We start from the raw sequence: 107,213 nt of genomic DNA on the forward strand, positions 1-107,213 counted from the left end.
CATCTTTTAAAAATATCCATCAGTCTTCTAATAAATCTACTTTTAACTAAAATTTAAGCCACTTAAATAGTTTTACATCTTAGTAATAGATAACCATGGTTTATATTCAATTACTTAAATTATGAATAATAATATTTACATTCATAAAAGCCATTAAAATCAGTACTCTTTAATGAAAATGGGAAGTTTCTTTTTGCAAGAATGTATATTAACTATAAGAAATGTCCCATGCTTTGAGTCTTAAAGAATACTATTTTCCTCAAAAGACAATTATGGGAAAGGGATTTCTTTTGGTGGAATAAATTCTAAAAGAAATTTGTTACATGACTCATACCACTAGGAACTTGGAGATGACAGAAATTAGGAGGCATTAACTGTGGTGTTGGAGAAGACTCTTGAGAGTCCCTTGAACTGCAAGGAGATCCAACCAGTCCATTCTAAGGGAGATCAGCCCTGGGTGTTCTTTGGAAGGAATGATGCTAAAGCTGAAACTCCAGTACTTTGGCCACCTCATGTGAAGAGTTGACTTGGAAAAGACTCTGATGCTGGGAGGGAATGGGGGCAAGAGGAGAAGGGGCCGACAGAGGATGAGATGGTTGGATGGCATCACCGACTCGATGGACATGAGTCTGAGTGAACTCCGGGAGATGGTGATGAACAGGGAGGCCTGGCGTGCTGCGATTCATGGGGTCGCAAAGAGTCGGACACTACTGAGCGACTGAACTGAACTGATAAATGTGGAACTATTTTTAAATAAAATGAAAAACTGGACGTGTGAAAACAAAGAACCAGAGAAAATTATGGTGCAATAAATGTATTTATTTTTCAGTTTAAGCAAGACAGGTGGTAAACGAAAGTCCATATTGAAAATGCCACCCAGAGATTAGTAGCTGGCCATTCATGCAATGTGACTGGGCAAAACAAAGTCATTTCCAAAACAGTGTGCAGATTTAATTCCTTCATGAAATTAACTCTTGAGTTGCACCAAGCCACCTGGAATGTCTGTTGATGGGGTATTTATAACCCATTCACCATCCCAACTCAAAAGCTACACACTAGCTACACAACCATCACTCACACATCTGCCAAGCAGACAGCCAGCCTGGCAAATAGCACTCTTCTTGTTCACTAGCCAACGACACAGCAGTGTGACCAGTCACAGTTACACTAACACAGGGACACAGAAGGCACTTCCCTTTACTCAGCTGACAACCTTCCATACACTTTGGGGGATGGGATTGTCATATAAGGTACTCATCTTGGGGCATGGGGTGTGGGGGCTGTCTCCAGGTTTGAGCTGTTTTAGGAAAGCACTATAAATTCGGCCACAGTGACCATGAGAGACAAGGTCTCCTGACATCCTGGGAGATGCTCGAGCTCCTGACATAAGTTGGATTCAATTAAGGGTTGGGTAAGAGGTACAGACCTGGGGGAATGTTATAACAAGAACCAGGGGGCAGCCTCTAGTTTATATAATTTTGGGTATTTCCAGCCTCATGTGAATACCAAGTCAAAAGTCCACACATTATTGGATCACCTACTCCAGACTCCTCACCTTACAGATAAAAACGTGGCAGCCCAGAGAGTCAAAGTAACTTGCTAAAGGCAGAGCATGGCAGTGGCAGGACCAGATGGAAAACACGACACATCAAACCCCGTTCACGCACGCTGATGCAGGATATGTGACCAAGTTCTTCAACAAGGAAGATGAGATAGTGTAAATATTTGGTTCCCCCCAAAGCTCCAAATATGTTTAAAAGCATGAAAACTCAGCTTCACCATCTTTCTTCTCAGGGGGTTCTCTTCTCTGTCTTTCTGCCTCTCTCTGTCTCTGTCTCTCATACACAAACACACACACAATTTTGATGAATAGCGATTTCTGGCTACTCAATGACAAACCCAACATTTTCAGGAAAATGCCTGATAAAATGTGCTTCTCAGTCCAACTCTTTGTGTGAGGTTTGGACCACTGGCTTATTTTCTAGAACAATAGGTGTTTCAGAAATCAGGAGATCATCTTCTCCAAAGGAGTTCTGGTCCGTGTTGACGAAGTTGGGGATGTCGAATTTCATGAGCCTGTTCAGCTCCTCCTCTGGCCGCCCACTGCATCTGATGGCTTCCTGGAGATGAACTTCACTGTCGAGGGCCGTGGTCTGGAGACAAGCTTTGGCCTTCTCCAAGTGGTCCACTTCATTGATGTAGCAGTGAAAGAAGGACCTGGATTCCTCATTGCCCTGTCGAGAAAACACCTTATCTGGCTCCAGGGGCTTTCCAAAGTCTGACACAAAGCTATTCATTCTGAATCTCTTCTCCGAAGACTCTGCATTGCTGTGAAGAAAGGCAAAATAAAAGACTCCTTACCCTCCAGCACAGTTACCTGTGGGATGATGGTTTCCAGCATCTATGAAGTGCAAGTCCCCGCACAGAAAGTGCAGACAAACATCAAACTGAAAGACACCACGTCTGAAGATGTACAAATAAATGCAAGGCAAAAGACTCAAGGTGTGGGCCCTTGGACCATCCTGAAAAGATGCTTTTCACTAAGGGGTCTTCTATATTCTGCATCACACACCAGTATTTCTCAGTGGGACCCTTGGTATTCTATCTGCAGCAGAATTACTTGTAGGGCTTCTCAAAATTCAATATTCCTGCTTGCAGGATCTCTGGTGGAAGGGACAGGCAATCTATTTTCTTAGAATCCCCAAGGATCACTACTTATGGTCAGGTTTAGAGCTGCTGGCCAACATCAGACCAGCCTGAACAATAATTCGATCCCACAGGGGTGAGCTTCATGTTTGTCAAAGCACTGCCATATCCGTTGATCTCTCCCAATTCTCAAAACTGACCCATGCAGCCACTTGGGCCAAAAGTTATACCTATTTCACAGAGGCAGAAGCTAAGGTAAGGAGCAGTCAGGCTGCCTGCTTGACTGACACAATCAGTGACAGGAGTGGTTAAAAATGCAGCTTCTTAATTCCCTGTTTCATTTAGTGTGGAACAAATTAGCAATTTAATGGTAGAAACTGGTGAATGGATGAATAAAATAACTCTCAATGAGCACCATAAGTACATGACAGAAAGAGCAGATACAAACTGAATAACCTGATGGCCCACCTGAAATTCATCTGCACCAGGTCATAGCTGTGGCTTGTGGGTTCTTTAGTTGTGGCATGTGGGATCTACTTCCCTAAACAAGGATTGAACCTGGGCTCCCTGCATTGGGAGCAAGGAGTCTTAGCCACTAGACCACCAGGGAAGTCCCTACCCCACCTACTTTAATCACCATCTTTCTAGATTGATATAAGAGTGACTCCCACACAGGTAGAGTGACTTCATAAGGTCAAAAATCATGTCTGAACATGCCTTCAAATCCAGAATAGCACTTGACAACAAGTAGGCTCTGGAATCTACATTTAAGGCATGTGTAATCTCAGTGACTTCAGTTTTTAAACCTCGTCATCCCCATCCCATTGATGACTCACGATATAGCATTTATGACCAAGCTGTCATGGGGTAGGCGATATGGGATCCATTTACAGCTCTTAGAAACTCACCTCCAAATTATCAGGAATCACCTGGATTTCAGAGTTCAGTAATTCTAGAAGCTTTGCAATCCAGGCAGCGGACACACTTTTATATTAGGTTTATCTCCTGCATGACATCAGATGGCATCAGATGACCCAACTGACATCAGATGAGGAATTCCTCTCAGAAATCCGAGTTCCTCCTTTTAATGATAAGCCTGATTAACCAATCTCATTGCCCACTCAGCAAAGGTGATACAAAGATCAATGACTGACACAAGAATACAACATTAATAGGTTGTATTCAGAATTCAGAGAAAAATCATTTGAGAGAGACTGACAGCATTGTGCTTTAATGCAAATATAAGTTGTCTTATCTTTCAGTAAGTGATTTTCTTCCCCTGGTTGTCACTTCACCCAAGTTTAAAAGATGTTTGAGAACAGGGATGAATGGCGCCAACAATCTGTGACCTAAGAAACTAAAAAGAAACTGAGGAAAAAGAGGGGATTAACATGTTAGAAAAAAGCACGGTTAAGATGGCTGGGATCATGCCTTCTCCCGATTCCAGGCTAAGAAGCTCTGAGTACTCGCTTCCTGCCTATCTAGAGCATCAGCTGAGTATGAAAGCCAACCCAGCTGTGCATAGCAGCTCTTCCATTATCCAGGCTACATGTTCTCAGGATTACGAGTTGGGGCCATTGACCACCTCCCTCTGCACCAGTCCTTGCTGAAAAACAAAGGCACAAGAGCAGAGCATCTTGCCCCTTCCCCAGGGCAGAGCCCAGGCAGTGGACAGTAAGATGCCTTCCCTGCCTCACCCCTACTCATCTTTATCCCCATGATCTCTCCTTGTGATAAAAGTACAATCTGATTCTCCCTTCCTGAAAATAAGGGAAAAATCCATCTTTGTTCTTAGAGTCTGAAAAGTGAAAGTGTTAGTCACTCAGTTGTGTCTGACTCTTTGCAACCCCATGGACTGTAGCCCACCAGGCTCCTCTGTCCATGCAGTTCTTCAGGCAAGAATACTGGAGTGGGTTGCCATTCCCTTCTCCAGAAGATCTTCCCAACCGAGGATTGAACCCAGGTCTCTTTATTGCTGGCAGATTCTTTACTGTCTGAGACATCTAAACAGACCATCCTTTTATTCCTCTTTCCTTCCTTGACTGATAAACTAAAAAACCTGTATGTGAAAAACTGTGGTCATGGACATGGCTTGTTTCAGTTCAGTTTCTATTCATCCCATCACTGAGTAAAATCTATGTACTGAAATCAATAGATCTTAAACATAAAATTCAATGTATTTTTATTGACACATACACCCAAGTAACCCTCTAATCAAGATATAGAATATTTCCTTTCTTCTGGAAAGGTTCCTTCTGTTCAATTTCCAGCCCCTTCAGGTAACACAGATCTTATTTCTATTTCCATTGATTAGCTTTGCCTGTTCTTAAACCTCCAGCCAATTTACACCTCCTGGAGGCAATACCTCCTAGAAGCAATCTGTTTTGTTTTTTGTTTTCGGTGAGGTTGGAGGTGGAGGGGGCACTGCAGGACATGCAGGAATCTTAGCTCCCCAACCAGGGACTGAAATCATTCCCCCTACATTGGGAGCACAGAGTCTTAACCACTGGACCGCCAGAGAAGTCTCGATCTGTTTTGATTTTTATCACTGCAGGTTAGCCTGTTCTTGAAATTCATACAAATGGAGTCGTGCAATAGTGTTTGTTTGTCTGGATACAATAGTATTTTCTCTTGATCTGTGACCTGCATTTTCATTTTCTTAGAGATGTCTTTTGATAAACAGCTTTATATTTCCATTAATTTCAAATTACTAACTTTTATCATCTATGTTAGTGCTTTTACATCTTAAGAACTAATTGCTAACTCTAAAATAACAAAGATATTCTTCGAAGCTTTCTTCTAGAATCATCCTGTTCAGTACAGTAGCCAACAGCCACAGGTGGCTCTTCAAATTTAAGTAAAATTTAAAATTCGATTTCTCAGTCATAGTACTCACATTTTAAGTATTCAACAGCCACATGAGGCCAGTGGCTATCTAATTAGGCAATACAAAGAACATTTCTGTCATCACAGAAAGTTCTATTGGACTGAACCGTTCTAGGAGTTTTAATTTTGGGTTTATTGTATATGTTGAGACAGGGGTCAAGGTTTGTTTTTTTCTCATATGTTTATCCTGTTGTACCAGCCCTTTTTTTTCAATTGACCTTATACAAAAATCTCTGTATTTCTACACACTGGTAATAAACAATAAGAAAAGGAAAAAAAATACATTCACAACAGCATCAAGAAATAGGATACTTGGGAATAAATATAACAAAGGGTGTGTAAGACCTGTACACTGAAAATTTCAATATTGCAAAAGGAAATTAAGGAAGAGCTTAGTAGGTGAAGATGACGACATCAGCGGTAGACAGCTTGCCCAAGATGCTGGACCTGATTTGTATGATCATTTATGTTTTCTTGACTTCTTAGACCTCTGCACATAAATCAAATGCTTTTCTATCATAGGCCTGATTCTATGCTAGTTTTAGAAATCAATTCTATTGTTGGGTTTGTGGCCAATTACCTGTGTCTAGTTCTGGGTTACCTTGTTAAATTTCTCTACTACAAGACTCTAACCAGTTGGCCCTGAGAAAATTTACTTAAAAAAAAATTATAGTCATATTCAGGTTACTGTGATATTACTAGATGGGATCCCCTCACTGGGCCAATTAATTATGCCTGCTCTGACTCTGGCCATAAATTTGAGCTTTTTTATATTACTCAAGCTCAATCAGAGCAACAAGAAAAGTTTCAGCAAAGGAGGAAAAAATCTCCCACAATTATGGGATGGATTTATATAGATAACACCAGGCTATGGTAATTTAGGTTTAAAGTCTCCTCTGTGTTGGAAACAATTATCATACTAAGGGCAAACACACTGAAACCATACTCACAGAAAGCTAGTCAATCTAATCACACTAGGACCACAGCCTTGTCTAACTCAATGAAACTAAGCCATGCCCATAGGGCCACCCAAGATGGGCAGGTCATGGTGGAGAGGTCTGACAGAATGTGGTCCACTGGAGAAGGGAATGGCAAACCATTTCAGTATTCTTGCCTTTAGAACCCCATGAACAGTATGAAAAGGCAAAATGATAGGATACTAAAAGAGGAACTCCCTAGGTCGGTAGGGGCCCAATATGCTACTGGAGATCAGTGGAGAAATAACTCCAGAAAGAATGAAGGGATGGAGCAAAAGCAAAAACAATACCCAGCTGTGGATGTGACTGGTGATAGAAGCAAGGTCCAATGCTGTAAAGAGCAATATTGCACAGGAACCTGGAATGTCAGGTCCATGAATCAAGGTAAATTGGAATTGGTCAAACAAGAGATGGCAAGAGTGAATGTTGACATTCTAGGAATCAGCGAATTAAAATGGATTGGAATGGGTAAATTTAACTCAGATGACCATTATATCTACTACTGCGGGCAGGAATCCCTCAGAAGAAATGGAGTAGCCGTCATGGTCAACAAAAGAGATCAAAATGCAGTACTTGGATGCAATCTCAAAAATGACAGAATGATCTCTGTTCGTTTCCAAGGCAAACCATTCAATATCACAGTAATCCAAGTCTATGCCCCAACCAGTAACACTGAAGAAGCTGAAGTTGAACGGTTCAATGAAGACCTACAAGACCTTTTAGAACTAACACCCAAAAAAGATGTCCTTTTCATTATAGGAGACTGGAATGCAAGTAGGAAGTCAAGAAACACCTGGAGTAACAGGCAAATTTGGCCTTGGAATAAGGAATGAAGCAAGGCAAAGACTAATAGAGTTTTGCCAAGAAAATGCACTGGTTATAGCAAACACCCTCTTCCAACAACACAAGAGAAGACTCTACACATGGACATCACCAGATGGTCAACACTGAAATCAGACTGATTATATTCTTTGCAGCCAAAGATGGAGAAGCTCTATATAGTCAACAAAAACAAGACCAGGAGCTGACTGTGGCTCAGATCATGAACTTCTTATTACCAAATTCAGACTTAAATTGAAGAAAGTAGGGAAAACCATTAGACCATTCAGGTATGACCTAAATCAAATCCCTTATGATTATACAGTGGAAGTGAGAAATAGATTTAAGGGACTAGATCTGATAGATAGAGTGCCTGATGAACTATGGAATGATGTTCATGACCTTGTACAGGAGACAGGGATCAAGACCATCCCCATGGAAAAGAAATATAAAAAAGCAAAATGGCTGTCTGGGGAGGCCTTACAAATAGCTGTGAAAAGAAGAGAAGTGAAAAACAAAGGAGGAAAGGAAAGATATAAGCATCTGAATGCAGAGTTCCAAGAATAGCAAGAAGAGATAAGAAAGCCTTCCTCAGCAATCAATGCAAAGAAATAGAGGAAAACAACAGAATGGGAAAGACTCGAGATCTCTTCAAGAAAATTAGAGATACCAAGGGGACATTTCATGCAAAGATGGGCTTGATAAAGGACAGAAATGGTATGGACCTAACAGAAGCAGAAGATATTAACAAGAGGTGACAAGAATACACAGAAGAACTGTACAAAAAAGATCTTCATGTCCTAGATAATCACAATGGTGTGAACACTCTCCTAGAGCCAGAAATCCTGGAATGTGAAGTCAAGTGGGCCTTAGAAAGCATCACTATGAACAAAGCTAGTGGAGGTGATGGAATTCCAGTTGAGCTACTTCAAATCCTGAAAGATGATTCTGTGAAAGTGCTGCACTCAATATGCCAACAAATTTGGAAAACTCAGCAGTGGCCACAGGACTGGAAAAGGTCAGTTTTCATTCCAATCCCAAAGAAAGACAATGCCAAAGAATGCTCAAACTACCGCACAGTTGCACTCATCTCACACGCTAGTAAAGTGATGCTCAAAATTCTCCAAGCCACGCTTCAGCAATATGTGAACTGTGAACTTCCTGATGTTCAAGCTGGTTTTAGAAAAGGCAGAGAAACCAGAGATCAAATTGCCAACATCCGCTGGATCATGGAAAAAGCAAGAGAGTTCCAGAAAAACATCTATTTCTGCTTTATTGACTATGCCAAAGCCTTTGATTGTGTGGATCACAATAAACTGTGGGAAATTCTGAAAGAGATGGGAATACCAGACCACCTGACCTGCCTCTTGAGAAATCTGTATGCAGGTCAGGAAGCAACAGTTCGAACTGGACATGGAACAACAGACTGGTTCCAAATAGGAAAAGGAGTACGTCAAGGCCGTATATTGTCACCCTGCTTATTTAACTTATATGCAGGGTACATCATGAGAAATGCTGGACTGGAAGAAACACAAGCTGGAATCAAGATTGCTGGGAGAAATATCAATAACCTCAGATATGCAGATGATACAACCCTTATGGCAGAAAGTGAAGAGGAACTAAAAAGCTTCTTGATAAAAGTTAAAGAGGAGAGTGAAAATGTTGGCTTAAAGCTCAACATTCAGAAAACTAAGATCATGGCATCTGGTCCCATCACTTCATGGCAAATAGATGAGGGAACAGTGGAAACACTGTCAGACTTTATTTTTTTGGGCTCCAAAATCACTGCAGATGGTGACTGCAGCCATGAAATTCAAAGACGCTTACTCCTTGGAAGGAAAGTTATGTCCAACCTAGATAGCATATTGAAAAGCAGAGACATTACTTTGCCAACAAAGGTCCGGGTAGTTAAGGCTATGGTTTTTCCTGTGGTCAGGTACGGATGGAGAGTTGGACTGTGAAGAAAGCTTAGCACCGAAGAACTGATGCTTTTGAACTGTGGTGTTGGAGAAGACTCTAGAGAGTCCCTTGGACTGCAAGGAGATCCAACCAGTCCATTCTGAAGGAGATCAGCCCTGGGATTTCTTTGGAAGGAATGATGCTAAAGCTGAAACTCCAGTACTTTGGCCACCTCATGTGAAGAGTTGTCTCATTGGAAAAGACTCTGATGCTGGGAGGGGTTGGGGACAGAAGGAGAAGGGGACGACAGAGGATGAGATGGCTGGATGGCATCACTGACTCGATGGACGTGAGTCTGAGTGAACTCCCAGAGTTGGTGATGGACAGGGAGGCCTGGAATGCTGCAATTCATGGGGTCGCAAAGAGTCGAACGCTACTGAGGAACTGAACTGAACTGATACCAGGTTTGCAGACTGAAAGCCCTCAGGTGTAAAGCCATATTACCATAGACAAAATATTGAAGGTTCCTTCCTTCAAGGGCCAAAAGCACTTCTCCTTTCTGATTTAGTCTGCTAATGTTCATTCTCCAATGCCTTCCAATACTCATTCTTTATAACTTTTCCAGATTTTATCATTGTTATCTGCAAGGTTATTCTGAAACATAGTACTCTGCCCTTCCTGAAATGGGAACCCATGAACGGGCCTGACCGTTCGTGAAACATTTCTGGTTCCACCTCGTTCCCTGACTCCTCCAATGAGATGGGCTCTCTCCAAGAGGACTGGAGGCCTCTCTCCACTTGCCTTCTCACTCTGCACTAAGCCCTTTTCTTTCCCTGTCTGGCACCCTCTTTTAGACGATGAGCTCTTGAGGGTAGGCAGTTTCTTGTGTGGGTCCTCAGTGCCTTGCAGAATACTAGGCATAGAGTAGCTGCTTCTTACATTTTTGTTAAATGAATGAATACATCAGTCATGAAGAGATCGTGAAACTAAAGCCGCTCTTGCCTTGGCAGGGGGCCTCTCCTACAGTGCATACAGGGTTGGAAATCAATACAAGGGCATACCCAGGTAAGGCCTAAAAGCAAGGGCGGGTGAGCCTTAAGAGAGAGATGGTCTAACATGTGGATTAAATAACATAAGTAAAATGTAGAGCATAATAAAAAGAAAATAGAGAGAGGGTCTATTAATAGAGATCTTGAGTGTTGCTCTAGCATCAGAGAGATTTGGCAAACTAGCCCCATTGAGGTCTGCCTTGCACCTGATTTTGGCCAAGGGAAACACCGTCTCTGACTGCAGCCCATGGTGCTCTCCATATCTCCAAGCTGTCCCAGAGTCATCCATGGAGTCTCCTGCCCTGAGTCCTTGGAGCTCACAGACCACAAAGCTACTAAAAGGGCATTTTGCATCATGTAACTGGCCTACCTTGGAGGCTGCAGGGTCTTAGATACCATGAGGGAGACTTCCTGCCATTTATTGGTAAGATGGCTTCAAGAAAGACCAATGAACCTCTCTACCCCACCCAGTGGTTACCCCGTCTTTAAAGCAGACCAGGCCTCAGGAGTCACACCTGAAAATGTCCTTGTACACTCAATGTTGGAACATCAAAGAAAAGTGAAAGTGAAATCGTGTCCGACTCCTTGCGATCCCATGGACTGTAGCCCACCAGGTTCCTCCATCCATGGAATTTTCCAGGCAAGTGAACTGGAATGGGTTGTCATTTCCTTCTCCAGGAGATCTTCCTGACCCAGGGATCAAACTTGGGTCTCCCGCATTTCAGGCAGATGCTTTACCATCTGAGCCACCGGGGAAGCCTTCAAAGGATGCTCACTAATTAGGTGGGAGGGGGTGGGTTTCATGGCTGGCTGGCTGGTTTTCAGGAAACATGTACCGTATTGTTAAGGATGTCTTTCCAGCCTTATAAAGCATCTGCGGTGGGTGATCTGGGCGCTGCTCTATGGTTGGACACTCCCACTGGCAGACAGAAGAGGGCTAGTTGCAACCTTCTCATCCTCTCAAACTCAGTTGACATATGGAAAGATAATGCTCACTGGCACCTACTAGAGGAGTCAAAACAGCTTTAAGACCAACTCATTCAGCCTTGATTATATCTGTGAAAATGAAAAATTACAAGGCTCATATCTTAAATACCATCTTGATTAAAATGATAATTCAAGCCAGAAGCTTCAACAACTGGAGCATTGAAAGAAAAAGAAACTTTGAGATGTTGGCTGAGCTAGCAAGTAATAAACTGAAGAATATGTGTGCTAGAGACTGAATGTGTGCCCCTCCAAAATTTCTATGTTGAAACCTAATCCCCCAAGTGATGGGATTAGGAGACAGGGCCTCTGGGAAATGAAGTGATTCATCTTATGAATGGGACTCAGTCAGTTCAGTTCAGTGGCTCAGTCATGTCTGACTCTTTGTGACCCCATGAATCACAGCACACCAGGCCTCCCTGTCCATCACCAACTCCTGGAGTTCACTCAGACTCACGTCCATTGAGTCAGTGATGCCATCCAGCCATCTCATCCTCATCCCCTTCTCCTCCTGCCCTCAATTCCTCCCAGCATCAGAGTCTTTTCCAATGAGTCAATTCTTCACATGAGGTGGCCAAAGTACTGGAGTTTCAGCTTTAGCATCATTCCTTCCAAAGAAATCCCAGGGCTGATCTCCTTCAGAATGGACTGGTTGGATCTCCTTGCAGTCCAAGGGACTCTCAAGAGTCTTCTCCAACACCACAGTCCAAAAGCATCAATTCTTCGGTGCTCAGCCTTCTTCACAGTCCATCTCTCACATCCATACATGACCACTGGAAAAACCATAGCCTTGACTACCCGGACCTTTGTTGGCAAAGTAATGTCTCTGCTTTTGAATATGCTATCTAGGTTGGTCATAACTTTTCTTCCAAGGAGTAAGTGTCTTTGAATTTCATGGCTGCAGTCACCATCTGCAGTGATTTTGGAGCCCCAAAAAATAAAGTCTGACAGTTTCCACTGTTTCTCCATCTATTTCCCATGAAGTGATGGGACCAGATGCCATGATCTTAGTTTTTTGAATGTTGAGCTTTAAGCCAACTTTTTCACTCTCCTCTTTCACCTTCATCAAGAGGCTTTTGAATTCCTCCTCACTTTCTGCCATAAGAGTGGTATCATCTGCATATCTGAGGTTATTGATATTTCTCCCACCAATCTTGATCCCAGCTTGTGCTTATTCCAGTCCAGCATTTCTCATGATGTACTCTGCATATAAGTTAAATAAGCAGGGTGACAATATACAGCCTTGACGTACTCCTTTTCCTATTTGCAATCAGTTTGTTGTTCCATGTCCAGTTCAAACTGTTGCTTCCTGCCCTGCATACAAATTTCTCAAGAGGCAGATCAGGTGGTCTGGTATTCCCATTCCTTTCAGAATTTTCCACAGTTTATTGTGATCCACACAGTCAAAGGCTTTGGCATAGTCAATAAAGCAGAAATAGATGTTTTTCTGGAACTCTTTTGCTTTTTAGATGATCCAGCGGATGTTGGCAATTTGGTCTCTGGTTCCTCTGCCTTTTCTAAAACCAGCTTGAACATCAGGAAGTTCATGGTTCACATATTGCTGAAGCCTGGCTTGGAGAATTTTGAGCATCACTTTACTAGCATGTAAGATGAATGCAATTGTGCGGTAGTTTGAGCATTCTTTGGCATTGTCTTTCTTTAGGATTGGAATGAAAACTGACCTTTTCCAGTCCTGTGGTCACTGCTGAGTTTTCCAAACTTGCTGGCATATTGAGTGCAGCACTTTCACAGCATCATCTTTTGGGATTTGAAATAGCTCAACTGGAATTCCATCACCTCCACTAGCTTTGTTCGTAGTGATGCTTTCTAAGCCCCACTTGACTTCACATTCCAGGATGTCTGGCTCTAGGTGAGTGATCACACCATCGTGATTATCTGGGTCCTGAAAATCTTTTTTGTACAGTTCTTCTGTGTATTCTTGCCACCTCTTGTTAATATCTTCTGCTTCTGTTAGGTCCATACCATTTCTGTCCTTTATCGAGCCCATCTTTGCATAAAATATTCCCTTCGTGTCTCTAATTTTCTTGAAGAGATCTCTAGTCTTTCCCATTCTGTTGTTTTCCTCTATTTCTTTGCATTGATTGCTGAAGAAGGCTTTCTTATCTCTTCTTGCTATTCTTGGAACTCTGCATTCAGATGCTTATATCTTTCCTTTCCTCCTTTGCTTTTCACTTCTCTTCTTTTCACAGCTATTTGTAAGGCCTCCCCAGACAGCCATTTTGCTTTTTTGCATTTCTTTTCCATGGGGATGGTCTTGATCCCTGTCTCCTGTACAATGTCACGAACCTCAGTCCATAGTTCATCAGGCACTCTATCTATCAGATCTAGTCCCTTAAATCTATTTCTCACTTCCACTGTATAATCATAAGGGATTTGATTTAGGTCATACCTGAATGGTCTGATGGTTTTCCCTAATTTCTTCAATTTAAGTCTGAATTTGGCAATAAGGAGAATTCTGACAGAATATGGTCCACTGGAGAAGGGAATGGCAAACCATTTCAGTATTCTTGCCTTTAGAACCCCATGAACAGTATGAAAAGGCAAAATGATAGGATACTGAAAGAGGAACTCCCCAGGTCAGTAGGTCCACAATATGCTAGTGGAGATCAGTGGAAAATAACTCCAGAAAGAATGAAGGGACGGAGCCAAAGCAAAAACAATACCCAGTTGTGGATGTGACTGGTGATAGAAGCAAGGTCCAATGCTGTAAAGAGCAATATTGCATAGGAACCTGGAATGTCAGGTCCATGAATCAAGGCAAATTGGAAGTGGTCAAACAAGAGATAGCAAGAATGAACGTTGACATTCTAGGAATCAGTGAACTAAGATGGACTGGAATGGGTGAATAACTCAGATGACCATTATATCTACTACTGTAGGCAGGAATCCCTCAGAAGAAATAGAGTAGCCATCATGGTCAACAAAAGAGATCAAAATGCAGTACTTGGATGCAATCTCAAAAATGACAGAATGATCTCTGTTCGTTTCCAAGGCAAACCATTCAATATCACAGTAATCCAAGTCTATGCCCCAACCAGTAACACTGAAGAAGCTGAAGTTGAATGGTTCTATGAAGACCTACAAGACCTTTTAGAACTAACACCCAAAAAAGATGTCCTTTTCATTATAGGGGACTGGAATGCAAAAGTAGGAAGTCAAGAAACACCTGGAGTAACAGGCAAATTTGGCCTTGGAATACAGAATGAAGGAGGGCAAAGACTAATAGAGTTTTGCCAAGAAAATGCTCTGGTCACAGCACACCCTCTTCCAACAACACAAGAGAAGACTCTACACATGGACATCACCAGATGGTCAACACCAAAATCAGACTGATTACATTCTTTGCAGCCAAAGATGGAGAAGCTCTATACAGTCAACAAAAACAAGACCAGGAGCTGACTGTGGCTCAGATAATGAATGGGACTAGTGCCCAGATAAAAGAGGCCCCAGAGAGAGAGAGAGAGAGTCATTGTTCCTTCCCCCATATGAGGACACAGTGAGAAATCTAGCATTGATGAGCCAGGAAACAAGTCCTCAGCAGACACTGAATCTGCCAGTACGTTAACCTTGGATTTTTTAGGCTCCAAAACTGTGCGAAATAGACTTCTGTTACTTAACAAATCATCTAGTAAACATCCATGGTATTTATAGGAGCCCGGACAGACTCAGAAAATTAGAAAATTCATAATCTCCAAGAATTTTAGTGCTTTTCATTATATTTGTCACAGTCCTACCTATTCTATACCTTGTCATCATGAAATTTAGATCAAGCTAGTGTGTTTGCAAGAAATTCTCCTGTGTCGTACTAACTTTAGAAAAATGAAAACTGTTAATTTTGGTAGAATCTAAAAATCATTAGTTTCACTTATTTAAGAATCTGTATTCCTCCTTTTCAGCTTGTTATAAGAAATGCAATTTGGACCTATTCTATTGATTGCAATATTCCCAAACTCCACCAGTCAGAGTAAAAAGACTGTTCAGACTGTTTCGATTCTTTTCTTCTCACTCTGGCTTGTGTCATGTAGTCTCTGAACCAGATGGGAGATTTTCCCTCATAAGGACCCATCCAGTCCACCAGCACTTGCAGGGAACCTCGTCTGCTTCCATGACACTCCCCTGCTCACAAACTCACCGATTCTCCAAATCCTTCTTCCTGATCTTTCAGAGAGTCCACTCCCACATCACATGGCCTTTCTGGTGTCTGCTCCCACCAGTCCCCTTGCTAAGCCTACAGCCCAGCCACATGGGACCTGCCTGTCCCCCAAAGCCCTCAGGATGGTCCCCTTTTGTGCCTTTGCTCGTGCTGTTCCTTCTACTCCTGTCAAAATCAAATCTGTCCTTTGCTATCCAACTCCCATGTCCCTGCCTCCACGGACTTTTTGATCTCCCAACAAGAAGGAATCCTCCCCTTCTCTTGGCTCCTGTCCTATTTAATCAATCTTCTCTTACACCGGTTTACCAGGGGGCTCAGTGGTAAAGAATTCACCTGCAATGCAGAGACACAGGAGTTGTGGGTTGATCCCTGCGTTGGGAAGATCCCCTGGAGGAGGAAACGGCAATCCACTCCAGCATTCTTGCCTGGGAAATCCCATGGACAGGGAGCCTGGTGGGCTACAGTCCATGGGGTCGCAAAGAGTCAGACACGACTTAGTGAACAGGTCAATCACATACAGGGTGCGGCCCTTCCTGTCTCATGTCAGAGCTGTTTGGTGTGATCATTTCTCTCCTATATACTGCTGTGCTGTATTCCACTCATCTCTGCATCTCTCACAGGGACTTGCTGTCATTAGACCCTCAGTCAGTACCCTGGACAGTTGTATCTGCAGGTGTTCAGGAGCCCTGATTCCTGTGAAAGGCACAGCCACCTCCAGTATTCAGGGACATGCTCCTTCCTCTGTGACCCTAAGACAAATCAAGTCAGGAGATCAGACTTCTGCCACTTTCACTGGCTGAGGGAAAACACCCGTAAGGCTCTGCGTTACTCCCTTAGGAATTTTACAGATTTATAATGAGTTTTTACAAATGGGCTGCCTACTGCTCAGTCATAGCAAGCCCTCACTACTCTCAGGCTTACTCCACTCAAAAAAGTGGTGGGCAGTCCAGCAGGCACCTACGATTTCTGGCAGGGACTTCCAGTGGACTTTTAGAGATGCATAAGCCAAACAATGGGCTTCCCTGGTGGCTCAGAGGTTAAAGTGTCTGCCTCCAATGCGGGATACCCGGGTTCAATCCCTGGGTTGGGAAGATCCCTTGGAGAAGGAAATGGTAACCCACTCCAGTATTCTTGCCTGGAGAATCCCATGGATGGAGAAGCCTGGTAGGCTACAGTCCACAGGAGTGGAGCAAAGAGTCGGACATGACTGAGCGACTTCACTTTCACTAAGCCAAACAAAGACCTACTAAGAGTGAAAACTCTTGAGATGAACCACCGGTGAGAAAATGATAATAACTATTTCTGGAGCCATAACCTGTCCTGAGAGCTTCATGCCCTAGCAGAGGCACCAACCAAACCCTTGTGTGTGTGTGTGTGTGTGTGTGTGTGTGTGTGTGTGTAAGTGCCTCTTGGTTGCTTTCATTGGTAGTTCTGACTTGCCAGGGAGATGTCAGTCTCTGAGGAAAGACTATACTACCTTAGAATGACCCTCAGCATGTCTGGGCAAGTCATAGCTGTGCACTCAGGAAATACCTCTTAATTGATGAAGAATTAAAAGGAACTCCTGAATAAAGGTGTATAACTTGAATCAGACATGTAAAGCAGTTGGATTTTTTACCTGTTGATATATGGAGACCTCTCAGAATAACAGATCTTCCTGAGGAACAACCTGCTATGTCTGCGTTCAGCTGGTTCCTGTGACCTTGGTCATTATCTCCAGCTGTTAGCTTTTAGGTGCGCTGTACCCATGCTTGGGTGAGAATCGTACCTAGGTAAACTGCAACTCCAGGTAAGATGCAATTTCCATTTTTGCAAGATCATGAGCAATACCGTCCTCATCCCTAAAAAAGAGACCATCCCCACCTAGACAAGTGCACTTAGCAAAGGCTACACAAAATGAGGATATCTGAGGTGTACGATGTCTGAGAGTTGATCTTTATTTTTTTAAGAAGTATAAAATATTCAACATAAAATGCAACCCAACTCTTTCCCTTACTCCTTCTCTCTGGCAGATTTATGACAATGCGGCAATTACGGTGCTTTAACAAGACGGCAAAGAGAGTAAATGGCTCCTCAGTGGAGAAAGCACAGGAAAAATGATTCTTTTTGTCCTGTCTATAAAGGACTCAAGTGAGAGGGTCCACCCACTCCATACAACAGGAGATATTCCATGGGAAAATAATCCCCATTAAAGCTACTTCTTAGACCTAAAAGCTTTTTAAAAAGGCATGATGGCAGCTTTATAAGAGTCCTTCTCCCTCTGATCTCTGCTTTACCAGCACTCACCCTTATCTGAGTCTCCTCCTGGGCACACAGATTACCCTCCCCAGCCGGGTGGTCAGATGGGTGTGGCCAGTCCTGGCCAATGAGCTGTGAGAGGAAGGGATGCGTGCCACTTCCTGGCTGAAGAACAGACCAGCAGGTATGAGTTCTCCACGTGCCCCACTGCTTGTCACAGCAATTCAGGAGGATGAACCTTAGAAACACTGCAGCTACGATGAAGAAGCATCGGTCCACCCCTTGCCAACCCTCAGAAGAGATGTAGCTTGAATACAGTGTAAACCTGTGTTGCATTACAGTGAGATTTAGAGAGCTGTTTACGCCTGTCTCATAATCTCATTATGACACATCCTCTCCTTAACAGAAGCCACTGAGTAGGCAGTGACTCTGGAATTGAAGTTCTGATGCTAAAATGATCCCAAGTTGTAAACTTAAGGGAAGAAGCCTATTTGCCATCCTTATGTCCTACTCCTTCCAAGGGGATTCATGCACTCTTTCCATAGGTCAGCAATTTAGTCTGCCTAGGATGTCTCCATGGAGAAAAAGATAGAACTAAGTGGCTGATTCAACACTAGTCAATTCTGAGTGGGGGCCTTACTCAGAAGTGATGCTCAAAATTCTCCAATCCAGGCTTCAACAGTACATGAACTGAGAAGTTCCAGATGTTCAAGCTGGATTTAGAAATGGCAGAGGAACCAGAGATCAAATTGCCAACATCCGTTGGATCATCAAAAAAGCAAGAAAGTTCCAAAAAAACATCTACTATTTTATTAACTACACAAAAGCCTTTGACTGTGTAGATCACAATAAACTGTGGGAAATTCTGAAAGAGATGGGAATACCAGACCACCTGACCTGTCTCCTGAGAAATCTGTATGCAGGTCAAGAAGCAACAGTTAGAAATGGACGTGGAACAACAGACTGGTTCCAAGTTGGGAAAGGAGTATGTCAAGGCTGTATATTGTGACCCTGCTTATTTAACTTATATGCAGAGTACATCGTGAGAAATGTTGGACTGGCTGAAGCACAAGCTGGAATCAAGACTGCCGGGAGAAATATCAATAACCTCACATATGCAGATGACACCATCCTTATGGCAGAAAGTGAAGAAGAACTAAAGAGCCTCTTGATGAAAGTGAAAAAGGAGAGTGAAGAAGCTGGCTTAAAACTCAACATTCAGAAAACTATGATCATGGCATCTGATCACATCACTTCATGGCAAATAGATAGGGAAACAGTGGAAACAGTGCAGATGGTGACTGCAGCCATGAAACTGAAAGATGCTTGCTCCTTGGAAGGAAAGTTATGACCAACCCAGACAGCATATTAAAAAACAGAGACATTACTTTGCCAACAAAGGTCTGTCTAGTCAAGGCTATGGTTTTTCTAGTAGTCATGTATGAATGTGAGAGTCAAGGCTATGGTTTTTCTAGTAGTCATGTATGAATGTGAGAGTTGGACTATAAAGAAAGCTGAGCACCAAAGAAAACAACTTTTTCTGAGAGACATAACCAAATCTCCGGGAGTTGGTAATGGACAGGGAGGCCTGGCGTGCTGTAGTCCACGGGGTTGCAAAGAGTCAGACATGACTGAGCGACTGAACTGAACTGAACTGAGTCATATTCCAAAAGGATGCTGCCTGATATCTTACTTGAAGCAATTGTTCTTTGTGACCCACAATCCAGAGAGCTTGTTACCTAAAGCTGTTAGAATTCAGACATTCGAGCCATGACTAAGACTCTCTACTTAGTCTCCTTTCTAAAATCATCTTACTCTTTCTTCACACAAAGACATCACTTTGCCAACAAAGGTCCATAGAGTCAAAGCTATGGTTTTCCCAGTAGTCATGTATAGATGTGAGAATTGGACCTTAAAGAAGGCTGAGTGCCAAAGAACTGATGCTTTCAAACTGTGGTACTGGAAAAGACTCTTGATAGTCCCTTAAACTGCAAGGAGATCAAACCAGTCCATCCTAAAGGAAGTCAGTCCTGAAAATTCATTGGAAGGATTGATGCTGAAGATGAAGCTCCAATACTATGGCCACATGATGTGAAGAGCCAACTCATTGAAAAAGACCCTGATGTGGGAAAAGATTGAGGGCAGGAGGAGAAGTGTACGACAGAGGATGAGATGGTTGGGTGGCATCATCGACTCAATGCACATGAATTTGAGTAAACTCTGGGAGATAGTTCAGCCTGGCATGCTGCAGTCCATGGGGTTGGAAAGAGTTGGACACGATTGAGCAACTGAAAAACAACTTTTTCTGAGAGACATACCCAAGGTGAGGTGAAGCCAGGGTAGAACGAGTCACATTTGGCACATGTAGCTCCAACATGAAAGCTTAGGGCCTGGCTGTCCTGTGGGAGGAGGAGAATCTTCTATTCCTTCCTACTCTTTACCTGCAGCCCTCTGCTCTCCCCAGGATGCCATGAGCCATGCAGGGGAGGACTAACCTTCACTGAGGGCTGCCTGCTGTGAGGCTAGTGCATACTAGCAGTTCTATAGGCATCAGTTCACTCAATCTTTACAGTACCCCGAGGAGGCAGATACTACTTTATTTTTACAAGTGAGGAATCATCAAGTACAGAGAGGCTAAAGTGAAGTTGCTCAGTTGTGTTCCACTCTTTGCGACCCCATGAACTGTAGCCTACCAGGTTCCTCTGTCCATGGGTTTCTCCAGGCAAGAATATTGGAGTGGGTTGCCATTTCCTTCTCCAGGGGATCTTCCCGACCCAGGGATTGAACGCGGGTCTCCCGCATTGCAGGCAGACGCTTTACCCTTTGAGCCACAGACAGACTAAGAATCCAGTAAATCATTCCAGTAAATCTGGAAATGTTTGACTCCAGAGCCCATACTTGATCCAATATGTGATAAAAGAAAACAAATCTTATTGCTTGCTAATATCTTTGCTGTAAGAGAAAAAGATTTAATATTACTGATATGAAGTCATTTAATGTAGGGGTAACAACAGGAGCTTCAAAGAGACTTTAGTTTGAGGCTTGGCTCCATTTGTTGTTGTTGTTCAGTCGCTGAGTTGTGTCTGGCTCTTTGAGACCCCATGGACTGCAGCACGCCAGGCTTTCCTTTCACTGTCTCCCGGAGCTTGCGCAAACTCATGTCCATTGAGTCTGTGATGCCATCTAATCATCTTGTCCTCTGTCGTTCCCTTCTCCTCCTGCCTTCAATCTTTCCCAGAATCAGGGTCTTTTCTAATGAATTGGCCCTTCGCATCAAGTGGTCAAAGTATTGGAGCTTCAGTTTCAGCATCAGTCCTTCCAATGAATATTCAGGACTGATTTCCTTTAGGATTGACTGGTTTGATCTCCTTATAGTCAAAGGGACTCTTCAAGAGTCTTCTCCAACACCACAGTTCAAAAGTATCAATTCTTCAGCACTCAGACTTCTTTATGGTCCAGCTCTGACATCCATACATGACTACTGAGAAAACCATAGCTTTGACTATATGGACATTTGTTGGCAAAGCAATGTCTCTGCTTTTTAATATGCATAATTTTTTTAAAACCTGTGAATCCTTATATGAGTGATTCAGTCTCTTTTTTCTCATCTGTAAGGTGAGATTTTACAGGATAAATCCTATGTGATTTACTTCATCTTTCAGTGAGAACTTAGTGAGATTATACTATAAAGTGATTAACAGACCCTGACAGATGGTAAATGTCAAAAAATGTTCTTAGCATTATTCTCAGTGATTTATCATTATGTCCTCCATGTCTAATTATCAGGGGCAAACTTAAAACTGACTGTTTTATTTTAAAGTTGGCTGCTTGGATAATGTCTATTTTACAAAAAATATTTCCTGCCAAATAAATGTCAAGTTTACTAAGATATAAAACCATTGTTAACTGCTCCATTTAGGGATTTTTCCATATGTCTGTATCATTCAGTTTCATTTGGATATACTACAGCCAAATGCATGTCTTACACTGCTTCAGAAAAACATTTAAAGTGTGGCCCTGAGGGCTCATCCATTGTTTCATTAAAAGTAAAAATAAAAAGGTCAAACTTGCTCCTTAACCTCACCAAAAGCATGTAGGATTACAATGACCCCTGTTCTTTGAGATGACTAAGAATCACCATCAAAAGAGAAATCATCTATTAGAAGGACAAACTGCCAACTGGAAAAGGGGAAAAACAAGCCTCAGCTACCCAGGGTCAACGTGAAATGTTAAGTCAATGTATTAGTCAGTGTTATCCAGAGAAACAGAACCAACAGGGGTGTTTGGGTGTGTATGTGTGAGTGTGTGAGTGTGTGAGTGTGTGTGTGTGTGTGTGTGTGTGTGTGTATGTGCCTGTGCACATTTATTTCTATATCTATCTATCTATCTATCCATTCAGGGTGAGGTGGGGACAGATTTAGTTTAAGAAATTGGTTCATGTGATGGTGGAGACAGGCAAGTCCAAAATCTGTAGGGTTTGGACAGGCTGAAGACACAGGGAAGAGCTGCAGTCTGAGTCTGAAGGCAGTCCTTTGCCAGAATTCCTTTTTGCTAGACAGAGGTCCATCTGTTTCTAGGAACGCCTTTTGCAGTTGGATGAGGCCCCACCCTCATTATGGAGGATGATCAGTCTTCCTAAAAGACTGATCTCACCTAAAAAAAAAACCATCACAGAAACATCTAGAATAATGTTTCACCAAATATCATGGCCTAGACAAACACAAAATTACTCATTACAGGAAGTCATGCTCCCTTTTGAGCTAGGGTGTTCCCATCTATGAAATCACGTGCATCTTATATCAAACAAGTACATCTCAATAACCATGCAAAGGTCCATCTGGCTATCTGAAGAGAAGGAAGATAAAGGGGTTTACTATTCCCCAATCACTCTACCAGATGTGCTATAACTTGAGTTTGTCCTCAGCTTCTTTTACTACTGCTATAATCTACACCATATTTCTAAACTCCTTGGACTAATATGCTGAAGCAAAGACATATGCAGATGTTTACAAAAACAAGGAGACAGAAAAGGGAAAGTTCATATTTTTTTAGTGGCTATTCCAGAGATTCTCAACCATCCATCTCCATAGCCTTCAATATAATGGTCTTTTACGTTCATTTAACATGTGTTTGAATTTTTCTCCCAGACCTTAATGTCTGAAAACAGCTATGTGATGGGCAGAACTGTTCCCTTTATCTATGACTAGTTGTTAGAGTTCAAGTGCAGGCTGAAGACTGAACAGCAGACACTGCAGACTGTGTGATGAGATACAATGAGAACACCACTGCTAGGCTGTGAGGATGAAGGGAGACATTGAATGGAAATGTGAGGATTTGAGCTCACTTTCTTCCATTTAGTCTCCCAGGTCATTCCCTACCCTTCCCCACCCTGCTCTGTGCCCTGGGAAACTGACCTCTGATGTAGGCTTTGGCCACTGGTAGTGGTGGGGTGCTCAGCCAGCGGGGAGCAGTGGTGAGAAAGGGGAGAGATGGGGAAAGACAGGTCTGGGTATTTATCGGAGGCTCCCTCCCTAAGAGGTTACACTGGGCTGTGTCCCTTGACCTGGGTCATTGCTCCTCTCAGCCAGTCTCTCTGCAGGGCTCCTGAAAGACAATCAGGGCCCTTCAGATTTGGGCATCTACTCCTCAGTGTTCTGAGCCCTGGCATCCTGCCCCATCCAGGAAGAGGGGCTGCTCTCTTCCCAGGCCACAACTTGTGACTAGTCCATTTGTCAAAGGCTCTAATTAAAAAAGATACACGCACCCCTATGTTCACAGCAGTACTATTCACAACAGCTGAGATACAGAGACAACCTAAATGTCCATCAAGGGATGAATGGATAGTGAAGATGTGGTACATATATCCAATGGAATATTACTCAGCCATAAAAAAGAATGCAATAATGCCATTTTGCAGCAACATCAATGCAACTAGAGATTATCATACTAAGTGAAGTAAGTCAGAAAGAAAAAGACAAATACCATATGACATCACTTATATGTGGAATCTAAAATATGGCCCAAATGAACCTATCTATGAAACAGAAATAGACTTATAGATATTGCCTTGTGGTTGCCAAGGTAACAGAGGAATGGACTGGGAGTTTGGGACTAGTAAATGCAAGCTAATAGATATAGAATGGATAAAAAGAAATATCCTACTGTATAAAACAGAGAACCACATTCAGTATCCTGGGATAAACCATTATGGAAAAGAATACTAAAAAAACAGAAATATGTGTGTAACTGAGTCACTCTGCTGTAGAGCAGAAATTAACACAACATATTTCAATAAGAACATTAATTTTTTTAAAAGCTCTTCTAATTACCTAATTTGAATATGCTATCTGTTGCCTTCTGGAACTGACTGACAAGGTATCAAACAAGTTGTTATTTTTTCCTTTTTTTGGAAGAGTTGGGATTTTAAAAAGTCTCTAAAACATTTCTGAGTTTTTGCAAACCATAACTTACCAATTATGTTTTGATGTTATTCAACACTCATTAAGCATCCATGCAATCATTTCCTCCATAAATCCAAAGCCCATCACAGATGTTCTTTACCACATCATGAAAATTTTATAATCCTTTATCTCATTTTGAGGAAATTAAGTGCTGAATTCAGTGAATAATTAAACAATTTAGTCGAGTATCATTTCTCTGCTCCTTGAAATGTTTTTTAAGCTAGCTTTCATCCTATTTTTGTTATTGTCCTTTTTCATCGTTTTCAGTCTGGTGAGTCACCTAAATTCTTTTGGGAATAAGGAGAAAATCCATCCTAATTAGTAATCTTTCAAAATAAACATCAAGCCAGGATCAGCATTAAGACTACAGGAAAGACCAAGAAACCCAGGTGCACGAGGGTTCACTTGAGAAGAAGCCTCAGAAGCAAGAGGCAGAGTGCCAGGAGGAAAACAGGTCCCACCCAACCAGCACCTGGGTCTGGACAGCAAATCCAGCTCTCCACCCATTAGAAGCAACCCCACCCCCTGGATACTGTTTCTGTTTCTTCAAGTCCCTGTGGGGTTTAACAGACATTTAGAAACAGCCCAAACTTACTCTTGGTGTGGGGCTCCTGTCTTGGTCAGCAGAGTCAGCACAAAAAACATAAAAATCACAAAGACTGCAAGGCCAACCCAAAATCCAATCACAATGGAATCTGTAAGACAGTTAACACTGGGATTAGTATTTCATAGCAACATAAAATTTAAACATTCAAGGAATCTGTGCTTTTTGATACATGAAATGAGAGAGGATGGTCACAGTCTTCTGAGACAACCTTGAACTATCGGACAACAGGGAACAGTTAATACAAGGAATGAGGGAAGAGTCCATGTCTGCAGGCTCCTGACTCAGGTAACACTCGGAGATGCCAGCCTTCCTGACTCTTGGTTCTACATCCCGATGGAAGAATTTAAGACGGAATCAGGCTGTCTAAGTCCTCAAGACTGAAGTGTCTTGAGTTAGAAAATCCAATTTTTAGCAGAAACTACAGGATGAAGCTTAAAATGACATCTGATTAAACTCAACCCAGTTTTGTTTTTTCACTCATGTTCATGCTGGCATAACTCACGTCTTCACTACATCCTTCAAAGAACATACAAATGGCCTCCTGAGTGCTCTTCTGCCTTCGGTCTTTGCCTGGGCCTCATTTCTAATAGAATCTGCTTTATCGTACCTCTGATAATATTGCTCTTTCACAAAAAATACTTCAACAAAAATAGAATTGACCTTTTCCACATGAGAACAGATTCAATATACAAAGCACTTTTACAATATCTGGCATCTGAGAAGAAGGTAGCTCACATTTGCAGTCTATGATGCTAAAGCTGAAACTCCAGTACTTTGGCCACCTCATGCGAAGAGTTGACTCACTGGAAAAGAATCTGATGCTGGGAGGGATTGGGGGCAGGAGGAGAAGGGGACGACAGAGGATGAGATGGCTGGATGGTATCACTGACTCAATGGACGTGAGTCTGAGTGAACTCTGGGAGTTGGTGATGGACAGGGAGGCCTGGCGTGCTGCGATTCATGGGGTCGCAAAGAGTCGGACACGACTGAGCGACTGATCTGATCTGATCTGATCTGATTGTTTAATTGGTCATTTTCTCCCAGTTGATCCTTACTTTAAAACTCATGCTTCCAACCAGTCTAGGCGACACTGTATTCCTGTATTTGCCTGAACCCTTAGGCATAGTTTCTTAATACTCACACCTTTTCAGGGGCCCATACCTTCACCTGGCTGGAGCAACTTTCCCCAAACTGGAGATAATGAAAGTCTATCCCTCATTCAAAGCGCATTCCCTACATCAACTCCTTCAGAAAGCCTAATCTCCCCAAATGATGTGCCTGCTCCCTCCTGTGAACCCCATGATTTTTCTGTCTGTGCTTCTCTACACAGGTCCCTCCTTGATCCTATCACAGGTAATAGTCACTAGTGTGTGTCTCTCACATGGGGCTGAGACTGAGCTGTCTACACAACCTGGCACATTCATCATAAGGTCTTAAGTTTGGGGGAAGCAACGGGGTTAAACTATTTTACATTTTCTGATCTATTCAAAGAAGTTTACCTACATGGCAATACAGTGAGGATGCCTAGCAATTTTTAAAAAGGTGAACAGAACTTATACACTAAATGTGTTTAAATACAAAGCATTATTCTAATTGAATTATGTGTATATAGCACTTTTTCTAATATGAAGAAGTCAGATTAGCAAGTTGCTTTGCATAATTCTTACTTTTATTCTAAATATACTATTGCCTAGAGGGTAACAACCTTTATTTAACGACATTTTAAAAAATTATTTATTTTTAATTGAAGGATAATTGCTTTATAATATTGTGTTAGTTTCTGCCATACATCAACATGAATCAGCTATAAGTATACATATTTCCCCTCCTTCTTGATTCTCCCTCCCACCACCTACCCCTTCCCGCCCCTTAAGTTGTTACAGAGCCCCAGTTCATTCAATGGCATTTATTCAGTACTCTGGATGCAAAACCAATTTATCTTGCCCAGGGTTAAGAGTGCCTGAGAAACAGGAATTGTAGACTTTACCTTAAAAACTAATGGAAATGAAGCCTAACAAGACATAAGGACAAATACCAAAAAACACATGTGTACAAAAGCAATTAACATGTAACAATAGCATCTCAGTTATGGGGGCACAGACTGCAAAGCATCATTTTGCAGATAAATGACAGCTCAGCCTCCTCTACTTCATCAACTGCCTGAATAGCAAAAGCCAATTCTAAAATGACCTGCCAGCGTTATGTAAGTCCTCGGTTGAGAATTTAGTCATGTTGATTCATTTTCAAATCTGTTTACTAGGGAGGGGTTCGCATGAGGACAGCTCTCACACTGCCAATGGTGGCTGGATCCCCATGTGTCCTCCAGCCCCCTAGCCTAGGGTGGTCACAGGTAGAGGAGTGTGCCTTTAACCCAGCCCAGTCCCTTACCCCGGCTTTCTAGTGACCCAGGGAGCTGATCAAAAAGCAACAATAACGTGGGACCCGAGAGGGTCTCAGCCCTCAGCAAAGTCGTCACGAGAGAGAGGAGAGTGGGAATGAGGAGAGCTGTGGTTAGAATTTTAGAATCCCCATGGTCCAGTGGCATTTTCACGCATTCTCTTGATAATGTGGAATCCACGTTTCTCATGACAATATGCTTTAAGTAGCTTTGCTTACTCACATTTTCCCCCAGAGGAAATTCTGCTTCCTCAGATTATCTCTGTTAATTCTCCTCTACCTCATCCTCTGACACGCGGCCCAAGCCCAGATAACTTTCTCACTCTGAGCCCCTTTCAGAGAATTTCAGAGAGCTCCATCTCATTCCAGGAACAACCAAACTCTCTTGAAGTTTTATTTCTATGTCATTTCATGGCCACAAGCATTTCAGTGAAAAGAGGAATACAGAGCCTCTGGTCTTCCCCAGAGTACCCTTTCTCAGGAGGAAGTCAGAACAGAGGTTTACATACAGTGAGTGGGGGCTCCAAGAAACCTGGTTGGTTAAGGAAAAGCCTTCCACGGGGGTTTCTAATACAGCCAAACAGCTACTTCTGTCCTGTCTAGAGACTGAGCTACTTAGAGACCATTACAGCAAGAGAGTACAGTAAGAGAAAACTGCCCAGGGGAATTCCAGATAGAATGCATCATAATAAAATAACTGTCCCTTTGTCTGACCTCTAGTGAAAGGAATCAAACAAGAGAGCTGACAGCTGCACGGTTTTCACTGCTATGATCTGTTTTTCCATACATTATGTTCTCCAATCTAGGGGAGGATGAGAGTAACTATCCCATCCCATTCCCCCCACCCCCACCACCAGTCAGAATGGCCATCATTAAAAGTTTACAAACAATAAATACCAGAAACGGTGTGGAGAAAGGGAACCTTTCTACACTGCTGGTGAGAATGCATAGCCACTATGAAGTTGGAGTGGCTTAACCTCCACTTAAGTATGGAGGTTCCTTAAAAAACTAAAAATAGAGCTACCATATGATCCAGCAATCCCACTCCTGGGCAAATATCCAGAGAAAACCATGGTTTGAAAGAATACATGCACCCCAATATTCAACTGCAGCACTGTTTACAACAGCCAAGACGTGGAAGCAAACTCAGTGTCCATTAACAGATGAATGGATAAAGATGTGGTACATATACACAACGGAATATTACTCAGCCATTAAAAAGAATGCAATAATGTGATGATCATACTAAGTGAAGTAAGTCAGAGAAAGACAAATATTGTAATGGTTATACATGAAATATAAAAAAAAATGATACAAATTAACTTATTTATAAAACAGAAACAGACTTACAGACTGAGAAAACAAACTGATGGTTACCAAAAGAGAAAGGAGGAGGGGAGGGGTAAATTGGGAGTTTGGGATTAACATACACTCACTACTGTGTATAACATAGATAACCAACAAAGACCTACTGTACAGCACAGGGAACTCTGCTAAATATCTTGTAGTAATGTAAATGGAAAAAGAATTTGAAAAGCAACAGGTATCTGTGTAACTGAATCACTTTGATGGTCATCTGAAACTAACACAAAATTGCGTTAGGTTGGCCAAGAAGTTTGTTTTTGGCCAAACTCTTTGCAGCCCCATGGACTGTAGCCTGCCAGGCTTCTCTGTCCACAGGGATTCTTCAGGCCAGAATACTAGAGTGGGTTGCCATGCCCTCCTCCAGGGGATCTTCCCAACCTAGGGACTGAACCCAGGTCTCCTGCATTGCAGGCAGATTCTTTACCATCTGAGCCACCAGGGAAGCCCAAGAATACTGGAGTGGGTCGCCTATCCCTTCTCCAGGGGAACTTCCCAACCAAGGAATTGAATTGGGTTGATTTGGTACCAGCTGAGCTACCAGGGAAGCCCAAATCAGCTATAGTCCAATATAATAAAAAATTTTAAAAAAGAATATATTGTGACCTTTCCATCTCGTGGTTGTATGAAAAGCAAGGGTTACTGCTTAATTTGAAAGACAGGGCTCAGGACACCAGAGCAAGCACTGTCCTCATACCGATTCTGGTTCCTAAGGTGTTAGGATCAGTTCTGTGGTATGGACTACTCCTTGCAAGGAGTCAACAGTGGGCTTCCAGCACTTGTGTCTGCTGTGCTCACAATCACAGGTCTTACTGCAAACCATGGGGCATTTTCTGTAATGTTCTTCCCCAGGTATCTTATAGCTCAATCTCTCACTTCCTTTAGGCATTTTTTCATATTTCTCCTTCTCAGGAAGGCCTTCCATGGCCGTTCTATCTATACTTTCACCTCCACACTTCACACCTCCTTTCCCTACTTTATCTTTTATCACCATCTGGCATAGTTTGTCTATTTGTTTACTATCTGTCTCTCTGAGTAGAATGCAAGATCCATAAGAGACGGGCTTTTTTCTTTTCTGTTCACTGCTGTACCTCCATTACTTAACATGGGGCTGCACGCAAAGGAGACACAGATGTAAAGAACAGACTTTTGGACTCAGTGGGAGAAGGTGAGGGTGGGGTGATTTGAGAGAACAGCACTGAAACATGTACGTTACCATATGTAAATGGATGACCAGTGCAAGTTTGATGCATAAAGAAGGGCACCCAAAACTGGCACTCTGGGACAACCCAGAAGGATAGTGTGGGGAGGAACACAGGAGGGGGATTCAGGATGGAGGGGATGCATGTGTACCTGTGGGCGATTCATGTTGATGTATGGCAAAAGCCATCACAATATTGGAAAGCAATTATCCTTCAATTAAATTTATTAACAAAAATAGTGCTGCAAATAACAGGTGCTCAATAAATACGTATAGAATGAATGGATGAATGAATGTCCATTTTTCTGGTACCAAATGTATGTCAGATACAGGTCCACTTCAGATAGTTATAAAGTTTATTACCAGATTCGAAACTGAAGGCAAAAGGAGAATTTACAATGATCATCAGAGGTTGTTTCTCAGATGAAAGACCCTATAGAGATAGGATCTTAATTTCAGCAGGCAGGAGAACTTAGTCTAACTAGAGATGTAACTATTGTTGCTAAGAACAACCCATCACAGGTAAAGTAAAAAGATAACTGTTATGGTCTCTCCTATCTTCCTAAACGCTTCTCCTTGAAGTGACTGATTTTCATTCTTTTCAACTTGCACCTAATTGGCTTTGAATTTTTCTCAGCAAAATAAGGAGATGCACATGAAGCCCAGAATAACAGCTTTTTAAAATGGAAGACACTAATCCTAAAGGTACACAGTACAATAATTGACTTATTTTCCTGTATGTCTTGGAGTTTGTTCTGGAAGCTAAGAGCCTCTAATCAGATCTCTTATATCAAAATAGTAAAGACTTACCTAGGAATTTCTGTTTTTTGCCTAAAATGAATGCTAACACTGACAAAAAGCTCTCCTTCTTAATGGTATAGTAAGTAAAATGTGTAAGTAATGCCTACATTTCTGCCTATATTTTGCAGGAATTTTTTCCAGCTATAATCATCTCTAAATGTAATATGCCCCAAAGAGATTTTCAACTTCCCTGGAAATGCCCCAACCAAAATTACAGCAGTATTGTCCTTTAAACTAAGAAAAAGAGGCAGAAGCAAAATGACACAAAAATAAAATCTGTGTCATGAAGTTATAAAAACTTAGATTACAGGAAAACATATGGTGATTTGCCCAGTCAATTGCCCCTCAATTAATTTTAATTAAGGATTTAATTAAAATCCTTAACAGCAAGTATCCTTACCCACAGACTGTTCCAGAAAAATAACGGATTAAAGAATCAAAGCAAATTAAGGAGGGTGATTCACACCCTGACAGCAATAGCCCTCCATCAGATAATGGATGAGAGTACATCCTAACAGATTACACGTGCTTTTCTTTTACTTCCATAAGAACTACTGAGCAGAAAATAACAACAAAGGAGTGTGTGAAAGCATTTGATTATTACTATTCACTTCAGGGGTAAAGGATATGTGATTTAGTTAATGCTTTTTAAGGAACAAAAATAGAAAGCTCCTGATATAGGAAATTTTTAACTCCAAACCCTTTACAACCCCATCGATGGAGACCAGAAGGCAGGAACCAGCCAGCTATCACTGCCCCTGTCCCTCTAATGGTCCAGGAGTTGCTCAACCACAGCCACCAGCAATCAGCAGCATCCAGACCCTCAGGACCTACAGGTGAAGCCAGGCTCTTGTGGTCCTTCCTGCAATCAGGGGTGAGGAAAAGTCTAAAACTTAATTAGCTGGAACTGGGGGTCGACCAAGATGGAGGCTTGGGAGGCTCCTGTGGTCCCCTCTTCCCACAGACACATGGAATATATGGCTACATATGGAGCAGTTCCCTCTGAAAGAGTTCCAGAAGCTAGCTGAATGACTCCTACACATCTGACAAATGAGAAAGTACCCACCTTCAAATCAGTAAGAAAGGCTGAGTCATCTCCTGCCATTAACCCCACCCCCAGCAGAGCATCATGCAATCAGAGGTAAGCCCCAATTCTCATCCTCCCTGAGGAAGGATCTGGACCACACATCTGGAGCCCCACTGGAGGCAGTTCAAGATAGCAGTGTAAGAAGGTCCCAAATTCACCTTCTCCTAGGGACATACAACTACAACTACACAGGGATACTTTCCTCAGAAAAGACCTGAAAACTGAACAATCAGAGCCTCTATGACAAAGGATAAAAAGACAGCACTGAGACAGTTAGCAGAGGCAGAAACACAGTCTCACCAAAAAAAAAAAACAAACAAACAAACAGAAAAAAACTCCATCCTAGGTGCAGCAATCCACAATTGGGAGAGATCTCAAAAATACAGAACTCTTCTCTAAGGTGAGAGGGGTCTGAGTTCCATCAAAAGCATCCCAGATCGCCGATCCTGCCTAGGAAAAACAAGCCCCCAAAATGGTTGACTTTAAAAAACCAATGGGTGTTACTTTCAGGAAAAACAGAGCTCTGTAGGGAATGGAGAATATGTTTAAAGGGCTCGTGCACAGACTCCCTCACCCGGGGACCTAGTACAAAACACCAATTTGAAAATCACTTGGACTATTCGGAAAGGAGACCCACTAACTAATCTTAAATCTTCTGCTGGAGAGGCACAAATTTGCTGGGACTCTTTCCGGTGATGGACACATTGGCAGATGCCATTTTTATGATCTCATTCTACCTTGCTAATTCCAGGGCTGGTGGGTGCCATCTTAGAACTCTCCCTCTAACCTGCTAGTGTCAGTAGGGGTGCGCCCCTGGGAGCCCCACCCACCCCTGTGTCACAGCTGCAAGCCACAGCTGGGCTGGGCAAGCACTCTGCCCACTGCGCAGCCCATACAGGGCTTGAGTTTCCTTGAGTGCCTAGCTCTGGTGGCCAGGGCTTCTCACAAAACATTTCCTACATGCCACTCCTTTAAGACTGGAAGAAGTGGCTGTTTTAGCTAATGCACAGAAACCAACACAGAGAGTCAAGAAGAAGGAAGAAATAGAGGAATATGTTCCAAACAAAAGAACAAGATAAATCTCTAGAAATAGATCTTAGTGAGAGTTCAAAATAAGGGTCATAAATATAGGAGTAAGCTCTTTGATATCACTCTTAGTAATGATTTTTTGGATTTAACACCCAAAGCAAAGGCAACAAAAGAAAAATAAACAAGTAGGACTACATTAAACTAAATAGCTTCTGCATAGCAAAGTGAAAGTGAGGTTGCTCAGCCCTGTCGGACTCTTTGCAACCCTATGGACTGTAGCCTACCAGGCTCCTCCGTCCATGGGATTTTCCAGGCAAGAGTACTGGAGTGGGTTGCCACTTCCTTCTCCAGGGGATCTTCCTGACCCAGGGATTGAACCTGGATCTCCTGCATTGCAGGTAGATGCTTTACCATTGGAAACCATCAATAAAGTGAAAAGGTCACCTATGGAATAGGAGAAGACATATGCAAACCACATATCTGGTAAGAGTTTAACATCCAAATTATACAAGGGACTCGTATAACTCAGTAGCAAAATAAACCCAATTAAAATATGGGCAAAGGGCCTGAACAGACATATTTCCGCAGACAATATCCAAATGTTACAGGCACGTGAAAATGTATTCAACATCGCCAATCATTAGGGAAATGCAGTTCAAAACCTCAAAGAGATATCATCTCACCCCTGTTAGAATCAAAAAAGACAAGAGAGAACAAATGTTGGTGAGGATATGGAGAAAAGATAACCCTTGTACACTGTTGGTAGGAATGTAACTGGTATAGCCACTATGTATGAAGTTCCTCAAGAAATTAAAACAGAACTACCATAAGATCCAGCTTTTCCACTTTTGGAAATAGAGCCAAAGGAAATGAAAGCATTACCTTGAAGAGGGTATCTGTACTCTCCTGTTCATTGCAGCATTATTCATAATAGCCAAGGTATGGAAACAATCTCACTGTCCATTCACTGATGAATGGACTAAGAAAATGTGATAGATGATAGATATTTGAGTATTATTCAGCCTTTAAGAAGGAAATATTGTTATTTATGACAATAAGGGTGAAACTGGAAGGCATTATATAAAGTGAGATAAGCTAGTTAGAGAAAGACAATTAGAGCATGATATCACTTATATGTAGACTTTAAAAGAGAAGTCGAACTCAAAGAAACAGAGAGTGGAAAAGTGGTTGCCAGAGGCTGAAGGGTGGGGAAATCGGGAGAGGTTGGTAAAAAGAGTACAAATTTTTCAGCTATAAGATGAATAAGGTCTGGGGACCTGACGTGTAACATGGAAAGTATAGTTGATAATATTATCTTGTACAGTTGGCAAGAGAGTAGAACCTAAATGTTCTTACCGATGGATAAACAATCAAATATATATACCTGAGGTGATAGAAATGTTAATTAAGTTGATGGAGAGAATCCTCTCACAATATACACAATGTATCATTATTTTATTTATTGTATAAATATATGACAATTTTATTTGTCAATTATATCTCAATGAAGCTGGAAAAAACTAGAAAGTCCACCTTGCAATGGAGCAGCAAGTAGGGGTGAGAGATCATGATGCCAAGACAGCTCAGAGAGGCAGAGGCCAGAAAATATGAAAGGAGTGAAAGCACTTCCTTGGCCACATTCATCTTCAATTCTAATCCTCTTGTATTTCTTAAACATGTCCCATTCATCTGGTTCAGTAAAGGACCTACCACTTTTATAGTACTGTGGACATTCATTCTGAAACAGCCAAACATCTCTAGGATATTTACAGGGTAACCACGACAGGGCCCGGGAATGGGCAGCAGTTTCTGCTCATGTCAACTCTGCTTAAGGAAACAGCTGTTTCATGCTTGCCAGTCAGCAGGCAGTTATGACTAGAGGTGAACAGTACCCTTTCATAGAATTATATTTCCTTGCTCTGTGCTAGATGATTAATTACTCCAATAACATGAAGCACAATTCATGCCTATAACACAGAGTTGGGAATGATCGTGAACTCTTCTGGTCCTTTATCATGAAAAAACACAGACAAAAAAAAAAAAGAAAAAACACAGACAGACTGCTTTCCACAGTCCCAGAAACCCAGCAGGGCTGAAGGATGCTGTGAACCAAGTGTTACAAAAGGAAGGGTCTTCAAATTAGAGTCCTAGATTCTATTTGTGTATACATTTTTGATGGTCTAAATGTTCACAGTTTTGGAGAGCTGGAATCATTAAAATTTTTAAGTTTCAATTTGAAAGGGACATTGACTCATCTTCCACTAAGGGAATCTTGCAAGTTCTTCATCATTCACGTTATACATCCCAGATCAATGAGCCTATATATGGAGGGGATTTAGGGGGGTTAGGGGGTAGAGGGTAAAGTTATGTATAAGCATGTCCGGGGAAAGTTAACACTGGTGGCTTCACACATTAAGGCAAACACACAACATGCTTACAGTGGGAAAGTGCACAAGACTTACATTTGTGAGCCTTCAGTCCTTCAAAGGAAACTGGTCCAATCTCATAATACTCATATTCCCAGGTATAATCAGAATTAGACGCAGATTGCTGGGCTGTCCTGTTAGAAATTAACCTCTGGGCAGACATTTCTACCTGCACAAATGGAGAAAGGCAAGCACAGAGTTTGTTAACTTACCCACACTGTCCTTGACCATCTTCAGGAGGTCAGCAGGCAAAAGCCTAAGGGAGGTCTTATCCATCAGGTAAAGGACATTTCTCCCTGGCTTCCCATACTTCACCCCAAGAGGTCATTATTTCCTTTTCTCTCTCCACGAGACTGGCATATATTTGTAACCAGACATCATGTTTTCTTTTGAGGTTGTTCCCCCAGAACTTAACCCAGTGCCTAGCACACAACCAAGTTCCAGTAACTGACGAAAGAAAGAAGGAGGGAGAGAGTGTACCCAAATCCTCTGAGCTCACAACTTTAGCCTGACCACATATCACCACCTATAAAGAGCCTACAGAGGATAAATAAAATCAGTGGCAGGAGAGAAGCAGCTCAATAGATTTCTATCAAGCACCTTCCATAGAAAAATAAGGACATGCCACCTACATCTAATGAAATAGAGTGGAGCAAGAGAAGGGGACATCAAAAGTCACATCATTGGGGAAGATCCTCAGTGGAAGCCCCAGTCTTGGCCACCACTAATTCCTGAAATTTGTCCTATTTTCTGGATATGCCAATGCCTTTATCTGTTACAATTTTAGATTAAAAAAATGCTGACTTCTTTGTGAAATGAGGTTGCACTATCCAGCATGGACACCTAGGATGACAAGTCCACAGAGCCAGCATCCAGCACCGTGCACCTGTGATATGTAAGGCACCGTATATTGTGGGCTAGAAGGAGACGTCAGGCCAGGACCCCAGAGACCTCCCCTAAATAATGGGGGAAGAATGTGTGTGCATGCTCAGGCACTTAGTTCTGTCTGACTCTTTGTGACCCCATGGACTGTAGCCCACCAGGCTCCTCTGTCCATGGGATTTCCTTGGCAAAAATACTGGAGTGGGTGGCTATTCCCTTCTCCAGGGGATCATCCTGACCCAGGGATCAAACCTGTGTCTCCTGCATTGCAAGCAGATTCTTTACCACCTGGGAAGCCATAATGGGGGAAGAACACTAAGCAACAAATAACAGTAACATAAGGAAGAATTTGGAGAAGGCAATGACACCCCACTCCAGTACTCTTGCCTGGAAAATCCCAAGGATGGGGGAGACTGGTGGGCTGCCATCTATGGGGTCACACAGAGCCAGACACGATTGAGCGCCTTCACTTTCACTTTTCACTTTCATGCACTGGAGAAGGAAATGGCAATCCACTCCAGTGTTCTTGCCTGGAGAATCCCAGGGACAGGGGAGCCTGGCAGGCTGCCGTCTATAGGGTTGCACAGAGTCGGACACAACTAAAGCGACTTTGCAGCAGCAGCAAGGAAGAATTTGAATGAAGTACCAGCCAAAACCAAGATTTGCTGAACAGTATAACCACTGAGTACCATTGCCCCACCCAAGAGCTTTCTGAAGCTCCCCTTCTTCCACCCACCATAGGTCAGGACCACCCACTGCTGCCTCCAGGGCACAACCTCCAGAGAAGCTGAGGCAAAATCTCTACCACCCTTCTGCCCCAAAGCATGAGTCTCACCTTTCCTTCTTTCTTTTTTTTAAAAAATTAATTAATTTATCTTAATTGAAGGCTAATTACTTTACAATATTGTGGTGGTTTTTGCCAGACATTGACATATATCAGCCATGGCTGTATATGTGTCTCCCATCTCAACTCCCCCTCCCACCTTCCTCCCCATCCCATCCCTCTGGGTTGTCCCAGTGCACTGGCTTTGAGTGCCCTGTTTCATGCATCAAACTTGGACTAGTGATCTATTTCACATATGGTAATATACATGTTTCAATGCTATTCTCTCAAATCATCCCACCCTCGCCTTCTCCCACAGAGTCCAAAAGTCTGTTCTTTAGATGTCTCTTTTGCTGTCTCACATAAAGGGTCATTGTTACCATCTTTCTAAATTCCATTGCTAAGTCACATCAGTCGTGTCCAACTCTGTGCGACCCCATAGATGGCAGCCCACCAGGCTCCCCCGACTCTGGGATTCTCCAGGCAAGAACACTGGAGTGGGTTGCCATTTCCTTCTCCAGTGCATGAAAGTGAAAAGTGAAAGTGAAGGCGCTCAGTCATGTCCGACTCTTTGCGGCCCCATGGACTGTAGCCTACCAGGCTCCTCCCTCCATGGGATTTCCTAGGCAAGAGTACTGGAGTGGGTTACCATTGCCTTCTCCCTAAATTCCATATATATGCGTTAATATACTGTATTGGTGTTTTTCTTTTTGATTTACTTTGCTCTGTAATAGGCTCCAGTTTCATCCACCTCATTAGAACTGATTCAAATGTGTTCTTTTAAATAGCTGAGTAATATTCCATTGTGTATATGTATCATAGCTTTCTTATCCATTCATCTGCTGATGGACATCTAGGTTGCTTCTATGTCCGGGCTATTATAAACAGTGCTGCAATGGACACTGGGGTACATGTGTCCCTTTCAACTCTGGTTTCCTCAGTGTATACGCCCAGCAGTGGGATTGCTGGGTCATATGGCAGTTCTATTTTCAGTTTTTTAAGGAATCTTCACACTGTTCTCCATAGTGGCTATACTAGTTTGCATTCCCATCAACAGTATAAGAGGGCTCCCTTTTCTCCATACCCTCTCCAGTACTTATTGTCTGTAGACTTTTTGATAGCAGCCATTCTGACCAATGTAAGATGATACCTCATTGTGGTTTTGATTTGCATTTCTCTGATAATGAGTGATGTTGAGCATCTTTTCATGTGTTTGTTAGCCATCTATATGTCTTCTTTGGAGAAATGTCTGTTTAGTTCTTTGGCCCAGTTTTTGATTGGGTTGTTTATTTTTCTGCTTTTGAGCTGCATGAGCTGTTTGTTGCTTTGTCAGTTGCTTCATTTGTTGTTATTTTCTCCCACTCTGAAGGCTCTCTTTTCACCTTGCTTATAGTTTCCTTTGTTGTGCAAAAGCTTTTAAGTTTAATTAGGTCCCATTTGTTTATTTTTGCTTTTATTTCCATTATTCTAGGAGGTGGGTCATAGAGGATCTTGCAGTGATTTATGTCAGAGAGTGTTTTGCCTATGTTTTCCTCTAGGAGTTTTAGTTTCTGGTCTTACATTTAGATCTTTAATCCATTTTGAGTTTATTTTTGTGTATGGTGTTAGAAAGTGTTCTAGTTTCATTCTTTTACAGGTGGTTGGCCAGTTTTCCCAGCACCACTTGTTAAAGAGATTGTCCTTTCTCCACTGTACATTTTCGCCTCCTTTGTTAAAAATAAGGGGTCCATAGGTATGTAGATTTATCTCTGGGCTTTCTGTTTTGTTGCATTGATATATTTTTGTCTTTGTGCCAGTACCATACTGTCTTGATGACTGTAGCTTTGTAGTACAGTCTGAAGTCATCACCTTTCCCTATTGCTTTCTTCCCCATTCCCAGTCCTGGACACCACAGAAACAGACTCCAAGCCCTCACATCCTGTTGTTCAAAACAGGGTGTGCTCTGACCCAGAGATGTGTGACAGTATCAGAATTAGAGGGTGACTATGAGTGCCCAGCCAAACAAATCACTACTCCAAAGGGAGAAATTCAGTTCAGTTCAGTCGCTCAGTCGTGTCTGACTCTTTCTGACCTGCTGAACCGCAGTACACCAGGTCTCCCTGTCCATCACCAACTCCCGGACTTTACCCAAACCCATGTCCATTGAGTCAGTGATGCCATCCAGCCATCTCATCCTCTGTCATCCCCTTCTCCTCCTGTCCTCAATCTTTCCCAGCATCAGGGTATTTTCAAATGAGTCAGCTCTTCACATCAGTGGCCAAAGTACTGGAGTTTCAGCTTCAGCATCAGTCCTTCCAAAGAACACCCAGGACTGATCTCCTTTCGGATGGACTGGTTGGATCTCCTTGCAGTCCAAGGGACTCTCAAGAGCCTTCTCCAACACCACAGTTCAAAAGCATCAATTCTTCAGTGCTCAGCCTTCTTCACAGTCCAACTCTCACATCCATACATGACCACTGGAAAAACCATAGCCTTGACTAGAGGGACCTTGGTTGACAAAGTAATGTCTCTGCTTTTTAATAAGCTGTCTAGGTTGGTCATAACTTTCCTTCCAAAGAGTAAGTGTCTTTTAATTTCATGGCTGCAGTCACTATCTGCAGTGATTTTGGAGCCCAGAAAAATAAAGTCTGACACTGTTTCCACTGTTTCCCCATCTATTTCCCATGAAGTGATGGGATCAGATGCCATGATCTTCGTTTTCTGAATGTTGAGCTTTAAGCCAACTTTTTCACTCTCCACTTTCACTTTCATCAAGAGGCTCTTTAGTTCTTCTTCACTTTCTGCCATAAGGGTGGTGTCATCTGCATATCTGAGGTTATTGATATTTCTCCCAGCAATCTTGATTCCAGCTTGTGCTTCCTCCAGCCCAGCATTTCTCATGATGTACTCTGCATATAAGTTAAATAAACAGGGTGACAATATACAGCCTTGACGTACTCCTTTTCTTATTTGGAACCAGTCTGTTGTTTCATGTCCAGTTCTAACTGTTGCTTCCTGACCTGCATACAGATTTCTCAAGAGGCAGTCAGGTGGTCTGGTATTCCCATCTCTTTCAGAATTTTCCACAGTTTATTGTGATCCACATAGTCAAAGGCTTTGGCATAGTCAATAAAGCAGAAATAGATATTTTTGGGGAACTCTCTTGCTTTTTCCATGATCCAGCAGATGTTGGCAATTTGATCTCTGTTTCCTCTGCCTTTTCTAAAACCAGCTTGAACATCTGGAAGTTCATGGTTCGCATATTGTTGAAACCTGGCTTGGAGAATTTTGAGCATCACTTTACTAGCGTGTGAGATGAGTGCAATTGTGCAGTAGTTTGAGCATTCTTTGGCATTGTCTTTCTTTGGGATTGGAATGAAAACTGACCTTTTCCAGTCCTGTGGCCACTGATAAGTTTTCCAAATTTGTTGGCATATTGAGTGCAGCACTTTCACAGCATCATCTTTCAGGATTTGAAACAGTTCAACTGGAATTCCATCACCTCCACTAGCTTTGTTCACAGTGATGCCTCCTAAGGTAGAAGAGAAGGTACCAATTCTCCTTTGGGAAAGAAAGCTATACAAATTTTAAAAAAAGCTGAACTTTGAGTAAGGATTCGGTTACCTTTCTAATACTGGCACAGAAATAACATGAAACCATTACTACAGTATCTTCCCTGGCATTTCTATTATTTGAACAAGAGGTGATTTCCCTTGACAATGAAATAAATTTCCTCAGGAAATGAAGATGAACAATTCAAACCGAAAAAGGAACTCTCCTTAATTATGAGCACTCTCTCCAGAAGAAAGGAACTGTGTGTGAGAAAGAAGAGTAGCTCTTCAGTTGCGAGGTTCAGAGATAAATGGTAGATTAGGATGAACATAATTCCCATTTGAGAATGTTAAGAATTTCACACCACACAGGAAAAAGCACTGCATCTGCAGTCAGAAGATGAGAGTTTTCATTGTTGTTTTCCCTCCATTTGCTACGTTGCCAAACAGGACACTTCAGCCAGCCACATCTTCCTCTTCTGCAAAACCAACCATCCCGACTTCCTGTTGTTGGCAGGAAGTGGTTCTGCCTATGGTCACTAATTGACACCATCATTATCCACCTGGCCTGCTTCTTGAGCCTCCTGTTTTTTCTGCTTCTACTGTTACCAACCCACTGCAATCCATTCTCCACACATCAGCCAATGATTTTTTAAAAAGACAAACTGCCCTGTCACTCCTTTGCTTAATATTCTTAAATGGCTTTGTATTGCTCTAAGGACAAAGCCTAAAATCCTTAAGATATTCTACAAGGTCATGACTTGAGCCCTGCCATCTTCCCTTTTCTTGCCTCATACCATATATCAAGTTGCACTTGGATTTCTTGCAGTTCTTCAAATACTTCATGCTCCTTACAACCTGCACACATACTGTTCCCTCTGACAGGAGTATTCCTCCTACCACTTCACTCCTATCACTTCAGTATACCTCCTACCACTTAGTATTCATCCTAACCCATGTCTCCTTTCCTGCATACTCTCATCATGTATACTGGATAAAGCAAATCCAGTTTACTACCTGTTTTTGTATAGTCTGCAAGTGAATAATGTTTTAATATTTTTAAGTTTTATTTCTTTTTTCTGTTTTTCATTCATCTTATTAAAAAATTTTTTTAATGATTTCAATAATATTTATTTCATTTGAGCAATAATTTATTTTCTTTTTTTAATATAAATTTATTTATTTTAATGGAGGTTAATTACTTTACAATATTGTACTGGTTTTGCCATACATCAACATGGATCTGCCACAGGTATACACGTGTTCCCCATCCCAAACCCCCCTCCCACCTCCCTCCCTGTACCATCCCTCTGGGTCATCCCAGTGCACCAGCCCCAAGCAACCAGTATCAAGCATCAAACTTGGACTGGCGATTCATTTCATATATGACATTATATATGTTTCAATGCCATTCTCCCAAATCATTCCACCCTCGCCCTCTCCCACAGAGTCCAAAAGACTGTTTTATACATCTGTGTCTCTTTTGCTGTCTCTCATACAGGGTTATCGTTACCATCTTTCTAAATTCCATATATATGCGTTAGTATACTGTATTGGTGTTTTTCTTTCTGGCTTACTTCACTCTGTATAATAGGCTCCATTTTCATCCACCTCATTAGAACTGATTCAGATGTATTCTTTTTAAAGGCTGAGTAATACTCCATTGTGTATATGTATCACAGCTTTCTTATCCATTCATCGGCTGATGGACATCTAAGTTGCTTCCATGTCCTGGCTATTATAAACAATGCTGCGATGAATACTGGAGTACACGTGTCTCTTTCAAGCAGGAATAGAAGGAACATGCCTCAACATAATAAAAGCTATATATGACAAACCCACAGCAAACATTATCCTCAATGGTGAAAAATTGAAAGCATTTCCCCTAAAGTCAGGAACAAGACAAGGGTGCCCACTCTCACCACTACTATTCAACATAGTTTTGGAAGTTTTGGCCACAGCAATCATAGCAGAAAAAGAAATAAAAGGAATCCAAATTGGAAAAGAAGAAGTAAAACTCTCACTGTTTGCAGATGATATGATCCTCTACATAGAAAACCCTAAAGACTCCACCAGGAAATTACTAGAGCTAATCAATGAATATAGTAAAGTTGCAGGATATAAAACATACATTAATAATGAGAAAATAGAAAGAGAAATTAAGGAAACAATTCCATTCACCACTGCAAAGAAAAGAATAAAATACTTAGGAATATATCTACCTAAAGAAACTAAAGACCTATATATAGAAAACTATAAAACACTGGTGAAAGAAATCAAAGAGGACACTAATAGATGGAGAAATATACCATGTTCATGGATTGGAAGAATCAATATAGTGAAAATGAGTATACTACCCAAAGCAATCTATAGATTCAATGCAATCCCTATCAAGCTACCAATGGTATTCTTCACAGAGCTAGAACAAATAATTTCACAATTTGTATGGAAATACAAAAAAACCTCCAATAGCCAAAGCAATCTTGAGAAAGAAGAATGGAACTAGAGGAATCAACCTGCCTGACTTCAGGCTCTACTACAAAGCCACAGTCATCAAGACAGTATGGTACTGGCACAAAGACAGAAATATAGATCAATGGGACAAAATAGAAAGCCCAGAGATAAATCCACGCACCTATGGACACCTTATCTTTGACAAAGGAGGCAAGAATATACAAGGATTAAAGACAATCTCTTTAACAAGTGGTGCTGGGAAAACTGGTCAACCACTTGTAAAAGAATGAAACTAGAACACTTTCTAACACCATACACCAAAATAAACTCAAAATGGATTAAAGATCTAAACGTAAGACCAGAAACTATAAAACTCCTAGAGGAGAATGTAGGCAAAACACTCTCCCACATAAATCACAGCAGGATCCTCTATGACCCACCTCCCAGAATATTGGAAATAAAAGCAAAAATAAACAAATGGGACCTAATTAAAATTAAAAGCTTTTGCACCACAAAGGAAACTATAAGCAAGATGAAAATACAGCCTTCAGAATGGGAGAAAATAATAGGAAATGAAGCAACAGACAAACAATAATCTCAAAAATATACAAGCAACTCCTGCAGCTCAATTCCAGAAAAATAAATGACCCAATCAAAAAATGGGCCAAAGAACTAATCAAACATTTCTCCAAAGAAGACATACAGATGGCTAACAAACACATAAAAAGATGCTCAACGTCACTCATTGTCAGAGAAATGCAAATCAAAACCACAATGAGGTACCATTTCACGCCAGTCAGAATGGCTGCTATCCAAAAGTCTACAAGCAATAAATGCTGGAGAGGGTGTGGAAAAAAGGGAACCCTCTTACACTGTTGGTGGGAATGCAAACTAGTACAGCCACTATGGAGAACAGTGTTGCGATTCCTTAAAAAACTGGAAATAGAACTGCCTTATGACCCAGCAATCCCACTGCTGGGCATACACACTGAGGAAACCAGAATTATTTTTTAAAATTATTTTTTGCCCACATCATGTGGCATGTGGGACCTAAGCTTCCTGACCAGGGATTGAATCCATACCTCCTGCAGTGGAAGTGTGGAGTCTTAACCACTGGACCACCAGGGAATTTCCAAGAATGTTTTAATATTTTTAACCATTGGGAAGAAACAAAATAATGGTATTATTCATGATCTGAGAGAATTTTAAGAAATTCAAGTATCAGAGCCCATAAATACAATTTTATTGGAACATAGCTACCCTTGTTTTTGTTTTTGTTTTGTCTTCTCTAGCAGTACAACCAGAGAAGGCAATGGCACCCCACTCCAGTACTCTTGCCTGGAAAACCCCATGGACGGAGGAGCCTGGTAGGCTGCAGTCCATGGGGTTGCTAAGAGTCTGATATGACTGAGCAACTTCACTTTCACTTTTCACTTTCATGCATTGGAGAAGGAAATGGCAACCCACTCCAGTGTTCTTGCCTGGAGAATCCCAGGGACGGGGGAGCCTGGTGGGCTGCCATCTATGGGGTCACACAGAGTCGGACACGACTGAAGTGACTTAGCAGCAGCAGCAGCAGCAGCAGCAGCAGCAGCAGTACAACAGCTGAGTAGTTCTGAGAGAGAAAGCAGAGTCCCCAAAGTCTAAAATATTTATTTTCTAATACATTATAGAAAAAGTTTGCCAACTCCCTCCTCAAGAGTTGTGGCAAAAAAAATTATCTGAGCTTCAGTTTTCCCAAGAGGAGAGTAAAAAGTGATAACAGTAGTAACATGATGAAGTTGTTCTAAAGATGAAATGTGATGTTGCATGAAATATGCAGAGCCAGGATGCAGGGAAAAGCTAGTCTGAGAAAGAAATGCCTAGGTTTATTCTTTACACAACAACTTCCCTGTCAGCCAATTCCTATCAACTTCACCATATGGTTAGTTGACCTATGTGGTTCAGACGAATAAAATTACAATAATAAAAAATAAAAAGGCATTCATTTCGATGGTTTAAAATCACAGTGAGAAGTACGGGATTCATGATGTTTCATCCAGTCAAAAATATGGTAATAATCTCTCTCTTTTTGAGGCAAATAAGATGAAGTCTGGTTTGATCATATCATTTTTATGGGAAATTAGCATTACAGCCAATGTAATAAGCAGAGGAAGGCACCTGGCTTCAGCTGGTGTCAAAATAGAAGATAGAAAAACAGAAAAAAAGCACATAAAATGATGAAGAAAATAAACATAAGCAAGTGTTTTCCATGCTCTGAGCATCACTGCCCATGATGTTCTTCTCCACATCTGTGCACAGTGGTTCCCCATCCATGGTTGCCCAGGCCCACAGGACCAGCGGCTCTTCCTGCTACTCTATCAGCTCAGAAAGAAGCATTAGTACCACCTGCACAGGACCAACCAGGAACCAGAAAGTAAAATATCTGTAAAAGAGTCAGGTTTCAAGAAGTATCAACCATTTACCCACCACACAGAGGTGTTTTTTAAATTTCTTTTTTCTCTCCCTTACATTATCCCTATTCATCTAAATTAACTAGTTAGGGATGGATGGAGACCAAAGGGTGATGAAAGTCATAGGTGACAAGGTCCTGAGAGTGGAAAGGTGGTCCTTTAAGACAGGATGCCTGACAAATGCCTGGAAATAGGAGGTTCTCTGGGGGAGCAAAATGGGATGCAGGCCACACCATCTCCATCCCAGAGCAGTGTGGAGTCCTTCCGATGAAAGGAGCATCCTGTGTTTTCACTGGCTATTTCCTCTCGGTTCTTGAATCATCAAGACAGATTTGGAGGACAGAACCTCTGGCTTCTGCTTCTACCTCACACCCTTGAAAAAGTCCATGAGGCAGTGCTTTTCTTGCAAGTGTCAAATTAGCCAGCCTGGGCCATCACACGAACAGGACAAACAACAAACAGAAGGCAGGACGTTGCATGTCTGCTGTTGAAACCCCGGGTTGCCTTTCTAAGCTTTGCAGACACAGAAGCTGGTGCTGCTTCACCATCTGGAAGCTGCCAACAAGTCTGGGTAGCAGTCCCCAGAGTATATTGTCACCACAGTGAGGAATGTCTGGGCTTTAACACACACTGAGGGAGAGATGGGGGCACTGAGGCTTGTTTACGGGGGTGCTGGACTTAGCTGCCCTCTTCAGAGCACAGCAAACAGGAAACACAGAGCTCGGTGTGCGGCTGCCCTCTGCCCCCCAGCTGCTCCTACATACTCCCTCCTGAGAGTCTCTTAATGTCATATTTCTTTGTAATATTAGAATCAGTAAAATAAACTTCTTCCAGAGGAAACATATCTCAAACAAGCCTATTGGTGCTGTATAGAGAGACTAATTGCTCTTTTGAGTAGCTGAATGCATCCTTGCCAGCAGCAATAATGAAAAATGATAACCTCACCTCAAAGCCCCACCTGAAAAATAAACTTGCCTTTTCCAGGTGTGCACTGAGTACTTTAGGCCAGTTTATAGGAGTGGGAGAGGGCAATTAGCAGGCCCCAGGAACCTCTCAGAACTATCTGAACATTGCCCCTTCTCCCATCCACATGCCCAACACTTTCATGTCTTCTTCCAATTATCTGATCTTTCTTTCTCCAACCCAGGTTCCCATACCACTCCTGGATATCCTCTTACCTTCTTAAATCAGGTCAAATAATTCTCTCCACCTCCCTGAACTTGGGAAGATGTATATGAACATGGGGGCTTCCCCGGTGGCTCAGGCAATAAAGAATCTTCCTGCAATGCAGGAGACCTGGCTTCAACCCTTGGGTCAGGAAGGTACCCTGGAGAAGGGAATGGCTACCCACTCCAGTATTCTTGCTGGGAAAATCCCATGGAGAGAGAAGTCCGGTGGGTTATAGTCCAAGGGGTTGCAAAGAGTCAGGCATGACTAAGAGACTAGCACTTTCACTTTCACATATGAACACGGATGCTCCCATGGAGTGAATTAAAAACTCTTCATCAACATCTTGTGGTGGGTCATGATGGGTGCATGTGATAAGGGAGCTGTTTCCTTGGGACTGGACCTTTATTTCCATGTTAAGGGGTAGACATGAGCAGTTGAGTTTTCCAAGTGACCACCAATTCAGACACAGGACTAGCACATAAAGGAGGGATCCAAAAGATGCCTATAAACCCTAAAAAATGAGCATCCACATGCACGTGCGCACGCGCGCGCGCACACACACACACACACACACACACACCTGACAGCACAGCCAGGAAGACACACCAAGCAGTTGTTGGCCAGTGCCACAGACCTAATGACCCAAGGTGGTCAGCTTGCATGGAGGCAGACCTAATGACCCATTTGCATTTGAGATCAAAATTCCCAACTGTAGGCATTCTTTCCACTCTTCAATTCCCGAATTCCAAAAGTCAGTGTGCCACCCAGGATGGCAACCTCCATTCTGACCTGGGCCATGACAATCTCATTAGTCACTTATCCTTATCTCTTTCTTCCTTCTATTCATAGGAACAGCTATTCCTTCACAACAGAGAAGTCACCCTCTCGACACATCACCCTTTCTCTCTCTCCAGCTGAGACATCCAAAAAATCAAAGGTCAAGTCTGGCCAGGCCCTATCTTGGTCACTGAGGAGCCCAAGGTCAGAACTTCAGAATCACAGCTTTAGAAGCTTCATTCCCTCACTGCACAGAGATGTGACCAGGCACCCAAAGTAGAAGTGATGATCCACCCAGCTTCATGCAGCCATGTGGGATGAACCACACAGAAATCTAATGAGAGTCTTCAGGGTTATGAGCTGGGCTCATGGTTAGGCCAGAACCAGCTGGATAGTCCTAAAGCATTTCCAAAAGGCACTGCATCCCAGCAAGGAATCACACTTGACTCTATAAAATCAGAACCTCTGTGGTCCCCTCCCAGAATGTTGCTTAACAAATGCTGACATGGTCTTCTTGCCCAGTGCATCACTTCTTTTTATAGATTCCATGTGAATGCGAACCACCATGTTCTATCTGCACTTGGCACTTTAATTCTCATGTTTGCAGATTCATTTTCAGTGAATCCATTTTAAGTCACCAACTTCTTACACAGAGTGTGACTTTTTAGTTCCTTCAATTAAGGAGGCCATGCTTCCTGGACTTCAGTTCTTCTCCTAACTATTATCTTGACTTGAACACACATCTTACTTGTGAAGTCAAAGACTCTAGTTACTCAATTCAGACTAGAAATATTACACACACACATGGTTCTTCCTCCCTTTTCAGATGGACACAACTCCCAAATTTCTCTACACTATCAAGGTTTATGCCTTGCTGGACATTTCCTAGAAAGTACTCAGTAACTCACAAAAAATGTGGTGATAGGACTTCCCTGGTTGTACAGTGGATAAGAATCTGCCTGCCAATGCAGGGGACATGGGTTTGATCCTTAGTCCAGGAAGATCCATATGCTGCAGGCAACTAAGCCACAGCTACTGAGCCTAAAGCCACAACTACTGAAGCTCATGAGCCTACCCGTGCTCCAAAACAAGAGAAGCCACTGCAATGAGAAGCCTGGGCCCCACAGTGAAGAGTAGCCCCCATTCACTGCCACAACTAGAGAAAGCCTGCATGGCAACGAAGACCCAGCACAGCCAATAAATAAATAAACAAAAACACAGTTACTGATGGCTGACAGAGAAATTCCAGATGCATCCTCTTCTGTATCTTCCTCGTTCTCTACTGCACAACAGCAATTTATTTTGAGGAGCAAAACTTGGAACAGAAAGTGCTTACAAGCCTGAAGATTTCCTGTCTGAAAACCAGAATCAATGCCAATAGAAGAACAATTTGCAAAACCAGAAAGGAAACTTATATTTTGTGCAACTAGATATTCATTCAACACCTGAAATGCAGAGAGGCTGAATTAACAAGTAGGCATCCTTCCTCCACCATCTGATCTCTCAAAGAGGATATGAGGGGGGGGTCCTACACTCATCTTCTCCAGTTACGTTCTGGGCACCTGCATAGCCATACATAGGCTGAAAAGTGCTTTATAAAGTTGGCCCTTCCTGGCTCTGTTTTACTCCCTGGGTCAGTACAGCAAATGCTTATTGCATGAACTATGAGGTGGAGAACACAATGGCTATCCTTGAGTCCCTTGGAGAGGTCTTTTGAGATGGGAAACAGTCTCAGCAATATACCAGTACAGGCCATGCTAGGACTACATGAAGCAGTCCTCTGGTGGCCCTCTCCTCCCTTTGGTCTTTTCCATCAGGACAGGGACCTCTCCCGCTTGCTCACTGCTGTATTTCCAGCAACCCACCCAAAACCTGGCTCATAGCAGACATGCAATTAATACTCATCGAGTCAGTTTCTCATGATGTAGAAAAGCCATGAAATTATTTTTCTTTCCACTCTCTTTCTCAATCCTGAACCCAAGAAGAGAGCTTTCCCATTTTAACAGAGACTTCAGCTGGACAGAGAGAAAACTGTCAGGCCTACACAAGGAAAAACACTCCAGAGAGAAGCTGTAAAGCCTCCATCTGGGAAGGATTGCCTGAAAGTGACAATGCACAGCTCTGAGATGCCGGGAACCATTGAGGAACTCCGCCCGTGGCACTGAGATATGAGAGGGGGTGGCAGGCAGGCTGCCCTCAGCTCTGCGGATTTAGGGAGCTGGGTTTTCACAGTCCTCCAGGGGTGAGGCGGGCACACTGACCAAGCAAAGGAGAATGATTTATAACCAGAGCATCCATTTGTTGAATTACAATAAGGAACAAAGTGGTCAAGAAGACCTGAGCAGAGGTTTTGCAGCCTGGGAAACAAAATTCAAGATGAGAAGATTAGCTGGTGAATGCAGAATTAGGGCAAAGGAGTCATGTAATGTAACTGAGCCACTACACATGTGACAGGACGCTCTGCTGTTTGTCTTGTATCCCAACACGGATGTCCCATTGCAGCCACAAAGTGAGGCCACTCTCAGCAGAGGAGAGGTTGGAGTTCTCACTAAAGAAATGTCATCCAGTTATCCTGCCTCTTTCTGGACCTTGTTTTTTTTTGTTCTGGACTTCAAAAAATTCTAGGCATGTTGTGCATGCTCAGTTGCTTCAGTCATTTCCAACTCTTGGTAACTGTGTGGACTATAGCCTGCCAGGCTCCTCTATCCATGGGATATTCCTGGCAAGAATACTGGAGTGGGTTGCCATTCCCTTCTCCAGGGGATCTTCTTGGCCCAGGGATTGAACCCATATATCCTGCATCGCAGGCAGATTCTTTACCACTGAGCCACCGGGAAAGCCCTCTAGGCATGTTGAAGACATATCCCAGGATGACCACTCTCTTATAATTAATCTTTTGGGGTTCCTATTACTATTCACTTTTTGCTATATTCCTGAGCCTTCTGAAAAAGTACAGCACACGGTCTACATAGACACTTCTCCAAAGAAGACATACAATGGCCAAAAAGAACATAAAAAGATGTTCACTATCACCAAATATCAGAGAAATGCAAATCAAAATTACATGCGGATCACCTCACACAAGGCAGACTGTCCAGCATCAAAAAGTCTATAATAATGTTGGAGAGGAAATAGAGAAAAGGGAACCCTTCTACATTGTTGGTGGGAATGTAAATTGGTACAGCCATATAGAGAATAGTATGAAGCTTCCTTAAGCAAACAAAACAGAACTTCCATATGATCCAGCAATCCATTCCTACGCATACATCCATAGAAAACCTTAATTCAAAAAGATACATGCACCCCAGTGTTGATAACAGCACTATCTACAATAGCTAAGACATGGAAGCAATCTAAATGTCCAGGGACAGAGGAATGGATAAAGAAAATATGGTACATATATACAGTGGAATATTCAGTTCAGTTTAGTCGCTCAGTCGTGTCCAACTCTTTGCAACCCCATGAACTGCAGCACACCAGGCCTCCCTGTCCATCACCAACTCCCAGAGTTTACCCAAACTCATGTCCATCATGGCAACTCATGATGCCATCCAGCCATCTCATCCTCTGTCGTCCCCTTCTCCTCCTGCCCCCAATCCCTCCCAGCATCAGGGTCTTTTCCAATGAATCAACTCTTTGCATGAGGTGGCCAAAGTACTGGAGTTTCAGCTTTAGCATCAGTCCTTCCAACAAAGACCAGGATGGACTGGTTTGATCTCCTTTTTATGGCTGAGTGGAATATTACTCAGCCATAAAAAGAATGAAATAATACCATTTGCAGTAACTTGGATGGACCTAGAGATTATCATACTAAGTGAAGTCAGAGAAAGACAAATATATGATATCACTTACATGTGAAATCTAACTTTAAAAGAATATAAATGACCTTATTTACAAAACAAACTCACAGATACAGAAAACAAACATGATTACCAAAGGGGAAAGGGGTTAGGGGAAGGATAAAGTAGGAGTTTGGGATTAACATACATATGTTACTATATATAAAAAAGATAACCAACAAAGATCTACTGTATAGCACAGGGAACTCACTCAATATTCTATAATAACCTATATGAATAAATAATTGAAAACGAATGAATATATGTATAACAGAATCACTTTGCTGTACACCTGAAACTAACACAACATTGTAAATCAACTATATTCCAATAAAACTAATTTTAAATCAATAAAAATGTTTAAAAGTACTAGAATCATGCCAAAGAAGTGACGTGAAGTGAAGTGTTAGTCACTCAGTCATGTCCTTTTGCAACCCCATGGACTATAACCCACCAGGCTCCTCTGTCCATGGGATTCTCCAAGCAGGAGTACTGGAGTGGGTTGCCATTTCCTTCTCCAGAAGATCTTCCCAACCCAAGGATCGAATCTGGGTCTCCTGCATTGCAGACAGATTCTTTGCCTGAGTTGGGAAGATCCCCTGGAAAAGGGGATGGCAACCTACTCCAGTATTCTTGCCTGGAGAATCCCATAGACAAAGGAGCCTGGTGGGCTACAGCCCATGGAGTCGCAAAGAGTTGGACACAACTGAGTGACTAACACACAAGCCAAAGAACAAGCTATCAAAGAGCAGTGCTTCATCATGAGATACCACTTCACACCCATTTGAATGGCTATTACCAAACAAACAAAAGTCCCCAAACCAGAAAACACTAAGTGTTAGCAAGGATGCAGAGAAATTGAATTCTTGTGTGTTGCTGGTAGGAATACAAAATGGTGTAGCTTCTATGAAAGACAGGATAATGGTTCCTCAAAAATGTAAATATGGAATACCTTATGACCCAGCATTTCCACCTCAGGGTATATACCCCAAAGAACTGAAAGCAGAGGTTCCAAGAGATAGCTGTACATCACCGCAGCAGCATTATTCACAACAGCCAGAAGAAAGAAGCAGTCCATATGTACACCGATGGATAAATGAATAAACAAAATATAGTACGTGCATACAGTGGAATATTATTCAGCTTCAGAAAAGAAGGAAATTCTGTCATATGCAACAGCATGGATAAACCTTCAAAACAGCATGCTAAGTGAAATAAACCAGACACATAAGAACAAATATTGCACGATTCCACTTACATGGTATATCCAGAGCACTCCAATTCATACAGACAAAGAATGCTGGTTGCCAAATGCAAGGAGAAGTGGAGAATGGAGAACTACGGATTAATACAGGGGTCCCCAACCTCCAGGATCTAATGACTGATGGTCTGAGGTGGAGCCGATGCAATAATAATGGAAGTAAAGTGCACAATAAATGAAATGTACTTGAATCATCCTGAAACCATCCCCCTCCCTCCCCAGTCCACAGACAAATTGTCTTCCACAAAACTGGTCCCTGGTGCCAAAAAGGTTGGCAAACAGGTTGATTTAATGAGTATGGAATTTCTGTTTGGGAAGATGAAAAACTCGTTGACGGCTTGCACAATACTGTTAATGTGCCTAATGCCACTGAGTTGTAATTTTATTTTATTTTTAAAATTTTATTTTATTTTTAAACTTTACAATATTGTAATAGTTTTTCTAAATATCGAAATGAATCCGCCACAGGTATACCTGTGTTCCCCATCCTGAACCCTCCTCCCTCCTCCCTCCCCATACCCTCCCTCTGGGTCGTCCCAGTGCACCAGCTCCAAGCATCCAGTATCATGCATCGAACCTGGACTGGCGACTCGTTTCATACATGATATTATAGATGTTTCAATGCCATTCTCCCAAATCTCCCCACCCTCTCCCTCTCCCATAGAGTCCATAAGACTGATCTATACATCAGTGTCTCTTTTGCTGTCTCATACACAGGGTTATTGTTACCATCTTTCTAAATTCCATATATATGCGTTAGTATACTGTATTGGTGTTTTTCTTTCTGGCTTACTTCACTCTGTATAATAGGCTCCATTTTCATCCACCTCATTAGAACTGATTCAAATGTATTCTTTTTAATGGCTGAATAACACTCCATTGTGTATATGTACCACAGCTTTCTTATCCATTCATCTGCTGATGGGCATCTAGGTTGCTTCCATGTCCTGGCTATTATAAACAGTGCTGCGATGAACATTGGGGTACACGTGTCTCTTTCCCTTATGTTATGTATATTTCACCCAAAAACATTCTAAAATGTTTTAAATAAGAAAAATATAACAAAAATCAACACTTTCTGACCAATGTCCTAAGATGGGGGACAGAAACTGAGAGCTTCCCCAGAGTAAAAGACAATCCTAGGCAACAGAAGATGGTGGTGGGCACCCAGGCGCCCTCCCTGTGTGGGTCCTTCCTCCACAGCCCACCTTCTAGGATCCAGCTTTGCTCAGTTCAAGAGCCTATATGGCACTTCCTTAGCACGTAAAAGGAATACTCACTCTGTCCAGGCTGTGAGGAATCACACTTCCTTACGCCAGGGAGAAGCTGGCAGGATATTGATGCTGTGCGAGCTGTGGTCCTCCCACTCCGACTAGTCCAGCAAACAGACTAGCTCCGTTCCCCAAACTCTGTAAGTTTCGCCTCCCAGGGTCCCTTGTCACTCTAGCCTGCCACATTTCAGGATAAAATCCACTACCAGTTATCCATCCAAAGCTTCCAGGGCCTTCTCATGGATTACATGTAAAGCCAGTTGCTTCCCCAGTACCAAAAGGAAGTGCCTCAATCTCATAAAATTGGCTCTAGTCTCTGGGAAATGTTTCCGGGAGACCAGCTGTATTTCATGGACCTGGAAAACAGGGATGCCAGTATATATATATATTTTTTTTTTGCCAAGTAAGGAAATGTGTAAAAAAACAAAACAAAACAACTATCATTAACAATGATCCCTCATAGACAAAAAGTTATTTTAAGCACCCTTCAAGGAGGAGAGACATAATCTCACAATAAAAATAGTTCTCTGCAAGGAAAGAGAGCTGGCAGCCTGGCACCAGTATTTTTACAGCAAACAGACATTTCCTTTCAGGTCTTGCCTCTGTCCACTGCACTCACGTGATAGCTACCGGAATGGCTTACATATTCACTCTCTCTGAGAGCAAAGGAAAATGACTAAGAGAGATGTAGTGAAATTTCCTTCCCAATCTAGAACATAATAAAATACCTAGCTGCTTTCCACTTGCATCACACACTCAATGATGTGTGTGTGTTGTGTGTGTGTAGTGCAGCATGAATAAGACGCTATTAGAGTTCTGTCCCCCCAAATTCATATGTTGAAATCCTAACTTCCAATACCTTTGTGTGGGTTGTTTTTTTTTTTTTAGGATTTTTTTTTTTTTAATGTGGACTATTTTAAAAGTCTTTATTGAATTTGTTACACTATTGTTCTTGTTTTAAGTTTTTGGCCCAGAGACATGTGGGATCTTAGCTCTCTGACCACAAAGTGAACTTGCACTCTTGGCATTTGAAGACAAAGTCCTCACCACAGGACCACCAGCGAAGTCCCTCCCTGTACCTTTGGAAATGACTGTATTTGAAAACAGTCTTTAAAGAGGTACTTAAGTTCAACTGCTGTTAGGGTGGGCCCTAATGCAATCTGACTGGTGTCCTTATAAGAAGCAGCGATCAGGACACAAGGAGAGACGCCAGGAGCACTGGTGTATGCAGAGCCCACCACGTGAAGAGGAAGCAAAAGGATGGTCATCTATAAGCCAGAGAGGCCTGGAACAGATCCTTCCCTTATGGTCCTCAGAGGAAACCAACTCCGCTGACACCTTGATCTTGGACTTCTGGTCAGAGCGTTGTGGGAAGTTAATTTCTGTTGTTAGAGCCACTCAGGTTCAGGTATTTTGTTACAGCAGTCCTATAATAAGAATATGGCTGCTGAAGTTCAATGCATGTAGTAGGGCACTCAAAGCTGGTGCTCTGGGACAACTCAGTGGGATGGGGTGGGGAGGGAGGTGGGAAGGGGATTCCGGATGGGGAGACACATGTGTACCCATGGGTGACTCAAGTCAATGTATGGCAAAACCCACCATAATACTGTAAAGAAATTATCCTCCAATTAAAATAAATTAATTTTTAAAAAAAACCAAGGATAAAGGTGCTGAAATTAATTTTTTAAAACTGATGTTTTCTTTGATGAATTAATTAGACAAACTGTCCTAGAAAGGCCCTTAAAAATAACTTCAGTTCAGTTCAGTTCAGTTGCTTAGTCGTGTCCGACTCTTTGCGACCCCATGAATCCCTGCACGCCAGGCCTCCCTGTCCATCACCATCTCCCAGAGTTCACCCAGACTCATGTCCATCGAGTCAGTGATGCCATCCAGCCATCTCATCCTCTGTCGTCCCCTTCTCCTCCTGCCCTCAATCCCTCCCAGCATCAGAGTCTTTTCCAATGAGTCAACTCTTCGCATGAGGTGGCCAAAGTACTGGAGTTTCAGCTTTAGCATTATTCCTTCCAAAGAAATCCCAGGGCCGATCTCCTTCAGAATGGACTGGTTGGATCTCCTTGAAGTCCAAGGGACTCTCAAGAGTCTTCTCCAACACCACAGTTCAAAAGCATCAATTCTTTGGTGCTCAGCTTTCTTCACAGTCCAACTCTCACATCCATACATAACCACTGGAAAAACCATAGCCTTGACTAGACGGACCTTTGTTGGCAAAGTAATATCTCTGCTTTTCAATATGCTATCTAGGTTGGTCATAACTTTCCCTCCAAGGAGCAAGCGTCTTTTAATTTGATGGCTGCAGTCACCATCTGCAGTGATGTTGGAGCCAAAAAAAATAAAGTCTGACACTGTTTCCACTGTTTCCCCATCTATTTCCCATGAAGTGATGGGGAAATAACTTACTTTATACCAATCACTCTTTTTTTTTTTTTTTTTTATACCAATCACTCTTACTGGCACTAAATAACATACATTTTTGGAAAGAAAACCTATTCCAGTATATGACAATGTCAACCAGTACCTTGATCACATTATTATTAATATGCCCCTCAAGGAGAAAGAACATGAACATGTTAAAATTAGTATGAGTCAGTTCAGCTCAATAAACAAATTCTAAACACTGAGTTTGATGTTGAATGATTTAGCGGCGGTTGAAAAGTCAAGGCCTGTACCCACAAGGAATTCAGTGAATTCAGGCTTGAGTTTAGAACCATGCTCTCCTCTGTTGAATTTCACTCTCTCAAACAAACACACATACACACACACACATATACACACACGTTAAGAAACATCACAGCAGCCTGATGAAACAGATAACAGGTACAACACAGTCATTAAGAAAGGAAGGACTCATCAGGACTTCCCTGGTGGTCCGGTGTCTGGGACTTTGCCTTTCATTGCAGGGGGTACAGGTTAGATCCCTGGTCAGGGAGCTAAGAAACCACATGCCTTCCAGCCAAAAAACCAAAACGCAAAACAGAAGCTATATTGCAACAAATTCAACAAAGACTTTAAAAATGGTCCACATTAAACAAACAAACAAACAAATAAACTTTGAAGAATTAGAAGGACTCATTATGACAGAGGAACCTGGGGTGAGGGGACCCTCAGAGATGGTCCTCTGAGGTTTTGCCCACTCTGTCCCACCTGCCAGCCTGGTCTGCCATCTCCTGCTCTCCAGCTTCCCACTTGCCTTTGAGGGTAGAAATCAGTCATCATTTCCTCCAGGGAATTCTGTCCAAGCTTCTCAGTCCTTGAGGACTCTCTCCCTTCTTTTAAATCCCATCACATGGATTACTTGAAGCTCTCATTTTAATAATGAGAGTATAAATCAGATTCTGTTAGTGTCTCTCACCAAACAGTCATACTGATTTATATAGATGCTATTAGAAAGCATCATGGCCAGGTGAATTACCATTTTAATGATGATAGGAAGACAACCACCCTTTCCATTTTAACTAATGGAGTTTTTGAAACACTTGGCACAAGACGACTAAGGAGCATGAGATTGGCTGTGTCTTAAATCACTTGGAGGATGATCTGGCAAACAAACTGACTTTGTATTTATTGCTGATGGAATCTGTCTCCAGGCAGTGCACCCTGTTCCTTACAGCCTGGAGCTGAATCAATCTTTTGATAAGCAAGAAAGGAGTGGGACCAGGTATTTCTATCTCTGTTCCATAGAAAAGGAAATTTAAACTAAAGCAATGGTTTAAGACCTGGAGACAGAGCACCAACAAAGCTAAACTTTCTAGTGATTTACTCTCTCCTAGGTCCAATGGTGCCAAAAAGCCCCAGAGTCTTGTGTCCCACCTGGTTCAACCTTCCGGAGCACCAATTTTAGGAGAAAATTTAGAGGACATTTTAATATTAAACATGTTGCAAAATAACTACAAATAGCAAATGAAAGCTCAATGTGAACATCAACTTGCTTCCGGCAACCTTGGGCTCCACTTCAGACTCCCAGAAAAATGAGTTAACTCTCCTTGCCTATGGTGGTAATTTAGTGCAAATTTTAAAGAAGCATAGGTAGCAATGTACATAGGTTTACAAGATATAGTTTCTAGTAGCTTCCAGATTTTCAGATCTGCATCTTAAATTTCTGTGGGTTTTTTGTTGTTGGTTTTTGCTTTGTTTTTCACAGAAGATAGAATTACATTTTCTGGGGAAATCTACACAAAGGTTGGTAGAAAGACAGATTATGTTTATAACTATTAGCATCACTTATCTCCTAGTTTTTTTCCTTGATCAACCAGGGGAATTCAGAACCAGTATTTAAAGACGCAGCTCCCCTAGCTGCCCCGTCTTTGCCTTTAATGGTTGTTTTGGCAGAGGAAAACAAATGCACCTTTAGGGAAAATAATCATTTGAAGCTTATAAGTTATTTTAACTTGAAGGGTTATGAAATTTACCAATGTTCTCTAGTCAGGGGGAAATTACATAGCTCTTGGTAACATGGACATGAGCAACAATTAAACTGAGACAGAAACATCCACCTTTAGCAGCTCAAAGATTCTCAACTTTTATTTTATACTTCACATCTTAGCAACAACATGATGGATTGAAGACACACCCTGGCAAAGAGAGGAAGCAAAAATGTATACCTGCCTTTCTTTCCAATGGGACCAAGCACTTCATATACTCCAGTTTAAAAAAAATCACTTTGTACCCTGAAATAAGCCAAAAATAACATGACCATCCTGTCTAGAAGTTTGGTCTCCAAAATCATAAAACTTTGAAAATGTCCTGTAAACCTGGACTCCCTAAAAATTTTTTTACCCTGATTGCTTACCATGGGAATGTCTGAAGATAAATCATGACTTTGGAGAATATGACCATCGTTTGAGAAAGCTGTTTTCAACCATAAACAACAGACTATGTGCATTTGAGAATCCTGGAAACTATCTGGGGGCATTTTCCTTCAAGTTTTTATTGTGGTTTTATTTGATGAACCAATCTTCTGAAGCCTGGCTCCCTTGAATTCTCTTGCAAGTAAACATTTCCTTTTTCTTTTCTAAAGGCTCCTCTCAAAGTCTTGGTCTTAAGTACACATCAAGTATAGACTGCTACTCTTTACTATTTCCACTGAAGCGTATGTAACACACACTCTGAGCTGGGACAATTTATAGGACCTGATGAAATGTTAATTTCATTTTTCTTTTCCGCTGCTCCTTAAAATAGCATTCAGTGCATTCATCCTTCCCACCCTCAGACTAACACTTGAGCAGAATCCTGGGGACTTTTCTACTCAAGCAACCACTTCAAAGTCTCCCAAGAATTAAAGTGTGCTGCTTGGAGACAAAAGAAACTCCAACCTGGTTATAACAATAAATCTCCTGCCTATGCCAGCTAGGCCTGTTGCATGCTGGACTCCTGCAGCAACCTGGGGATGGCTGACGTCTTTTCTCTTTCTGTATGCCCAACAGCTGGCTAGCTTTTCATCCCTCCAAGATCAAAGCAAGTGGAGAGGCTGTGGAAGTCCTGTTTGGGGGTTGTAAATTACAGTGAAATGTGCCAGAATGAACCCCCAAAATCTTTCTCCAAGCAGCCCACACCGTTCCTTACAGCCTGGAGCTGAATCAGTCTTTTAATAAGCAAGAAAGGAGTGGGAGCAGGTATTTCCATCTCTGTCCCACAGAAAAGGAAATTTAAACTAAAGCAATGGTTTAAGACAGAGCAGCAGGAAAGTTACACTTTCTAATGATCACTTTCCAAAAGCTTATGTCTCATTCCCTTCTTTTTCATTAAATTAACTTTTTATTGTTTACTGTCCTAACACTGACATATAATGTTGTGTGTGTTGTACATGTACAGAAACTTTCTCAGTTATACATACACATCTATCTGTTCATCTTTTGATTCTTTTCCCATATGGGTTATTACATAGTGTTGATAGACCTCCCCTAGTATACACAGGTTGTTATTGACTATTTTATATGTAATAACTCGTATTTGTTAATTCCAACCTCCTAATGTACCCCTTGTGCCCTTCTTTCTTCTTTAGTAACTATAAGTTTGATTTTTAAGTCCCTGAGTCCATTTATGTTTTCTCAATTAATTCACTACTTTTAGATTCCATCTATAAGTAATATGATATTTTTCTTTCTGGACAAATAGAGTATTTCCTGCCATATTTCTGGTTTCCTTTCTGGAAAAAGAATATTTCTTGCCATGTTCCTGGTTCTGACTTTCTTTACTTAGTTTGATCATCCATAGTTTTAGCTATGCTCCTGAAAATCCTATTTCATTCTTTCTCATGGCTGTCATATCCTACACTCTATACATGGGTGCTTACATGTACTCATTTTCGTTCTACTGATGGCTTACTCCTATCTTAGCCTCTAGATTCCTGGAAACACTAGCTGCTGGGGTTGCCCTCACACTTGGGCTGATCTTGGAGTGGACCCAGGCCAATCATCTCCCCACAAGGCCGGCAGGTCTTCAGGAAATCCTTGGGCATCTTTTGCCCTGACAAATTCGGGGAAGGCAGGTGATCTTGCAGCCTAGGCCACCACTGAACCCTAAATGCATGTACAGCTAGACTTGTGTTCCCATGACAGCCCCTCACATTATGTTTGGGATGAAGGCAGTACCAGTATATCTCTTTGAAGAAATCTTTTTAACAAAGCCTCTGCTCTCAAAGAACTTCTGTTCTGCAAGTGGCCAATGAGGTTTGGGAATCTTGAAAAGTTCTCACATATCTACACTGAAATTTCTACTTCTTGGTCTTGCCCTTTCCTTTGAAATTGCACATAATTTGAATGTATGTCTTGTTCAGAACTTTAATTTGGTTCCCTATTTTATTTTTGTAGGCACACATAGATGTCTAGGAGAGTGTGTTCATTTTCAGTTACTGAAAGTTAATTTTTCTCTTATATGTGTGTGTGTGTGCATCACTCAGTCGTGTCTGACTCTTTATGACTCCATGGACTATAGCCCTGCCAGGCTCCTCTGTCCATGGAATTCTCCAGGCAAGAATACTGAAGTGGGTTGCCATTCCTTTCTTCAGGGGAAGATCCAGGAAGAAATGGCAACCCACTTTCTGATCCAGGGATTGAAGCCACCAGGGTATCGATCTAATAAAATTTGAGCATTAGAAAGGGCATTGAGTAATGAAATCTGACACCCGTTTACCCAGTGGGCAATCCCCTCCCCAGTCCTGAAAGATCCCCCAGCACTGGCTTGATCTACTTCTGGAAGCAAACCTACTTTCTCTTCCTCAGATATCTGAGGAATGTCCTCAGAACTGGCCAAGGCTGCTTTTTTGCCAGGTGAAAAAAAAAATATTCCCTATTCCTCATATGGCCTGGTACTCAGACCCTCATCATCCCATCACCTTCCTCGGGATCCTCTGAAGTTGGTCTCTGTCCTCTATAAAGGAGCCACCCAAGATGTGACCCTGATTAGAGGGGTCCCCAGCTCCTCTGACTTGAATGTCACTGGTTGGTAGATGGTAGTGTAAAGGCCCAGGCTGTAATCCCATCTCTATACTTGCTGCCTATATGATCTTGGACCAATTTCTTAATCCTTCTGTACCTTAGTCTCGATATCTGTTAAATGGGAATGGTGATGAGAAATGGAGTATTTCCTGCCATATCAGAAAACAAGGATGCCACAGTCATCAGCAATTGCAGCCACCACAGATGGTGAGCTGGTGAGCCTGAGGAGAGTCAGGAAAGAAAAGTCCTGCCATCCAGCAGCCAGCAGCCACTTCCTACGGTGAGCCCTGAGGAAAATCAGGATGTAAAAATGCAGGATACTGGTCCCAGACAGCTGAGGTGCATATCAAAGTAATGATTTCAGTGATCCCAGACTCTTGCATCTTCCCATACATAGAAAAGCGCTAAATTCCTAACTTGGGGTATTAATTTTCTGTAATTAACAATCATCTTTTGATATTCTGACTACCTGCTCTTTGTTGCAAAACTTTTATATAACCTGCCCTCCACGCCACCTCCTCAGAGCAGTTCTCTCAGGGTTACTTGAGATGCTCGCTGCCTCCCAGACTTAAGTTCTAAAAATTTCCACCAAATTAAATGTAACTCTCAACTTTTAGGTTGTGAATATCTTTAAAGTCAACAGTGATAATTATATTCTCTACTTCATAAGGGTGCGACAGGATTGAGAAAACAACTGTGAAACACTTACAACTCTACCTGGCACATAATCAGCTCCCTGCAAATATCTATTTGCTTTGTTTGTTTTCTTTTTAAAGCCTATTCTCATCACTGCAACCCATGTTTGCTATTGGGCAGCTACTTCACACAGGTTCATGTTGGCCTGGTGGGCCACTGAGACCCTCAGGTTACTTCTCTCACATGAACTGCAGCTTAGCGGAGCCACCCCATCCTTTCCTTTTTTCATTGATTCTTTGATCCCAAATGCAGAAGACCTTCAACCATACTGTGAGCTCAACATTATATCTCTTGCCTGGAAATGAGTCTTATAGAGAATCCTACAGAAAAATGTCCCCTCTATATCTGTTTCATGATGAGTGACACCAGGGAGGTGTAGAGATGGAGCCCTGCTGTGTGTCCACTCCTCCCACACCTTATCCTTAGGGAGAGGATGCTTCTGTAAAGGTGGGACACACATCTATGACGGGGGTGGGAGGCAGTGACTGAGTTATTCATAGGTTCCTAGCTGTGAAATATGAACAACTACAGCCACCTAGCTGTGAGGACCAAAGGAAGCTGTGCAGTAGGAAGCACACAGCCAAGCTGTCATCAGATCTACAACATTAGAAGATCAAAATAAAGGATTTGGAGAGGAATTCTGATTGGTAAAAAACCTCAACACCTGAGGGCCTAGAGAAAGAGGCAGGAGGAAGGCTACATTTTCCAGAAGATGCTGATGATAGTATTTGCAAAGTAAAAGATGACCCCATGATGAGCAGAGGAAATTAGCCTGGAAGGAACAATAGCGCAGCCAGGGTTAGGTATGCACACCCATGCAGAGGCAGTGGGATAAACCACACACACACACACACACACACACACACACAATTCATAACCCAATACTTGCCCTTGTGCATACAGTGCACTCTGATCCTGTCTCGTCCCTTCTATTGAATTTCATGCTTTAAAAAAGGCTGGTGTAACTCACTACACTGATAGCATTCCACTGATGAGTCACAACCCACAGCTGAAAAACAGTAGATATGGCGTGCCCCAACCTGCAGCCCCACTAGGTTGCCAGAAGAGAGAAAAAAGTTCATTTGGCATACACTGATTTTGCAAATCCTTTCCCAGGTGCTCTTGAGCTAGCTTCTCTAAGAATTTGTTCTGGAGGGTTGCCAGGATTCAATGTTTCCTTCTTTTGAAGTCTACAGGCTCGGCTACCATCTCTCAAGCCTGCTCCGAGGGACTGTGAGCTAGGATGCCTGCTACTTGAACCTCAGCTCAGTTTCAGGGTTTCCGGATCCTCTTAAGGGGTTTGGGCTGCCCTTCCTTTATTGAAAGGAAGGAAACAGACTGGGCGCAACACTGCCTTCCCTGTCACCTGTTAATATCACCTCATCTTTCATAAACACTGGGTAATCTTCCTGACAAGAACACAACTGTTTGTTGTTGGGCACCCCAGCACCTGGCTACCTCTCCTGCACTCTGGACCTTATCCTTGTAGCCTTGGCCTTTCTTGCCTGCGTTTTAGGTGATGCGCCCCCACTGCATCACAGTCCTAGATTCCAGACCTCGCCTCCCCACTGTTAACTGGGGGATCTGGCTGGGAAAACTTATTTAATATCTCAACCTAATTTTCTTCACTTGTAAACTGGAAATATTACCGTTTACCTTTGGGATTTTATCAGAATTAGTTTATACGTGGGAGTTCCCTTCTCCTCCCTGGAGTAGCAGGGAGACTTTCCCCAAGCTCCCTTTGCTTTTAGAACACCATCACAGGCTTCGATTTTGTTAGATGAAATCCGGAGTATCATCTGCGATTACCCGTGTCATCTAAACCGCGGCGGAAACCACAAAGCCTCCGAACAAGTTTCTAATGAGGCGACTCTCCGTCTTCCTCAATTAATTACACCGAAACGATGAAAAAAGGGGAAAAAAAAATCGAACGCGGTATTTCCCTCTAAACAGTAGAATGACCTGCAGGCAGGCGCCTGGGCACAAGCAAAATGAATTAACAACAGTCAAACCCGCGTTATTCCAGGAGCCCAGCCCACCGCCAGGGGCGCGTACCCGGGAGCCGCGGGCAGCACGTTCCGCCGGGACAGGCCGGTCTCCCGCGCCCGGGTTGGGGGCTCTCTCGGTTGCTGGAGACACCGGGGCTGGCCCGCCAGGACAACGAAAGTTCTGCCCCTCGGCGGGAGAAGGTATGACCTATCATTGAGTGCAAGCGAAAGGACGAAACCCACCCCAGCCCCGGGCGCCGCGCTCCTTGCTTTTTCGGACGCCCTCCGGCAGGACACTCACAGCAACCCGCTTCCAGGAAGGCTCTGTACTTGGGTCCACTCCACACGTCCGCACTCTTGCCCCAGGCACCCTCGAGCAGCAGATCTCTCCTCCCCACTCCCTTCCACTCAAACCACCCCCTTGCAACCTCAGCAAGCCCGACCGTCCGTGGGAGCCAGAGCCTCAAGGTTCCAGATTCTCGTGCCGCCCGCGGTTACCAGCTCCTGCGAGGTGCGTGAGCGCGGCCGCCGCCTTCAGCTGTCTGGCCGGCCGGGCGCTCCCGGCGCTGCGGTGCGGCGGGGACGCGCGCTCCCGACCTGCGGCGAGGCGGCGTGGGGCCGTCCCCTCCACCCCCACCGAGTTCAAGGGCGCCCCGCTGGGGGAGCTAGCTCTGCCGAACGCTCTGTGCCCTGAGTTGGGGGGTGGCACTCACGCACCTTCTGGATGACAGCCTGTCGCGAGGAAGGGAAAAGGACCCGAACGCATTGTTAGCCCTTCCGGGGCTCGGCAGTGCGCCCGTTTGGCCAACTTTAGGTAACCAGAGCCCGCGAACTGTGCGAGGATTGAGGCAGTCTAGGAGGGGGTTGGGAAAAATCCTCAGTACTGGGTTCAGGTTCAGTTACACTGGGACTCTCCATCGTGAGCTACTTTAATATCTGAAACTGATCTCCTCATGCCTTTCGGCATTGGGTCTACCAGACAGGGCCTCCCAAAGATGGGAGTGAAACAGGAGTGGTTTCAAGTTAGAGACCTAATTCGCTCCTGCCTTACAGTAAATACTTATTGAGCCCTTATTCCCTGACGGTCACTGATCAGGCAATGGAAAGCAGCCCCCTGGTGCCTGTATTCTAGGGAAAAGACAGGCAATCAAAAGAACAAATAAGAACGTGTCCTGTATTGGACTGCGACAAGTGTTGTAGAGAAGAAAGAACTCAGGAAAAGGACAGAGAATGTTGATGATGAGGGATGCAGTATTAAAGCAGGGGATTGGAGATGACCTCCTGGTAGGGCTTGCCTTCAAGCTCAGGGGGCCTGGCGCCCTGGAAGCCAAGTGGAACCAGCGCTGTATTGCAGTGGGGTAAATGTAGCGAGAGCAGCAGGCAGGCAGGTTTGTGACTCTGATTAACTCCATCTCTTGGTGCCAGAAAAGGATTCCTGGAAATGACAGTTAATTCTTTTTTTTCTTTTTTTTTTTTTAAAGCTAGTTTCATCACTCCATGTAAAATGAAATGTTTTGCAAACCATCCTTCCAGCTATATTCCTATATTGGCCATAGGCAGTTTAATTCTAAATGGCATAATATGACCATCTGTGATGAGATGCACTAGTCCTTCCATAATTCTCCATATTGGTTACACATTCCTGGTCACCGGGAAGCAATCCATCACCCATGCAGAAGAGCCGGTACCGCCCTGTTGATGGTACAGATCAGATCAGATCAGATCAGTCGCTCAGTCGTGTCCGACTCTTTGCGACCCCATGAATCGCAGCACGCCAGGCCTCTCTGTCCATCACCAACTCCCAGAGTACACTCAGACTCATGCCCATCAAGTCAGTGATGCCATCCAGCCATCTCATCCTCTGGCGTCCCCTTCTCCTCCTGCCCCCAATCCCTCCCAGCATCAGAGTCTTTTCCAGTGAGTCAACTCTTCGCATGAGGTGGCCGAAGTACTGGAGTTTCAGCTTTAGCATCATTCCTTCCAGAGAAATCCCAGGGCTGATCTCCTTCAGAATGGACTGGTTGGATCTCCTTGCAGTCCAAGGGACTCTCAAGAGTCTTCTCCAACACCACAGTTCAAAAGCATCAATTCTTCGGTGCTCAGCCTTCTTCACAGTCCAACTCTCACATCCATACATGACCACAGGAAAAACCATAGCCTTGACTAGACGAACCTTTGTTGGCAAAGTAATGTCTTTTGAATATGCTATCTAGGTTGGTCATAACTTTCCTTCCAAGGAGTAAGTGTCTTTTAATTTCATGGCTGCAGTCACCATCTGTAGTGATTTTGGAGCCCAGAAAAATAAAGTCTGACACTGTTTCCACTGTTTCCCCATCTATTTCCCATGAAGTGATGGGACCAGATGCCATGATCTTCGTTTTCTGAATGTTGAGCTTTAAGCCAACTTTCTCACTCTCCACTTTCACTTTCATCAAGAGGCTTTTGAGTTCCTCTTCACTTTCTGCCATAAGGGTGGTGTCATCTGCATATCTGAGGTTATTGATATTTCTCCTGGCAATCTTGATTCCAGCTTGTGTTTCTTCCAGTCCAGCGTTTCTCATGATGTACTCTGCATAGAAGTTAAATAAACAAGGTGACAATATACAGCCTTGATGTACTCCTTTTCACATTTGGAACCAGTCTGTTGTTCCATGTCCAGTTCTAACTGTTGCTTCCTGACCTGCATACAAATTTCTCAAGAGGCAGATCAGGTAGTCTGGTATTCCCATCCCTTTCAGAATTTTCCACAGTTTATTGTGATCCACATAGTCAAAGGCTTTGGCATAGTCAATAAAGCAGAAATAGATGTTTTTCTGGAACTCTCTTGCTTTTTCCATGATCCAGCAGATGTTGGCAATTTGATCTCTGGTTCCTCTGCCTTTTCTAAAACCAGCTTGAACATCAGGAAGTTCACGGTTCACGTATTGCTGAAGCCTGGCTTGGAGAATTTTGAGTATTACTTTACTAGTGTGTGAGATGAGTGCAATTGTGTGGTAGTTTGAGCATTCTTTGGCATTGCCTTTCTTTGGGATTGGAATGAAAACTGATCTTTTCCAGTCCTGTGGCCACTGCTGAGTTTTCCAAATTTGCTGGCATATTGAGTGCAGCACTTTCACAGCATCATCTTTCAGGATTTGGAATAGTTCAACTGGAATTCCATCACCTCCACTAGCTTTGTTCATAGTGATGCTTTCTAAGGCCCACTTGACTTCACATTCCAGGATGTCTGGCTCTAGGTCAGTGATCACACCATCGTGATGGTACAGGATGCGGCAAATGCAATCAGAGCACGGAGCCTCAGAATGACTACTGCTGAGAAGACATGCTGCAAACAGGTGCGTCTCTGCCTTAGCTGTCAGAGTAGGGTGGCGTCTTTTGGGCAGAGGGCCAAAGACTCCTGAAAACAAGGGCATATCTTACTGTGTAGAAAAGGCCACAAACCCTCAGTTTCGGAGGCTGAAACTGCAGCATTCAGTGGGAGCAATATCAACAATGGGACGGCAGAGCTCCTGTTTCTCTCCTGTGCATCTCTGCCTCCCCATCAGCTCAGTTCAGTTACTCAGTCATGTCTGATTCTTTGCGACCCCATGGGCTGCAGTAGGCCAGGCTTCCCTGTCCATCACCAACTCCTGGAACTTGCTCAAATTCTTGTCCATTGAGTCAGTGATGCCATCCAACCATCTCATCCCTCTGTTGTCCCCTTCACCTCATGCCTTCAATCTTTCCCAGCATCAGGATCTTTTCCAGTGAGTCAGTTCTTCACATCAGGTGGCCAAAGTATTGGAGTTTCAGCTTCAGCAGCAGTCCTTCCAATGAATATTCAGGATTGATTTCCCTTGGGATTGACTGCTTTGGTCACCTTGCAGTCCAAGGGACTCTCAAGAGTCTTCTCCAACAAGACAATTCAAAAGCATCAGTTATTCAATGCTCAGCCCTCCTTATAGTCCAACTTTCACATCCATACATGACTATTGGAAAAACCATACCTTTGATTAGATGGACCTTTGTTGGCAAAGTAATGTCTCTATTTTTAACATGCTGTCTAGGTTGGTCTTAGCTTTTCTTCCAAGGAGCAGTGTCTTTTAATTTCATGGCTGCAATCACCATCTGCAGTGATTTTGGAGCCCAAGAAAATAAAGTCTCACTGTTTCCATTGTTTCCCTATCTATTTGCCATGAGGTGATGGGACCAGATGCCATGATCTTAGTTTTTTGAATATTGAGTTTTAAGCCAACTTTTTCACTCCTCTTTCACTTTCATCAAGAAGCTCTTTAGTTCTTCTTCGCTTTCTGCCATAAGGGTGGTGTCATCTGTGTATCTGAGGTTACTGACAGTTCATGCCTCCCTGTGGCTGCATCTATTCCCTTCTTCCTTCTCCCAGTGCCAGCAATATCTTCTTCCTTTTCTTCAAGGTCCATCTCAAATGCCACTTCTTCTAGGAAGCCTTCCTCACTGCCCCAGCTACAAACAAACTCTTATTCTCAAATCTGATCCCTCTTTATGGCACCTGTCATTTTAGAGTTTAACTCTAAAATCAGCTCCTCCTATTCCTCCATAGGCTTGTTTTATATTAAATTTCTCCACAAGTCCCAGCTTAGTGCCTTGTATCCAACAGACATTTAATGAGTTTTTGTTAATAAATCTAGAAGAATACAGCTTCATTTTCCCTTTTTAAATTGACATATAGTTAATGTACAATATTATGTAAGTTACAGGTAAACTGTATACTGATTCACAATATTTAAACATTATACTCCATTTATAGTTATTATAAAACATTGCCTGTATCCCCCATGTTGTATAATATATCCTTGTAGCTTATTATATATAATAGATTTTACCTCTTAATCCCCTATCCCTGTATTGCCCTTCCCCTTCCCTTTCCCTCCTGGTAACCACAAGTTCTCTGTACCTGTGAGTTGTTTCTTTTTTGTTATTCAATATATTCACTAGTTTGTTGTACTTTTTATATTCCACATATAAGTGATGTTGTACAGTATTTGTACAGTATTTGTCTTTCTCTGTCCACTGTCCCTTAATTTTGTCACTTCATTCCATAACACCTTTCAAGCTCACAGAAATTTAGTGATAGGACTTGTATGTAGCAATAGCTGTTGTCTGTCAATACAAACTGACAACAATTTACTTTGAAGTCAATTCTATTTGCCCCATTTTGAAGTGGGAAAAACTGAAGTTTATGAGTAATGTCCCCAAGGTCATGAGACTAGAGTGGAGATTTAAACCAATGAGATTTAAAGTCAGCTCATTGCCAGAGCTGAGATTTAAACCCAGGGCTGTTTGACTCCAAAGTACATGCCCTTCACCACAAACTTATGCATCTCCTCATTCAGTCATGTATTCACATGCGCATTCATACACTGAGTGATCAACAAATGTTTCTATTTACTGTACTCAGCTCTGCAGCAGGTGCTGAGAAAATGACAGGTGGTTAAAACATAGTCTTGCCCTCAAAATTGCTTTCAATCTGGTAGAAGGGACAGACCGATTAGGAAACAATCAGACTTTAGTGTTAGAAATCTTATGAAAGAGATGAATAGAGGCTCTACAGGAGTGCTTTGTTGAACCTAAGGTGATGACAATAGGGATTCACTGAGATAAAATGTAATTTTAATTTTGGAGGATACATCATAGTTTGATAGAATGATATTAAAGAAAAGCATATGGTAGGAAGAGTGAAGAGCACATGCAAAAATATGGAAACGTGCAAGAAAACGTGCATTCAGAGATGGGCTACAGTAATTCAGGAGGGCTGCAGCATAGTGAAGGAGGTACTGAGATGGGGTTGAAAAGGTAAGCAAAGCCAAACCACAGATGGTCCACACATTAGCTCCATGGAGTCAATTATCCCCTGAACATGTATAAAATCATGGATTACTATGTACAAAAACTTTGTGCAGGAGAGTTTTGTGATGTTTAGTTAGAGTCTCAAAGGGCTGGGATGGAGGGAAATCAGTTCCCCTCACCATGGCCTGCTGTCCAATTCACAGATCACAGGCCATGGTAAGGGGAACTTACCAAGGGATTGCAACATCAGCCAGGATGCTCTGTATACCTGGGCAGGGGTGTAAGGCTGAGCCCTGCCAAATCACCTCAAAACATGCAGTGGTGCTGCCAATCCTGGGCAAGGATGGCTGGACCCTGACCCTCTCAGCATCTTCGTATGCTCTCAAGACAAAAGGAGCAGGTAGCTGAGTGGTATCTTTATAAGAAGAGATTAAGACACACAGAGAGACCAGGGGCACTCATGTACAGAGGGACCACCATGGGAAGAGGCAGCAAGGGGATGGACCTCTGGAAGCCAAGGAAAGTGACCTGGAACAGACCTTCTCCTTTCATTCTTCAGAGGAAACCAAGCCAGAGGCACCCTGATCTTGGCATCCCAGTCTCCAGAACTATGAGAACAAAATTTGTTCTTTAAGCCATCCAGTCTGTGGTGTTTTGTTATGGCAGCCCTAGCAGACTCATAGGTTCACAAAACACAGATTCACACCTCAAAGATAAAATTTTTAAGAATTTCAATATGGTGACCACAGAGCATTAAATCTCAAATGAGGCCTTCTGAAGTGTGGAGTTCCAGACCCCATGCTGGCCACATGCCCATGATGCCAAAACTTGGAAATATGGGAACAATGATCTGAAGACAACTAGGGATTCATCAGCAGAGAGGTGAGCTGAAAGCCATGAGAAGGGGTGAGACTGCTCCCTGGGAATGTGAAATGAAAACACCAGAGGGCCGGTAATGGAAGCTAGAAAGGAAGGAGGGGAGGAAGGGAAGAAGACAGAGAAAAAGCAACTAGAGAAAGCAGGGGTGGATGAGAGGAGGAAGGTGACCCCTAATGGAGAAATGAGCACTAGGGTCTAAGGCTCAAGGTCATGGGACTAAGAACTGAAGACCATTGACCTTTGCAAGAAGGTCATGTGGTGGGAATTGAGGCCAGGTTGCTGCTGGATCCGGAGTAAGGGCTGCAGTTGCAGCCTACCCTTCTAAGGAGGCTGGGGGGTGGAGGAGGGGAGGGGTGAAGGAGGGGAGCGGTGGAGGAGGGGAGGGGTGGTAGGACTGTTGAGGACCTTGGTGCAGGCCTATGAAGACCCAAGGGACAGGAGACTGAAAGCCAGCCCACACTCTGTCACCAAGGCATGTCAGCCTGCAGGAAGGGCTGATGGGAAAGTCTGCTGACAAAGACACCTAATGGCCTCACTTTGAATAACAGAGCTGCAACTAGAGCTTCGTGTGTTGGTGCGTTTATTATCTGCATCCCCTCACGGATCCACGGGAGCAGCAGCTGTTCTGTCTCCATCTGGCGCTGGCAGCAATACTGACACATAGGAGGTCCAGTAACACATGTTCCACAAATGAATGGGACACAGAGTTAAGAGAAGAGTTGCCTGTGTTTTGTCTTTATTCTGTTTCCAACGCAAGAGACAAACCTGTTTATCGATTGACAGCCAGGACCCAGAAGGAAGAAAGAAGTTGAAGGCAGAGTTGAGAGAGAAAATCATTGATGAAATAAGACATTAGAGAATAGAGTAAGAAAATCAATCAAAATAACAGCCAGAGGTTAAAAAAAAAAAAAGGAAAAACAAAAACAAAAAACATTATCTGAATTACCTTTGAGAAATTCAGTCATTTGTTTACTCAGTGGTTAGCACATGGCTTTATCCTGAATCCTACTGGGGATGGGGAACTTTGGGGAAGGGAAGGATGGATACATAAGAACAGGTAAGAGAAACTGCCTCCCAGCTGTTCAAAATGATGAGAGACAGACAGACAAAATTTCTGGTTAAGAAATTTCTCATGGAAAAGATAAATGACAATGAAACACAGCAAGGAGGTTCCAAAGTGTCTGAGCAACAAGGAAATATTTGGAAGCAGAATGAGCTGGGGGGAAAACCTGGAGGCATTTGGTAAATCACTGCAGAGGAGTGACTTTGGAGAGGGGATAGGGAAAAGGAAGGAGAATATAAAAAAGGGACTCAGGCATGGCTCCCTGGCCATGGCTGGTGGGCGGCTTCCAGACAGGGCTCAGTGTTGGCTCAAGACCTGGGACAGCTCCATTTATCTTCTGGTTGGCCAGGATCCATGCCAATGGGCCAGCAGGAACCAGTAAATATTCAGACCTCTCTCAGAGAAGGACACATCCCTAATAGCTACTGTGTCTGGGAGAGGGAAACTTGGCAGAGGTTGAGTGAATTCAGTAATGATGCAAGAAACAACTAAAGGAAAGGGATGGGAATGAAATATCGACACTGTTTTCAGAGGTCAAAGTGTATAATACAACAGCATTAATCCTGTTAATGAAAAGATAATCTATCATAAAAACATTCTATATTTTCCAAATAGTTGATAGTTTAATCAGAAAGATAGTATAAAATTTGTCATTTGTCTCTAGCCGTAATTTGTTTGCCAACTCTTTGCTTCATTGCAAAATATAAGAAACTCTTCTATTTAGCAAAAAAAAAGAAAATGTAACCCATGGTTTAAAAAAAAAAAACCCAATCAAAGGCAAAATCACACATACATACACACACACACTCCACTATGCAAAGTTATCCAAAGGAGCAGAAAGTACGATTTGCCTCCATACAGTTGTTCAATTAAGTTTCCAAAAATAAATAGAGTGAATGTTCAGAAACCTACAACATGAGGAGCACAGTCTGTAGCTGCTGCTGCTGCGTCACTTCAGTCATGTCTGACTCTGTGAGACCCCATAGACAGCAGCCCACCAGGCTCTGCCATCCCTGGGATTCTCCAGGCAAGAACACTGGAGTGGGTTGCCATTGCCTTCTCCAATGCATGAAAGTGAAAAGTAAAAGTGAAGTCATTCAATTGTGTCCGACTCTTCGCAACCCCATGGACTGCAGCCTACCAGGCTCTTCCGTCCATGGGATTTTCCAGGCAAGAGTATTGGAGTGGGTTGCCATTGCCTTCTCTGAGTCTGTAGCTGGCCATGTTCTAATAGAGAATCTCTCCCAAGTCAGCCATGGTAGGTGTGCTCCACCGATTTTCTTAGGTGATTTGAGAATTGTCACCTTTTTCTTTCTTTTTGCCTGACTTGGATTTCATTGCCTTGTCTTGGTTATCCTGTTGCTCTTTTCAAATTAGCACAGTTGTTTCTGAGAATATGTAAACTGCTCTCCCTTGTGAACTGTGCCCTTTTATTGCATGGAGCAGACACAGACCAGGGAATACCATCTGCACACATATGCACACACAGACTCCCTCCACCCCATTCCTTTCCTTCTGAGACTTGAGCTTTTGTCTGGAGCTCTCCTCTTTCTGTTAATCCTGTTATTCTTCCAGCAGAATGACACAAGATGTCCACCCACAGAAATGGCACCAGGCAGACAAAACAGTTAATGCATTTTAGCTCATGTTTGGCATTCAATCAAGACAATGGAGCTGCCAGCCGCTCTGAAATGTCAACTAGAATACATTTTACACCGCCAGGGAAAGAGAGAGAGTGGCCCAGGGAAAAACTATAGCCTTGTGGTGATAACTTGCAACTAGAGGCTCTGATGCTCACATATTTCTTTTTTTCGAAATCATACTGTTTGGGAGTGAATTTCTGGTGGCTGCTATTCATTTACTATCACACAATAATGAGGAAGATTCAGTCTGTTGACTCTGGGCTGATCCAATCTGACAGCAAATAAGAAAGAGAGATTGGGCTCGTCCTGGCTACTTGCTCCTTGTTTTTCCTTAAATTGTATCACATGCAGGAATTATTCCAAAGTGGAAAAGCATACTGACTCTGGCTATGATACTGGAAACTATGGCCACGTGGGTGACCCTTAAATGTGCATGGCTTTCTCTGTCTGCATGCTGCCTACTTGCACAGCAACCCTACCAGTGAGAACAAGAAGAGGTCTTGAAGCCCCCCATGGCTTCATCTTCCCAGGGAGCCCACCTTCCTTCCACCATTTTGTTCCTGGTCCTTTGGCCTCAGGGAAAATTTACACTCACCATCTTTATAGGAAGGATCTCCTTATCTGGTTTCGGTTCATGCATGACCAAGCCAGTGTATCCCTGCTGTCAGAGAACATGTACTGACCCAGAAGCAGTCCCCCAAAATGCCAACGCTCAAATGGGAGCCCACTACTCACAGCCTTCACTGAATTCCTGCAAACTCACAAGCACTGCTGGCCCAGTACCTGGGCCACTCTGTTCACGCCCTCTCTGCTCCTGCCTTCAGTTCAGTTCAGTTCAGTCACTCAGTCATGTCTGACTCTTTGCGACCCCATGAATCGCAGCACGCCAGGCCTCCCTGTCCATCACCAACTCCCGGAGTTCACTCAGACTCACATCCATCAAGTCAGTGATGCCATCCAGCCATCTCATCCTCTGTCGTCCCCTTCTCCTCCTGCCCCCAAACCCTCCCAGCATCAGGGTCTTTTCCAATGAGTCAACTCTTCGCATGAGGCAGCCAAAGTACTGGAGTTTCAGCTTTAGCATCATTCCCTCCAAAGAAATCCCAGGGCTGATCTCCTTTAGAATGGACTGGTTGGATCTCCTTGCAGTCCAAGGGACTCTCAAGAGTCTTCTCCAACACCACAGTTCAAAAGCATCAATTCTTCGGTGCTCAGCCTTCTTCACAGTCCAACTCTCATATCCATACATGACCACAGGAAAAACCATAGCCTTGACTAGACGGACCTTTGTTGGCAAAGTAATGTCTCTGCTTTTGAATATGCTATCTAGGTTGGTCATAACTTTCCTTCCAAGGAGTAAGTGTCTTTTAATTTCATGGCTGCAGTCACCATCTGCAGTGATTTTGGAGCCCAAAGAAATAAAGTCTGACACTGTTTCCACTGTTTCCCCATCTATTATCCATGAAGTGGTGGGACCGGATGCCATGATCTTCGTTTTCTGAATGTTGAGCTTTAAGCCAACTTTCTCACTCTCCACTTTCACTTTCATCAAGAGGCTTTTGAGTTCCTCTTCACTTTCTGCCATAAGGGTGGTGTCATCTGCATATCTGAGGTTATTGATATTTCTCCTGGCAATCTAGATTCCAGCTTGTGTTTCTTCCAGTCCAGCATTTCTCATGATGTACTCTGCATAGAGTTAAATAAGCAGGGTCACAATATACAGCCTTGACGTACTCCTTTTCCTATTTGCAACCAGTCTGTTGTTCCATGTCCAGTTCGAACTGTTGTTTCCTGACCTGCATACAGATTTCTCAAGAGGCAGATCAGGTGGTCTGGTATTCCCATCTCTTTCAGAATTTCCCACAGTTTATTGTGATCCACACAGTCAAAGGCTTTGGCATAGTCAATAAAGCAGAAATAGATGTTTTTCTTGAACTCTTTTGCTTTTTCAGTGATCCAGCGGATGTTGGCAATTTGATCTCTGGTTCCTTTGCCTTTTCTAAAACCAGCTTGAACATCAGGAAGTTCACAGTTCACGTATTGCTGAAGCCTGGCTTGGAGAATTTTGAGCATTACTTTACTAGCATGTGAGATGAGTGCAACTGTGCGGTAGTTTGAGCATTCTTTGGCATTGTCTTTCTTTGGGATTGGAATGAAAACTGACTTTTTCCAGTCTGTGGCCATTGCTGAGTTTTCCAAATTTGCTGGCATATTGAGTGCAGCACTTTCACAGCATCATCTTTCAGCATTTGAAATAGCTCAACTGGAATTCCATCACCTACACTAGCTTTGTTTGTAGTGATGTTTTCTAAGGCCCACTTGACTTTACATTCCAGGATGTCTGGCTCTAGGTCAGTGATCATGATTATCTGGGTCATGAAGATCTTTTTTGTACAGTTCTTCTGTGTATTCTTGCCACCTCTTGTTAATATCTTCTGCTTCTGTTAGGTCCATACCATTTCTGTCCTTTATCGAGCCCATCTTTGCATGAAATGTTCCTTTGGTATCTCTGATTTTCTTGAAGAGATCTCTAGTCTTTCCCATTCTGTTGTTTTCCTCTATTTCTTTCCATTGATCACTGAAGAAGGCTTTCTTATCTCTTCTTGCTATTCTTTGGAACTCTGCATTCAGATGCTTATATCTTTCCTTTTCTCCTTTGCTTTTTGCTTCTCTTCTTTTCACAGCTATTTGTAAGGCCTCCCCAGACAGCCATTTTGCTTTTTTGTATTTCTTTTCCATGGGGATGGTCTTGATCCCTGTCTCCTGCACAATGTCACGAACCTCATTCCATAGTTCATCAGGCACTCTATCTATCAGATCTAGGCCCTTAAATCTATTTCTCACTTCCACTGTATAATCATAAGGGATTTGATTTAGGTCATACCTGAATAGTCTAGTGGTTTTCCCTACTTTCTTCAATTTAAGTCTGAATTTGGTAATAAGGAGTTCATGATCTGAGCCACAGTCAGCTCCTGGTCTTGTTTGTGTTGACTGTATAGAGCTTCTCCATCTTTGGCTGCAAAGAATATAATCAATCTGTTTTCGATGTTGACCATCTGGTGATGTCCATGTGTAGAGTCTTCTCTTGTGTTGTTGGAAGAGGGTGTTTGTTATGACCAGTGCATTTTCTTGGCAAAACTCTATTAGTCTTTGCCCTGCTTCATTCCATATTCCAAGGCCAAATTTGCCTGTTACTCCAGGTGTTTCTTGACTTCCTACTTTTGCATTCCAGTCCCCTATAATGAAAAGGACATCTTTTTTGGGTGTTAGTTCTAAAAGGTCTTGTAGGTCTTCATAGAACCATTCAACTTCAGCTTCTTCAGCAGTACTGGTTGGGGCATAGACTTGGATTACTATGATATTGAATGGTTTGCCTTGGAAACGAACAGAGATCATTCTGATCATTTGAGATTGCATCCACATAGTGCATTTCGGACTGTTTTGTCGACCATGATGGCTTCTCCATTTCTTCTGAGGGATTCCTGCCCGCAGTAGTAGATATAATGGTCATCTGAGTTAAATTCACCCATTCCAGTCCATTTTAGTTCGCTGATTCCTAGAATGTCGACATTCACTCTTGCCATCTCTTGTTTGACCACTTCCAATTTGGTCAAACAAGAAGCTCCTCCCTTATCCCCAGGAATTTCAGATAGTCTGGCCCGGGGTGAACTTGCTGCAGGAGGCTGCCTCTAGCTCTCAGTCACATTCCTGTCCCCCTTGGTCCCATTCCTCTCTAGCCTTCCTTGACAATCCACACTTACACACACACACAGAGACACAATTTCAATCCATTGTAATTTTACAATGATCTCAGAATAGAAGGAAATAGCAACCCACTCCAGTATTCTTGCCTGGAGAATCCCACAGACAGAGGAGCCTGACGGGCTACAGTCCATGGGGTCTCAAGAATTGGATGTGACTTAGCTACTAAACCACCACCACAGAAGAGAATCCAGTAATACTCAGAGCACTTACTCCATGCCATGCCAGTTGCTTTGGAGGCTTCACTTTCCATCGTCACAATCATCCTATGGAATAGCTGCTGCTGCTGTTCTCAGCCCCATTTTATAGATGTGGAAAGGGATGCTTAACAAGGATAGGCAGGTGCCATATGCCCCTGTGCACTGAAAGCATGCAGTATACTTCTGCCTCTCTTCAAATGATCAGTAAAACTATTCTTAATATTTCTGGCTCCACCAAAATGCATGTCCACATTTATAAGAAACTGACTCAAGGTGAAGATGATGAATAATAAAGAAGTAGTACATGAATGTATATACATCTGGGTATGTGTGTTTTGTCTAAAATGTCAGAGAGATATTGAAAGATATGTAAAAACATTTAAATTTTTATGATTTTAAAAGTATCACTAGTACTTAATGAAGTACTTTATAGAAAGACAAAAAAGAAAATCATATGTAACTTCACTGCCATAAAACTACCAATGACGGCATTTTGCATTAATTTTTAGACTGTAGTGAAACATGGCTGTTTACAATTATGTATAAGTAGTAATCATATGGTCTTTACAAATTTGTATATGTTTTTTTCGCTTAACCCTACTATATTGTAGGCATTTTATATTTTATTATATAATCTTTAGGACCATCACTTTTAATAGCTACAGTATTTCATTGAGTAGGTACCATAATTCATCTCATTACTGATAGTTTGGTAGATTCTGATTTTTTTCTACTATAAGTTTTGCTGTAATGATATTTGTGTTTATCTTATATAAAAGCAGATGACAAAATTCACAGCAATTTTTCTGTCTGTACTGGAACTACAAAAATCTATTGTTTTACACTTGCAGACATTTTTCAGATGTCTGCCAATAGGTGGCGCCAGCAACATCCACCTTTGGAAGAGCCTGGGAAATGGCAACCCACTCCAATGTTCTTGCCTGGAGAATCCCAGGGACAAGGGAGCCTCATGGGCTGCCGCCTATGGGGTCGCACAGAGTCGGACACGACTGAAGAGACTTAACAGCAACTTAGCAGCAGTGGGTGAGTAAGAGCAGAATGTACCAGTAAGAGTTTTTATTTTGTGTCTAGTTATTTTATTAATAAGAAATGTCGTTATGAAGTACCTTAAGTTTATCAATGAGAAATTACTCAACTTAGCCTGGATATGAGAAAACTGAGAGCAGGGAAGGATGATAATATAACATTACCAAGTAAAAGGGGAAGAGTTGGGGGAGGTGAAGGTGGAGGTGGAGAGTTGGGTGGCCGCAGGTGGAGGCAGGTTTCTGCCAAGTAAGGGGAACTTCTCAGCGTGACCTGGAGAGATTCCATCTGAAGGCTGCGATCTGGAGCAGAGTGGACAGGCCCCTAGCAAGGACTCAAGGTGAATTCAAGTCACCCTGCAAGCCTAGGCTGGATGCTCTATAAGACCTCTTTCCACCCTGAGATATGGTCACTCTAGAAGTTACATAAAATGAGTTTTTCCTTTGTAATATAGAAAAGAATCAATTACCATAATTTTGAACAGTTTATAGTGACAAGGCAAGTTCTTTTATAACGGAGTGCATTTATTCAGTAAATCTGCATCATGCATCTAGCATGATTCGGGCATTGTTTTAGATGCTAGGAATGTAAGAGTGAGCAAAACAGAAAAATAATTAAAAAACCAGCCTTCATAGTGCTTACAGATACCTGATTCAGTCTTCAAAAATGGTTTTATGTGTCTGTGTGTGGTGTTGTTGTTAAGATTTTCTTTTTTTGATGTGGACCATTTTTAATGTTAGGGTTTTCGGTCACAAGACATGTGGGATCTCAGCTCCCTGACCAAGGATGGAACTCACACACTCTGCACTGGAGGGTGGAGTCACATCACTGGACCACCAGGGACGTCTCTGTGTGATTTTTCTTATTTGACCCCAGAATGACAGCATGAGAATAGATCAGGGATTCTCTCCATTGTGCATGAGGAGGTAAAGGCTTAGGAGGGTCCAGTGACTGGCCCAGGAGCACAAGCTGAGTTGTGGGGAGGGAGGAAAACAAAGCCCTAGGAGCCACTGTCACAGTGCTCTGTGCAAGCCGTGTCCTGACCCATGGGCCTGGATTTCTACTGTTCCAACTCAGACTACCCAAATGGGCAACACGTCCTGAATTCCCTGAAAATGACTGCATTTTTAACATAGGAAGGAGGTTAAGCCTCAGAAGAAGTCTCATTACAAGCCTAAGATATTTCAATTTCTAAGCTATGAGGTTCTCAAAGGCTGACACTGTATTTTATCCATGTTTTAAAACTTCATGCCTGGTACATAGTACATGCTTTATCAGCGTTTGTTTATGAAGAACCATAACTCATCAATATCAGATGCTGTTCTAACATTGTGTTTTTCAAGTATGCTGTTCTTGTGAAATTACATAACTCAGAAATGGAAAGTTACATCATTTCACATGACTTTGAAGAAACTGGAAGAGTAAGATAGGGATCTGGGTATCAGAAATGCTTGGTACAACAGACATGCCAGTCCATGGGTCAAACTGATGTCTGGATGAAGCAAGGGTCTGACCTCATTTCCATCTTCAAGCATTAACTATTTTGAGAATCGCATGATTATTTTCTCAGTGAGTCCAGTGCGTTCTGGTTAATGAAATACTGGCTTTTCACTTTCCAGTAGTTCAACTAAGTTCTTCATTGTTATCACTGGATTACCTAGAAGTATAGTCCAGATTGGGACACGTTGGGACATCACAGGCGTTCTCTGTCCTTGGAAATGAAGAAAAAAGTAAGCACATCTTTCCATGGCAGGTTTCTAGAAGGTCTCTGTTTAGAGGGAGAAGTTAGTGAAAAGATGGCAGTAAGCTCCTGCTGGGGTCCAGCCCCAGCTGATCCAGGGAGTTCGAAGCGGGGACGGCGTCGGCGAGGATCAGGATACAATAGCTTCAATTAGATATTAATTAGAGATATAAAGAGTAATAGAATGAGGATAGCTCAGTAGGAAAATTCAGTGGAGAAAAGAGGCTGAGTAGCTTGGTTTACGCGGGAGACCAATAAAACTTAAAGACAAGGAGTTTCCACCACTTATGTAGGCCGCAGTCGTCCTTCCATTCTCCCAAAGGAGAGGAGACACTGAGGCCTCCCCGGCCGGATCTTAGAAGCCCAGGCATAATTAGTAAGCATGGCGGGTTCCGCGCTCCAGATGGAGACTCAGCCAGAGTGAGAGACAGCGACATGGGGAGACCAGTATTTTGAGAAACTGATCCCAATGCTTTATTTTCCATGGTCTACTTTTATACACTGAGATGTTATGCAAAAGTCACGCAGGGTCAGCAGTCCTGACTTTTATCAAAGTCAGGTGCTTCATACAAATGTATACAGAGGTCTTAGGGGTGTTACATCATCTTCTGGCCAGGGGGCCTGCTGACAATTTATGACCCTCTCCTTGTGACAGTGGTCAGTCAACCAGGACACTTATTTCTCCAGGGGTGATTATTCTTAAAACAGACTCCACCTTCCGAAGGTACCAAATAAAGTTACATTCCTATAGGGTGAGGGTGTAGTGGGTTTTAATTAAGGATAGAATTTACTTAGCCTAAGGTCTAATGTGATTAATATCAAAGGTTAATACTTATTTCTTCTATATATTCATTAATGTGTATAAGGGCAGGGGATGTGGAGACTTAGCAACAAACATTGGCTCAACAAATGAAAAACCCTTCACCAATACAATTTCTAATCAGCCCACTATACTTATACTAATGGTTTTCTAACTTTTCTAAGGAACCTGTTTTTAGAAGGTTTAAAGCATCTCGTGCCTCTCACGGTTGGGAGGCTATGAGCAATCACATGTGGCCGGACAAGCCTGTCAGGCAGGCTAGAGAACCTTCAGAGGAGTTTGTAGGTTAAAACACTCTTGTCACACCCAGGAATTTTTATTAACTGGAGCTCTAAGTTAACTCCTTCTCCGAAAGAGGTGGTGGGGGACAGCCCCCCACAAAGTCAGAGGTGTACATGAGAGCACAAAGTAGTAAAGTAGGCAGGCTCTGGTTATGGGGGTAGATGCTCGAGGATTTCCAGGGGGACTCCTGAGGCTCGATCCCGCCTTTGTGTATGTTGAGCCTCCTTCCTCATGACCTTTGCCATGGGTGGAGTGCCTCATGCTGGCCCCCAACAAGCTCCCTTTTCAAGTCCTCATCACCTGAGAAAAAAGCCACATTAGAGCTAGTGTAGCAAAGGAGAGATATATATATGTATGTATATATATATATACACGCATACATACATATACACCTACAAATGTGAGAGTTGGATGAAGGCTGAGCAACAAAGAATTGATGCTTTCAAACTGTGGTGCTGGAGAAGACTCTTGAGAATACCTTGGAGAGCAGGGAGATCAAACCAGTAAATCTAAAGGAAATCAACCCTTAATATTCATTGGAAGGACTGATGCTGAAGCTGAAGCTTCAATACTTTGACCACCTGATGTGAAAAGCTAACCCTAACCCTAACCCTAACCCTAGACCCTGATGCTGGAAAAGATTGAGGCAAATGGGGTGACAGAGCATGAGATGGTTGAATGGCATCATCAACTCAAAGGACAGGGGTTTGAGCAAATTCCAGGAGATAGTGAAGGAGAGAGAAGCCTGGTGGGCTGCAGTCCACAGGGTCACAAAGAGTCAGACATGATTGAGCTGTAAAAACAACTGTTTTTACACTCATATACATATATATCTGTATGCATACATGTAGAAGCATAAATATATATTTAGAAATACAAATATTATGCCTAATTTGCCTACGTGTTAGTCATTCAGTCATGTTCGACTCTTTGCCACCCCATGGTCTTTAGCTCACTAGGTTCCTCTGTCCATGGGGTTTCCCAGGCAAGAATGCTGGAAAGGGTTGCCGTTTCCTTCTCTAGGTGATCTTCCCGACCCAGGAATCAAACCTGGGTCTCTCTCATTGCAGGTAGATTCTTTACTGTCTGAGACACCAGGGAAGACCAGAAATACTATAGCGGTGGCCAAAAAGTTGATTTGGTTTTTCCTGTTACATCATATGGAAAAACATGAACCATTTTTTTTGTCAACCCAGTTTATTTCTATACTAAACATACTGTATAGAATACATGAGAAAAAGGAAAGGAAAGAATGTCAGGTGAAAACAATGTAAAACACACGTCTATCTAGGTAGATGGGAAAACCTGCAAAAACTCAATCCTGAAGACCATTCTAAATTCAGTGTCTGTGTTCAGGCAAAAAAAATAAAAAGGCAGATTGAGAGAGTAGCATTGAAACATATACATTACTATATGTAAAATTAAATAGCCAGTGGAAATTTGCTGTATGATGCAGGGAGCTCAAATTTGGTGCCCTGTGACAACCTAGAGGGGTCAGATGGTGTAGGAGGTGGGAGGGAGGTTCAAGAGGGAGGAGACATAGGTATACTATGGCTGATTCATGTTGTTATATGGCAGAAACCAACACAATATTGTAAAGCAAGTATCCTCCAATTAATAATAAATTTAAAAAGAAGAACAAACAAACAAAAGAATAGCTTTATTGATTTGCCAGGCAAAGGAGGACACAGCTGGCTCATACTCTTCAAAACTGTGTCTCAACCCAGGAGAATAAAAAAAAAATAAATTCAGTGTCTGTGCCCTGTCAAAATATTGATTTGGGGGAAAAAAATCCATTTGGGTTTTTCTGTTACATCTTATGGAGAAACCAGAAGAAACTTTTTGGCTAATTCAATAATTGCTCACCCTTGTTCACTTGAGAAAAAAATGTTAAAGATCAATGAAAGGAAAGAAGTTGTTTGGTGGCTTCCAAGCAGTTAAGGCAGAGAAGGCAATGGCAACTCACTCAGCACTCTTGCCTGGAAAATCCCATGGACAGAGGAGCCTGGTAGCTACAGTCCATGGGGTCTCGAAGAGTCGGACACAACTGAGTGACTTCACTTTCACTTTTCACTTTCATGCATTGGTGAAGGCAATGGCAACCCACTCCAGTGTTCTTGCCTGGAGAATCCCAGAACGGCAGAGCCTGGTGGGCTGCCATCTCTGGGGTCGCACAGAGTTGGACACAACTGAAGCCACTTAGCAGCAGCAGCAAGCAGTTAAGGAGAGATGATGTAGCCAGTGGTGAGGAGGCAGGGTTAGAGCTAGACAGACCTGGAGTAGAATCTCTGATCTGCCACTCACTTGTTCTGTTCCTCAGTTATTTCATCTGCAAAGTAAAGATAAGCACTGTCTTCAGAATTGTTGGGACTAGAATGAGGTCACTTATGTGAAGGGCTTAAGATGCTGTCTGTCATAGTAAATACTCATCAGAAGCAGCAGTGGCTTGGTTATACATGACGTTGGCAGTAATCACAGGGCCATAGGCTCAGCCTTGCAGAGAAAAGACAAGATATTTTGAGTCTGGACTTTGAGTCCAAAAGTAAACAATTTTGTGCTCTGGGCAAATCAATGAATCTGTTTATACTCCTATTGGTAACAAGGCATTGGCCAGCCAATCCTCACAACTAGCAGCTAATTTCATTTCAATTCCAGAGTCACATGAGAAGTGGAATCAAGGATGGCTTACTTCAAAGCAGCAGTCATGCACAGATGTGAGAGTTGGACCTTGAAGAAGGCTAAGTGCCAAAGAATTGGTGCTTTTGAACTGTGGTTCTGGAGAAGACTCTTGAGAGTTCCTTGGATAGTGAGGAAATCAAACCAGTCAATCCTAAAGTAAATCAACCCTGAATATTCATTGGAAGGACTGTTACTGAAGCTGAAACTCCAATACTTTGGCCACCTGATGGGAAGAGCTGACTCATTGGAAAAGACCCTGATTCTGGAAAAGATTGAGGGCAGAAGGAGAAAGGGATGACAGAGGATGAGATGGTTGGATGGTATTACCGACTCAGTGGACATGAGTTTGAACAAACTTGGAGAGAGAGTGAAGGAGAGGGAAGCCTGGTGTGCTGCAGTCCATGGGGTCACAAAGAGTTGGACATAGTAAGTGACTGAACAACAACTTCAAAGCAGTCTCACCAGAAAAGTGAACCCTCCTACATTGTTGGTTGGAGTATAAGTTTGGACAACCACTATGGAGCACAGAAAGGAGGTTCCTTAAAAAAACTAAAAATAGAGTTGCTGTATGAGCCAGCAGCCCCACTCCTAAGCATATATCCAGAGAAAACTCTAATCTGAAAAGATGCTTGAACCCCATTGTTCACAGCGGCACTATTTACAACTATTTACAAGCTAAGATATGGAAGCAACCTAAATGTCCTTCGACAGGTGAATGGATCAAGAAGACGTGATATATACATACAATGGAATATTAGTCATAAAAAGAATGAAATAATGCCATTTGTAGCAATATGAATGGAGTTAGAGATTGTCATATTAAATGAAGCAAATTAGACAAAGACAAATATCATATGATATCACTTATATGTGGAATCTTAAAAAATGGTACAAATGAACTTATTTACAAAGCAGAAACAGACTCACAGATCTAGAAAACAAACTTATGGTTACCAAAGGGGAACATTGGAGTGAGGAAGGGATTAAATTAGGAGTTTGGGATTAAAATATACACATAACTATACAGAAAACAGATAACCAGCAAGGACCTACTGTATAGCACAGGGAAATACTCAATGTCTTGTTTTAATCTATATCTTTTCCACCATGTATATATGTGTGTGCCTGTATATATACATCTGAACCACTTTACTGTACACCAGAAACTAACACAACATTGTAAATCAACTATACTTCAATAAAAAAAAATTTACAAAAACATGCACCCAAAGATCTGAGTGGGTTTTACTTCCAAAAGACTTTCTATGAAACTAGAATGTCTCCCAGGGAGACGATGAAGCTGCTTGCTCTAGTTTGTGTCCATGCTGTGGTTTTCCTCTGTGCCCAACAATATTTTCTGGAGCTGGGTTGCTTCCTTTTTACAAGATGTGACGGTGACTTGGGGAACTCAAACTCTGGCATGCATGCAGAACATAATTAGGGGGAAAAAGTCCCCAGGCAGAAGTGTTCTCAACTCAAACAGAAAAGAATTAGAAGTTTGTTTTTAATATCTGCGGTTCTGAGAGATCTTGTCCCATGGCTCTTTCCTTTGCTGAAAAGAATGGACTCTGTGACATCTACTCTCAGCATGGATTCCCCAGAAGAGTGTTCCCTCAGGCTTTCCCAAACGAAAGGCACTTTCCAAGGCTTTCCGCTTTATCTCTAGGGGGATATGATGAAACAGCAGGTCTGCAACTCACTCTCCTCATTAAGGGGATGCCTGAAGAAAACAAAGAAGGTAGCTTGGTCTAATCTCCCTATAAAGATGCTAGTGACAGCTCTCCTGCCAAGAAAAGTAACTAAATTGCTGGTAGAAGAGTCCTTCTCTAAGGAAAGGTTTACCCATGGGTACCAGATGATCAAGCCTGGGCTTTGTAAAGTTCTGGGGCAGAGTTCTCTGTCACAGGCATGTAAGCTCTGTAACCAACTGAGTATGAAAAGGAGAGGTTTCAAGACTAAAATGGCCCTCTTCTGTGTATGACCTGACCTGACATATCCCTCAGACATGTCCAGAATTTCCCTGAGCTACAGTGAATCCAGGACTTCATGAAACGTCCTGAAGACCTGTGTTGATAGCCCTAGGCTGTTCCCTGATTACTCTGTGCCTCTTGATCTGTTATCTCCTTGAAATTATCAGGAATGCTTGACTCTGGGTGTGTGTATGTGTACTAAGTGACTTTAGTTGTGTCCGACTCTGTGAGCCCATGGACTTTAGCCCACCATGCAGCTCTGTCCATGGGGATTCTCCAGGCAAGAATACTGGAGTGGGTTGCCATTTACTTCTCCAGGGGATCTTCCCAACCCAGGGATCAAATCCACACCTCTTATGTCTCCTGCATTGGCAGGCAGGTTATTTACCACTAGCGCCATCTGGGAAGCCCCTGGGTAAGATCTCTGATTCCTGTGAATCTGATTAGACAGTCCCATCTTGTGATCAGTCAGGATGCTGGTAAAGGACAAAAGGAGTTTGTTCAAGCTTCATGTATCAGGCATCAGTCTGGAAGGTGAGCTTCATGCCTCTTGGGAGGGTCCATAAACCAAAGGCAGGTACCCATTTTGAATCGCCTTTGAGATCTGCCAGATGTAAAGACCTGGTACTTAGTCTGCCAAGATAATCTAGATGAGCATCAGGAGGAGAAATTGATGGAATTTAGAAACCTAGGTGGAGATGTCATTCCCATCAGACAGATTTCCCTCAAATTTGAGATAAAAGGCTTTCATTATAAACTACTCTTTGAATCTGAATTCAGCTAAACTTATAACATCAAGCAGGACAGTGATACCAAACAGTGTCAGATCTAGCCAGATGGATGGAATGTTTGAATGAAAGCAGTCAGTCAAGCAAGACAATCATGCCAAGTGGGAACTCGGGTACTTTCCAGCTGCACGTAGATCAGAGGGTCCCTGGGCACACACCCCTTCATCCCACCTCCAGCTCTGCCTCTTACCGATCCCACCACTTGAGTCTATAGAGTCTACCTTTGTCCTTGGACTCCCAATTATTTTAATTTTCTACCCATTTCCTCTTTCATTTTTATCCCTTTGGGATCAGCTTTGGTAAGGTATCTGCCTTATAAGAAAAAAACAGGATTTTTCCAGTCATCCAGTGGCTAAGACTCTGTGCTTCCAGTACAGAGAGCATGGGTTCGATTCCTGGTCTGGAAACAATCACACACGACACACAGTGAGGCCAAATAAATAAACAGAAAGAACTAAAGTCACACAGCACTTTCTTCCTCATGATGGTAGGAAAATTAGTTCCCTGTAATCTTCTGGAGAGGGCTCTGCTTTAGGACTCAAATGAATCTGGAAGCAGCGTGTTGCCTGATTCAACGCAGATTATGGATGTGCCTATAGTTCCTTTAGTCACCAGAAACAGTGATCTGTAGAGGGTGGATGACACATTCAGCTGTCACTTCCCTCCCAGGACCAGGAGAAATCATTTAACTCAAAAATCAAACAAAAGGAGCAAGCTCTGTCTTGTCTGATTGGCAATTACATTGTTTGAAAACCAGTCCTTCCCTCCAGCTTCTGAGGAAAACTCAGGGCTTGTACTGCTGATTAGAGAGCAAGAGTCTTTTTGCCAAACTCTAATGGATATTATATTCCCCCAGATTTTGGAAGCAGAGTGAACACTGAATCATCAAAGAGCAATCAACTGTGGGCTCCATTTCAGATGTCTCTTTGGGCAGGAGAGGTTTAGCTCTATGCCAGATGCTAGACTTAAATCAATAACTCATCTTCCTTATATCCCAAGTAGATAACACTGGATTTTTGTATTTTCTAAAGAAATACAGAATATTTGCAACAGAATAGGAGACCTTGGACTCTAAGATACATGGAAACATCCTTGTCTTCTTTCTCTCAAAGATAACTGCTTGTTTATATTTAACATTTAGGTATCATTTACTCTTATCCAGACTTTATAAGGGCTTCCCTGGTAAAGAATCTGCCTGCAATGGAGGAGACCCTGGTTCGATTCCTTGGTCAGGAAGATCCCCTGGAGAAGTGATAGGCTACCCACTCCAGTATTCTTGGGCTTCCGTGGTGGCTCAGATTGTAAAGAATCTGCCTGCAATGTGGGAGACCTGGGTTCAGTCCCTGGGTTGGGAAGATCCAATGGAGGAGGGTATGGCAACCCACTCCAGTATTCTTGCCTGAAGCATCCCATGAACAGCGGAGCCTGGCAGGCTACAGTCCACGGGGTTACAAAGAATCAGACATGACTGAGCAGGCACGCACACACACAGAGACATACCAAAAGACAAAAATTCATCTCACTTTTGTTGAGTACCAGGGAAAGACACTATAGTATTACAAATCAAAATGAACATTATTAACTACTTTTCTATTCCTGGATCTATACTAGGTTCTGAAGATATGTTAGTGAACAAGATAAATTCTGCCCCTGCTTCACAGAACACACAGGTTTCAGAGAAGGCTGCCGAAAGAATTCCAGGTGAAGTACAGATGACAAACATTCCGAATCGCCCTTCTAGGTTTGATTTTGTCAAATGCTGAGATTCCCTGATTTGGCAGTCATAATCTCAGGAGTTGCTTCTTGAATCTGGCAGTTTTTCCTTTTAGAACTTCTGGAAGATACATGATAATGGGTACTAAGTAATTTAATGGTTATCTACGGAGTTGACATTGCTGGGTAGGGGGAGAGATCCAGCGGTTACACAGGCAATGCCATGGTGGGGGTGCACTGGCGAGGGTCTCATTGTGGATGGATTCTGTTTACCAAAGGGCCTAGAGAAAGTCAGTTCTAGTCAGAGCAGACTGAGTCGGGGAGCATACTCTCCCTTAGAAGTCAACTGATGATGATTTAGAGCATCAGCTCTGTTATTGGAACAAATTAAGAAAAATATTTTTTTAAGGACAGAGGCTTTCTGAGCAAAAGGCAGAAACGAATTCAGGACAGTGAGATCAAGAACCACATGGACACACACACATGAATCCAGGCTGTCTCGCAACCAAGATAACTCTGAAGAATGAGTAGTAGCAACTGGCACTAAGACCCATTTTAGACTACAAGACTGTGTATTTAAGTATACAGTAGACTGTGTTACTTAAGTGTAATGAACATTATATTTTCTTAGAGTGGACCATTACTTCTTCCTGTAATGTTCATAAATCTCTATCTATGTTCCTGGAGAACGTAGACCCTTCCTAAGAGGAATGAAACAAACTAGATAAGCAGAACTCAAAAGAGACAGATAAGCCTCTTCTCCACCAGAGTCCTGGTCTCTGTTCTTAGTTTCATCCGGCTGCAAGTGGCTAGTGTTCCGATAGGGACCATCTCATCAAGCAAACATCTTTCTCTTTCCCTTAAGCTCCATTGTTTCCTCTCAGAAGAGTACCTTGGCTCCAAGAAAAATGGTCAAGGTTGCACACTTAACCCTTGCGTATAGTTAGCATTTCATGTTTATACTCTAGACAAACCCCCAATACCTTTTGGAAGACTTCATTCAGTGAAGAGAAATTTACTGCAATGTGTCTAAGTATATGCAGTCAATGATAAATGTGCCAACTCGTGTGATAGGGCACCTCTAACTGAAGGATGTCTTCCTATGGAGGATCTCAATACCCTAAACAGTGTGGAAAGAAGCCCTTAGCTCACTGCAGACTGACAACTGTGTAACTCTGAATAAGGAAAAGCTTTTGGGGCCTCTGTGTTCAGTGGCCCTGGCAGGCTTTCAAAATTTGGTTAAACAAGTTCCAGGGCAGCGTGGGACAATAACAGGAGTTTGGAAAAGGAGGTGGAAAGAGAGATCTGAGTAGTGCCCTGCAATAACCGCAGAGCCATAGCCAGAGTCGTGTGCCAAGAACAAAGTTTTGAGATGACCCCTCAGGAGAGCAAAGTAAGGCTGGTCAAACCCAGCATGAAAGGGCAATGAAATGTACAAACTGCAAGAAAGATCACCAAGGAAAAAAAAAAAAAACACCCAAGCTTCATGCTGATGAAGTTGGCAAATTTACTTTCTAAAGAGGCCAACTTTCCCCCACTCCCAGTAAAACTCAGTTATCCATAATGACACCTAGTTAAATTATTGTTGTTGTATAACTGGTCTGGGATTCAGGGTACATATAGGCAATGTGTTGGTAAACACATATATGTTAAGAGACCATGGAACCTTGAAAGAAAAAGCAATTAGGGGCTCAGAAATTGTTTTTATGTCATTTCTATTTGAGAAGTGAGACCTGAAGAGAAGATGCTTAAAAACAAATAAAAAACCCCCTCCATTCTAGTGAACACATGAGGGCTTTAATTCATATTGTATAGAAAGACAAACAGGTAAGGAAAAGATGCCCAATCAATGCTTCCTTTCCAACCCCACTGGATATAAAGATTTGAGAAGGGAAACCTAAAACCATGGAGTTAAATAGCCTGTGACTAAGGCGATGGCACCCCACTCCAGTACTCTTGCCTGGAAAATCCCATGGATGGAGGAGCCTGGTAGGCTACAGTCCATGGGGTGGCTAAGAGTTGGACAGGACTGAGCAACTTCACTTTCACTTTTCACTTTCATGCATTGGAAAAGGAAATGGCAACCCACTCCAGTGTTCTTGCCTGGAGAATCCCAGGGATGGGGGAGCCTGGTGGGCTGACATCTATGGGGTCGCACAGAGTCTGACACGACTGAAGTGACTTAGTAGCAGCAGCAGCTTACAGTGTGGGAGTCAGAAGACCACTTGGCTTACAGACCCTCCCAATTCAGTGGTTTCATCAAATTTCCCATCGTTCATAACACTGACATTTTGATATCCCAGCAGAAAAGTGCAGTTATGAGCTCATGCTTATTTTTACCAGCTAGAGCATTACCCATGTGTCTCTTTAGAACAGTGAGACCCCTAGGACACAAAGAAAGGAAAAAACATTCAATCATGATTTTTGATGCTGTGATTTAAAGTGCTAGTACCTCCTTTGAGAGAGTTACAAAGATAGCAGGAAGCTGAGATTCCCAGGGCAGGTCAGCAGGCAGTAGAGGAAAGGCATTTTTATAGCAACAATAAAAGCTTGAGAAAACATTGTTTGAAAACATTGCTCTTCATCAGGCAATTTCTGGCTCCTTTCCTTACCAGGATGAACTTATTGGTCCCAAGCCATACACCATGCAATGCACAAGTAATTCAAAGTATTTTCTTCTAGCCAATTAGTAACTGTGTTTAACTCAATGAATAACAAGTGACCCTAAAGTCTGGGGAGAGTCAAAGTCCACTGCCTCATGGACTATATTTCCTTATGTCCAGAAATACAGGTGCCCAGATTTGTGTCTTTCTGAAGGAATAAAGGAAAAAGAAAATTGCAATGGAAGTTTTATTCTTTACTTTCATCTTTTGCCAAGTTTTAAGGACTTTACCATGGAAATCACAACAGAGGAAGGAAATTCTGCCCACAGTTCTAAATGATTTCTATAAATCTCATTCTTTTTGTTTTAAAGAGAAAAATGATATCAAAATTGCATGTGTATTTGCATTTCCTTTCTAAGTTCAAGGCTGAGAAAATATGAATTTAGTGAGGAAACTCAGAACAAAAGAGGAAAAAAATCTTATTTAAAAAAGAGCCAGAAGCTGACTTAAATTGGGCTTGACTTTTCAAAAAATTATTTCCCCGAGGGACTTCCCTGGTGGTCCAGCAGTTAAGACTTCGCCTTCCTAGGGTGCAGGTTTGATCCCTGGTCAGTGAGCTAAGATTCCACATGTCTTGTGGCCAAAAAAACAAAACATAAAACAGAAACAATACTGTAACAAATTCAATAAAGACTTTAAAAGTGGTCCACATTAAAAAAATCTTTAAGAAATAAAGTTAAGAAAAAAGAAAATTAAAGTTAAGAAAAAAGAAAATTTCAAGTTAAGACAACCCATTTCAACATTCCCTGCTTCTTCTTTTATTAGGAGAAAGAAAGCCTGTTAGCAGGGAGAGTTTAAATTCTACCAAGGGAGTTATAAACAACCTTCTCTAATCAAAATCAATATCTGACCCAGAATGTCTTGCTGGAATCACCACCTCAATATGACTCACACATTAGTTCCTGCTTCTATTGGTGAATCTCTACCTGTATTTTTATTTCATGGTCTTTTCTGATTGAAGTTGAAAGCATCATTGATGACCTGGCATGACTCTAAGAAGTAAAGAAATAAGTAGTGAGATTTTAGAAAACAGGAAGAGATTATTTATCATGTTGACCTTGGAAGTTATGTCTACAGGCTCCATAGTTTTGGTTGGTATATTAGCTTCTTAGGGCTGCCAGAGCAAAATCTCATAAACTTGGTGGCTTAAAACAACAGAAATTCATTCTCTTACAGTTCTGAAAGCTCGAAGTCTGAAATCAAGGGGCCAGCAAGTTGGTTCTTTCTGGAAATCTCTGAAGGAGATTCTGTTCTAGGTTTCTCTCCTAGCCTATGGTGGTTGCCAGTAATCTTGGCATTCCTTGGTTTGTAGATGCATCACTCAAGCATCTACCTCCATTATCACATGCGTGTCTGTGTCTCTGCTTTCTCTTCTTATAAGGATGCTAATCATATTGAATAAGGGATCCACCCTACCTCAGTATGACTTCATCTTAACATATCTTAATTACATGTGCAAAGATTCTATTTCCAAAAAAGGTCACATGGACAGGTCCAGAGCTTAGGACTTCAACGTACCTTTCTAGGGTGACAAAATTCAACTCACCGTAGCCAGAAACAAATTTTTATAATCTTAACCAAAATGACTAAAGTTCAAGAAATCATTCTGTGTAAACCATTTTATGGACCTATTCACCCTAAAAATGTAAGCCTTTGGCTTCACCCATGAGATTTGCATGTCAGCAAGTTAGGTTTTATATATGTTTTGTATAGTGGCTTTTAAAAGATACCCATCAGGTAACTGCCCTTTATCCTCATTAAAATAATCCACTTGAGCTGCTGCATTTGGGCAGTCACTGGAAATATCCTATTTGAAGTTGACTTACAGAATTCAAACGTATCACATATAATAGGAGACCAAAATTTAGGGTGTTGGGAGTTTACACAAAATTTAGGGTGTTGGGAGATATTGGATGATCAAGGAGGAGACCAAAACTGGAAGTTTCCTATCTGATCCACCAAACTTGGACAACTTCCAGTGGGATTACAAAACAAGAATGCTTGGAAAGTAGTTTTCCTGATTTCAGAATAGTAATGGAATTGCAGTAGCAGCAGTTCCCCTGAAACCAGCTCCACTGGGTGATGTTTTTCTCATCTTTGGAGGGATCTTGACCAAAAGCACCTTGAAATGAATTTCAAGTTAAGACAACCCAACCTTTGAACCAAACACACCAATCAGGCAGCACTGAGAAAAGGCAAAGTAGAGAGTAATCATCAAGTGTTTTGACTGACTCCTCCATTTTACTCTGTTGGAATTAAAGGTAAAAAGCCCTTAATTTGGGAACATTATAAATGCCATGAAACCAACAACTACACAGTAATTGCTTTGACTTCCATAATTTCCCCCAACATTTCACCCTGAAAAATATCAAGCATATAGCAAAGTTAAAAGAATTTTATGGTCAGCATCACCTGGATTATATCATTAACATTTGCTCTCTCATATAACTATCCATTGGTCCAACCGTCAATCTACCTGTCAATTTATCTTATTTTTATGCATTTGAAAGTAAATTATAGATATTAGTTCATAACCTCCTAAATATTTCAGCATGCATATCTTTAGCTGGGGATTTACATAAATCCCCATTTACATAACAGGGAACATAAACCATGAGATATTTATATCAAAGCATCCCCTCCCCATGAAGATAATTTGTTTCATAGTAAGTGTCCAGGTAGCATATTTTCCCCAGGCATTTCAGTAAATAACCAAAATAGAAGACAGAAATGTTAGTACTCAGGAAGGAGATGGCAAACAATGGGAGGAGATGAAACAAGAGCCGGTGGAAACCAGCAAAGAACTGGAAAAGAAAAACCATAGAAATAAGGCAAATTTGGAGGAAACGCAAATCAAATGGACACTGTAACAAAAAAAAAATTCTTTGAAAGTTGAAAAGAATTGGAAAGAAAATGATAAAGAAACAGGCAAAGGAAATCCAACAGATAGTTGAAATTACCAAAGAGAGAAAAACTACTTAAGTAGTACGAGAATGAGAGGGACAGAAACATACTGGTAAATATGATACAACCCCTGCAATATAGAGACATCGTATAATAATTAGTATATGTCTAGCAGTATAAATGTGATTTAACTATTACACAGTGAAATGGGAAGATGGGCAAAAAAAGTGGGAAGAAAAATCCAATGATCTGTAATATATCTGAGTCAAAGGATATGAATATAAATACAAGCATATATAAAGGTAAAAAGATACATTTTAAAAATTGTTTTTTACCAAAATTAGGAGATGTAGGGGAAGGAGTTAGTGGAAAACATGAAAATCAGCTTGTTTTAGAAGGAAATGGCAACCCACTCCAGTTTCTTGCATGAAGAATCCCTTGGATAGAGGAGCCTGGTGGGCTACAGTCAATGGGGTTGCAAAGAGTTGGACACAACTGAAGCAACTTATCACAGCACAGCACAGCACATTATTGCTCATAGTAAGGAAAAATAGATATTGTATCTAAAGAAATAAAGTGCTCTCTCCAGAAAGCAGGAATAGAAGGAACATACCTCAACATAATAAAAGCTATATATGACAAACCCACAGCAAACATTATCCTCAATGGTGAAAAATTGAAAGCATTTCCTCTAAAGTCAGGAACAAGACAAGGGTGCCCACTTTCACCATTACTATTCAACATAGTTTTGGAAGTTTTGGCCACAGCAATCAGAGCAGAAAAAGAAATAAAAGGAATCCAAATTGGAAAAGAAGAAGTAAAACTCTCACTATTTGCAGATGACATGATCCTCTACATAGAAAACCCTAAAGCTTCCACCAGAAAATTACTAGAAATAATCAATGACTATAGTAAAGTTGCAGGATATAAAATCAACACACAGAAATCCCTTGCATTCCTATACACTAATAATGAGAAAACAGAGAGAGAAATTAAGGAAACAATTCCATTCACCATTGCAATGGAAAGAATAAAATACTTAGGAATATATCTACCTAAAGAAACTAAAGACCTATATATAGAAAACTATAAAACACTGGTGAAAGAAATCAAAGAGGACACTAATAGATGGAGAAATATACCATGTTCATGGATTGGAAGAATCAATATAGTGAAAATGAGTATACTACCCAAAGCAATGTATAGATTCAACGCAATCCCTATCAAGCTACCAACAGTATTCTTCACAGAGCTAGAACAAATAATTTCACAATTTGTATGGAAAAACAAAAAACCTCGAATAGCCAAAGCGATCTTGAGAAAGAAGAATGGAACTGGAGGAATCAACCTACCTGACTTCAGGCTCTACTACAAAGCCACAGTTATCAAAACAGTATGGTACTGGCACAAAGACAGAAATATAGATCAATGGAATAAAATAGAAAGCCCAGAGATAAATCCACGCACATATGGACACCTTATCTTTGACAAAGGAGGCAAGAATATACAATGGATTAAAGACAATCTCTTTAACAAGTGGTGCTGGGAAAACTGGTCAACCACTTGCAAAAGAATGAAACTAGACCACTTTCTAACACCATACACAAAAATAAACTCAAAATGGATTAAAGACCTAAACGTAAGACCAGAAACTATAAAACTCCTAGAGGAGAACATAGGCAAAACACTCTCTGACATACATCACAGCAGGATCCTCTATGACCCACCTCCCAGAATATTGGAAATAAAAGCAAAAATAAACAAATGGGACCTAATTAAACTTAAAAGCTTCTGCACATCAAAGGAAACTATAAGCAAGGTGAAAAGACAGCCTTCAGAATGGGAGAAAATAATAGCAAATGAAGCAACTGACAAACAACTAATCTCAAAAATATACAAGCAACTCCTACAGCTCAACTCCAGAAAAATAAATGACCCAATCAAAAAATGGGCCAAAGAACTAAATAGACATTTCTCCAAAGAAGACATATAGATGGCTAACAAACACATGAAAAGATGCTCAACATCACTCATTATCAGAGAAATGCAAATCAAAACCACTATGAGGTACCATTTCACGCCAGTCAGAATGGCTGCGGTCCAAAAGTCTACAAATAATAAATGCTGGAGAGGGTGTGGAGAAAAGGGAACCCTCTTACACTGTTGGTGGGAATGCAAACTAGTACAGCCACTATGGAGAACAGTGTTGAGATTCCTTAAAAAACTGGAAATAGAACTGCCTTATGATCCAGCAATCCCACTGCTGGGCATACACACTGAGGAAACCAGAAGGGAAAGAGACACGTGTACCCCAATGTTCATCGCAGCACTGTTTATAATAGCCAGGACATGGAAGCAACCTAGATGTCCATCAGCAGATGAATGGATAAGAAAGCTGTGGTACATATACACAATGGAGTATTACTCAGCCATTAAAAAGAATACATTTGAATCAGTTCTAATGAGGTGGATGAAACTGGAGCCTATTATACAGAGTGAAGTAAGCCAGAAGGAAAAACATAAATACAGTATACTAACGCATATATATTCAATTTAGGAAGATGGTAACAATAACCTGGTGTACGAGACAGCAAAAGAGACACTGATGTATAGAACAGTCTTATGGACTCTGTGGGAGAGGGAGAGGGTGGGAAGATTTGGGAGAATGACATTGAAACATGTAAAATATCATGTAAGAAACGAGTTGCCAGTCCAGGTTCGATACACAATACTGGATGCTTGGGGCTAGTGCACTGGGACAACCCAGAGGGATGGTATGGGGAGGGAGGAGGGAGGAGGGTTCAGGATGGGGAACACATGTATACCTGTGGCGGATTCATTTTGATATTTGGCAAAACTAATACAATTATGTAAAGTTTAAAAATAAAATAAAATAAAAAAAAAAAAGACATAAAGTGCTAAGGGTAATACGTATCTACAATTATACAAGTAACCACAAAACAAAACCACTAAACTTCCTAAATATCAGATAAATCATCCAGACTATAAAGATCACAGACTGAAATACTTTTTTAAAATACTTCTTTAGAAACTATAAAATGACATATATAAAAATATAACAGAATTGAGACTACATGTCTTTTAAATCAATAAATATAAATGGAATGAACATATCTATTAAAAGAAAAAGAATTGTAGGCAAGACTAAAAAGCAAAACACAACTCCAAGCTGTGTGTAAAAGAATCACTTAAAACAAAGTAAGCCAGAAAGGTTTAAAATAAAAGTGGGGAAAGTTATACCAGGTATTTAGAAACCAAAAGAAAGCAGCGATCCCAATTATAAAATCATAATAGATATAGTACCAGAAAAGGAACATTAATGAAACAATGAGAAGGCATTTTAAAATCCTAACTCCTTGTAATTAATGGTGATTCTGTAACAGCTATAAATATTTACTTGAGCATAAAATAACGTAGCAAAAATTTTCATAATTCAGAAACTATAGGAAATACCAGAAAGATTGGCAAAATATATTTCTAATAGGAGTTTATCTCTCAGAAATAAATTGGCAAAAACCGAATAAGGATATAGAATACCTAAATAACATAATTAATAGAGATAATTAATAAAAATGCAATACCTAGAAAATAGAGAATACATCTCCTTTTCAAACACCCATAGTATAGTCAACTAAAACTGACCAGACTAGTATACAAATAAAATCTCAATAAATTCTTTATGATAGTGAGTTTTGCCATCCAAGAAAATGAATGTCTTTCCATTTGTCCAAGGCCATTTTGTCCTACATAAATATCCTATCATTTATTTCACATAGGTCTTTGTTTAATTATTGATACACTTATCTCTTGATATTTTACCTTATTCATCACTATTGTTAATAGGCTTATTCCATTAAGTTGTTATACTAACTGTATATATGGATATATAGAGAAATATATATGTGTGTGTGAATATATATACATTTATTAATATTAGTGTTATACTATGCTCCTTTGGGCTTCCCTGGTAGCCCAGGTGGTAAAGAATCCGCCTACAGTGCAGGAGATCTGAGTTTGATTCCTAGATCGGGAAGATCCTCTGGAGAAGGGAATGGTAACCCACTCCAGTGTTCTTACCTGGAGAATCCCAAGGATAGTGGAGTCTGGAGGGTTACAGTCCATGGGGTCACAAAGAGTTGGACATGACTGAGCTATTAACATGCTCCTTTACTGAACTGTAAATTTTTCAGCTGATTTTTATTGCCAAATACCCAGTTCAGTTCAGTTCAGGTCAGTTGCTCAGTCGTGTCCAACTCTTTGCAACCCCATGAATCACAGCACGCCAGGCCTCCCTGTCCATCTCCTGGAGTTCACTCAAACTCATGTCCATCGAGTCGGTGATGCCATCCAGCCATCTCATCCTCTGTCGTCTCCTTCTCCTCCTGCCCCTAGTCCCTCCCAGCATCAGGGTCTTTTCCACTGAGTCAATTCTTCACATGGGGTGGCCAAAAACTTCAGTCAATTTCCCAGTAGCCCTGTAGTCCTGAGAAGGGTGGCCGGAAGGGGAATCTGAAAGTTCCTGCAAAGACTCAGAGCAGCTGATGGACACTAATTTGCCTCTGGACACTGCTGGAAGAGAACATGATTTCTGCTTTCTTTCCACCTTCTAAAATCTTATAATATGCATTTTATTCATACCACTCCAGTATTCTTGCCTGGAGAATCCCATGGACAGAGGAGCCTGGTGGGCTACAGTCCATGGGGTCGCAAAGAGTCAGGCAGAACTGAAGCAATTTAGCACACACTAACACACCAAAATTACAGTTGGATATATATGTGTGTGTGTGTGTGTGTATGTATTTCACTTTGCATAGAAATTGCACTTCAAAAAACTTATCCTCTACATATATTTACATGTGTGAAATTTAAATAGCAAACACATGCATACAACCTAGCTGTCCATCAATGGGGGGTTGATTTAAAAAATTATAGTATAGTCATTCAATGGATTATTGTGCATCTTAGAAAAGAATGAAGAAAAACTTTGTGAACTACTTTAGAAATAGTTTCAAGACATTAAGTGACCAAATTAAAGTGCAGAGCTTTATGAAAAGAAATCTAACCTTTGTTTTTTAAAAAAGAAAAAATCACATATTATTCCACTGGCTTTTATATGCTAAAAATCCTGGAAAGGCAAATAGGAAACTAACAACAGTGGTTATCTTTGGGAGAGGACAATAACAAATGGGCAGATGGAGGATAGGATGGGAAAGATATAATACTACTTGGGGATTTATGTTTGAATTATTTCAATGCATTGCCTATTCAAAAATAAATACATGAGTTTTTAATGATGAAGTCCGGAGGAAGAAAAGAACTTGGCAGAAGTTCAGTGGAACCCTATAAAGGCAGTTATCTAAAGACTTGAGAATAAGCTCCATGAGGAGTGAGTCTGATTCAGCCAAGAAAAGGGAAAACTGGGAGGTGACAGAGCAGAACTTCTGTGTACAAGATGATTGCTGACCATTTACCATCTTTCATGAAGACATGAATGGTTGAGCTTGAATATCCAAGTCAGACTGTGAAAACAGGACTAGGTTATTAAAAGCATATACAGATTGAAGCCAACCAGCCTTGAGATACTGAGCTCTCAATTCACTTGCTTAAACACCCTGCACTGGCTTTTTGTTCAATTACTTTAGAACAGGGAGCAAAGCCCTTCATAATCCGCACCAGGATACCTTGTAAACTGGGCCTGCTGCTAGACACCTGCTGTCCTCTCTCTACATGATACTTTCTTATCTCTGGCCTGGTTTTAACTTCCTGTTTTTAAAACCTCTTGTGCATTTTCATACCTCCATGCTTTTGCTGATGCTGATCTCACTTTTTGGAATATCCTTCTACTTATCTTCCTAAAGGGACCCTACTCATTCTTGAGACTGAAGAAGTAATGCCTTTGTGAAACCCTTTGAAGCCCTCCCTAATTATGGCATAATTTGCTGGGTCTTCCTATGTCTTCTCCAGCTGAATGCCCATATGTCTGTTTTATTGGTCACTAAGCCACATGGTGATTAGTGGAATAGAAGTTTGCTGCTGCTGCTGCTGCGTCGCTTTAGTCGTGTCCGACTCTGTGCGACCCCATAGACGGCAGCCAACCAGGCATCCTGTCCCTGGGATTCTCCAGGCAAGAACACTGGAGTGGGTTGCCATTTCCTTCTCCAATGCATGAAAGTGAAAAGTGAAAGTGAAGTCGCTCAGTCATGTCCGACTCTAGCGACCCCATGGACTGCAGCCTACCAGGCTCCTCCGTCCATGGGATTTTCTAGGCAAAAGTACTGGAGTGGGGTGCCATTGCCTTCTCCAGGAGGAAGGAAATGGCAACCCACTCCAGTGTTCTTGCCTGGAGAATCCCAGGGATGGGGGAGCCTGGTGGGCTGCCATCTATGGGGTCACACAGGGCCGGACATGACTGAAGTGACTTAGCAGCAGTAGCAGCAGCAGCCCTGTTAAAATTGGCAGATACCAGATGTTATCTTTTTATCCTTAGAAACCAATATAGTGGCCCATAGTTAGCACAGTCCCTGGTCTTAAATCATGCTTACTATATGGAGGGTGAGGTATAAAAAATGTAATTGGGAATAAGAAAAAGTAGGCAGTATTCTGTGCTTATACATTTCAAACCCTTTGATAGAATGATTACTAGTCTGCTCTCCTATGTTTACAACTTCAGGGACAAATTCCAAGGCAATCTGTAGGATGTACTAAACAGACTCTTGAGTACACCGGGATATATTCATTTCAAAAGATACACAGTGGGTTTGCCACCAATGCAGTTGTACAATGGGGGATATAAATGTGCTCTGAAAGTGCAACGGCACCTGTTTTCTTCATACATGAAGAAAATGATGCTTTAGGTGTGTATTTTCTGAGACCGTATATATTTAAAACTTCCAAACTTAATGTTCCACTAATTTATTTCAGCATTTTAGTTCTTTTCCTTAAGGAGAAAAAGAAGAGAAACCCACAAAAGCTTCTACCTGACGCTACCAACACCCACCTCTCCACATCTCCCATGACACAGTAAACAGAAATAGGACCCCTTTAAGAAGCCTTGGTTTTAGAAATGGGTCTCTTACATGTCAGAAAAACACATTTTATCAAAATATTTCAATCAGGAAATTCCATCTCGGGCTCATATTTTACATCCAAAGTCTTGTTCAAACACCTGAGTCTCTATGAAATCACTTTATTTATCATAACTGAGTAAATTATTCATAATTATAACACATGATCATATCATTTATGAGGAAATTGAATCAAACAGAAGCCTATGCCCTCTTTCAGTCCAATTATATACTGACTCTACTCAAAACAAGTGGAAACAAACTCCTCTAAGGTCAGCTGAGTTGGTCTGGATGTCCCATTCCATCACTGGGACCTCGGGCAAGCACTCATCCTCATTAAACCTCTGTTTCCTCCCCTCATAAAAAAGAAATAATTTTTAAAAAAGAAATAATAGTAACAACACACCTTAAAGCGTTTCAAATTAGAAATGGGTTGCACATAGTACCTGGCATATAGTAAATTCTCAACAAGTTGTGCGCTTTTTTTTTTTTTCCCTAAATCATAGTTCCACCTGTTTACCAGCATTTCCCTTGCCTTATTGTGGTTTCCTCATCTGGAGCACCTGTGCCCTCCCTCAACCTTACCCTGATAGGCAAACTTATCTTGGTCCTTAAATATCAATACCAGTATCAACTCCCCTGAGAAAACTTCCTGATTTCCAACTTTTCTAGGCCAGTTAGTCATCCTTGAATGTTCTGCATAACTCTCTCACTACCCTTACTATATTGCTATGTAATATTTACTTACTTATCTATCTCCCCCACATTAGTGTAAATTCCTTGGAAAGAGAAACTGTGTCTTCATCTGTGATATCATAGTATCTTTATTTCTAAAAACACTGGTGTCTTTCCCATACTTGCATTTAGAAGGGAAATAAAAACAAAAGCTCTTAAAATGCTTTTATTCAGATGGCTGAAACGAAACACTCTAGGTGTTAATGATATTTTGATGAGGAACTCAAGGGGAGATTTCCTATTAAGAGTGTTAATCGGTCAGTTGTGTCCAACTCTTTGCAACCCCATGGGCGGTAACTTGCCAGGCTCCTCTGTCCATGGAATTCTCCAGGGAAGAATACTGGAGTGGGTAGGCATTCCCTTCTCCAGGGGATCTTCCTGACTCAGGGATTGAATGCAAGTCTCCTTCATTGCAGGTAGATTCTTTACCATCTGACCCACCAGGTAAGGCCTAATATGGCAAATATTTAAAATTTTCTTAGTCCTGAGTTAGTCATTACTCTTCTTAAAAAATAAAATAGTGGTACTTATAAAAAATTAATCAAAAGAATCTTAGGTTTTGAATCTAAAGTCCACTTTGCCATATAAGTAAAACAAAATATACCTCTTCCAGAAGCAAATTCAAGTACAATATCGACAATATCCACAATGTATGTTCAAAATGTTCCAAGTTCACAATAATACCTCAACAAATCTATAGATGAATTAAGAATGAGTAAGAGACCCTCTGTTTTAGATGAAGTCAAAGTTTAGGGAAAAGGTTAAAAGGTTTCAATGATGAGTGTCTGTCAGAAGATTGTTTTTACTTCTCTGATGAACTGTGTTTAGAGTAATGCTGCTTTGAGAACTGGACTAGGAATATGTAAAAATCCTCAATATTTCCTTCAACTCCCTCTTTACACACAAATATTTCATCAAGATTAACTTAATCCCTTACATGTGGAATCTAAAAAGAAATGATACAAATGAATTTACTTACAAAACAGAAAAAGGCTCACAGACTTAGAAAATGAACTCATGGTTGCCAGTGGGAAGGCACAGTTACGGACTTTGGGAAGGTCATGCACACACTGCTATATTTAAAATGGATAACCAACAAAAACCTATTGTGTAGCACATGGAACTCTGTTCAGTGTTATGTGCCAGCCTGAATGGGAGGCGTGCTTGGGGGAGAATGGATACGTGTATATGTATATGTATGGCTGAGTCCCTTCACTGTTCACCTGAAACTATCACAGTATTGTTAATCAGCTATACCCCAATACAAACTGCTTTTGGTGTTAGAAAAAAAAAAAAAGATTAACGTAATTAACAAAATTATTTTTCAAGATGGAAAACATCACTGTAGAAAGTGAAGCAATCATTTTTTGAAAGTTACATTCAAGCACTCAATTAGAATGAGAATAACACTTTGCTAATTAAGTTGGAGGCAATCGTACACTGGCTTCTCAGGTAGCTCAGAGGTAAAGAATACTGCCAATAGAGAGGATGCAAGACATGCGGGTTTGATCCCTAGGTTGGGAAGATCCCCTGGAGTAGGAAGTGGCAATCCACTCCAATATTCTTGCCTGAGACATTCCAAGGACAGAGTCTGGTTATAGTCCTTGGGGTCTCAAAGAGTCAGACATGACAAGCATGCATGCAAATACAACCTTATACCAGGGGTCTGAAAGACTCAGACTCTTACTCTCTATGCTTTTGGTGCAGGACAGTATATCCAGATTTGTTATTGATGGAATCTGAAGAGGTACTTGGAGAAGGCAATGGCACCCCACTCCAGTACTCTTGCCTGGAAAATCCCATGGATGGAGGAGCCTGGTAGGCTGCAGTCCATGGGGTCACTAAGAGTCAGACACGACTGAGCGACTTCACTTTCACTTTTTCACTTTCATGCATTGGAGAAGGAAATGGCAACCCACTCCAGTGTTCTTGCCTGGAGAATCCCAGGGATGGGGGAGCCTGGTGGGCTGACGTCTATGGGGTCACACAGAGTTGGACACGACTGAAGTGACTTAGCAGCAGTAGCAGAATAGGTACTCACCTTCAAAAACCAAGAAGATCAGATCAGTCACTCAGTCGTGTCCAACTCTTTGTGACACCATGAATCGCAGCACGCCAGGCCTCCCTGTCCATCACCAACTCCTGGAGTTCACTCAGACTCACATCCACTGAGTCAGTGACGCCATCCAGCCCTCTCATCCTCTGTCGTCCCCTTCTCCTCTTGCCCCCAGTCCCTCCCAGCATCAGAGTCTTTTCCAATGAGTCAACTCTTTGCATGAGGTGGCCAAAGTATTGGAGTTTCAGCTTTAGCATCATTCCTTCCAAAGAAATCCCAGGGCTGATCTCCTTCAGAATGGACTGGTTGGATCTCCTTGCAGTCCAAGGGACTCTCAAGAACCTTCTCCAACACCACAGTTCAAAAGCATCAATTCTTCGGCACTCAGCCTTCTTCACAGTCCAACTCTCACATCCATACATGACCACAGGAAAAACCATAGCCTTGACTACCCGGACCTTTGTTGGCAAAGTAATGTCTCTGCTTTTGAATATGCTATCTAGGTTGGTCATAACTTTCCTTCCAAGGAGTAAGCATCTTTTAATTTCATGGCTGCAGTCACCATCTGCAGTGATTTTGGAGCCCAGAAAAATAAAGTCTGACACTGTTTCCACTGTTTCTCCATCTATTTCCCATGAAGTGATAGGACCGGATGCCATGATCTTTGTTTTCTGAATGTTGAGCTTTAAGCCAACTTTTTCACTCTCCACTTTCACTTTCATCAAGAGGCTTTTTAGTTCCTCTTCACTTTCTGCCATAAGGGTTGTGTCATCTGCATATCTGAGGTTTTTGATATTTCTCCCGGCAAACTTGATTCCAGCTTGTGTTTCTTCCAGTCTAGCGTTTCTCATGATGTACTCTGCATAGAAGTTAAATAAACAGGGTGACAATATACAGCCTTGATGAACTCCTTTTCCTATTTGGAACCAGTCTGTTGTTCTATGTCCAGTTCTAACTTGCTTCCTGACCTGCATACAAATTTCTCAAGAGGCAGGTCAGGTGGTCTGGTATTCCCATCTCTTTCAGAATTTCCCACAGTTTCTTGTGATCCACACAGTCAAAGGCTTTGACATAGTCAATAAAGCAGAAATAGATGTTTTTCTGGGACTCTCTTGCTTTTTCCAGGATCCAGTGGATGTTGGCAATTTGATCTCTGGTTCCTCTGCCTTTTCTAAAACCAGCTTGAACATCTGGAAGTTCACGGTTCATGTATTGCTGAAGCCTGGCTTGGAGAATTTTGAGCATTACTTTACTAGTGTGTGAGATGAGTGCAACTGTGCGGTAGTGTGAGCATTCTTTGGCATTGCCTTTCTTTGGGATTGGAATGAAAACTGACCTTTTCCAGTCCTGTGGCCACTGCTGAGTTTTCCAAATTTGCTGGCATATTGAGTGCAGCACTTTCACAGCATCATCTTTCAGGATTTGAAATAGCTCAACTGGAATTCCATCACCTCCACTAGCTTTGTTCGTAGTGATGCTTTCTAAGGCCCACTTGACTTCACATTCCAGGATGTCTGGCTCTAGGTCAGTGATCACACCATTGTGATTATCTGGGTCGTGAAGATCTTTTTTGTACAGTTCTTCTGTGTATTCTTGCCATCTCTTCTTAATATCTTCTGCTTCTGTTAGGTCTATACCATTTCTGTCCTTTATCGAGCCCATCTTTGCATGAAATGTTCCTTTGGTAAAAAGCCAAGAAACCAGGTTTCAAACCAAAAGTATGCACAAACCTATAATAACTCATATAGTTTTAAATAGAAGCAGAGGGAAAAAAAGATTTTTTATTTATTAGTACTCCCTTATTTTCTAAGGAAGAAGGATTCTGGTAAGTGAAGGATTCCACCATAGGGAAGAGGTAAAATGGACTGGGCTCTGTAATATAAACCAGCTGCCCAAGCAGCCTCCTTTAAAATGTTCATTTCTCACCAATGCTCAAGGGAGGGGCATTTTATTGGAGAATGAGGACTGTCTGACTTCTGCTCCCAGAAAGTCATGGAGTGAGGACAATAGATTTCCCAGGACCCAGCCACATGTGTCTCACACAATTATTTTCGTCTTTTGGTTGGATTCAAAACCCCAAGTGGAGCAACTAATTTTATCACTGAGAGAACTGAAAGAAAAAGATAAACTAACCCCAACCAATGTAGGGGTTAACATACATCCTGCTGTGATTTGCTCCTGGTAGCTGATCAAAAATAGTGATGTTACTTGGAATCAATAACAAACTTCAGAAATGTAGCTGAATGTACCATGAAGTCACAGTCTCAACTGGAACAGCTATGCTGACAGAGCTGTAAATATTTCCCTTCAAAGCCACAACAGTCCAATATAGGGTGTCTCTGTAGCAAGCCCTCCCTCCTGGCTGATGAAATCAGTCGCCATGGTAACAGGTGAATGAAGCAAGAGGCAGAAAATCATTTTCCATCCCCAGCACGGTTCCTTCCCCTTTTACAAAATAACTCCAACACTCAGACAAAGTAACAAACAAAAAAAACCCCCTAACTGTTAACACTCCAGAATTCACAGATAAAGTCTCCTCCCTTGCTCCACTCAACCCATCTTCCTACACCACCCCATCACCTAATCCATACCGAAAATACTTTTTTTTTTTTTATTGAACTCTACCCTCACTACAACCCTCCCTTATCTTTGGATTGATTTTATAGTGTCAATTCATAGTTCTTCCCAAATGTTCACAGGCAGCCAGGAGCCAGGACAGACCCAGGAATGGCCCCAGTTTCCAGTTCATCCACCCTCCAAGTCCATTTACAAATACCTCCCCTGTGAAGGTGCATGCATCCCCTTCCCTCCCAAATGACCTACCTTCCCAAGATCCTCATTTCATCTCAAGGTGGGGCCATTTTCCCCCAGGCCCAGACTTCTCAGGCTGGTCCCAGACTTGTCACTTCTGGTCTTCAGGCCCCACCAGCTGCTACATTCTTCAGATACTTCGTTGTTTTGCTGGACTTCATCCCTTCCTCCACCCTCCCCAGCAACTTCCCAAACTTCACTGACTTACACCTCCCGTGCTAACCTATCTCTTGGCATCAGTTTCTTTCTCTCTGACCTGTTTCCTAACCCTTGTATTGTAATGTTAGAAGTCCAAAAACACTTTTCTTAGCTGCAAAATACCAGAGACATCCTTGAAGAGCCAGACCTCCCTTGTTGAGGAAATGATCTGAATCAGAATCAGCTGCTTTTGGCTAGGAAGGGCCTGAAAGTGGGTGGGACTGTTGCAGGTGAGGTGAGGGGAAGAGCTTGTTACTCAGAGGAGGAAGGATGGGGATGCCGGCGAGATGACAGAGGCTTTGCACCCTGCTGCTGCTGCTGCTAAGTCGCTTCAGTTGTGTCCGACTCTGTGCGACCCCATAGACGGCAGCCCACCAGGCTCCCCCATCCCTGGGATTCTAGGGCTCCCAAAACTTTAGGGAATGATCAAAGTTACAAAACACCTGGTCAAAGTAGATTTTGGTTTTGTTTATTTTGTGGGGTTGGTATGTGTGTGTGGCAAACTGAGGAAGGTGCTTTGCTTATCATCCTAGTTGACATGACAGGACTTAGGCAGGCACTTTGTATCCCTGAGGCAGACACAGAGCTGAGGACAAAACGATGAATATATGACTTGTAAGAAATTCTCAAAACCATAGAAGGGCTCTGAATTCTCATTTGTCATGTTTGACTCTCTGAGGCCCTGGCTGAAGCCTAGCATACATTTTAGTAAGCTTATGTAACTTTATAAC

The 107,213-nt window shown here is 42.1% G+C and overlaps 1 protein-coding gene across 6 annotated transcripts; it reads right to left on the bottom strand.

Annotated features, from left to right (window-relative positions):
- Positions 1 to 798: 798 nt before the first annotated feature.
- Positions 799 to 64,432, bottom strand: MRAP2 (melanocortin 2 receptor accessory protein 2). Of its 6 annotated transcripts, none has more exons than NM_001099393.1 (4): positions 64,359 to 64,432; positions 35,080 to 35,212; positions 24,729 to 24,828; positions 799 to 2,328 (listed from the first exon to the last, which is right to left on the bottom strand). In NM_001099393.1, exons 2-4 carry the CDS (start codon positions 35,204 to 35,206, stop codon positions 1,938 to 1,940), a joined length of 618 nt encoding a protein of 205 aa, NP_001092863.1. In that variant the 5' UTR covers positions 35,207 to 35,212; positions 64,359 to 64,432; the 3' UTR covers positions 799 to 1,937. The 6 variants fall into 6 exon arrangements, with proteins under 6 accessions (NP_001092863.1, XP_005200981.1, XP_024852629.1 ...); XM_005200924.5 differs by lacking the exon at positions 64,359 to 64,432 and adding an exon at positions 64,085 to 64,285; XM_024996861.2 differs by lacking the exon at positions 64,359 to 64,432 and adding an exon at positions 63,943 to 64,051.
- Between the last annotated feature and the right edge of the window lie 42,781 nt (positions 64,433 to 107,213).

This window comes from Bos taurus, chromosome 9, assembly GCF_002263795.3.
Source record: "Bos taurus isolate L1 Dominette 01449 registration number 42190680 breed Hereford chromosome 9, ARS-UCD2.0, whole genome shotgun sequence".
Classification (NCBI taxonomy): Eukaryota; Metazoa; Chordata; class Mammalia; order Artiodactyla; family Bovidae; genus Bos; species Bos taurus.

Excerpts from the sequence above, each read along its gene's own strand:
- MRAP2 (XM_059889858.1), bottom strand. The coding sequence starts at position 58,156 with ATGAAGTGCTTGGTCCCATTGGAAAGAAAGGCAG. Across the intron at positions 35,209-58,122 it reads CCCATTGGAAAGAAAGGCAG|AAATGTCTGCCCAGAGGTTA; the intron begins GTATACATTTTT and ends TTGTGCAGGTAG. Across the intron at positions 2,329-24,728 it reads ACAGGAGCCCCACACCAAGA|CAATGCAGAGTCTTCGGAGA; the intron begins GTAAGTTTGGGC and ends CTTTCTTCACAG.